A 140,720-nucleotide genomic window follows, 5' to 3' on the forward strand; every position below is an offset into this window, starting at 1 on the left:
GCCGTGCCCAGATCCCCAAATTCCCGTCCCCATCCCCTGCAGGGCAGCGCTGGAGCTGCCCCGGGTCTCCTCCGGCAGATCCCCCTCACCCTGGGCATTCCTCACCCTTCCCCTGCGGGACAGCCCTGCGTTAATCACCCTGTGTTAATCACCCAGGGTGACACAGCTCTTTAATTACTGCACTCCTTTATTTCCAAACCCCTTCACCTTCCCCCTTTTCGGGGGGTTTTTGCCCCCTTTTCGGTGGATTTCTGTGGTGGGTGGGGAGGGCAGCTGCCTGTGGGGGCACAGGCAGAAATTGGGGGGGTGGAAATGTTTTCAGGAGACAACAGCTCCTAAATGACAATAATTTTATAATCACAGGTATCACTTGTATCACTCGCCTGCCTGGGTGACCCTTATTACAGCAATGCTTTAATTACTGTAATTGGTTTATTGCCTCATCATTCTCTGAATTAGAGAATTATTTCATCCTTATTTAAAGGACGAGGCAGGTATTGATTCGGGGGCTTTGAAAAATTCCAGAGCAGCGATTGTGTGGGTGCCAGAGTTTTTCTTTTTTTTGAAAATCAAGTGCTTTGAGGACAATGAGCAACGTGTGGCTGTGATAGAGAACACGAGCTTCAAATCCATCCATTTCAAAGAGGAATTCATTATCGGGGCTAATTTGCATCCACAAAAACACAGCTCAGCTCAGCATTGGCATCAAAAGGCATTTTCAGTGCTCAGTGTTGTGTTAAATGGACTTTTCAAGGACTTGGGTTTGCACAGCCCAAGAAGAAGACGCTGCTTGTTTTGTTTTCTCCCTCAGACTGAACGAGGCCTGCACTGAGTCCTGCTCACCCTTGTTAGGATTAGACCTGAGCCAGGTTTTATTCCAGTTTTATTCCTCGCAAGGCCTGGGTTCAGTGAAATCCCTAAACCAGGGGGGTTTGGGGCAGCTGGACCAGCCCTGCCCCTCCCTGTCCCTGCCAGGCCCTGGGACTGCTCCTCCTGAGGAAAGGAAATCGCAGCCAGTCCAGATCAGTGTAAAATCAAACACAAAACAGGTGTTTGCTAATTAAAACTGAGATTTTAATGAATGACCTGTGTGGTTTTGGTGAATAAATACCACTCTCAGCATCTGCTCTGTAATTAGGTTCCAACTTCTTTTTTTTTTTCTTCGCCTCCTCAAGTCCCACTAAATAACTCCAGAATGCCAGGTTTAACAAAATCCTGCTAATCTTCGCTCTTTAATGGGGAAAAAGCAGATGTTTCCTGCCCAGGTAACTCCAAGCAGCAGCAATCAACAGAGGAGAGGGACAAAACCACCAAACCCTTCATATTTTTCTCTCTGGTTTGTCCAAGGGAGAGATTTCCTAAACCCCTCCCAGTGCTGCAGGCTGATGCCACCTTTGTAGGATGGCTCTTGTTGCACCCCTTGGGGGGTTATTTTTACTAATTGGGTCTTTAATTTCACAGATTTCCTCTTTGTTTGGAGGGTTTTTTTCCCTTCTGGAGCTGTTTTACATTAAATGTAAATCCAGATCCATGGGAGTGTGGGGTGGGAAGAGGCTCTGGAATCCCCACAGGAACATCCAGAGGCATTCCCTGCTCAGGAACACCTGGAGAGGGAGAAATAAAAGGGATGAGGGAGAAATAAAAGGGATGAGGGAGAAATGAAAGGGGATGAGGGAGAAATGAAAGGGGATGAGGGAGAAATGAAAGGGGATGAGGGAGAAATGAAAGGGGATGAGGGAGAAATGAAAGGGGATGAGGGAGTTGGCAGTGATTAAACCTCAGGGTGCAATGAGGCTGGGATTTGCCTGCTGGTAAATCCTGGCACTCCTTGGGTTCCTTCCCTTCCCTGTGCGCCCCTGGGGAAGGTTGGGTGAGGTTCTGCTCCTCGCTCCTCCCTGTGCTCCAGCCCAAAAAACCCAACAGTTCTGCTGGCAAATCCTCAGGGAAGGATGGAGAGCCTCGAGCACAAAGACCTCGCTCAGCTGGAGCTGAGCTCAAACCCAGAGCTGAGGAGTTCTGCCCGCTGAGTTTTCCACACAAAACCTGTGAAATGGCATTTTAAAAAAGGAATCCCACAGCCCTGGGCACGGCTCCTGCTGCTGGGCTGGGCTCAGCTGGGCTCAGCCCTGTGCCTCAGACCATTGCCCACCTTTGGGGTGGGCTGAGGCCATTTCACAACTTTTTGTGTGGAAAACTCAGCAGGCAGAGCTCCTGAGCTCTGGGTTTTGTTCTCCTTTTTTGGCTTTTTTTCTCCTTGTTTGTTTGGTTTTTTTCCTCTTGGTGGTATCTAAAAGCCATCCCAAAGTCTGAACCAATTTCTCAGTTTCAAAAGAGAGGATAATAAACCTGTCAGCTGTGGCCTGAGCAGGAGGGCTCCTGAGAGCAGCTGGGCGAGGTTTTTGTGGCACCAGCCTGCTGCAGTGCAGGGATGGGTGCTGAACATGAATTTGTGGGGTTCCTGTTCCTCTCCATTCTGTGAGGATGAACAATCTCCTGTGACTCTGCTTCCTTCATTCACAAAACTCAGCACTCGTGGTTTCCAAAGCTCAGCGCAGCATTTGCAGAACAAAGCAGGTTTTTCTCTCTTTTTGGTGGGTACAAGCGTGGGGACCACAGGAACAGCTGAATTCAAGGCAGGCTGGTCCACCACAGTCAGGGGAATTCTTCAAACGGAGCCTGTCAGAGCTGCTGCTCCAGGCAGGGCAGGGGTTGTGTGAGCCCAGCAGGGACTGTGTCATTCCCAGCACAAGCTGGAGCTGAACTGGGATTTTCCAGCCTTGCTCAATTGTAGTTTTTCTCCCCACCAGGGTTTCTAATCCCTGTCCCTGCTCTGTCTCCCTCACGTCCCCTCTCCCCTGGGATCTCACCTCCTCATTACCAGCCAGGATAAGCAGCTTTAATTCAGTGTCAGCCTCATCTGTGGAATTAAGCTGGGCCCAGAAAAATCCTATTACTCTTGTGAGGGAAGGTGAATAAATGTGTATCTTGACTGATCACGGATTAATCCCGGGATCCACTTAGGGCTGGCAGGAGCTGTTGCCTAGCAATGTAATTGAATGTAAGGCTGAGCGTGCTGGAAAAGGGTCAATTGCTAAACAAGCCCCAGAACCTCATCCCCAGGCTTCTTTTCCTCCCCTTCCCCTCCAGCTTTATGTTAAATATGAAAACAGCAGCTGCCAGCAGGGAGATCTGGGATGGAGCAATGAGAGCTGAGGTTTGGGCCAGGTCTGGCTCAGCTCTCGGCTCTGCACAGGTCTGAGGGAGGAGGAGCAGCACAGGGAGAGGGGAGGCTGCAGGGAAGGGCAGGGTTTGATTCCAGGCAGGGTCAGAACCCAGCCCTCACACCCATTTCCTCTGCCAGACCTGCAGCCAGCCAGGACACCCTAATTCCTCTTTTCCCCAAAAAATTCCACAGTGACCCTGCACCAATGACATCCCTAATTCCTGTTTTTTTACCCCAGATTTCCACAGTGACCCTGCACCAGTGGCTTCCCTAATTCCTGATTTTTTACCCCAAATTTCCACAGTGACACTGCACCAGTGGCTTCCCTAATTCCTGTTTTTTTACCCCAGATTTCCACAGTGACACTGCACCAATGGCTTCCCCAATTCCTGTTTTTTTACCCCAAATTTCCACAGTGACACTGCACCAATGGCTTCCCCAATTCCTGGTTTTTTACCCCAAATTTCCACAGTGACACTGCACCAGTGGCTTCCCCAATTCCTGTTTTTTTACCCCAAATTTCCACAGTGACACTGCACCAGTGGCTTCCCCAATTCCTGTTTTTTTACCCCAAATTTCCACAGTGACACTGCACCAGTGGCTTCCCCAATTCCTGATTTTTTACCCCAAATTTCCACAGTGACACTGCACCAATGACATCCCTAATTCCTGGTTTTTTACCCCAAATTTCCACAGTGACACTGCACCAGTGGCTTGCAGGCTCCTGAGTCATTGCCCTTGGTGAGAAATGCAGGGAGAGAGATCCCAGGGGCACAGGGGGTCTTTAATCTGCATTTCCAGTCCTCTCAAAGGGTTTCTCAGAGCATTTCCCAGGAAAGGAACCTGACTCTGGCCTGGGCAGAGCCCGAGGGGCAGGAGCCTCCTGGGAGGAGCAATAATTCCTTTTTCTGGGGAGAACAGCGCTGTGCTGCTAAATGTCAAGTGTTCTGCTCACCAGCTGGAGAGACAAGGCACAGAAATGCTGAGTTTAACCCTCTGTGCTGCTGGGCTGGGCTCAGCTGGGCTCAGCCCTGTGCCCCAGACCATGAACCACCTCTGGGGTGGGCTGAGGCCATTTCAGAGGTTTTTTTGTGTGGAAAACGTGGTGGACAGAGCTCCTGAGAGCAGCTGGGTGAGGTTTTTGTGCTTGGGAATGCCATTTTGGTGTGTTTTTTGTGTGGAAAATGTGATGGACAGAACTCCTGAGAGCAGCTGGGTGAGGTTTTTGTGCTTGAGGTGTTCCATCCCTCCCTGAGGATTTGGTTCCACGATTTCCAGAGCTGCTTTGGCTGCGGGCAGCTCTCCCTGGGCTGTGACCCCCACCCAGAGCAGGAGCTGTGGGACCCCTCCCGTGCCCCTCCCCTGATGTGGGCCCAGGTCCTTGCAGGTCACTGCAGGTCACCTCCCAAGGGACGCTCTCTGCACGCAGCCCTTGTTCCCAGCGCCTCCCTGGCACAAACTGGTGACATTTCTGAGTGGGGAAAGGTCTGTTAATTAATCTATTATTAATTAATATTCCATATGCTGCCTGGGAGGCTGGGGGGATCTTTGGGAGCCATCTGGTTCCTCGCTGCTCTGGAGCAAAGCCACTGCCTGTTGTCTGCTGGTGAGCGTGGGCTGGGAATGGAGATGTGAGCCTGGGCCAGCTGTCCCAGTGTCCCCAGTGTCCCCAGTGTCCCCGGTGTCCCCGGTGTCCCTGGTGTCCCCAGTGTCCCCAGTGTCCCCAGTGTCCCCGGTGTCCCCGGTGTCCCTGGTGTCCCCAGTGTCCCCAGTGTCCCCAGTGTCCCCAGTGTCCCCAGTGTCCCCGGTGTCCCCAGTGTCCCCAGTGTCCCCGGTGTCCCTGGTGTCCCCAGTGTCCCCAGTGTCCCCAGTGTCCCCAGTGTCCCCGGTGTCCCCAGTGTCCCCAGTGTCCCCAGTGTCCCCAGTGTCCCCGGTGTCCCCAGTGTCCCCAGTGTCCCTGGTGTCCCCAGTGTCCCCAGTGTCCCCAGTGTCCCCAGTGTCCCCAGTGTCCCCAGTGTCCCCAGTGTCCCCAGTGCCACGAACCAGGCACACCAGGGTGTGGCAGGGCACAGACAGACCCCATTTGCCCCAAATCCGGGGGTTTTAGGAGATTTGTGCCCGTCCTCTCCTCACACGTGCTGTGGCCGGGACCAGGGCGCTGCAGGGAATTTCTCTCTGAGCAGGGCAGGAAGGGCCCGCAGGAGGTGACACCTGGGCTGTGGCACTGGGGGGTTTTACCTGCCCAGGTGGGATGTGCATCAGCAGCAGGGATCAAAGTCAGGAGCACCGACAGCGGAACCACGGGAGACTGGGGGGGAGTTAGAGGAGAAAACTGAGATTTCACAGCACTTGCAGGTTCCAGTGACCATCCATTAGCAGGAAAAGTCTAATTCCCCATTATAATTACACATTTAACTAGTTAATCAAAATATTTCTGAGTATCTGAGAGACACAGACGCACAAACCCTTCACAAGGCGCCGTAGGGATGGCTGGAAAGTCTAAACAAGCCTTTGGTTGAAATATAATGATTTATGGATTTGGATTTGCTGAAGATGAAGAATTTTGCATGGGGTTAAAAAGATTAGGACAACTCAAAGGAGGGTTCCTGGGTGGCTGCCCCCAAAAAACCTCACCCAGCTCCCAGCTGGAGGCTCAGAGCCAAACCCTGCACCCCAAACTGCCCATGGGGGCTGGAGGAGCCTTCGGGATTTTGGGAACAGGAGCCGTGCCCAGGATTCCTTCCAGCCTGGCTCCCACCCTCCCTGCACAGCTCCAGCTCTGCTCTGAATTTCCAGCGTTTCCAGGGATCTCAGCCCTAAATCACTTCCTCGCCCTAAATCACCTTCAGCAGAATCCCAAAGGAGGCACCAGGCAAAGCTGCGCTGCTCCGAGTGGGATTTACATAAACCGAGCACTAAAAACCCCTAATATTTAAAGTGTTATAACAAAGCAGGAAAAAACCCTCCTCTTTCCAGCTCTATGACAACCCCATGAATATGTAAATTAGAATGCAAAGACAATTTTCTACTGGCTCCCAGTAAATATCGAGGCAGAGCTGCGGAGCATTAAGTGGCAGATTTAGGTCCGGGTTCATTCCTTTTTTATTTATTTTTTTTAAATACCACACTTAGAGACCAATTTGATTGTAATGCACCAAATCTATCGAGGGTTGCAGCCAGCTGATGGCATTGTTAAATCATACTTATTTTGGCATTTCTTATTGAAAGCAATAGAAGAGCAACCAGTGGTGATAAATTTGTTTGTGGAGAGCAGCGTTGCTTGTCAGAGTTGTACACTGTTGTAACTAGGGCAAAATTACACCATAAATTTGCAGGTTTATTGCCCTTTTTCTTCTATTTTGTTGTTGTTGTTGTTGTTAGTGACCTGCTTTTCATATTCTGTGTGCAAGGGTGCTCTGGCAAGAGAGAATTGTGAAATCTGGGGTTGCTGTGGAGGATCTCCCAGGTGCCTTCAATGAATTCACCTTGTTCTATCCCAAAAAATGGGATTTCCCGGGGAAAAGGTTCATTGAATTCACCTCATTCTGTCCCCCAAAAATGGGATCTCCCAGGGAAAAAGATTTATTGAATTCACCTCATTCTGTCCCCCAAATTGGGATTTCCCAGGGAAAAGATTCCTGATTCCTGCTGCCATTCCCGTGGCACGGATCCAGAGCTGAGCTCCCACACAGACAATTCCAGCAGGCAGGATCTGCCCTGGCGCTTCGGGATCTGAAGCTTCACCCTCCACTCGGAATTCCCATCACGTGTAATTAAAGAGGAGCAGCAGGGCTGGCTCTGGGAATGTCCAGAGCTGCATCCCTGGAATGTGCAGCCCTTGGATCAGCTGCTCCTCCTGAGCCAGAGCTGCAGAGCCAAAATTCAGAAGTGCTTTGAGCTGGGATCTCGGAGGATTTGTTGCATACGAGGCAATAAACGACTGCTCCAATTGACTAAATGCCACAGCACAGCAGTTTATTTTAATTATGCTACAAAGGGAGGGATATTATTGTTCTTATGGCACAACATAACAAGGAAAGGAGAAAAGAAAATTGTATCCTGCTCTCCTCCTGAGAAAGTTTAGCAGCAGCATCTTGTTTGTCATGGAGGGCTCAGGGCAGCAGGATCCAGAAATAAAACAGGAGGAGGAACCAGTTTAGAGAGGAGATGAAAAAAAACCAGAATACAAAACAACAAAACCGGAAAAAACCACCCTAAAACCCAGAAATTCAATCAAACTCCATTGCCTCTCTCATCCTGAGTGTGACTGGTTCTGCTTTCATTTGCTGCAAGAGGAAAATGTTGGAAAACCTGGAAGTGTCCAGGGCAGGAAGGGTTTGGGTGGGTGAAGGTGTTGGGAGGGGGCTCCTGCTGCTGCCTCCGAATCCATCCCAGATCTGGGCTGGAACATTCAGGGGATTTGAGAAGTTTTGTTTTATCCACAGAGCTCCCCAGCTTCCAGCTGATGCTGGGGAAGAAAATACAGGAAGGGGAAAGAGTGAAAGTTCTCAATTCCCAATTAAATTGGAGTTTGTCCCTGTGCAGGTTTTCTCTGGCAGTTCTCAGCTTCTCCTTGATCCCACCTGATTTCCCCTGGCTTTTCCCTGAGCCTGGCACAGCCCCGGCTGTTCCCAGAGCCTGGCACAGCCCCGGCTTTTCCCAGAGCCTGGCACAGCCCCGGCTTTTCCCAGAGCCTGGCTCAGCCCCGGCTTTTCCCTGAGCCTGGCACAGCCCCGGCCGTTCCCTGAGCCTGGCACAGCCCCGGCCGTTCCCTGAGCCTGGCTCAGCCCCGGCCGTTCCCTGAGCCTGGCACAGCCCCGGCTTTTCCCAGAGCCTGGCACAGCCCTGGCTTTTCCCTGAGCCTGGCACAGCCCCGGCTTTTCCCTGAGCCTGGCACAGCCCTGGCTGTTCCCTGAGCCTGGCACAGCCCCGGCTTTTCCCTGAGCCTGGCTCAGCCCCGCTTTTCCCAGAGCCTGGCACAGCCCCGGCTGTTCCCTGCCTGTCTTTGAACATTTCTGTGCACTCAGAAATGAGGGGCAGAGAGCAAACCCTGAACCCCGGGCCCAGGGAGGCTCCTGCAGTGCCCGTGGTGTCCCCGCGGGTTTTCCTGCCCTGCACACCCCGGTAAATCCAGGGATTTCCAGCTCAGGGAACAGCAAATCTGCAAATTGGCAGCTCCAGGGTGGGATTTGGTGTTTCTGGCTGTGCTCCTGTGGAAGGGACACGGCGCCCGTGGGCATCGCGGGCTCCGCGTCCCATCCCTGCAGCAAAGGGAGGGAAAACCAACACGGGACCCCCCTGAGGAAGGGGATTCCCTGGGAATGTTCCCATCAGGATGAGCACAGGGCCCGCAGGTTCCTGGGAGCAGCAGCTGCAGGCAGCAGGCTCAGGGAACGAAGCCTTTCTGCTTTGGAACAGCCCAGTTCCAGTTCTGCAGGGTGGGAATTGCTGGGATCTGGAGTTCCACCAGTCCATGGATGAGCTCCAGCCCTGTGGGCTCACACAGGCCCATTGTGGATCCTGCATCCCGGGATCCTTCCCTGCTCCCAGCCCTGCAGGTGGGAATTGCTGGAATCTGGAATTTAAGTCAGTCCATGGATGAGCTCCAGCCCTGTGGGCTCACACAGGCAGATTGTGGATCCTGCATCCCGGGACCCTTCCCTGCTCCTGGCCCTGCAGGTGGGAATTGGAATCTGGAATTTAAGTCAGTCCATGGATGAGCTCCAGCCCTGTGGGCTCACACAGGCCCATTGTGGGTCCTGCATCCCGGGACCCTTCCCTGCTCCCAGGATATCCCGGGATCCCTGTCCCGGGATCCTCCTCCGGCCCTGGAGCCACCACGAGCTCCTCTGAGTTCAGTTTTTCTCAGTCAGCGCCCTCATGCAGAGCTCAAACCACCCCCGTGGTTGAAATCATGTTTCTAATTGCTCTTTTAATTTTTTTTAATGCTCCGAAGTGATCTCCTGCCCAAGCCTTGCTGGCTTTGTGTCTCTGTCCCGCTCCCCAGGGTCTGAAGCGCTGCGGGGTTTGTGGCGAGCAGCAGGAGATGTTTGTGTGCTGTGGAGGATCTCAGTAATCCCAGGGCACGGATTCAATTCCAGATAAAGTGAAATTATCCTCCATCCTGAGGAGTGCAACGAGCCCCTGCTCGCGGTGATCCTGGCCCCGGGCGGGGCTCAGGGCCGCTGTGGTTCTGTGGATAAAGACGCGTCAGTGGCAAATGGGAAATGCACAGAGCTCGTCTGAAATCCGGGACACAATAAATGGAGAGAGAGAGGAGTCAGTGGTGTCTGAAACCTGGGACACAATAAATGGAGAGAGAGAGGAGTCAGCCGTGTCTGGAGCTGCGGGCTCCAAATCTCTTCAGTGGCTTTGTGGTGTGACAAAGGCCGGGAGCAGAGCCCATTACCGAGGCAGGGGCTCAGGATGATCCTCGTGCTCCACTCAGGATGTTCTGGGACTCTGAAAAGGAAAAAACTCTGCATTCAGTGTGTTCAGGGGACTAAAGAAAGAAAAACCTCTGAGTTCAGCCTCAGCTCTGAATTCCTGGCAAATATTGCTCTGAACAGACACAGAATTCAGACTCAAGGATTCTCCTGAGTTGGTTCCTGGGATGTTTCTGACCCACGGGGTGAAATTGGGATCCAGAGAACGGGGTCTGTCCTGGGTTTGGTGAATGAACTCTTCAGCTTGAGAGGGGTTTAGTCCCTCCCTGTTCCTGCAGTGCCTGACCCAGGGTCCCCCTGAGGCCACAGGGACAAGCTGGGTCCCAAAATCCCAGAGAAAAGCTGGATCCCAAAATCCCAGGGAAAACTAGGTCCCAAAATCCCAGGGAAAACTGGGTCCCAAAATCCCAGGGACAAGCTGGATCCCAAAATCCCAGGGAAAAGCTGGATCCCAAAATCCCAGGGAAAACTGGGTCCCAAAATCCCAGGGAAAAGCTGGATCCCAAAATTCCAGGGAAAAGCTGGATCCCAAAATCCCAGAGAAAACTGGGTCCAAAAATCTCAGAGAAAAGCTGGATCTCAAAATCCCAGGGAAGAGCTGGATCCCAAAATCCCAGAGAAAACTGGGTCCAAAAATCCCAGGGAAAAGCTGGATCTCAAAATCCCAGGGAAGAGCTGGATCCCAAAATCCCAGGGAAAAGCTGGATCCCAAAATCCCAGGGAAAAGCTGGATCCCAAAATCCCAGAGAAAACTGGGTCCAAAAATCTCAGAGAAAAGCTGGATCTCAAAATCCCAGGGAAGAGCTGGATCCCAAAATCCCAGAGAAAAGCTGGATCCCAAAATCCCAGGGAAAAGCTGGATCCCAAAATCCCAGGGAAAAGCTGGGTCCCAAAATCCCAGTGCACGCAGGAGAGACTTGGAGAAAAGAGCAGCACAAACATCAAGGACTTTTATTAACCTGAAGGTTAAGCAAGGAAAAAAACCCATAAATGGATATTTAGGATTCTCTGACATTCTTTCCCTGACATTTAACCAAAGTCAATTGTCTTTCCCAACTTTAAACTGAGTCAACATTTTAAAAAGATAAAACATTTCTATTTAAATCTTTACCTGAATTTACCATCCTGAAGTTTGGGGAGATACAAATATAGGTTTTGTCACCGAGTGAGCAATGTTAGAATCAAAGGTAATAAACCCATTGATCTCCAGTAAGACAATATTAATATTACCATGCAGCTTTTATAATTAATTTGCTGCCAGATGAAAGGGAAACACGAGGTCCTTTTAATGCTGGTGATTAAAGCAAAAAGTAAACCTTTGAAAGGCGGATTTGCATGTACAACGTGTTGCACTAATTCCAGCAGATCGGGGAATTGTTACTGGAGTCACCCTGCAAAGTTTGGGATCAAAGAGCTGCTGGAGTGGGGGAGAGGGGTCTGGGCAGAGCTGGGATTTTGGGGAGGGTCTGTGACCCCTGTTGAGGCTTGGTTTGAGTTTCTGTTCACTGCAGGGCAGGGTTTGGCCAAAGGGGTTTCAACGTTTGCAGAAATGTCCATAAAAAGCTGGGGAAGGGGGAGGGAGAGGTCGGTGGGGTCTGGAGGGGTTTCACAGCCCGGCCTGACTCAGTTTTCACAGCCTGGGTGTGAATTCCCTTTCTGGAAACCACCAGAGCCTGGAGAAAGGAGCCCTGCAGGTTCAGGAGCCGGAGGGATCGGCAGAGCTGTGCCCTGAGCCCTGCCCTGCCTCACCCCAGCCCTGTGGGGAGCAGAGGAGGAAACTGAGACGAGAAAAGCTCGGGGCTGTGAGCTCGGGTGGCTTTTCCTGCAGCTCAGAGCGGGGTCCGTGTGTGAATCCCCTCTGCCTGCCTGCTTTGCCTTTCCAGGTGGGTTTTTCCATGGATTTTTCCATGGGTTTGAGGGGCTGTGGGTCCAGCCCAGCCTTTCCCCGGCTGCTCCTGCCTGAGGCTCAGCAGAGGGAAGGGGGAGCAGAGGGAAGCTCCTGCTGCCAGAGGGGAAGGGGCTCCCCCGTGTCCCCCAAACCCCTCCAAGGGCACAAAGCTGCCCAAAACTCTGTCTTGGGAGCATCAATCCCAGGTGATCCCAAAAAAACCCCAATTCCTGAGAAAATGAGTGACCAGGGGAGGCCGGGGTGGGATTTGGGGCTGCACAGAACATTTCAGGGGGTCAGCACTGCCCTGCCCAGGGGCACTTTGGGGTTCATTCCTGGAGAGCCCCTGCAGGTCTCAGGTGGGAGGAACCAGGAGGAAATGTCCCCAGCAGGGTTTGGGGACAGGGTTTGGGGATTTGGAGTTTCTGTGCCTGGATCTCAGCCCAGGAGCTGCAGCCAGGCCCTGATTTGTTCTCTTGCCACTGTTTCCCCAGAATGGGACACGCAGTGGTGACAAAAAACGACACGGCAAAAGCTCCTCGTGTGAGGGATTAAAAGTGAAATCTGCCTTTGTTCTAATTTCCTCCTCTCCTGTTCAATGCAAGAGCAAACGAGGCTGATTTCCATGCCCAAAGCTGGGCTCTTTTCACATTAAACAGCAGAAATGTGATTTTCCCTCCTGGGACCCTTCAGAATTAGGAATTTCAGAGCTGAGCCAGGTAAACTTTGCTGCAGTTCCCCCTCTGAAATCACCTCCTGCATTGACTGGGGCCGCAGAAAAGTTCATTTACGGGGATCAATAGCGCTTTGCCTCCTGCCTGCGCCAGGAACACCTCCTGCAGTCAATAGCAATTAAAAGGACAGCAATTAAAAGGACAGCAATTAAAAGGACGGGAGCGTCGATGGGGTGAGGGCAGAGATCCCCCCTGAGTCTGCTCCAGGACAGCGCTGGGGGTGGAATATGGAATTTGGGGAGGAGACCCCAATTCCAGGGGGGCTGGGGGAGCAGCGGGGCTGGGGCTGCAGTGGGGGAGAATTCAGGGACCAAACTGGGGCCGAACTGGGGCCGAACTGGGGCCGAACTGGGGCCAAACTGGGACCAAACTGGGTGTGGAGCCACACTGTGGAGCAGGGGATTCCTCCAGTGCTGCAGGAATCATTTTTGGAATTTGGAGGGGGAGGGATGTGGATGAATAATGAGTAACGTGGAGAATTAATGAGTGATGCGGGTGATTCATGAGTGATGCGACCAATTAATGAGTGATGCGACCAATTAATGGGTGATGCGACCAATTAATGAGTGATGTGGATAATTAACGAGTGACGTGGATAATTCAGGAGTGACGTGGATAACTCAGGAGTGACGTGGATAATTAATGAGTGATGTGGATAATTAATGAGTGACGTGGATAATTAACGAGTGACGTGGCTAACTCATGCAGGGATGATAAATCTGGGCTTAAATCTGTGCCCAAACGGGCCCTGCACCCCTTGAAGAGGGAGGAGAGCTCAGACTGCCTTACATGCCAAGCTCCCGGACCAGCTCCTCCTGCAGGGCTCAGATCCCATCCTGGAATTCCCAAACACTTTTTAAAGTGAAATTCTGGAAGCTTCTGAGGAAGCTGCTGCTGGAATTTCTTCATTTGAGCGCGGATTCCCTTCCCCAGCACCTTCCCTCACCTCTGACACTCAAGCCGAGCCCAGCTTTGTTCTCCTGTTGCCCAAAGCTGCTCCGGAGCCGGCCCAGGCGGTTCTGCTGCCACCAGAGCTGTGCCCATGTTTTATTCATTGTCACTCTCCTGTTCCTCGCTAAGGGTTTACAAATGCTTCATCAATTATTAACAGCCTGATACCTGCTCGCGGCTTCTTGTTGTTGTTGTGTCTCTTTTCTTGTTGGTTTTTTTTTTTCTCTACATAAAGAGGTGTTGGGAGGGTGGAGGAGAGAGAGCTACAAATGTAAGGAAACAAATTAAAATAGGAATTCAATAATTTGCAGGCGCTCAGTGCGCGATGCCGAGGCCGTTCATGTTCCAGGGAAAGCGGCTGTGGCACAGAAAATTGAATTAAAGAGCTGCAGTCGCCTGGAGCTCGGCAAAGGGGAAGGGTTTGAGGAGGGCTGGAGTTCCTTTAGCCCTGCGCCAGCCTGGGCGAAATTCGGGGATGAGGATGATGAGGATGATGAGGATGGTGAGGATGATGAGGATGGTGAGGATGGTGAGGATGGTGAGGATGGTGAGGATGGTGAGGATGGTGAGGATGGTGAGGATGGTGAGGATGATGAGGATGGTGAGGATGGTGAGGATGATGAGGATGGTGAGGATGGTGAGGATGGTGAGGATGATGAGGATGGTGAGGATGGTGAGGATGATAAGGATGGTGAGGATGATAAGGATGGTGAGGATGATGAGGATGATGAGGATGATGAGGATGATGAGGATGGTGAGGATGATGAGGATGGTGAGGATGGTGAGGATGGTGAGGATGGTGAGGATGATGAGGATGGTGAGGATGGTGAGGATGATGAGGATGATGAGGATGATGAGGATGATGAGGATGATGAGGATGGTGAAGATGATGAGGATGGTGAGGATGGTGAGGATGGTGAGGATGGTGAGGATGATGAGGATGATGAGGATGGTGAAGATGATGAGGATGGTGAGGATGGTGAGGATGGTGAGGATGATGAGGATGATGATGAGGATGGTGAGGATGATGAGGATGGTGAGGATGGTGAGGATGATGAGGATGATGAGGATGATGATGAGGATGATGAGGATGATGCAGATCCCATCATTCCAGGAGTGAAAGGATGATGATGATGATGATGATGATGAGGATGATGGGGATCGTTCCAGGGATGGAAAGACACCAGGAATGTCCTGCTGGAAATCCCAGAGCTCCCCCAGCAGCTTTGGGCAGCCCTTCCCTGCTGGCTCTGCCTTTTCACCGGGTCTCACCCGGCCACAGGCAGGGAAACTCCTCAAACCTGGGGGTTCTCCAGCCTCTCAGGGTAAAAATAAAAATAAAAATAAAAATAAAAATAAAAATAAAAATAAAAATAAAAATAAAAATAAAAATAAAAATAAAAATAACCTGGGTCTCTATTTAAAAATAAATATATTAATTAAATATATTTATTTTATAAAAATAAGAAATTAATTCCCTTTTTTCCCCATTTCTGACATGAAACAATTCCTGCTGAATCACCACAGCGCTCCCATCCTCCCCTCGCTCTGCCAGGGTTTGTGCTCAGCAGGAAATCAGAATCCAGCACCAGGAGTTTCATGATGTCGAGTAGAAAATTGTTTTAGGGCCACGAATATTTTAAAAATCTCATTGCACTTTTCTTTCCTTCCTCTCTGAGGTTCCTGCTCTGTGCAGCTGCAGGAGGAGGCACAACAGAGAAATAAATCCTGGAGGATTTAGCAGAGCCTGCTCCTCCCAATTCCCCAGGGAAACACAGAACGAGTCCCTTTTTCCTGCTTTTCATTTTCCTAGAAGGCAGCAAGACAACAAACATTTGCCTTTTTAATTTCCACCGGGGTGTTGAGATGTTTGTAAACTCCCTGAGAGCTGCTCCTCCCAAAAAGAGCAGAGCAGAGCTTCGTCCCTCTCCAAAAGAACAAACTCAGAGGGAAATCTGGAAAAATTGACTGAAAATCTGGGCAGATGCCTTCAGAGCTGGTTGGGCAGCTGGGAGAATTTCTGGGCCAGAAATCCTGATTTTATTTAGATTTTTTTCTGAGATTTCTGGGGTAGAAATCCTGATTTTATTGGGATTTTTTCTGAGATTTCTGGGGCAGGAATCCTGATTTTATTTGGATTTTTTTCTGAGGCAGAAATCCTGATTTTATTTGGGATTTTTTCTGAGACTTCTGGGGCAGAAATCCTGATTTTATTGGGATTTTTTCTGAGATTTCTGAGGCAGAAATCCTGATTTTATTCGGAATTTTCTGAGATTTCTGGGGCAGAAATCCTGATTTTATTGGGATTTTTCCCCTGGGAGTTCAGTGGGTGCTGCTGGTGGGAACAGCACTCCTGGGGTGCTCAGAGCTGCCCATTTTGGCAAAAAAAAAACCTTAAAAAATACAAAAATGGGCCCTGCTGGGGGGTCCTGGCTGCTCCCAGAGCCCTGCTGGGGTCTGACCCCCCTGGAATATCCCTGTGGGGTCTGTGGGGTGCCCCAGAGCTCTCCTGGAGGTTTAATTGCATTAATTGCATTAATTGCCTCCCACCTTGGTAATTTCGGGGCTGGTCCCATCTCTGGTGCCATCCCATTGATTGCAGCAGCCAATTAACACAAGTTCATTAACACAGGTTCATTAGCACCCCATCCCAGCCCCATCCCAGCCAATCCCAGCCAATCCCAGCCAATCCCAGCTCCAGGCTAAGCCAAAATTCCTTTTGTTATTCTCTTTTATTGCTTTTCTTCCCGTGCCTGTCTCCCGCTTTTAAAATCTGAATTTTTTCATTTTAACTCCGGTTGTGGTTTATGATGTATTTATATAGTTTTAAACTAACTTTTATACTTACGGGCAAGCAATTACTGCACCAGAGGAGCCCCGAGTTAATATTTTTGGGTTTGAAGCCTCACTTTATTTGAGACTATATAAATAAGGTTCTCATGAAGTATTTATACAGCCTAAGCCAGCTCAGGGAAGAAAACAAAAGCAATGAGTAAATAATGAAGAATCAGATTTGCGCTTTTTCATTTTCCAAACTGTGTGAATTTTTAACTTTTTAAAGGGAGAGCAGAGCTTTGTTCCCCTGGTGCTGCTGTGGGGTTTTCACTCTGCCAGCCCTGCACCCCTGAGTTCTTTGTGCCAGATTTTGCCACAATTATTCTCTTTTTGCCCTTAATTTGCAGAGTGCCCAACACCTCCAATTCTTTTGTGCACGGGGAGAGCTGAGATTTTCCAGAATGAGAATAAAACTGAACCAAATTCAGTTTGTAAACAACGGCCCCTCTACTCCAGGTAATTACGTCCTCTCCAGATAATCTCATTTGCATACGCATTTATACCTCCACCAGTGTTCTCAGAGACTTTAATTAAAAATTAGCCTTTCATTTCCATGATTTCATCCCTTTCTGCTACTCCCACTGTTTTTTAATTTCATTTCAGGGCCCTTTCTCCACCGAGGGGTTTTTGATGACCCTTCAATGTCTCCTAAAGACATTTCTCCTGCAGGCACCGAGCGTGATTTGATTTAGCTCCCCCCAGCCCAGCCCCCGTTGCTGGGTGCAGCACTAAGCCATGATTCAGCACATTGCCATCACCTAAAAATCAAATTTCGGCGGCTCTGATTGCTGCAGCCTGAGCTGGGATCAATATCTGGGGGCAGCCCCACCCCTGCAGCGAGGGGTGACCCCGCGTCCTCCAGGAGCAGCTGGAAATTCAATGCAGCTCCCGGGTCACGGGCCCTTCATGCCTGGAATAGAAAAGGCTTTGGGGATTTTTTTAAAGTTTTTATCTCTTTTTTTGTTGTTTTTTTTTTTTTTTTTAAGTTTTTCTCTCTCACTTTACAGAAATTGTTTTTTTCCAAAGGCTCCCAGTCCCTCGGGGTTTGTGCTCTGTCCCCGGGGATGTGGGGAGGGCTGGGGGGGATCTGCAGCCCCCGGGGATCCCTGACCCCAAACTGATCCCAAATCCCCCCTGGAGGCTGCTCCCGTCTCTGGAATGTCCAGAGGGAATGAACCCCAAATTTCTCCTGGGAATGTCCAGAGGGAACAAATCCCAAATCTCCCCTGGGAATGTCCAGAGGGAACAAATCCCAAATCTCACCTGGGAATGTCCAGAGAGAATGAATCCCAAACGTCCCCTGGGAATATCAGAGGGAATAAATCCCAAATTTCTCCTGGGAATGTCCAGAGGGAACGAATCCCAAATCTCACCTGGGAATGTCCAGAGGGAACAAATCCCAAATCCCCCCTGGGAATGTCCAGAGGGAATGAACCCCAAAAATCCCAAACCTCCCTTGGGAATGTCAGAGGGAATGAATCCCAAATCTCACCTGGAAATGTCCAGAGGGAAAGAATCCCAAATCCCCCTGGGAATGTCCAGAGGGAATAAATCCCAAATTTCTCCTGAGAGGCTGCTCCCCATCCCTGGCCTCCCTTGGAATTAACCCCAAATCTCCCCTGGGAAGCTGCTCCCCCATCCTGTCCTGGGTTCTTCCCTTTGGGAATGTCCAGAGGGAATTCATCTCTATATTTCACTGGGAAACCGCTCCCCACTCCTGGCCTGGTTTAAAATTAATCCCAAATCCCCCCTGGGAAGCTGCTCCCATCCCTGGCCTGGGAATGTCCAGAGCATTTCCAAGGGATTCAATCCCAAATCCCAGGGATCTGCCCCAGTGGGACAAGCACCCGAATCCCTTGACCTGGAATATTCCCTGGTGCTGCTGCAGGTCCTGGCAGCTCCAGTGAGGCGTTTCTGTCCCCTCAGAGGGGCTGTGCTGTCCCTGCCCACAGCTCCAGACACCGCCCCACACACAAACTGCTGCCCCTGCATTCCCTTTGCTCTGGGAAAAGAAAAGGTGGCAAATTTTGGCATGAAACTGAAAACCACCACTTTTCCAAGGTGATGTTTCATGCAGGACAAGCTGCTGGCTTGGGGTGGAAACCTCTGAGCCAATCCCTGCTGTGGGTCCCTCCAGCTCTGTAGAAGTTTGTAAAATTCCCTTCCCACCCATTTTGGGGCTGTTCCTGCCCTCCCAGCGATGCTGATGAACCCTGGCAGCCCCCTGAGACTGCCCCTATTGCTGCCCCCACAGCAATTAAAAATAAGTGAATTACAAAGGAAAATCAGCTGCGAGGACACCGAGTCATCGGGCTGGAAGGGGAAAATAATGAAGTGGATTCCATATTGCTGCTGTGTGTGCAAAAAGCAAAGAAACAGGTCCTGAACGGCCCAGCCTGGGATCCCACCCGGGCCCAGCAGCTCTGGGGAGGCTGAACAGGCTCCACAAGGTCACAGCAGAAATTCCGTGTTCTCCTCCGAGGCTCCTCCAGGCCCATCCTTCTTCCTCGCCGTCGTTCCTTGTCAAGCAGGAGAGGCTGAGGAGCATTTTCGGTGCCCACCTTTAAATGAGATGAGTTTGTGAGCTGGGAGGGAGCAGGGGGAGCGAAGGGAGCAGGGCTGCTCGTGCTGTAAATGCGCCTGTGGCTGCTACAGCCACCCTGGGCTCTTTTATTGATATTATTCTGTCTTGTTTGCTCGCCCGCTGTTTCTCCCTGTCTTCATTGGCAAAATCAATCTCTCCTGTCTTCCTTTTCCTTTTCCTTTTTTTTTTGTTTTTGTTTTATTAAAGCATTGTTGCCTTTTGTTGTGAGGCCAGAATTGATCCCTGGCGAGCAGGAAGGGCCATAAATAGAGAGAATCACAGCAGAGGGGGCTGGTGCTCCACAGGTGACAGCAGCAGGGGACAAACCCTCGGGTGGCCCAGAGATTTTGGGATGCTCAGGTGTCCCAGGGGAGATTTTGGGGTGTTCAGGTGTCCCAGAGGAGATTTTGGAATGCTCAGGTATCCCAGGGGAGATTTTGGGGTGTTTAGGTGGCCCAGGGGAGATTTTGGAATGCTCAGGTGTCCCAGGGGAGATTTTGAGGCTGTTCAGGTGTCACAGGGGAGATTTTGGGATGCTCAGGTGTCCCAGGGGAGATTTTGGGGCTGTTCAGATGTCCCAGGGGAGATTTTGAGGCTGTTCAGGTGTCCCAGGGGAGATTTTGGAATGCTCAGGTGTCCCAGGGGAGATTTTGGGCTGCTCAGGTGTCCCAGGGGAGATTTTGGGGTGTTCAGGTGTCCCAGGGGAGATTTCCTCCCCCAGAGGGGCCGTTCAGAGCAGGACTCTTTGGGCTGAACCTCCGACAGCAAAATTTGGGATCAGCAGAACCGAGGAGGTGAAATCTGGGAAATTCCCGTGTTGGTGATGCCAGAGGGAAAAGCTGAAATACCCCACGGGGCCCTTCCAGTGGGGCTTGGCTGCAGAATCTGCACCAAAACAAACAAAACCTAAAATTCAGGACCTTTTGGGTGCTAAACAAACCCAAAAATTCTCTGGATATTTGAGGGTGCTCAGGGTAACCCCCCAGAGCTGGGAGCTCTGCAGCCAGGGCGTTGAACTGCCCTCCTCCCGAATTTCCAGGGTGTAAATGAGGATTTGTCCCAGCAGTTCTGGGGTGTTTCCCAGAAATTTCCATTTCCACCTCCCTCTGGCTCCCAGCCCTGGCTGGGGTTGGTTTTCTCCCCTCCTGAAGTGAAATTCCAGAAGCACAAAGAGTTCAGCTGCTCCTCAGGTATTTCATTTCTGCAGAGCTGCTGCGGCTCAGGACTCCACAGCAATTAAAAATAAGTGAATTACAAAGGAAAATCAGCTGCGAGGACACCGAGTAATCGGGCTGGAAGGGAAAATAATGAAGTGGATTCATATTTGGAGGCGTTCTCCCAATAAATAAAAAGGAGAGGAGCTCTGCAGCCTCCCCGTCCCTGCTTTATCCCAGCGCTGCTCAGGGCAGGGTGATTCATGTGCTCACAGCCAGGATTGAGCAGAGAAAGCTCTGCCAATTCCCTGAGCTGCTGGCAGGACACAGAAGGTGTCCAATTAATCCCTCTTGTTTGGATTAATCACCACAGGCTGCTCCGTGCAGGAGGCAGCGGCCAAAGAACAGAGGGAACGTCTGCTAGGGGGGATTTCAGTGAGGAGAGAACTCGGGGCTAAATCAGAGCCCTGAATCCGTTCAGTCTATTCCCAATTAAATCAAAATCCCTCTCCTGCCCACGCCCAGTCTCCAGCAGGTATTGATTACAATAAATCATGTGCAAAAAGCTGACCCACCTGGTGGGGCACAGGAATTATTTACCTTGTGGGGTACAGGAATTATTCACCTGGTGGGGCACAGGAATTATCCACCTGGTGGGGCACAGGAATTATTCACCTGGTGTGGGGTACAGGAATTTTCCAGCTGTTGGGGCACAGGAATTTTCCAGCTGTTGGGGTACAGGAATTTTCCAGCTGTTGGGACACAGGAATTTTCCAGCTGTTGGGACACAGGAATTTTCCAGCTGTTGGGGCACAGGAATTTTCCAGCTGTTGGGACACAGGAATTTTCCAGCTGTTGGGGTACAGGAATTGCCCTGTTTGGGGGAGGCTCTGTGCACAGCTTGTCCTGTTTGCTCCTCACTCTGTCCCTTCCCCAGAACTCCTTTTCCAGCTCCTTCCACGCCTCGGGCAGAACCGAGAAGGAAACCAAGGCTGGAAGGGCTCAGATGGGCCCAAAATAAACATGGAATAGACACAAAATAACAGCAGACGAGCAGGGTTTGTGCCTGGGTTTGTACAAATGCGCCTGGTTCTGTACAAAGTATCTGGTTTTGTACAAATGTACCTGGTTTTATACAAAGTACCTGGGTTTGTACAAATGTGCCTGGTTTTGTCCAGAGGTACCTGGTTTTGTACAAATGTACCTGGTTTTGTACAAAGTACCTGGTTTTGTACAGAGGTTCCTGGTTTTGTACAAGGGTGCCTGGTTTTGTACAAATGTACCTGGTTCTGTACAGAGGTTCCTGGTTCTGTACAGAGGTTCCTGGTTTTGTACAAATGTACCTGGTTTTGTCCAGAGGTTCCTGGTTCTGTCCAGAGGTTCCTGGTTTTGTACAGAGGTTCCTGGTTTTGTCCAGAGGTTCCTGGTTTTGTACCTGGTTTTATGACTGCTCTCACTGAGGTGGGCTCCTCTCCTTTCCCCCTGTGGGCAGAGCAGAGGAATCAAACTGGCACTCCTGGCACAGGGAAAAGCCAGATCCTGCAGGATTCCTGCCCGAGTGCGCTGGAAATTCGGATTATCTGAGCTGAGGTGCAGCTCCCCCAGGCAAACCCAGCCCCACCTGTGTGTGCACCCCAGATTCCATCTGCCCCCAGTCCAAACCAGTGACCCCAGCAGGGGAGAGCAGCTCCCATCCCTGCAGCCACCGCCAGCTCTGCGGGAGAGGCTGGGAGGTGACAAATCACCTGCCCAGGGTTTAACCCCAATTACCGCCGGCCGTGCTCATCCTTAATTGTCTGTGTGGGAACCTTTCTGCTGGGGGGGTGCGTGATGGACCGAGCGGAGCCTGCTGTGGACAGCCCCAGCTGAGGCAAAATCCTGAGCTGGGACTTTCCGATGCAAATTCCTGTTAAGAGACCGGAGAGGGGATGATTGTGGCACCCAGGAGTTGGTATTTATTTATTCCACTGGCTGAGCTGCATTAAATTACTCTGGAGTCGTAGCCTGAATTTTGAATTTCGAGCTGGCTGCAGTGTCACTCACCCAGGCTGGGATGGTTTGAACTCTCGGGTTATGAACTCTCAGGAAGTTTGTTTGAGGTGGTAAATTCTTATTTCCTTTTGGGTTTGGGGGCTCTGGTTGTGCTCAGGAGGGGTTTGCACAGGTTTCTGTGCTGGGATCAGGATGGAAATGATTCCTCAGTGAGAAATGGATGTTCTGTGCCATGGGACAGCACAAGGTGACACCTTTGGGGCTGGGGGACAGGGGCTGCTGTGAGCTGGGGTTAGGCTGAATTCCAGCCCTGAGGTGCTGAGTGTGAGAATTCTCAATCAATAAATGTGAATTACTCCTCTCCAATAAATAAAAAATAAATGCGAAATACTCCTCGAGGTGCCACGTGTGAAAATTCTCAATAAATAAATAAATGAGAAATACTTGAGGTGCCACGTGCAAGAATTCTCGATAAATAAATAATAAACGTGAAATACTCCTCGAGGTGCCACGTGTGAGAATTCTCAATCAATAAATGTAAAATACTCCTCGAGGTGCCACGTGTGAGCATTCTCGATAAATCAGATCAATTCATGAAATATCTCATGGAAATTCCTGCGTTGCAGCTGCAAAAGCTCTTTAATGTCCACCCTCTGATATTAAATATTGGAATGAAGAGGTGGGGAATGGATTCTCCTCTGCTGCTCTGTGTGAGGCAGGTCGGGTCCCTCTGGATATTCTGGATATTTCTGGATAAATTTGAGCTGGGCTCAGCCTCCGGAGCAGGATTTATCTGCTGCAGCCTTGCCTGTCCTGCAGGATTAATTCCCTCCATCGTAACTGTTTCCTGCAAGCATTTTAATCAGCTGCTAATCCTCATCTCTTCCTTCACATTGGCTAATTAAATCAAGTTATTATTTTTAAGTGTTCCCTCAAAGCAAATGATTCTTATGGAAATGGGTGAGGAGTCTGTGAAATGGCCTGGGCAGGATCCGGGGCTTTTGGGGGCTTTCGGGGGTTTTGGGGGGCTTTTGGGGGCTTTTTTTATTTCACATTCCTGTGGCAGTTTAGGAAGCTCCTCTTCCTTCATCTTGCACAAGGAGCCAGTTGTGAGTTCTTGTTTTTATTCATAAAGACAGATAATAAAATTAATGCCTTTGGTGGTAGCAGCAGCTCACCCCCCGCAGCTTTGAAGCAGATCTTGGTGATAAATGAAGTTACTCTCCAAAAACAGCAATAAACAAATTACCCAGGCAGAGTTCAATCTGCACTGAATCCCCACAGACGGAGCTGGGAGAGCTTGTTAGAAATAATTGTGGGTTTGTTCCGCCTCTCCCTCCCCTCAGGTTTTGTTTTAGGAGGAAAGCAAAGCAGGCTCCAAACTTACAGGGGTATTAAGACAGGTTTATTAACAAAAATACAAGAAGGAAAAAATTGATAAGGATCACTTCCCTGCAAACCGGCACAACAGGATGGAGCCAGGGATTTAACAATGGCTGGAATTCTGGAATGCAGATAATATTGGGAATTAATGCATTTGCATTCACTGTTCTTCCAGGTTTTAACAGCTTATTATTAAATATTATCTTGTTATCACCTGGAATAGTGAGGAAAGAGTGAAATAATGAAATTAATTGGCTTCAGCTTCCCATTGCCCTTCAGACACCACTGGGGCTCCCTTCCCGTTCTCCCCTCACCCTGGGAATTTTGGAAACCTTGGTCCTTGTGGTTTTTTCTGAAAGGAGATTTTTGTCCTGGTTCTGCCCCGCTCCTCCCTCGCTGTGTTTCCCCTTTTTCCATGTAGAGTGATATTTTGGCTGGCAATAACGAATAACAAATAACAATAACAGCAGGAAAATCTCCTTGGTGACGTTTGTGCAGAGGGGAGAGGAGGGAGGTGATGCTCAGGAAGAGCAGCTTGGTCCTGGCTGGTTCCCCCACGGCACAGCCCGGGGCAAATCCCAAAAATTTGGGAATGGGAGATTTCTCCAAGCCCCAGAGTGAATCTGCTGCTCCCTGGCTGGTGCAGAGCAGCACAAACCCTGCAGCTCCTGGGGCGGCCTCTCCTCAGCCAGGCCTGTCAGACCCGGGGCTGTTTAAGGATTTTGAGATAAATTTCACCTCTGGGAAATCTCCAGGTATTTCATTACATTTCTGGAATAATTGTCCTCCCCTTTTGCTCATTTCTAGGGGGAAAGATAACACCTCTCTTTCATTAATGAGCCTTCTTTTGTCTGAATTATTGAAACACGAGGCCGGGTCCCCGCTCACCCTGCTGCAGTATAGGCAGCCCTATAGTGAGCTAAGGACACTTCTAAATGAGATTTAATAATCTAGCAGGACATTTAGCATATATTAATTAAATATCAGCAGATGGTGAGGAGAGCCCTTGCTGGGAGTGAGTACAGAGGAACGGGAGCGCCACGTAATTACCCAAAGCTGCAGAAACAATGGAGGTGCAATTGCTTTTTTATTAACACATTACACTGGTGTGCAATGCCCAGGAATTTAATTACAGCCCAGTCCTGCTCCGTGGCAGAGCTGTGGTGGAGAGGAGCGCTGGAGAAGGGTTTGGAATCTCCTTTGGCAGCCCAAGAACTCGGGATGAAAGCTGGGCATGAGGCTGGGAAGAAGGATCTGGTGGTCCAGGGCTGCACTCGTGGAGTGAACCTGGAAATTGGTGTGAAATCTGGAAATTCCTGAGTGTCATCAGCACAGAGATGTGAAATCTGGAAATTCCTGAGTGTCATCAGCACAGAGATGAGAAATCTGGGAATTCCTGAGTGTCATCAGCACAGAAATGTGCAATCTGAACATTCCTGAGTGCATCAGCACAGAAATGTGAAATCTGAACATTTCTGAGTGTCGTCAGCACAGAAATCCCTCCTGGCACACATTTGGAGCTCTGCCAGGCCAAAGAGGGATTTTTGTCCTTCCCTCTAAGCCCAGGTGCCCTCGAGCCTCACCCTCTGTCCTCCGAGCCCTTCCTGGACATTCCACAAACACCTTTGTTGGATTAAAATTCAGCTCTTACAGGGATTGGCATAAACCCCCTGGGGGACTGGCAGAATTTGGGGTTCCCAGCCCATTTTCCAGGATTTGGGGTTCCCAGCCCATTTTCCAGGATTTGGGGTTTCCAGCCCATTTCCCAGGATTTGGGGTTCCCAGCCCATTTTCCAGCCCATTTTCCAGCCCATTTCCCAGGATTTGGGGTTCCCAGCCCATTTTTCCAGCCCGTTTTCCAGCCTGGAGCTGCAGGGAGTTTTGGCAGGCAGGTTTTGGGGCCGGGTTTGTGGAGCTGCTCCTGGTGGAGAGGTGGGAACACTCAAGGTTGAGTTGGCTGAGCTGCCTCCCCTGAGACAGCAGCGCTCACACAAAAATAAATTAAACCCTTAATCCTGCAGACCTTTTTCCCTGCAAAATCCTCATTTGTGCCTTTTTCCAGGGCACAGCAATATTTAGTGGCAGAAGCAGCTCTGTTAACTTATGTTGGTGGAGTCCCTGTTATATTCAACCTGACAGAAAATGCCAAGAAATGGCCAAGAATGACATTTAAATGCATGGAATCGACAGCCCTACCTCTAGGTGTGGGTCTGCTGGAGCTTTTTTTTCCTTAAATAATAATGTAAAGCTACATTTTGCCATCCAGTTGTGCTACCTTAAAGTACCTTGTTTGACATTTTACTGTGATGAGTGAACCTTTAACAAGGTCATTAGCTTTGAAGGATTTTTCTCCTGGGGCCGTGGCAAGCAGTTTATTCTAAATAGCCAGGAAGAGAGAATAAAATATAAATAAAAATAACACCGTGTAACTGTGAAAGATTTCATTTGTGAAGAACATAAAGTGGAAGTCTCCACGAAATAATCCGGCCCTTCAAGAAGGCAGCAGCCATTGAGGTGAATAAATCCAGGCACAGCAGAATAACTCCATAAAAATAACAACAAACTCCTGCAGGTTTATGGGAGAGGAGTCCCGGAGAGGAGAGGAGTGGGGCGGGTCTGAGTAGGGAATATTCCAGAATTCCCACTCAGAGGAGCTGGGAATATTCCAGATTTGCCACTCAGAGGAGCTGGGGTGGGTCTGAACAGGGAATATTCCAGAATTCCCACTCAGAGGAGCTGGGAATATTCCAGAATTCCCACTCAGAGGAGCTGGGGTGGTTCTGAGCTGGGAATATTCCAGAATTCCCACTCAGAGGAGCTGGGAATGTTCCAGAATTGCCACTCAGAGGAGCTGGGGTGGTTCTGAGCTGGGAATATTCCAGAATTGCCACTCAGAGGAGCATCTCATTAATTAATTAATTGCACTGTTTAGGCAGCGGCTGTCAATGAGCACAGAAGGAGTTCTCAGAGTTTATTTCTGCCCACAGCCCGGGAAACGTCTCCTGTTTAATACACAAATGTGCTGCTCTTATCTCCCGTCTCACCAGGGATTTGTTTAACCACGGCTCGGGCCGATAGGAGCAGGCTTTAAATTGAAAAATTGCAATTCACTCCCCCCCAGCTTTGATACAAGTCTTATCAGCAGGAGGAAGTGACAAAAACAGATCTCTCCTCCAGGACAGAGGGAGGATGAGCAAAGGAGGCTCCGCTCGGTGTCTCAGGAAGGAGAGGGATGGGAGGGAGCTCTGGGCTGAGCTCAGCGCTGCTGCTGGGCCTGGCTTTGCTAAGCTGGGCCTGGCTTTGCTAAGCTGGGCCTGGCTTTGCTAAGCTGGGCCTGGCTTTGCTAAGCCAGGCCTCCCTGTGCTCCTCCTCGGGCTGAAATTACTGCCAGGGGTCTCAGGGGGTGCCGGGTGGGAAATAACAGAGGGCAGAGCCACCCCTGGGGTGTCCTTGGGAACCCAAATTCCTGAGAGGTTCCAGGACAATTGACATTATTTTATATTTTATATTTTATATTTTATATTTTATATTTTATATTTTATATTTTATATTTTATATTTTATATTTTATATTTTATATTTTATATTTTATTTTTTAATTTTTTTATTTTTTATTTTTTATTTTTTATGTTTTGTATTCAATAATTTATATTTATTTCTATATTTTATATGTTATATGTTGTATGCTTTATGTTATATATGTTATATATGTTATATATGTTATATATGTTATATATGTTATATGTGTTATATATGTTATATATGTTATATGTTATATATGTTATGTGTTATATATGTTATATATGTTATATATGTTATATATGTTATGTGTTATATATGTTATATATGTTATATGTGTTATATGTGTTATATTACTTTATATTTTACATTTTACATTTTACATTTTACATTTTACATTTTACATTTTACATTTTACATTTTACATTTTATATTTTATGTTTTACATTAGATACCAGCCAGGGTGAAACCCAGAACAAACCCAGAGCTCCAGCAGGACCCAGCCCAGGGAGTCTCTGCTGCGGGCAGAGAGTGGCAGGGCTGGTAATTTTGTGAATTGTATCATTAATAAAATATATTTTATTCTATTTGATGCTGCCTTTGGAAGGTTCCTCTATGATTATTACATTTTTAAGCATCGGGATTTTTTTTTTTCTTTTTTCTGAAGGCTTTACTGGAGGCTAAATTGAGATCTAATACAAAATTCAAAGAGGTTCTGCTGAAATGCCATTAAAATTTTAACTTTATGTTCTTTCAGGGGTTTGAAAGTTATAGAGGCAAAGCAGCACGAGCCAAGAGGAATTTAACCACTACAGATTCCTGTTCTGTAATGGGCAGAGTGTCCAAAAAAGAGACGAATTTTCTGCTTTCTGAGGGGGATTTGGGAAAAGAAACTGCTGAGGAACAAATCCTTGGCCCACCCCTGACTCCAAATGACACAGAAACGCCTGCGAGTGTCCTGAGCCCCTCAGGACGGGTTTAATTTATAAAAATTAAAATCCCGGGGAGAGCATCCCTTGCAGAATTCCCATTTAACACCCGTGCCCTGCTCCCGGCTGGAATTCCACTGGAGCCTCTCCTGTGGCGCCTGTGCCTCATCCAGGAAAAAAGAGAATTATCCCAGCGATGACACAGCGCTTTTAATTCCAGTGATAGCCACTGAAAGATGCATGAAGGAGCTTTGGTGGTGGTGGCAGGGAAGCGTCCCCGGCCCTGGGAGGGGTTTGGGTGAAGTCTCTCTGCTTTTAGCTCTTTTTTAATCCAAAGAAAAGCGCTTTGCAGTGCCCTGGGTGCTGCTGTGCCGCTGGTTTGGGTTGGTTTGGGGGTGTTTATTCATTCCTGGTGTTTTGGATGGGGGGAATCAGCACATCCAGGAAATCCTGGGTGAGTGAGGGCAGTGGAAGGGCAGGAACCAGAGTGGGAATTCGGCTGGAGCTGCTCAGGTAAATCACAGGTAAATCACAGGTAAATCACAGTAAATAGGGATGTGCATCCAATCCACACATCCAGACTTTCCTGAATCCAGGGCTTTTGTGGCCCCAGTTCTGAACTCAAACAGAATTTCCCTCTCTCCTGCTCACTCTTTGTGGATTTTGTCCTGCTGGTTCACACAACTGCTTCTTCAAAGCCTCCGTGCCTCTGTTGCGACAGGGTTGAACATTCCCCAAGGGGGTTCAGGCATTCACGTGGAAAAGGGAAAAAACAATTCCCTGCTGCAGCAGTGACCCGGAATTCCTGCGTGCACTGCAGATCCTGGGGGTGCCAGCCTGGCAATAAACTGGTGCTTTAAACCAGTTTATTGCCAGGTAAACTGGTTTAAACTAACTGCTGCAATAAAGCAACTTTGAGTTACTGCCACGAGATGATGGCTGATTCCTGGAGTCATTTTTAATCCTTTTGTTTTCATAGCAATTAAATAGACAGAAATCAAATCTTTTTGGGGAAAAGGAGTGGGATGGGAGGGCACTGGGACGTGGGCAGGGGGAGCTGCTCTGGCCTCTCTGGGTTTATTCCTTTTGCAGCCTCACATCTGCATTCCCTGGAAAATTAAAACACAAACCACATTTTCCTGGCACAAAATGCTCTGGTGTCCGAGGCAGCGTTGGGTGAGCAGAGCCCTGAGTGCTGAGGCATCAAATAGAAGATTTTGATTGAGATATAAATATATATTTATATATATATATGCGACATCATACATCCAATATAGACACAGATCCTAAAACTGAAATTCCCGAAGCTCTGAACTCATCGTTTCCATCCCTCTCCTCAATGACATTCGATGTTTTACTTTGCCTTGCCCTTCAGCTGAATGAATTCCTGAATCCTGCGGGTTGGGTCAGTGGGGGATTGTCCTTGGGTTTCTTTGGCAAATCATCAGCAAAGTCCCTGCCTGTGGTGGGTGAGGAATTCCAGAAGGACCAAGGGGAAGAATAATTCAGGAGCTTTCCAGGGACAGCACCAGGGCTCTGCTGGGTGCCCACGGGGCCCAGGTGCTGGCAGGGCGAGGATGAAGGGGCTGTGCTGGGTTTTATACTTTATATTTTATATTTCACAGGGATTTCACCAGGAACGCTGTGAGCTGAGCTGTGACCTGATTCCACCTCGGATCTCATCCTGAGCTAACCCAGCTCCTGCTCACCCGGCCGGGAAGGAAACCGGGGCTGGTTCCAGGGGAGAAACCCTGGAGAGCTCTGGGGAGCTGCCCCTGCCTCGCCCTCACCCAGCGCTGGGGAAGGTCCCGGTGTCGGTGCTGAGTTTATCAACTCTGAGTTTATCAGCTCTGACTTTATCAGCTCTGAGTTTAGCAGGACCTGTTCCCTGCACCCCCGGGGCCGGGGCTGGGATATTTTGGGGTCTGGAGGAGGTGCCAGCCCCATCCCAGAGGGGAATCGCTCCTGCCCACACAGACCCGGCCCTGCCCTCCCTTCCCCTCTTTATTTCGGTATTTTGGGCTCCTCTCCCCTCAGGGATCCCTGAGGATCAGAGGGAGCTGCTCAGGCCCCCTGGGACTTTTGGGAAGAGCAGAAATGACTCTGAATATCCTGGCTAAAATGACTCTGGCTGATGATCCCGTGGGGATTGCGTTTATCTGCCAGGACCTGTGTGTTTTGTAGAACCCTCCGAGCTGAGGGTGCTTTGTTTTGCTTTGGGCACGAGCAGAATTTTCTCTTTCCATAGCAACTGCAGCTCACAGCAGAAGCGTCGGGGGCTCGGGGAGATGTTCAGCTTTGGTTGAGGATTTTTGACAAAAAACACGGTCGAAATGCAGAAGTTTCTTTATTCGTGTCCAACAAAATTAAATGTACCCCTAGGGACAGCCCGAGAGAAAATCGGAAAATATTCTTTTATTTTCCGCGCAGTACAAATTTAGGGGTGAGGGCGAAAGAAACGAAGCGTTGCTGTCAGAAATGGCTGGGAACAACAATGAAAGTGTGAAATCGGGGACATTCACACCTCTTTGTGCTGCAGCTGCCGAGGAAATCCTTCCCAGGCACGGATCCACCCGGACTCCGCCGCCCTGCCAATATCACGCGTATTTTGAGATGATTTGGGAACGAGGTGTCTGCAAATTACAGGGGTTGTGAGTTCATCCTGAGGGGATTTTTTTATTCTCTTTCCTACGTGATCACTTGGAAGAAAATTCTGATAATGACCGCGGGATGGCAAAATGAACGAACTGGAGTGGTGAATTTGGGATTTGGAGGCAAATATTGCAGGGAAGTACCCCTGGGAAGGAGAACGGACACACAGCATCTCAAGAAACTCACAGCACCTCAATTCCCTCAAAAAACTCACAGCATCTCAATTCCTGAGTGTAAAACAAACCCACAACACCTCAACAAACCCACAGCACCTCGATTCACTCAACAAACTCACAGCACCTCAATTCCTGAGTGTAAAACAAACCCACAGCATCTCAATTCCCTCAAAAACCCCACAGCACCTCAATTTGTGAGCTAAAACAAACCCACAGCACCCCAATTTTGAGTGTAAAACAAACCCACGGCACCTCAATTCCCTCAAAAAACCCACAGCATCTCAATTTTGAGTTAAAACAAACCCACAGCACCTCGATTCCCACAATTTTGAGTTAAAACACCCCCCAGGTCCCAGTTCCCTCAGGATCTCGGGTTTAGGGCAGAGGCCCCTCGCATCCTCTCAATCTCCCTGCTCTCCATCAATAGATGGAGCTGGTTCCACACAAATCCATGGAAGTCAATCCTGGGAGGCCTCGGGGCTCCCGCTGCCTCCGGGATGAGAGGAGAGCACATCAAACAGAGCAGCTCTAATTGTTCTCCCATCAAAATACAGATGGATGAGGAAGATAAGGGGTTTTTTAAGGACCAATTCATTAAATTCTGATGAATTTCCATCATATACCTGCTACAGTGCTTGAGTTTATTTGGAATAATGTTTTATCAGCTGCCAGCTCCCTTTGGTGACTTTTCTTTCATGATTTTTTTTGGTTTTGAGATAAAACAATGCATTCTAGAGAAGCTACTGATGACTCTGACGTTTGCCCAGAAACTCTTCTCTCTTACAGCTGCAGTTTGAAACTTATTTGGGGCCTGAATTAATTCCTTCTTGTAGGAATTCCACCTTTTATTACTAATTTAACCACGATTACTGCTCAGAAACATTACAAGTTCACTTGGAAGGGCTGAATTCCCAGAAATTTTGGGTTGTCCCTTTATCCCGGGGTGAGCAGGTGTGGAAAGGTTTTTTATTCTGTTTATCCTGGGAGGTGCCAGGAGCTGAGATGGTTTTTGGGGGAGGACGGGAGCAGCAGCTCCTCCTTTCCTGGCGTGACCCGGGCAGGGGAAGGCTCCAGCAGCTCCGTTTCCATCCTGTGCCCCCACAGCGACCTGAGGGGGGTTTTTAATAACTCCCCCTTTGTTCTGGCAGGTAATCATGGGCTGGCCCTGATAGCATCGCCAATTCCCTGCTCTGATAAGGGATCCTTATCGGGGTCCAGCAGCACCAGGACGTGGCTTTAATTAAAATGAGAACGTGGGTGAGAATCTCAGCCTGGAGAGGGCCGGGTGAGCGATGGCTTTATCTGCTCCAGGGGAAGGAGAGCAGAGGATTCCTGGCACATTAATCAGCTCCTGCTGGATGGAACTTGGGAGTTTGAGGGGAAGGAGGGTGGAACACACAGACTCTGCTGGTGGGAGCAGAAAACCTCAGCCCCAAAGCTGCAATGGAAGGGGAGGCTGGAGCTGGAAAGGGGCAGTTTCCAGCTCTCCTTTTGCTCACTGGTGATGGGGATTCAGGGTTTGGGGTGTGGAATGGGATTTTCAGAGCAGAACATCCTCCGTGGCCGGGCTGGGGCCTGGCTCTGCTCTCACTGCAGAAATTGGGGTTGTGGGCAGCACCCCCAGGGCTGGGGGCAAAACAACCCGGGGCACCCCTGGCTCACAGGAGGGCAGAACAAACCGGGGCATCCCTGGCTCACAGGAGGGTAAAACAACCCAGGGCACCCCTGGCTCACAGGAGGGCAGAACAACCCGGGGCATTCCTGGCTCACAGGAGGGCAGAACAAACCGGGGCATTCCTGGCTCACAGGAGGGCAGAACAAACCGGGGCATCCCTGGCCCACAGGAGGGCAGGGGGGATGCAGGGGTGGGCAGAAGCCGGGCCTGCCAGGGAGGGCTGTGCTGGGCACTGCCCGGCCCTGGGGCACCTCTGCGGCTCTCGGGGCAGGCAGGGGGGTGCAGACAGGGCTCAGAGCTCATTCCCAGATTTTGGAGGTTTCCTGCCTCTCCTTTGGGGTCGTTTCCAGCCTTTGAAGGGCGGGGGGAGCTCTCCAAAGCAGGAGCTGCCCCCCAGCACCAAGAATTTCCAAATGGGGATTTCACTCTCCCGACGCCGGGACGCGATCACAGCGAGTCCCCGAAGAGCAGGGATGGCAGGGGACGAAGGCACCACGAGCAGCTGACTCCAGGGAAGAGAATCCCTCAGCAAAGCTGCAGTTAAGGTTTTTGAAGCCCTGAGTTGCCCAATAGGAACCTCCTCAAGAAGCAGTCTTTTCCTTATTAATCTTGGTGCTTTTTCTCGCTTTGTTTTATTCCTTTGCAGGGGTTCTGTAGCTTTTAAAAGCTCCATGAAAATCTTTCTGTCCTGTCCTGACTGGCTTTGACGTGAGAGGTTAAAGGGGATCTCTGTGGCTGAGGATTCCTGGGGTTCATTCCCTTGCTGGGGGTCCTGATGTGATGGGATGGAACCCTCAGGGATGGGATTGGTTTTAATAATTTATTTTTTCATGTCAAGGTCCTGTCACTCGCGGTGCAGATTTCCCTGGCACCACGCTGGAAGAATTTGGTTTGTGTCTCACCCTGCAAAACTCCAGATTTATTAAAAGGTGGGTATTTACCAGCATGGGAAATACAAACTTACCACTAAAATAAAAATCTGTATTTTGATCTGAAAGCACCGGTGTCCTGAACTGGAGCCCTGCACATTTCCTGGGTCTGGGAGAATTTTATTGCAAATCTCAGCTTGGCTCCACATCCAAGAGCAATTTCCTGGCAGTCACATTCCCACCTTAAAATACAGTCCTGGCTCAGAAATGTGAGTTTCTGTCATAGTTCATTACAACCACTCTTTAAATAACCAGTAATTACCAGCCTTTAACCTTTAGTTCTAACCTGAGACAGCAGTTATTTAATATTATTTTACCTTAAGTGTTGAGGAAGGGGGAAAATTCTGTATCTGTATTTCAAAGCAATTTAGCCTCACAGTTTCACCATATGATCTGGGCTTTTAGTGCTTCATAATTATTCTTACCTGGGCTGTCTCCTTCTGCCTCCCGTCCCACAAATCTTCTTTATAGCGGGATAAAGGAATTTCCTTCAGCTTCCTGGGCATGGGGCAGGAAGGGGAACTGAGGCAGGAAGGGAATTGAGGCATTAAAGGGAATTGAGGCATTAAAGGGAATTGAGGCATAAAAGGGAATTGAGGCATAAAAGGGAATTGAGGCTTTAAGGGGTGGCCCTGGCTCAAAAGCAAAGGGAAAACTCCATGGAAAACACTGAAATTCCCAAATCTGTGCCCTTCAGTCCATGTCTTGTGTTAACCTGTGACAGGATCTTTGCAGTGACACCTGGCTGCCTCCAGCCCCGGCTTCCTCAGGGGAATCAAGGGAGGATTTCCATGGAAGGTGGAACTGTGGGATCAATCCAGGACTGTGGGATCAGTCTGGAACTGTGGGATCAGTCCAGGACTGTGGGATCAGTCTGGAACTGTGGGATCAATCCGGAACTGTGGGATCAGTCCAGAACTGTGGGATCAGTCCAGAACTGTGGGATCAATCCAGGACTGTGGGATCAGTCTGGAACTGTGGGATCAGTCTGGGACTGTGGGATCAGTCCAGGACTGTGGGATCAGTCTGGGACTGTGGGATCAGTCTGGAACTGTGGGATCAGTCTGGAACTGTGGGATCAGTCCGGAACTGTGGGATCAGTCTGGGACTGTGGGATCAGTCCGGGACTGTGGGATCAGTCCAGGACTGTGGGATCAGTCTGGGACTGTGGGATCAGTCTGGGACTGTGGGATCAGTCCAGAACTGTGGGATCAGTCCAGAACTGTGGGATCAATCCAGAACTGTGGGATCAGTCTGGAACTGTGGGATCAGTCCGGGACTGTGGGATCAGTCCGGGACCCTCCGGGCAGGGGGAGAGTCCCTGATCAAGCCAGACTCGTTTGCAGTTTAATTTCATTAAATGCCTGCTGTCTGCTTCCCAGGCCCCTGGGGCTGCACAGGGACACATCCAGAGGAAAATCAGATTTTGTCATTGCCCTCTCACACAACCCCAGGGTGGAAAAGCCCTCCGAGGTCACCCAGAGCTCCCAGTGCCCCCTCCAGGCCTTCCTCATCTTCTGAATTATCCACAGCCCCTGGACATGCCCGTGGAGGTGGGGCCACAGCGTGGATTTACGTGGATAAATCTGAAAATGGTCTGGAATTAGATAATAATTAAATAATGACGAATGCTGGAGTCAGAATCCTTCCCCGCCCAGGTGGAATTCTGAGTGTGGCTGATCCCCCCAAATTACAAATCAAAGAGCAATTTAGGCATGAATATCACGACATGTTCTGAGTGCCTGGGTCTCGTGGTTCCTAAAATCCATCAGTGGGGTTGAGCTGCTGTTGCCCCCTGGCCTGTCAGTGCTCAGTTCCCCCCCTGAGCCCAGCCAGCCACTCCAGCATTTCCCTTTTTATCACATCCACTTTTCTCTGCGCTCTCTGTCGCTCTCTGGAATGAGCAAACACAGGGAAATGCAAATAATTGCATTGTATTTCATCTCGGATTAATGAAATAAAAAATAATATAGATTTTCAGCTCATCAGAGCTGCTGGCTTGTGACAGATCAAATGGGGACTTCACTTGAAAGCAAGTGGCTGGGAATTGTTTAGAGAAACATCGTGAAGGGTTTGAAAGAGGTTTTTTTTTTCTCATCTCTGAGGAGGATGAAGTTTATCCTTTGAAATAAAAGGAGTTCTATTTTTTTTTTTTTACTTTTAATTGGTTTGGAAACAAAATAACACAAAACTGGAGTGCCCTCCGTGGGGTGATGGAGGCAGCAGGAATCTCCTCAGTGCCCTGCTGGGTGCCACAAGAACAAACCTGAGATGGGGAAAAGGTGCCCAGGAGCTCCTGCGGGGTGGAAATTTTGGATCCTGGATCCTCTCTGCCCCTCCCAGGGGCGTTTCCCAGCCCGGATGTGGCTGCTGGGCCAAAAAAGGCCAGACCAAAGCAACTTTGTCCCTTTTGATTTTGATTTTTTCCATGGGGTTTTGATGCAGCTGCCTCAAACTTCAGGCTCGGAGTTTCCAGGAAATGCAGGCTCCAGATGTGAAACGTGGGCCAGGCCCCCGTTCCTGGAATCACTGGAGTGTCCTGGTGTGCACAGAGCTTCAATTCTGTATTTATCTGCATTATTATTTATTCTGCACAGCCCTTAAAGGGCGGATAACTTCAGCTTGAGCCGCTCAGAAGGAGCTGCCTCTCCCTGAGATTTTATTTTGGTGGAATATTCTGCTTATTTCCATTTCCAAGCGCGCTGATTGAAGCCACAGCTGCTGCCCTTATTTCTACTTTTGCTCCCTCCTTCCCCATCAGAGCTGCGTTAGGAGCCGAGGACTCGGTATTTTTATCTGAAGCACCAAACACAGACTCCGTGGCGTAGGCAAAAATCCATAATTAGTGGGGCTCGAGGCACAAGTGGCTCCGTGTGCACCGGGAAGAGGCTGCGCTGACGTGGGCAGGCGGGGAGGAGGCTCTGCCACCTGAAAACTGCCCAGCTCTGCCCCTCCCGGGGGTTTGTTTGGGTTTTTTAAATTATTATTATTATTCTTTTTATTTTGAAGCACAGAGAAATGACCTAAAATCGAAGAAAACGCGTTTTTCCTACGTTTGCTCTCTGCCTTTGCAGCCCCGCTCCTCGCTGTGAGCTCCAGCCTGGCCAGCACACGTTGGCCAGGGAATCAGGAATCTTCTCATGGGATGTGCTCAGATATTGATTTTTATTTTTTCTCTGCCCTCTCTTAAAATTCCGTTTACAAATTCCTTTTGCTTTAATTATTTGTTTCCTCCTGAAGCCAGTGCACAGGCTGCAGGAGGACTGAGCACCGGTGGGGATGAGCCCTGAGCACTGAGCACTGCTCTGGGCTGGGCCCCATGGAAATGGACTTTATTTCCAAAGGGAGTTGGAAATGGAGTTAATTTCCAAAAAGGGGGATGGAAATGGAGTTTATTTCCAAAAGGAGGATGGAAATGGAGTTTATTTCCAAAAGGAGGATGGAAATGGAGTTAATTTCCAAAAGAAAATGCCGTTAGCCCTAAGCTCCGCTCAACACCTGATGGAAATGGAGTTGATTTCCAAAAGGGGGATGGAAATGGAGTTGGTTTCCAAAAGAAAAGGAGGATGGACACAACGATTGCAGTGCCTTGGCCAGGAGTCCCGCCGTGCTCCCCTCCCACAGCCAGGATTCCTTGCAGGCCCCGCTGCTCCTGCCCTGGCAATCTCCACTCCTAAACATCAGATCTGTCATTGTCCCTTCCCCTGCCCCGCTGCTGCGGGGTCTGTGCCCCACCCTGGGGTCTGTGTCCCACCCTGGGTCTGTGTCCCTCACTGGGGTCTGTGTCCCACCCTGGGGTCTGTGTCCCTCACTGGGTCTGTGTCCCTCACTGGGTCTGTGTCCCTCACTGGGGTCTGTGTCCCACCCTGGGGTCAGTGCCCCACCCTGGGGTCTGTGTCCCACCCTGGGGTCTGTGTCCCACCCTGGGTCTGTGTCCCACCCTGGGGTCTGTGTCCCACCCTGGGTCTGTGTCCCACCCTGGGGTCTGTGTCCCACCCTGGGGTCTGTGTCCCACTCTGGGGTCTGTGTCCCTCACTGGGTCTGTGTCCCTCACTGGGTCTGTGTCCCACCCTGGGGTCTGTGTCCCACCCTGGGGTCTGTGTCCCACCCTGGGTCTGTGTCCCTCACTGGGGTCTGTGTCCCACCCTGGGGTCTGTGTCCCTCACTGGGGTCTGTGTCCCACCCTGGGGTCTGTGTCCCTCACTGGGGTCTGTGTCCCACCCTGGGTCTGTGTCCCTCACTGGGGTCTGTGTCCCACCCTGGGGTCAGTGCCCCACCCTGGGGTCTGTGTCCCACCCTGGGGTCTGTGTCCCACCCTGGGTCTGTGTCCCACCCTGGGGTCTGTGTCCCACCCTGGGTCTGTGTCCCACCCTGGGTCTGTGTCCCTCACTGGGGTCTGTGTCCCACCCTGGGGTCTGTGTCCCTCACTGGGGTCTGTGTCCCACCCTGGGGTCTGTGTCCCACCCTGGGTCTGTGTCCCACTCCCCTCCCCGTGCCTCTGCCCCTCTCCTCTGCCCCTGTGCCCACTGCAAAGGAAACACCAGAAATGCCCCAGGTGCTGTGCCCTGGCTGGATGCAGGGACAGATCCTGGCAGAGCTGCTGCTCTTTGTGAACCCCAGCTGTTCCTCCCTTTCCTTCAGGTGCTGCCTTTGCTCCCCACCCTCCCCGGTCAGATTTATCAGAGCCGTGGTTTCTCTCGGGCAGAGCCAGCAGGTTTTGGACCCTTGTGGTGTGTCCTGATCAGGTGTCTGATAAAAATATTGATGTGCAATTAGCTGGGGAAGGGAAACTGCTGCTGCTGCTGCTGGCAAGAAACGGAATTTTAGATCACAGCCCCCTGCAATATTGATAACAACAGCCCAGAGCAGGCAGGGTGGGCCTGGGGGGCTTTTTCATCCTGTTCCTGGTCACAGGAACACCTTCTTTAGGGGTTTGGGCCCAAATGGGTGAGTTTAAAGGTAGAGCAAGCTGGGGCGAGGGGCGGGGGGCGCAGGGCCGCGCTCGGGAGTCACAGCCCGGCCTTGGGCTCCGGGGAGGGGCTGGGCCGAGGCTGGGGGGTTCCGCACGGCCGGGGGGGGACAGTGCTGGACGGGGTCCTGGGCGTGGCCCCTGGGCGTGTCCCACCTCACCTGGGCGTGTCCCACCTCACCTGGGCGTGTCCCTGCACACCTGGGCGTGTCCCTGCACACCTGGGCGTGTCCCACCTCACCTGGGCGTGTCCCACCTCACCTGGGCGTGTCCCCGCGCACCTGGGCGTGTCCCCGCGCACCTGGGCGCCCCTCCCCCTCCGCACTTTGGGGGAAGGGGGGGGGTCTCTCCTGTCCCCATCTCCCCCCCTCCACCTGCGCGCGCGCCGCCGGCAGGACCCGCCCCGCGCGCCCCTAATTGGCTGCGGGGGGAGGGGCGGCTCATTAGTGATGCGGGCGCGCGCCGCGGCCCCGGAGTCGGCGGCGGCCGGAGCGGGGAGCGGAGCCCGCACCGCGGCCCCGGGAGCCCGGCAGCGCGGGGGGCAGGAGCGGCGAGACCCCTAAAACCGTCCAAAAACCCACTGAATTCTCTGGCTGGAGCTCGGCTCCGCATCCCCGGGCTCCGCATCCCCGGGCTCCTCATCCCCGGGCTCCGCATCCCCGGGCTCCGCATCCCCGGGCTCCGCATCCCCGGGCTCCGCATCCCCGGCTCCATCCCCGGGCTCCGTTCCCGGCTCCATCCCCGGCGCTGCGGGCTCAGCATGGGCGGAGGAGCCCCGCGCCTGCACCGGCGGCTGCTGCTGCTGCTGCTGGGGCTGTGCAGCTGGACGGCCGCGCTGCGAGGTAAGCGGGGCCCGCTCCGCCCTCCCCAGGGCCGCTGTGGGGCGCGGGGGTCCCACCGGTTGCTCCGGGGCGGGGGGATGGAGGGGACCCGCCGGGAGGAACACCCGCATCCCAGCGCCGGGAAAAACATCCGCTACCGCACCCCCGGGAGAGCCATCCTCATCCTCCCGCGGGGAGAGGCTCCCACATCCCATCTCCGGGAGAACACCCGCACCCCGCGGGGACCGGCGGCCACGGCGCCGGGCACGCTGCGGGCTCCCGCCGGCGGTCCCGGGGCGGTCCAGGCCGTGGTCCGAGATGGTCCCGGGGTGGTTCGGGGCCATCCGGGCCGTGGTTCGGGGTGGTCCCGGCGCAGGTCCCGGGGTGGTTCGGGCCGTGGTCCGAGATGGTCCCGGGGTGGTTCGGGGTGGTCCCGGCGCAGGTCCCGGGGTGGTGGCTCTCGCTGAGGTCCCCGGGGCGCAGCGCGTCCCCGCGGTTGCGGGCGCGGGCGCTCCGCGCTGTGCCGTGCAGCACCCCGGGCATCCCGCGGGGCGCGGAGCCGCGGCTGACGCTGGCTCTGGGCCCGGACACCGCTCGGGCTGTTCCGGGACGGGCTCCGGGAGGCTCCGGGGCCCCGCGGGCAGCGCGGGCTCATCCCCGGGTGCCTCCGGCTGCTGCGCACACGCGGCCGGAGCCGCTGTCCCTGTGCACGGCGGGCACCGGAGACGCTCCGAGTCCTTTTTTTGGTGAATTTATTTAACTCCTCCCTGGTGAATCTCCGGAGGGCAGTCACCTCCTCAGGGCACCCAGGCAGAGGCTGTCACCAGCCGCTGTCCCGCACCCTCGGGGGCTGCCCGCGCTTCTCCCGGCGCTGCAGGTGCGGGATGCGCGGGCGGGCTCTGCGCTCCCTTTCGGCACCTGCCGCGGTGAGGCGGCTCCGTGCTGTTCATCGCTCGCTGCTGCACACGGGAGCGGTCAGACCTTGCGGCTCCTCGCGGATCCCTCTCGCTGCTCCACAGGAGCTCTGCCCTCACACACCCGCCGTGCCTGCGCTTCCATTTCCCTTCGGGTGCAATTTCTGGGCTCTGCTCTCTGTAGGGGGGACCATCCTCAGGTAGCCGCGGGCTTGTGCCAGCTCGCCACAGGTGCCGGAGCCTCCCCGGCCGCCTCAGCTGCCCGGAGCTGTCCCTGAGCTGCAGAGCCGGGAGGGTTTGGTGTGATGAGCCCTTCTGGGGGGTCTGGGGGAGGGAAAAACCCCAACCAGCCCCCAGAACCCCACCGGCTCACAGGGCATGAAACAAATGGCGAGAGTGGAATGGAAAAGGATATTTCCTGGTTTTTATGCCACTTTGATGGAGAAGCCTCGGTGCCCGCACAGGGAAACGCGTGCCTGGATCAGAGCTGGGGGTCGGTGCCTCCCCTGCCTCCCACCGGAGCCTTCGCAGCTCCTGCTCTGGGGGAAGGTGGTCAGGATTTCAGAATTTCAGCCCACGGAGCTGCAGGATGCTCCTGCTGCTGCCCACTGACAAATTCCAGCTCTTTAATCAGAGCTCGCCGGGTTGGACGCTGGCAGGTCTGGGTCTGGGCACGGCTGTGAGGCGCAGCAGCTGTTTGGGGACAGTTTGGTGGCGGTGCTGCCCGGAGCTCACCGGCAGCTCTGGCTGAGGCAGTCGAAGCTCAGCCCCAGCCCCGGAGCTGGGAGGTTTTGCTTTATGAAGTTGTCTCAAAGCTGCCTCAGAGACAGATTGAGCTCAGGTTTCTGTTCTGAGCGGGGATTAAAGACAAATGGAACTGTTGTAGAAACCCCTGGCACGGCATTTGAAATCTGTTGGAATGAATATACATGGATAGCTCTGGGCTGTTGTTTTACAGGAAAAAATTGCCCAGGCAGGCTGGTAATTGGAGGAGAGAGCCGCTAATATTTCTTATCTCGCTGATGCCTCCACGCTCATTCGGAGTCGCACAGATAAAGATGTCTGTGAGCACAGCGTTAATTCCCTGCCGCATCCCGAGCCCGGAGCTGTGTCTGACACGGGGGATCCGGGGGGATTTGGTGCTCCCTGGCAGTGTCTGGGGATTTTCCTGCTCTCCCCGGCTGCTCGGGGCTGCGGGGATCAAGTGAAGCCACCTGAAGGGCTCTGTGGGCAGGGAGCTGTCGGGGCAGAGGTCTCGGAGCGTTCCCGTCGCTTTGTGGAGTTTTTAATTGCGTTTTTAGCCACGAGAAGCTCTGATCTCAGAGAGCTGCGCGTTCACAGCGCCGCTGTCCAGCAGCACCAGCCAGGCTGGGGAAAGGACGCTGGTTTGGGGTGAGAACAGCAAATTCTGCTGCTGTGGAGAAGGGGCTGGGCCGTGCCCAGACCGGCTCTGCGGTCTCGCATTTAATGATGTCAATTAAATGAGCCCAAATTACCGCATCCAAGGGGGCCGGGATTTCACCGAGGCAGGAGCCTCTGCGGGGCTGCTGCTCCCGCTGTGCCCATTCCTGCCCCGGGGAGCTTTGGGGGTGTTTGGGGACATTTCTGCCCCCGGGGAGGTTTTGGGGTGTTTGGGGACATTTCTGCCCCCGGGGAGCTTTTGGGGTGTCTGGGGACATTTCTATCTCAGGGAGCTTTTGGGGTGTTTGGGGACATTTCTGCCTGGGAGCTTTTAGGGTGTTTAGGGACATTTCTGTCCCGGAGAGCTTTTGGGGTCTTGGGGGACATTTCTGCCTGGGAGGTTTTGGGGTGTCTGGGGACATTTCTCTCAGGGAGCTTTTGAGGTGTTTGGGGACATTTCTGCCGTGCCAGCCCCAGGGGAGGGCCCAGCTGTCCCTGCACTCACTGCTCTGCTCTCTCAGCGTTATCAATACCCCAGCTGGGCACTGATAAGCCGGCCCTGGGCCTGGTTTATCCCTGGGCTTTGGGATAATCACAGATCCAGGCGGGACTTGGGTGCTCCTGGTGCCTCTCCTGGCTCTGCCTGAGACAATTCCCCGTCTCGAGCTCGTTAGGACAAAGCATTCATTAAAATAACAACTCCCCTCCCCTGCAGTGCCTCCCGTGGGCTCCTCTGTCGATATTTGCTTTATTTACTTTGTGAATTCCCGGGAAATGAACGCCCCTGGTGGGTTTGGGAGGTGCCTCCTCTCCAGGACGGCCCAGGAGTGCTGGTGGTGGAGCTCTGCTGTCCTTTAGGGACACTCAGGGCTTGGGGCAGGGATTATTTTTTTCTCCAAACCCTGGGGGAATCTGGAGGGCAGGATGGCTGTGCAGGATGCAGGAGCGCATGGTTTGGAATCATTTTCTGTTCAGTCCTGGATTTTTTCTGTGTTTATTGCTGTGTTTGTGACGTGCTGTAACAGAATTCGGGAGGGAATTCAGAGGGGAAGCGGCAGAGCCGGACTTTGGGCAGGAACGTGCTCCAGCTGGGCCTGGTTTGGAGCACTGACCCTCGTGTTCCATTTGCTGGGGTGTGTTCCAAACACAAATAATGCGATTTATGCTAAGATGGAAAGTCACAGAGCCAAGGCGGCCTCGGGGTCAGGGGCTGTGTCTGCTCTGTATTTTTAGCCCCGCTTCTGGTTGAAGGTGGAGTCTGAGGGAAGCAGCAGAATGTTGACACCAGAGGCTGCTGTTTCAGAGGCTTTGGGATGCTGCTGGAGCAGATGGTCACATTCATCTGCCTCAGACACAGAAATGCTTCATTTTCTATTTATACCCTTTAATGGCCTGGCAGTGCCACGTGGCCCTGGGGAGGGTTCCTGTCCCCTCAGCCCCACCACAAAATCACCTTTGGGAGCAGGGCAGAGGTGCCAGGGGGAGCCTGAGCACCCAGAATTTACCTGCACCAAGGTGTGAAGGTTTCCAGCACCTCCCCCTCGCCTCCCACCCTTTTGTGGCCTTTTGAACTGCTCAGAAATGTTCTTAATGAAGAGACTTTCATTAAATCCACCGACTTGCCAATATTGTTTAGTGCCAAATACTTCTAGGAATTTCCACGCAGGGAATTACACTTAATTACACTTCGACATCATCTCCCTAATGAATTTTTTTTGTTGTTGGCTGTTGATGTGGGTATTTTTGTTTTGTTTTGGGTTGGTTTTTTTGCCTGTTTTCTTTCTTACATTTGAAAAAGCCAGAGCATTTCCCTGTCCTGTCCCTGGTGCTGCTGCTGGGGGTTTGGAGCCCTGGCAGGGACAGAGGGACTGGTCCTGTGCCAGCCCCGGGCACGGGGCACAGGTGGCAGCCCCAGGGCGCTCTGTGCCCACTGAGGCAGAGGGGGAAATGCTGGCTTCGACTCCAAATGTGCAGGAATGAGCTTGGGTTTAACAGGAAAAGGGAATTGTGTGCTCTGAGCTGGCTGGAGTGGGGCTGGTCCTCACCCAGCTGGGGGAGATCACACCTGGAGGGCCTGGGGAGCCCCTCCTGCGGGATGGGGACACCCGGAGAGCCCCTCCTGGGCCATGGGGACACCCGGGGAGCCCCTCCTGTGGGACAGGGACACCAGGGGAGCCCCTCCTGTGGGACAGGGACACCTGGATTTTGGTGTTTGAGAGACAAGGGAGAGCAAGAAAAGCTTTTATCCCCCTAAAATGGGATTATTAAACTCATTCCCCCTCCTGGACAGCAGCTCCAGGTCTGGCTTGGGGTGCTGGCAGTAAAACACCCCTGATCCTTTCGGGGACGTTCAGAGGGGCAGGACGGGAGGTGCTGGGCTCTGCAATCCCAGATTGTTGGAATGGGAGTTAATTTCAGCTTCTTATTGAACACCCTTAAATCAGCCAGCATCTGTAAGTGGCTATCAGCTGGTATAAAACCAAATAAACTCAGTTTAAACCCCCTGGCGAACGCTGGGATTGGGAGGAAAGGCAGAGGATGAGCAGAGGGATTTTCCTCTTTTTCCATAACCAATCCCTGCCATAGCCCTGGCCAGGTGTGGGGTTGGTGCCTGCAGCTCCCTCTGCCTCTCCCCAAAAAACAGAGGATATTTCTGGGTTTGCAGTGATTGCTCTGAGTGGGGTCTGCTCCACAGAGCCCCAAATCCAGGGAAATCCTGGCAGGGAAGATCACCCCAGCCCTGCCTCTGCTGCTCCCGGGGCTGAGAACGACACTTGCAGCCCCACAGGAATAAAAATCTGCTGTCCTGCAGACAATTTTCATTAATTTCCTAATAACTTAATCTGTGCCGAGGAAGGGAAAATGGATCAAGCCCTAAATGAGCAGGGTTTTTTCAGCAATCAGACCCTGGCACAGCCTCGCTGCGTTCCCCTGCAGGCCCAGGGGCTGGGGTGGTGCACAGCGGCTCAGAGGGAGCAGGTTTAGTTTAATATCTTAAATTGCATTAAAATTAAAGTGCAGAAATAGCCTCTCCTCAATTACAGCTGCAGCGTGTGACTCCTCAGGCCTATTTACTAATTTTTTAAATCCTGCTGAGGTCGAGGCTGGGGATGTCAGAGGCTTTGCTGGGGCAGATTTGGTGAGGACCAGTTCAGTCTGGGAGAGCTGGGTCCCACAGCTGCTGCTGTCACGGGGAACGAAAGGGACTTTTGGGGAGCATTTGAGCACAATTTTATCTAAAACTGCTGAATTATCACAACAAATGGAGCCCTGGACTCTTCCCACTTGGCTTGCAGTGAAAGTGCTGAGTGTGTAAAGATTTGTATTCTTATTTTTCTCCCTCCCCAGCCATTTCCATCCCTGTTTTTCCTCCCCAGCCATTTCCATCCCTGTTTTCCTCCCTCCCCAGCCATTTCCATCCCTGTTTTCCTCCCTCCCCAGCCATTTCCATCCCTGTTTCCTCCCCAGCCATTTCCATCCCTGTTTCCTCCCCAGCCATTTCCATCCCTGTTTCCTCCCCAGCCATTTCCATCCCTGTTTCCTCCCCAGCCATTTCCATCCCTGTTTTCCTCCCTCCCCAGCCATTTCCATCCCTGTTTCCTCCCCAGCCATTTCCATCCCTGTTTTCTCCCCTGACATTTCCATCCCTGTTTTCCTCCCTCCCCAGACATTTCCATCCCTGTTTTCCTGCCCCGAGCTGCAGGCACCGCTCACACCTTGGGAATGGAAGTTTGGGTATCCCCAGGAGGCTTTGCCAGATGAAAAGCAGATTTTTATTTACTGAGTGCTGCACAGACAGCAATCCTCTGTGGTTAATTAGGCTTTGGGTAATTGGCACAATCGTGCTGCTTCACCTGGAGGTGGTGGAGCTCGGGGTTTTCTTTTCTCACACACCTCAGAGTGATAAATAAATAAATGAACTCTGCTGCAGGTCCCTTCCACCAGCAGCAGGATGGGTTTGTGGGTCTCAGTGCAGGCAATTAACACACCCGAGGCTGGGAGGGACCAAAACCCAATTACCTCCTGTTTAATTAGCCCCAGAAATTTAATCTCAGGGTTTTTGTGAGAAAAAACAAAAAAAACCCAAACAAAACAAAACAAAAAAAAAAAAAACCAACCAAACAAAGAAAAAAACCAACAACAAACAAACAAACAAACAAAAACCCCAAAAAACCCCAAAATCTGGACCAGGTAAATCTGAGCTTGGGATAAATCTGGACCAGGTAAATCTAAGCCTGGGATAAATCTGAACCAGGTGAATCTGGACCTGGGATAAATCTGGACCAGGTAAACCTGGACCTGGGATGAATCTGGACCAGGTAAACCTGGACCTGGGATAAATCTGGACCAGGTAAACCTGGACCTGGGATAAATCTGGACCAGGTAAACCTGGACCTGGGATAAATCTGGACCAGGTAAACCTGGACCTGGGATAAATCTGGACCAGGTAAACCTGGACCTGGGATAAATCTGGACCAGGTAAACCTGGACCTGGGATAAATCTGGACCAGGTAAACCTGGACCTGGGATAAATCTGGACCAGGTAAACCTGGACCTGGGATAAATCTGGACCAGGTAAACCTGGACCTGGGATAAATCTGGACCAGGTAAACCTGGACCTGGGATAAATCTGGACCAGGTAAACCTGGACCTGGGATAAATCTGGACCAGGTAAATCTGGACCTGGGATAAATCTGGGCCTGGCTAAACCTGCCTTTCAGCAGTGTTTCGGTGAGCTGTGAGGGCCCAAGGTTGTGTTTAAATTAGTGCTCAGTTAAAATGTTTTATGGTGCTGGTGGCTGCGTTTCTGCAAGCGCAGGCAGCGCTGGGCTTTGCTCTTTATTTAACCTGGAAGTGTCCTGGGAATCCTGGGCAGCTCTGGCAGTGAAACCTTCAGAAAATGGGGAAATTGGTGATTTATGGTGATGTTTTCACGGGGAATTTGTCATGGCAGGCTGAGGGTTTGAGTTACCAGCAGAAGCTGTGCCAGGGTTGGTTTTTTGCTGATTTTTGGGCTGGAAAATCGCCCTTTGCTGGGGCACAGCCCTGGCTCCAGGTGAGGTTCAGGTTAAAGCTGCTGGGCCAGAGCAGGGGAGTTCTTGATGGTCAGAGGGAGCAAAACCTTTCAGAGCTCAAAAATCCCAACTCTGCAGCTGCTCTGGCTGTGAACTCTTGGTTTTGTTGTTATTTTTTCTCTCTGTTCCCATTCAAAGCAGGGATGGTGTGGGAGGAACGAGGGGGATGAACACAGCTCTGAATGCAGAACTAATTATTGTCCTTAAAGGAGATAAAAAGGGAAATGGAGTGTTTGTCCAGGCCCCTTTTATCTGTACCAGGAGCCAATTACTTAATTCAAGATGAAATTGGGTCTGGGCAGGATCAGAACAGTGAAAAGCTGCCCTGGTAACATCTGCTCTGAAAATTCACCTCTGGATCTGGATCCATTTCCTTCTCATTACTCTGAGATGATATTTGGCACATACAAATTAAAGGCAATTAAAACACTTGTTGACCTCCTAAATTGTTATTTATTCAGAACAATTTAAATTGCAGTTGCTTGTAATTTAACTAATAATTCTGTTTTGAATAATTGAAATCATCATTGAACTTAATTTAAAGTTGAATGATGTCTGTGGGAATAAATTGCATGAAACAGTGGTTTCATCAATAATGTGTCAAAAGTCAATCAATATTTATGTCTCAGAGCTCTATTAATGGATGGTGATATTAAAAAACACAACAACCTTCTTGAAGCACGGAAATTTCCTCCTGGTCTGAACCCCTGGGCAGGGGAGGCTGTGCCTGGAAACAAAGTCCTTGATTTGACACCTCTGGAGCACAAGAACATCTTTAATGTGAAAGGATCAAACGGGAGAAATTCCAGGGTCGGTGGGAAAGGACTGGGGCTGCATTTCAGCTCCAATGCTCCATCTGCACCCATGAGCCAAACCCACCCTGGAAAGTGGCTTTTTATTTGCACTGATTAATTTTAGGGATTATCTGAAAATGCCATTTGAAAAGAGGAGGGGAAAAGCTGTGAATGGAGGAAAAAAGGGAGATAGAAAAGGAAAGAGAAAGGGAACAGAGCACAGGAGCTGTGACATTCCCAGCCCCAGTGTCCCAGCCAGTTCTCCCCAGTGGGAAGGAATTTGTGATGGAATGATGGAAATTTTCCTCCTTTGTGTTCCTCATCCAGCCTGGGTGGGCTGGAGCCTTCCCAGGGTGGGCAGGGGGGAACCCCCACCTGCATTTTCCCTGCCTCACCCCCATTTTCAGAGGGGTGAGGAGAGGAGGGATGGGCCCAGGGGCACCGTGGGGTGCCAGAGGGTGAGAAAATCCCAAATTCTCCCAATCCCGTTTTGTCAGGCCTGGGCAGCCTCAGCAGCCCCTGCTTGGACAGTTTGGGAGCTCTGGAGCTCCCAGGACAGGGAATTGGGATCCAGAGCTCCTGGGAACCGCGGGATGCTGCTCTGCTGTGGAGATTTCATGTCTGAAACGGCCTGGGGGGTCCAGACCCTGAACTGACCCCCAAATCTCCATTCATCGTTCCTTTCTTGGGGTGCAGCCCCAGCTGCTCCTGTGGGGCTGCAGTGCAGGGGGGCTGCAGTTCTGTCCAGCCTGAGCGTGGTGGGAACAGCCCAGGCAGGAATTCCATGGAAGGGGAATTCTGGAATTCAGGAATTCTGTGGAAGGGGAATTCTGGAATTCAGGAATTCTGTGGAAGGGGAATTCAGGAATTCAGGAATTCTGGAATTCAGGAATTCTGAATTCAGCCCCAGACCGGGCAGGGCTCTGCGTTCCCCTCCCGTGGGGCCAGGCAAGGCTGGGATTGGGGATTTGGGGCTCCCCGGGGTGACAGAGGCTGTGCAGACAGCGGGGGCTGCTGAAATCCGGGGGTTCCTTTGGGATTTCTCCCTGCAAGGACACAAATGGAAGAAGGATCTCTGCTCTCCTGCTGGGGGTTTGCTCCTGCCACAGCCGCTCTGTGCTCCCTGACCGAGGCAAGCTCCCCTTTTTTGGGGTTGTTTATTTTCCCGCAGCCTTTCTGTGGAATATCCTGCATTTCTCTGTCCCTGCCCTGGTGTTTGCCCTCTCTGTGCCCTGCCGTGGAGCTTCTCCCTCCCCTCTGTGCCCACCGAGAGCGAATTACGGGGTCACACTGCAGCCGTGAGAAATGGGCTGGAAACAGCCCGAGGAGAAGGGCAGCGGGGTCTGTGCGATGCCTTTGGATCCCGGGTGCGTCCTGGAGGGATCTGTCCCTGCTGGGTCAGGAATTCTGAGCGGTTTCCAGCTGGCTGGAGCCCTTGGCTGCGTGTCCTGGGGCTGGCACTCAGAGCAGAGCCCCTGAGTGTCCCTGCCCTGTCCCTGTGCCCAGAGGAGCCGAGTGAGAGGGAAAATCCCCGTGCAGAGGGGTTTGGGCAGTGCCTGGAGACCCCCGGGCTGCAAACAAAGCTCTGGGGTTTATTTCTGTAACTGGAATAGGACTGGAACCTCTCTGCCTCTCTCCCCCGTCACCCAAGGGCTGCACGGGATTTTTCCTGCAGCAGCCCTGGAATATCAATGATTTTTTTTGGAGCTCTTCCCTGCACCTCGGGGACAGCACCGGCGTCTTTGTAAACTCTTTAATGGCAACAATTTCCTAAATCAAAGCAATCTGCGCTTCCCCGTTTACAATTTCATTTCCAAGCGCTAAAGCCTCATAAAAGGGTTTACAGCACTTCACTGTGGCTGCTGTGAAGCCGCCCAGCAGCCGTGCAGTGGCATTATCTTCAGTGGAGGATTTTATCTTTAAAATTATAAGGGTTTGTTCTGCTCTCTTTTATGCAGAAATAGAATGCTAACAGATGCAAAGTTTATTTTTAAACTTGGCTAGGGGCTGAAAAAGCACATTTAGTGGAGGTGTCATTTGGTGCTCTGAATGTATTTCAGGCTTTAATAGTAAAATGTCTCCAAAAAAAAATTACAGAGCTGATAATTCCTGGTGGAGGTGACACCGAGGGTGGACACAGAGTTCCCCTCACCTTCCCTTCCAGGGCTGCCCTTTCCTGCTGCTGGAGAAGCAGGTTATTATTCATTATTAATAATTATTATTTATTATTAATAATTATTTTATTGTTATTTATTATTATGAATGAATGAGAGCGGTGTGAGTGCAGCCATCCCTCCCTGGCTGCCCTCGAGGTGCTGCCTCAGGAGTGCAGCTCTGGCTGTTCCCAGAGGGGATTTTGGGCAGGAAAGCAGCAATTTGGGGATTATTATTTCCCTGCTCTGTGCTGCCAGGGCAGGGCTGCTCCCCTGCCCAGCCTGGGTAGGAACGTGGGATTTCCCATTTTCCCAGAGAAACTTCCACAGGCTCGTTGCCAAAAAAATCTTTTCCTTATTTTGGGCTGAAATCTCGCTTTTAGGAGAACTCTCTGCTTTCCTGGGGAGAGGCTGCCCTGCTCCTGCCCAGCCCTGAGGGGGGCACAGGGAACCCTCTCCAACCCCCCTGGAGCCCCCAGAGCCCCGAGGGCTCCTCTGGGGTTTTGGGTTTTTGTGAATGGCAGGGCTTGGTTTGGGGGTTTGAGAGGGGGTGCACTTTAATTGACTCTCTTTTTTTTATTCCTGTAACGTTGTTGGTGCCATTAAGGGAAATGTCACATTTTGGGTATAAATAATGACTGGGAACAGGTCATTTTTTGGTGCTATTAAGGCTGGGAAATGTCCCGTTTTCTGGTTAAATAATGACAGGGAACAGGACATTTTTTGGTGCTATTAAGGCTGGGAAATGTCCCGTTTTCTGCTTAAATGCTGACTGGAAGCGGGACAGGAGTGCTGGCTGGCCGTGGGGTGAGGGGACAGCAAGGGGTGAAGTCATTTCCCAGTTCCAGCAGATTCCAGGAGCCTGTGCTGGGCTGGGGCTGAGCCGGTGCTGCCCTGGCTGGGATCATGCAGGGCTGTGACAAGATAAAGAGAGATTCAGGGGGAGGGAGATGCGCTCTGCTGTCCTTATCAATCCCTCATTTCCAGGCTTTAACACTCCGAGGATTGAAGTTCATCCTCAAGGAGAAAAATGCTGGGATCAGTTTGGGCTAAGCCCATCTTTGTCTCCTCTGAGAGCTCCTGAGGGGGGTTTAAACAGAAAATGAGCAAAAGGCAGCGGGTGAGGGAGTTTGTCAAGCCCCTGGGGCTGATTTTTAAAGTTCTTTTTTCTGTGTGAGATTGATTAAAGCTGGGTGTTAATTGTGGGTCCCAAACAGGGGATGGGCAGAGGAGAACACTCAGCTGCCAGCCCCTGGCGTCTGCTTCCACCACGATAAAGGAACAAAAGGTAATTTACAGGAACAGACGGGCTTGAACTCTTTCTGGAGCTACTGAATACTTTTTAATTTTTAATTTACGACGACTCCTTCGTACAGCACTGGAGCAGCTCCTCGGTGGTGTTCTTTTAGAATCCAGGGGGATTTTAGAATCCAGGGACAGGCAGGAGCTCTGTGTGTGCTGAGGGAGGCAGCAGGGCAGAGCTGCACTGGTGCAGCTGCAGGGCTGGGAGTGCAAATCCTGCTGGAAAAGCTCCAAAGCCCCCCTGACAGCAGGGAGGGCGCAGGAATTAGCTCAGGTCTGGCCATGGGTTTGTCACCAAATCCCAGAGCTTTTGGGACAGGGTTTAATCCCCGTCTGGCGGCTGGAGCTGCCCAGGGACAGGGACTGAGCCAGGAAAACCAAACTGGGCTGGCTCTGCTTCCCTGAGGGGCTCCAGGACCCCCAGAGCAGCGCTGCTTTCCCCTTCTTGTAATTAAAAATAAACCTGCCAAGGGCTGGGAAAAGAAGTGCAGGGTTATGGAAAATGGAAAAGCTGAAACGCCAGGGCATCAGTGGGGGCTGGAACACCCCCAGAGCCCGGGAATGGGATTTTTCCTGGGACAGCACCTGCAGGAGGGACAGGAAATTTTTCCTGGGATAGGATCTGCAGGAGGCAGGCAGGAATGGATATTTTTTTCCTGGGACAGGAGCTGCAGGAGGGACAGGGAATTTTTCCTGGGATAGGACCCGCAGGAGGCAGGTGGGACAGGGAATTTTTCCTGGGATAGGAGCTGCAGGAGGCAGGCAGGAATGGATATTTTTTTCCTGGGACAGGAGCTGCAGGAGGCAGCTGGGACAGGGAATTTTTCCTGGGATAGGACCCGCAGGAGGCAGGCAGGAATGGATATTTTTTCCTGGGATAGCAGCTGCAGGAGGCAGGGGGGGCAGGGAATTTTTCCTGGGATAGGAGCTGCAGGAGGCAGCTGGGACAGGGAATTTTTCCTGGGATAGGACCTGCAGTTGCCTTTGGAAGACAACAACACCAACTACAAGGAAAAGGGCAGGAATTGTGTGGATAGTTCGGGAAATAATGGAAAGTTTCCCAGCTGCTGTTGAGTTCATTGTGTGTTAGTTGGGCCCAGGAGAGCAGCCACCACCTCCTGCAGTTGATTATGCAAATGTGGATAAATATGTGAATACCTATTCCAACTTTTTATCCTCTGCAATCTAATGTCTCCCCTGACACAATACTCTCGAATTATCTTCAGTGAGTAATGACTTGCATTTAGCATTTTACACCGAACTGTCATATAGATCATTTTCTGTAATACTTTACATAAATTAGGAGTCCTCCCCCATGGAATGTGTGTGGCTGCCGGAGAGGTTTTTACAAGATTAAAAGTGCAAACAACACAATTCCGGGGCAATTTGGAAATCCGTGAACGGAGTGAAGTGGGAAACGTGGAGGTGACAGCGAATTACGGTGCCATCAGTCAAACCCCTGCGGGGAGCTCCCAAAATGGGATTTATCGCCTTTGCTGGGGCGGGCCGGGGGCCCGGGGTCATTATCCTGCTAATTGTTATCCTGTTAATTGTTGTCCCGTGGCCTCGCTGGCTCGGGGTCATTATCCCGTTGATTGTTACCCTGTTTATTGTTATCCCGAGGCCTCCTGGCTCTCTCTGGGAGCTCACCTGAGGCAGGTTTGGGGCTCTGTGGGGTGCAGGGATGATGCTGAAGGAGGGAGGCAGTTTTGGGGTTCAGGGGATGATGCTGAAGGAGGAAGGTTTGGGGTTCGGTGGTGGATGATGCTGAAGGGAGGCAGGTTTGGGGTTCTATGAGGTGCAGGGGTGATGCTGAAGGAGGAAGGTTTCGGGTTCCATTTGGTGCAGTAGATGATGCTGAAGGAGGGAGGAAGGTTTGGGGTTCAGGGGTGATGCTGAAGGAAGGGGGCAGGTTTTGGGTTCCATTTGGTGCAGGGATGATGCTGAAGGGGGCAGGTTTGGGGTTCTGTGGGGTTCAGGGGTGATGCTGAAGGAGGGGGGCAGGTTTGGGGTTCCATGGGGTTCAGGGGATGATGCTGAAGGGGGCAGGTTTGGGGTTCCATGGGGTTCAGGGGATGATGCTGAAGGGGGTAGGAAGGTTTGGGGTTCAGGGGTGATGCTGAAGGAAGGGGGCAGGTTTTGGGTTCCATTTGGTGCAGGGGTGATGCTGAAGGGGGCAGGTTTGGGGTTCCATGGGGTTCAGGGGATGATGCTGAAGGGGGGAGGCTGCAGGGCTGCGGTCACTGGGAGCTGCACTGGGCGCACTGGGGGTGCCCCCCGCCCTCTGAGCCCGTGCTGGGAGCGGGACCCCCCAGCCGGTGTTTCCCCAAACCAGCGAAACGCGGCTGAATCATCTGCTCCTCTGGGAGGCAGTGGGATTTTTGTTTCCTGTAATTAGCGTTTTAGCAACTTTGGGCGCCAGGCTAAACTTCGCTGCTCGTTTTCCCTGCCGGGATTCGCCTGGGGGGGTTTGGGGCCGTCCCAGCCCCACGGCCGGGTTGTGCCAGGATTATTTTCATTCCAGGTGCGTCAGGGGGCAGCCAAAATCCCCTTTACTGCCTCAGTTGGGCGCTGATGAATTTTAAAGGCGCGGTTCTTGCGCGCAGTCCCGTCCCTGTCCCCTCACTGCTGTCCTGCAGCAGCAGCGCTTTACTGCCACCAGCACAGGGGACATTCCACGGGGACAATGCAGGGGCCATAAAAGGGCAATTTTAGGAAACGAACAGGGCCAGGCCATCCCGGCTCTCCCAGGGCAGCCGTGTTCTGCTTTCCCTGTTTATGGCGCTACAAAGGAAGAGATAAAATGTTTATATCGCTTTTTTAGAGATAAAAAGTGCTGGGAGTGTGACTGCTGTCCAGGGGACAGGAGAAGGGACAATGACAGGAGTCTCACGCAGCTGCAGGGGTTGGGATCCTGTGCTGCAGCAGGGACAAGGTGAATTTATCCCGGAATTGATCCTCTTTTTGTGTTGTTTTTCTTCAAAAAGCACTTTTCTCACTCCCCAGAGGGTGCCCTGCCTGTCAGAGAGCTGTGCTCGGGTGAGGAGTCCTGTTCTTGAGCCAAAGAAAGAACAGAGCAGAGTGAGGCCGTATCTATTCCAAACAAAACAGATCTGAAATGCAGAGTTTCAGACAGAAATGGGATAAAAATGAGAAAGAGATTTGTTACTCAGTCACTCTTTGACATCAGTCAGTCACAGAAGGAGCAGTCCATTGTTGCCTTAAAACCCAGACTTGATCCGGTTTGTATTTGAGGATTTTTATTGTAACTATGTGGAATTTCTCTGCCTTGCTCTCAGAAGCTCCAGCCAGAGAGCAGCAGGACCTCATTAAAGATCGCTGAACAGGTTTTTCCCCTCATTTTGCCACTTCCCTGCTGCTCCTTTCATCCCTTTCCCCTCCGGTGCTGTGCACTGCCAGCACGTGGGGAGGGAAGGGCTCTCCTTGAAGCTCCACAACCTTTAATTCATGGCCGGGCTCTGCCAGCCAGCCCAGGGCCAGGCAGGGGAGGCTTTTCAAAGGCTTTGCTGCGTCCTGGTTCTGCAATTCCAGACAGGGAATCTTTGATCTCTGCTTGGAGGGGGCCGGGAGCCCTTCCTGGGCTGGGGATGCCCAGGGTGGAAATCCCTGGGATTGGGGATGGTGCTGCTGCTCCTCCCTCCATGGTGTGTGCTGGTGGATAAATGGATAAATCCCCCCACAGCCCCACCAGGAGCTGCCCTGGAATTCCAGGTGGGATTTTCCAGCGTGGCTGTGGTGTTCAGCTCCAGGGGAAGCAGGGATTGAAATCCAGGGATTTAACCTGCTCTGACACCCAGTCCTTGCAAACCCCAAAACCTCCTCCTCCCCTCTGCAAAACCTTGCAAACCCCAGGCTCTGGGATTCACATTCCAGCACTGGGAATATTTGGTGTACCTGGCAATGAACTGTTGCTTGGTTGGGCTCTTTGGGGTTTTGTTTAGGATTTTTTCAAAGCTGGTTCCGAGTTCTCCTGAAGTGAACCTCTGACCAGAGAGTGCTTGGAAAATCCAACTCTGAGCATCCTTTTCTCCTCTTTTGCTTCATTTTATGGCCACGTTTTACACCACCACAGGGAAAGCTTATTAAATACTCACCATTAGTTAAGAACCAGCTCAAGGAGGAGGTGGCCAGAAAGGAAAATCCTCTCAGCCCTGAGGAGCCCCTGCAGCAGAGCCCCCTCTCCTGCCCCAGCTGCTTCATTCAGACACCAGGATTTCGTGGGGATTTTTTTTTCCCTTGATATTATTCTTAATTAGCCCTCAACAAACGAGTCAGGATGTGCCTTTTGGGGCTCAGCTCAGCCTAATTAACAGCACATTCCGCAGATTTGGGGCCATTATTGCTCTGCTGCCTCTCCCGCAGGACGCACAGCCCCTGTTTGTGTAGTTAAGACTCGCTAAAACCATTAAAAGGGCCGAGTTTGGAACTCCTGAGCTTTCACAGCCCCTTCAGTGCTGCCGGGGAGCAGCAGGGAGGTCTGGGCTGAGTGCGGGGCCGTGGCAGGAGCTGTGCCTGCAGATCCATCCCCAGCACCACGGGCCTTCCATCCCAACGGAATCTTTATTTATTTACCGGATTAAAAGCCCAGCGAGCAGAGCCTGGGAGGTGTCTGAGCTCTTTCCATCCACTCCTGCTGCTGTTCACTAAAGCCCTGCCCGGCAGAGGCTGAGGCTGGGCTCTGGCAGGGTCAAATCCATCCCTGCTGGGCTGGGGGGACCTGGGCAGGCTCTGGCTCTGCTGGGCTGGCTCAGGGACTGGGCTCAGGTTTAGAACCAGTGCTAGAGCTGGTTCTGGATGGCTGTAAATCCCAAGATCCGGGTACTGGACTCCTGGCTTGGGTAAGACACAAAACTTCCCACCAGAGGGGGGATGGCTGTGATTCCCATGGTGGTTCCCGTGATGGTTCCCGTGATGGTTCCCGTGATGGTTCCCGTGATGGTTCCCGTGATGGTTCCCGTGATGGTTCCCGTGATGGTTCCCGTGATGGTTTCCGTGATTCCCGTGGTGATTCCTGAGATTCCCGTGATTTCTGTGATTCCTGGTTTGTTCTCAAACACCCAACCCGGCGTCCCTAAACGCTGAGAGCCCCCAGGGCGTGGCACTGCGGGGCTGCTCGGGCTCTGCTCGGGCTCTGGCCGGGCTCTGCTCGGGCTCTGGCCGGGCTCTGCTCGGGCTCTGGCCGGGCTCTGCTCGGGCTCTGGCCGGGCTCTGCTCGGGCTCTGGCCGGGCTCTGCCCGGGCTCTGCTCAGGCTCTGCCTGGGCTCTGCTCAGTTGTGTTGTTTGTGTTTGGTGAGGTCCTGATGGCGAACGCCGCCCTTGGGTTGTTGCTCACAGGAGGTGATGGAGGTTTGTGATGAGGAAAATGACTCTGAAATGTCAGACACTGCCCTGATGAGGCCTGATGATGTTAATCACACCATTCTCCTCTAACCTCGTGTATTTAGGTTCAGCCCGAGGTAACACCGCTCATTTCAGCTCATGGGAAACAGCAAAGACGATTTTACACTGAAAGTCTCTTTTGTACCTGTTGATTTCTCAAGATCAGGAATGAAAGATGTCTGGATGGCGTTTAAATGTTTTTATATCTTCTATAAACCACATGTTAAGCACACGTGAGATCTGTCACTTCACTGTTCCTTGATGCTTTCTGATCTTTTTAGTGGCTCCTTTTTTATGGAAATGCAGATTTTTATCTCCGTGCTGTTTATCTCCTCCTCGTTTCCAAATCAACCCTTGCCGTGATTTTGGCTATTTCCTGCGGCTCATGATTTCATAAATTCCTGTTCAGGCGCTGCTGTTCCCTGCAAGACGAGATCAGAGCTGTCAGACTTGACAAATAAATCTCCAAGTCTTGGAACAAAAGGGCTGCGAGTCCCCGAGCGGGCTGGAGCAGGGGTTAATAACGCTGCCAGAGGATGACTCAGGCGGCGGGGAGGTAACAAGCGATTTTATCATGCCGCAGATATGAAAAGGATATTGTTCACAGGGCACTGGAGCAGGGCTCCTGAATAATTCCAGGCTCTTCCCAGAGCTTTTCCTGGCGGATGAGCAGAGCAGAGCCCGGCTGGGGCTGGGGGCTGCACCCGAGGGGTTCTGCAGGCTCAGGGAGGGGCTGGCACGTCCCAGAGGTGCTGCTCGTCCCCTCCTGCAGCTGGAGTCTGCCCACAGGAGCACCGTGAGGTGGAGGGGAGCAGGATTCCAGCCAGGGGCAGCTCTGGGATAAATGAGGGATGGATGGATGGGAGCAGCTCTTTGGGATGAGCTCTCAGTGGCAGCTCCTGGGACTGAGCTCAGGGAGTGTCTGTGTGGGTGATTCCTGTCCAAGGCACGGCCCCAGTGACATTCCCGAGGCTCTTTGGGATCAGTTCCCATCCAGGGGCAGTTCTGGGATGGATGGATGGGAGCAGCTCTTTGGGATGAGGTCTCGGTGGCAGCTCCTGGGACTGAGCTCAGGGAGTGTCTGTGGGGAGGATTCTTGTCCCTGTCCAAGGCACGGCCCCAGTGACATTCCCGAGGCTCTTTGGGATCAGTTTCCATCCAGCGGCAGTTCTGGGATGGGTAAATGCGGGATGGATGGATGTCCCTGTCCAAGGCACAGCCCTGTGACATTCCCGAGGCTCTTTGGGATCAGTTGGTGTTTAGGAGTGAGATCAAACCCTCCCCACTTTGTTCTGCCCAGAACAAAGCCCGGGGATGCCTCTGTGCCTGACAGGCTGTCTGAGCTGACGGGGAAGGGCTTTGTGCATTATTAATAACAAATTGTCACCGCTGCTGTTCCTCTCTGTTCTCCGCTCCCAGCACGAAGGGCAGGGCCGTGTGCTGCTCCCACGGGTGACACAGGTGACAGCCTGCCCAGGACAGGTCTGCCCCCTTTCCTGGAGGTGTTTGTGTCACAGGACTGCGCTGTCTGTGCCCTGCTGTGCTGGCTCTGCTCCCTGCCCTGCTGCTCGGGCTCCAGCCGGGGAGCAGCAGGAGCTGGAGCTTTTCCAGCACGGACACCTTGCAGGGAGCCTGTTCCATGGAGCAGCTCGCCCGGGGAGGGCAGGTTCCAGCTGCCACGAGTCTCTGTGACTTGGCAGTTTCACCCTTTTTATTTCAGTAAAAATAGCACGGAACAGATTTCCAGAGCTGCCCCGAGCACCTTGCCCAGGGAAGGTTGTCCAGGCCCTCCCTGGAGAGAAGCCTGTCAGCTTTGCAGACCCTGGGGTGGTGGTGCAGTGTTTTAGTGATTGATAAACGTCCAACCTCATGCCTGTTATTGTTAACAGTCATTAATTATGCTTGTCATCTGAAATACTCGTAATTGTGACCCCCCCCATTCCCAGTTCAGTGTTCTGTTGGGGGGCCGGGGGCTCCCCCAGGTCCCCCGAGTGCCGTTCCCAGGTTAATTTACCGGAGTGGGGAAGGAGCTCAGCACAGGCTGGAGTCGAGCACCTGCTTCAGTCCCGTTGAGTTTTTAACAGCGCTCTGAGAGCTGCTGGCAGCTAAATCGGAGATAAACAGGAGCCAAATGCGAGGCTGGCGCTGCTGGCACTGCCAGGGTGATCCTGGCTGCCCACACAGCCCGGGGAGGGCTCCAGGCAGGCTCTGGCTGGGCTGGGGGAGCTGGACCAGCCTCACCTGCAGGAGTTGCACTGGTGCTTCCCCGGGGAGCAGCAGCAAAGGGAGAACGGGGAGAGCACCCAGGGGTGGGCTGGGGTGAGCAGGGTGCAAATACTGGTGTGGGAATGGTAGAACTGGGACAGGCTGCTGGATCCAGGGAGCAGAACTGGGCTGGGAGTGAGCAGGGTGTAAATACCAGTGTGGGGAATGGTGGAACTGAGGGAGACTGCTGGATCCAGGGAGCAGAACTGGGCTGGGAGTGAGCAGGGTGTAAATACCAGTGTGGGGAATGGTGGAACTGGGACAGGCTGCTGGATCCAGGGAGCAGAACTGGGCTGGGAGTGAGCAGGGTGTAAATACCAGTGTGGGGAATGGTGGAACTGGGACAGGCTGCTGGATCCAGGGAGCAGGGCTGGGCTGGGAGTAAGCAGGGTGCAAATACTGGTGTGGGAATGGTGGAACTGGGACAGGCTGCTGGATCCAGGGAGCAGAACTGGGCTGGGAATGAGCACGGTGTAAATACCAGTGTGGGAATGGTGGAACTGGGACAGGCTGCTGGATCCAGGGAGCAGGGCTGGGCTGGGAGTGAGCACGGTGTAAATACTGCCCAGGGAATGGTGGAATTGGGGGAGACTGCTGGACCCACACCCTGCTCCCCACCCTGAGGTCCCCGAGGAGCCTCAGCCACCGCTCGGGCTGACATTTCTTACACCTGATGAACCCCACGTGGGCCAGCACTGAGGAACTCAAATATCACGTTCAGGGAGCTGGGAGGAGATGGATTTTAATGTCATACTCCGTAATTTTTGACATGCTGTGAGGAAAAAAATGGGAGTGTTGTGGGATGTTATTGCTGCTTTTTGTTCTGAGAGCGCAGAGTTGGCCACTCACCCTCTTCCCCTGCCCTGTCAGGGACAAAAAAAAACAGATTTTCACCAGCTCTGGGTGTTATAACCCCCCCAGCACTCAGACCCGAGGTCTGGATTCTGTATTTCTGCGTTCAGCCCGTGGGCTGCATTACTGGGAGCGGCGCTGCCTCTCCAGCCATCAGCCTCCACTTCCAAATTGGAATATTCCCGCTCCTAATGGCACGAGAACGCCTGCAAATGGGTGCTTGTTCAACATAAAAATTACCAGCAATTTGAGGATAAGTCATGGAGGATGTAATGACTTGTATTACAAGGTTGAGGGAAATTGAAGTGTGAATTGGGATCTGAAGGGGCGGCTTTGTTCTCTGCCAGGAGTTCAGTCCTGAGCAGGACCTGAGGAAAATCACTGCCCTCCCTTCCCCGGAGCCTTTCATCTGCTGGAAACGCTCTCTGGGCCGTGGTGTTCCCTTTCCCACGCAGAAAAGAAATTGGGGTTGTTAACTGAGCAATAGCAGGGGAAATTCTGATTTCATGGAGGCAAAAAATATAAAAAAAAAAGGAAAAGCAAAAATATGGCTTTAGAAATCAACCCGAGATCTCACCCTCAAAGTTTCCTCTGGTCTTAGGGGATAAAGGAGGAGTTCTCGGGATGCTGGGCTGGCCCCTCCTGAAATGCTGAAGGCAGGAATTTTTCCCATCAGCAAATGCTGGAGATGCCAGAGCTGGTGTCACCTGCAGGCCCCTTCATGAGATCTGGAAAATTCTGTAGGATTTTGTAAAATTTGTTTAAAACGTTCATAGTAAGAGCTATGTAGAGATTGCAGAGATTTTGTGAATGATCAGAAAGTGGAATATTGGGTAAAATCGCAGGAAACCAGGCTGGAAATGGGGAAGGGACAGGGGAGGGGCTGTGCCTGGAGGGGAGCGGGGAAGGCTGGAGCTCTCCAGGGTGTGCCGGGGCAGCCTGGGGATGTCAGGCTGGGAATGAGGATCCAGCCCCGGGCCCTCTGCGGAGCCACCAGCTGGGAACCCGCCGGGTCCTTACCATGACAAAAACCAGCCTGAAATGCCCCTCAGCGTGAGAAGCAGCACGGAGCAGGATGTGGAAAAGATCTCTCACAGAGTCGCTTGTGATTCAGATGGAAAATGTCAGGTTTTGAAAATTATTAATCTTTGTGCGGCACAAAGCCGTCAGCTGTAGGGGCGTTGGGTGTGGGAGGTTCCCGCGGGAGAGCGTTTCCAACAGGGGCTTTTTTTGGGGCTGTTTTTCTCTTTCCCTTTGTTTTTTTGGGGGGTTCTTTTGTTCCTTCCCCCACGGGGGGCTGAGTAAACAGGCAGCTGAAGCTCCTGGTGGGGACGGCAGCAGCAGTGACAGGGGAGGGAGGTGACAGCAGAGTCAGGGGACTGTGATTCACAGGGACTGTGATTCCGAGGGAAATGCAGGGGGGATAACGGGGATCGAGCTGGAAATGGGTAAAGAACTGCCCGAGGGGTGGATTTGGGGCAGATCTGTCACAGAAACGGGGCTGTGGTGAGGGGTGGGCTGGCAAGGGCTCGGGGGCTCCGTCCCGCTCACCCTGCAGGGTCTGGAGGGGCTCAGCACACTCTGGTCTGGCTTTGGCCGGGAAAAAAAGGGAGAAAGTTCCAGAAAAGGCCCCTGGGGGAAGCCCTGAGTGTGAGGGGATGAGGAGCAGGCAGAGAGGATTTCCCTCCCTCCCCAGCCAGGGCCAGCTCTGGGGGTGCTGGGGTTGGCTTTGCTCTCCCATTCCATGTGAGGTGTTTCTGTTTCCCTTGCTTGATCCAAATTTTCCTGATTGGAAGGGGAAGAGTGAAGGAAGAATTGCAGAATATTCCCTCATCCAAACAGTGAACTGCAGGGCACCTCCGAAATCTGAGGGTGTCCAGAGCACAAAAGCTGATGGGAGCCACGAGAATCACAGAGCCTCACAGGTCTGTAACAGCATTATTTAACAATTTGCTTCACTGTTCAATCTGAATTTCATGGAGGTTGTGTTGCAGGAAATATTTGTAGCTGAGCACCCTGAAAAAGCAGAAAATGAGCAGCCAGAACAGGCTGGGTGAGGAACCCGAAACTGCTCCAGTGCCCAGCTCCCCCTCCTTGGATCGCTGTGTTCAGTGCTGCAAACACAACGCTAAAATATCCCTTAAATGTCACTTGTTGCTTTGATGGAATTTACAGAGAGATCTAAACAAGCTGTGGCTCAGTCTCTCTGCACGTGTAGAAAACATCAATTAATTGGATCTTTCCTGTTGTAAGAGACACTTCAAAAACTGGGCAGAAATCCCAAATTTGTTCTGTAAGAAAGAACATAAATTATAAAATTTTACACCCCAAACTTTATTGTTTAAATGCAGGTAAAGTTTGTTTCCCCAATCACAACAAAACAAAATTTCAGAATATGCAAATCCATCATTAAATTCAATTTGTGCAAAGCGCAACAAGGACTGGAAATCCCTGCAAATACAGCCAGGATTTCACAGGAACTGGGAAATCTGGGAGCTCCAAATCTTCTCCTCTAACCTCCTATTTAAATTGGGCCCTGCATGTTGGAATTATGTCTATTAATACTTAATGGGCCCAATTTTCTCAGCAGTTCAGAGTCACCTGAAGGTTCCTCAGTCCGGTTTTAATGAGCTCAGCAGGGATTTAAGGCTCCGTTGTTGAGGGCTGAGCTGTGATGTCTTACTCGGCCACTGAGTGTCCCTAAATTGTAATTTCATCATTTATTAGTGCTGTGTCTGGAGCTCTCAGCACTGGATGCAGCCCCGTTTCTGGAGCCTGGTTCCTCACTCAGCCTGGCTGAAATGGAGCTGGATTTCTCTCCGAGCTCGTGTTGTGGGGTTTTTCCTTTCCCAAACGAGCATTTCCATATCGTTGTCTCAGTAATTAAGATTAACTGAACCCAGGTCTCATCAGAGACACAGCTCTGGGAGCTCGGCAGGGATCCACATCAGCAGGTGAAATGTGGGATTTTGAGTTTTTGAGTTCATTTGGGCAGTCCCCCCCTTGCTCACCCATTTCTGCGGGGTTTGGCAGCAGGGAGGGGTTTGTGCTTTAACCCAGCCCGGGAGGGGGCTCAGGGTGAGCTCTGCAGCCTCTCTGCTGGGCAATAAACGGGATTGTTGGTGGTCCTGGACAGAAATGCTCTGCCCAGGGCATTGCTGGGGGCAGCAGGGATTGGGTTGGGTCATGCAGAGGCAGAGCAGCGTCCCCAGGAGGGGCAGGGCAGGGCAGGGCAGGGCTGGCACCGGGGGCACTTTGGGCACCGAGGGGCTGTGCTGGGGCCCGGGAGCTGCTGGGGGACCCTGAGGGATGGAACCTGGAACTCCCCTGGCAGGGATCAGGGATCTGATCCATCCCAGGGCACTGCTGAGTGATCCCTGAGGGATGGACCCTGGATCTCCCCTGGCAGGGATCAGGGACCTGATCCATCCCAGGCTGTGCTGGGTGATCCCTGAGGGATGGACCCTGGATCTCCCCTGGCAGGATCCCAGCCCCTGATCCATCCCAGGCTGGGCTGAGTGATCCTGAGGGATGGACCCTCCCTTTCCTCTGCCCCTGGAACTCCCCTGGCAGGATCTCAGCCCCTGATCCATCCCAGGGCAGTGCTGAGTGATCCCTGAGGGATGGACCCTGGATCTCCCCTGCAGGGATCAGGGATCTGATCCATCCCAGGCTGTGCTGGGTGATCCTGAGGGATGGAACCTTCTGTTCCCTCTGCCCCTGGATCTCCCCTGGCAGGATCCCAGCCCCTGATCCATTCCAGGGCTCTGCTGGGTGATCCCTGAGGGATGGACCCTCCCTTCCCTCTGCCCCTGGATCTCCCCTGGCAGGATCCCAGCCCCTGAGCCGCCCCTGGCTCTCATTTCCTCGGTACCTTTATATAAAAATGTGAAATAACCCCAGGCGGGCAGCGCTTCTCAGCTCGTTCTGTGTGGAGCCGGCTCTGCCCGAAGCCGGGGATGTGTGGGAGGGGAAGCTCCTTTTGTGTGGGGAAAGCTCCTTTTGTGTTGTGAATTGTCCCGGTGCCCGCAGCTCCCCGTTCCCGGCTGGAATTTCCCCTGGCAGGGGCTGGGGTCGGAGTTTGATGCGCAGCAGGGTTTGATGCTCCTCACACGCCCCGTGCTGGGACACTTTTAGTTACAGATCCTGTTTGGATGCTGGAGAATCCTTTTTCCCTTTAAAGATTTATATCGCTTGCATATTGCTCAAAGAAAACAAAAATCTAGATGTTAAATAAATGTATGAAAGAGTCTTCAAGTTTGTAACCCACTTAATATTTAATAAATGTAATAGATCATTTTTATAAATAAGCGTAGCTGGGATATAAATAAATGCAGGATGCAGAAGGGATTACAGGAGGATGCACATTCATCTCTGTGGCACAGGAAGGGCAATGTTTTATCAACAAATTAATCCTCGCTGGGGAAAACAAATGCCCTCCCCTCCTGCAGCCAGGGACGGGCTGGGGGTGGAAATTAAATAAATTCCAGGGAATTGGAAGCGTTCATGGAATGGCTCTGACAGAGCCAGAGGAGAGTGGAGGCTGGAAGCTGCAGGTGAAGGTGGCATTAAGGGTTAAATTTCCTTCTCTTTTGTAGCAGTAAAGGTGTGAGTGAGGTGCCAGGGGCACAGGGATGAGCAAGGGATGGGAGCTCTGGGGAGGAGATGGACCCAGGATGGGGCCAGCAAAGCCAGGATGGTCCCAGCAAAGCCAGGATGGACCCAGGATGGTCCCAGCAAAGCCAGGATGGTCCCAGGATGGTCCCAGCAAAGCCAGGATGGTCCCAGGATGGTCCCAGCAAAGCCAGGATGGTCCCAGCAAAGCCAGGATGGTCCCAGGATGGTCCCAGCAAAGCCAGGATGGTCCCAGGATGGTCCCAGCAAAGCCAGGATGGTGCCAGGATGGTGCCAGGATGGTCCCAGCAGCTCCAGGATGGTCCCAGCAGAGAGTGATGGGAACAGGAATGAGCTGGGCTGATTAACTGATTAATTGAGGATTCATTGGTTTATTGAGGATTCATTGGTTTATTGAGGGTTCACTGATTTACTGAGAGTTCATTGATTTATTGAAGGGTTCATTGATTGTTTGAGTGTTCATAGATTTATCGAGGGGTTCACTGATTTACTGGGGGATCCGCTGATGTTTTGAAGAGATCATTGATTACTGAGTGTTCACTGATTAATTGAGGGGTTCGTTCATTTATTGAGGGGTTTGTTCATTTATTGAGGGTTCTTCCTCACAGGGAAAATGTCAATATCCAGCAAAAAATCCACTGTACTGTTGGGCAAGAGCATTTGAAGCTCATTTATGAAACTAAATCTGGCTTTGGGCTGTAGAGCAGCCAGGAAAAATCAGGAATTGTGCTAAAAGCTTTGAGAAAACAGGAATAAATGGAGATGAGCGAGCTGGTGTGGTGGGAGGTTCCCTGAGGAATGAGCTGGGAGGTGCCTTGGGAGTGGGGTTTGTTCCTGGGTCTCCCATCCAGGCTCTGCTGAATGCCCCGTCCTGGGCCCTCAGCAAACCCCCGAGCCTGGGACACAGGAGAGGATGAAAGGATTTCACCAAAATCTGCCATTCCCACCCCGCTCTGGGCTCCTTCCAAAAACCCCACTCTGCGTGGGGGCCGGGGTCAGCTGAGCAAATGCAGGCAGATCTCACCGAGCTGCTTTTCTGACTGAATAATGACTCAAATCTCAGCATGGAAACCGTTCCAGGAATGAGGAAATTCTCTATTCTGGAACAGGCTTTTTTATTTTTCCGTGCCCTGACTTCCCTGGCAAGCTGAGCACGCGTGGGAAAGGCACTGGAGGAAATCCTGACTGCAGGGGGTTAAATCCAGCAGTGTTGGATATGGAAAGGGAGGGATGGGAATATTTGGAATATTCGGAATATTTGGAATATTGGCCACCTCCAGTTGTGTTTCTGCCCCTGAATGAAGCCCAAAGGAGGGGTTGGGATGTTCCCAGCTGGGAAAAGGCTTTTTCCTTCTGGGTTGGGGCAGGAAACATCCAAAGTGAATAACCCAGAGCTGCTGCCAGGATTCATAAATTCAGGAAAAGGGGATTTTCCTTTTGGGAAAAGGAGGCAAAGGGGGAGGAATTCCTGAGCGGGACGAGGAGGTTGGAGGGACTGGGGGAGGTTTTATGTGGGAATGGCTCCTGTGTCCCTGCGGCAGGAATTGCCTCAGGACAGGCCCATAAATCAGGGAAAATCCCAGACCGGGGCAGAGAGGGAAAGGAGCTCCCCTGATCCCTGCTGGAGCAGAGAGGGGAGTTCAGCCCAATTGGGACTTGCAGAACTTTGGTTTGTCTGGTACCACAAAGTGTAACAGTTGTGTTCAGACACCTGGGAAAAGTCTCTGCACAATTTATTGCCAGATGTATTTGCATTTATCATGAGTTCCTTGGCTTGTTGGGGACACTTTAACTTTTTGGGTTGTTTTTTTTAATGCAGAAAGAATAATGCTGCTCACTTTAATTTGAAAAAAAAAAGGTTCAGAACTTGGTTTTTCACTGGTTTAAGATCTCATTTTAACATCTAAATTATCCTAATCATTTTTGAAATACTGACTCATCCCTGTCTGCTGCTGTCCAGATCTCCTAATGTGTTCTGACAGCAGCAGTGTGTTTATTTCAGAGAAGAATTTAATATTTGTTCCTAACTTTTTTTTTCCCCTCCTTTCTTTTTCATTTCTATTATTGTCATAAAAAGAATTAAAGTCCCTTTTGGCCTCGCATGCAGAGCATAAAACACAAACCCCTTCCTGAAAGGTAATTTTCCAGGAATGAAAAGCACAAGAATTGTGTGTCAGGCTTTGCTCTTCTGTCATTTGCTGCTGCTACAAAACAGCTTTTTTTGTGTAGCTCTGAAGGGCCTGAATCCCAAAAACTGACAGGGAAAACCTCAGGGATTTGCAGTCAGCCCCTGGGAAAGTTCCAGCAGCTTCTGGGGGAAGGTGGATTCGAGTTTGGGTGCAATAAAGCTGCTGACAAGAGGAAGGGGCACTGGGGTAAAATCCTGAGTATTCAGGCACTTTAGGAGAGGTAAAAGGGGGAAATGTTGTTTATGTGGGATGCTGTGCTGATTCCGGCTGGAGCAGGAGCATCCTGCAGGGAGGAGTTCAGGCAGTTCCATTGGTAAAATGCAGAAATATCTGAGTGTGAGTGGGACTCATTCCTGGCTCTGTGTGCTGGGCCTTGCCTGGGTTTCACAGGAAAACGCTGAAGGGAGAAGAAGCACCTGGATCTGGCCAGGTGAGAGGTTTTCATTGGGAGGGAGCCACTCCCAGCCCCAAAACCTCCCTGACACCCCAAAAAAGCCAAACCACACACTCCAGACAGCCTGCCCGGAGAAACCCGCCCTGGCTTTCAGTGGGGCTGGGGTTCCCTGCCCTGTGCTTGCCCCAAACAGCAAATCCAGTGGGATAACTGGGGGCACTGGAAATTCTCCAGCTGGGGGATCCTCACAGGCTCTGCTGCTGCTCTCCCTCCTCTCCAGGCCTGGTGCAGCCTCGATGGGAGCCTGGGATTTCCCTCCTCTCCAAAATCTTATGACACTTTCTGCTATTTCCCATAAAACTTGGATTTGATGAAGCCTGCAGGGACGCGGCGTCGCTGGAGATTGACAAGATGGAAATTGGCATCAGCGTTTGGGAGTAAAACGCTGAAAGTTGTGATAATATTTTATAAAGCACCCTGAGAGGGGGATGAAAGCTCTGAGCTCGTTTGAAGGTGGCTGCGATTTCCCAGCACAGCTCAGGGAGTGTTTGCACACACAGAGCTCCGTGCTGAGGGACAGCTCCCTGGATTTAATAGAAATAAAACAATGTTCTCCTTCTTCTGTCATCTCCTAGGCCCGGGCAGGGTTTCGTTTTCCTTCACAGCACCACGGCTCCCCTCTCATCTGCCTTAATTTCCCTGCTCCCTGTGCCCTGGGCTGTTCCCTCTCTGATCCCGGCTCTCTTCATCCTCACGCTGTCCCGGCTGGGTGTGCTCTGATCCTGCTGCACAAATCAATCCCCTCTCGCTCACATTTGTTGCTTTTCTCTGAATTTTTACCAAAAATCGACGCAGAGCTGAGATGAACCCCAGCACTGCTGGAGCTCGGCGGGAATTGCCTGGTTTGGATCACCAGGAGGATTTCACTGGGGCTGCTCTGAGGGCAGAGCCTCTGTCCCGGAGCCTCGGGAGCTCAGGGAGCTGCGCTCACCCTGCTGAAGGAACACCCCTGAGGGCAGCTGAGCATCTCAGTCCTGAGGGGATTGAATGGGGAAAACTCCCCGTTCACACCCTGCAGCCTCTGAAACCCCAATGGTTTCAGAACTTCCCGGTGGCCTCGCCGCTGTTTGGTGACACTTTGACAGCTCCTACACCTCAATAATTCCATTTCTTTTCTCTGTGTGTGTCTGTGCGTCCTTGCACAGCCCAACCCAGGCGCTCCCACAGCAAAACCCACCCTAAATAAACCCCAAAGCTGAATTTCCCCCTGCGGCAACAAAAGGAGGTGATGGGAGGAAGGCGAGGAAGGCGAGGAAGATGAGGAAGGTGATGAAGGCGAGGAAGGTGAGGAAGGTGATGAAGGTGAGGAAGGTGAATTTCCCTCTGGTTTCCTTGCAGGCCATGAGAGCAGCGAGGCGCTGCCGGAGTCGCTGCCGTCGGCGCCGGGGACGCTGCCGCATTTCCTGCAGGAGCCCGACGACTCCTACATCATCAAGAGCGCCCCGATCGCGCTGCGCTGCAGGGCCGCGCCCGCCATGCAGATCTTCTTCAAATGCAACGGGGAGTGGGTGCACCAGAACGAGCACACGGCGCGCGAGGGGCTGGACCCCGCCACCGGTGAGACTGCGGCGCCTGGGCTCCCCTTTGGGAGCTGGGAATGGGAATAGGGAAACGGGGTTTTGTGGGGTTCCTGCTGGGTTGGACTCTCACTTTGCCCCCAGCCCAGTTTTTGTGGGGTTCCTGCTGGGTTGGACACTGCAGCCCCACTTTTTATGGGATTTTTGTTGAGTTGGACTCTGGGTTTGCCCCCAGCCCCAGTTTTTACAGGATTTTTTTGGAAATTGGACCCTGAAGTTTTACCCCAGCCCCAGTTTTCATGGAATTTTTGTTGGGTTGGACCCTGGGTTTGCCCCCAGCCCCAGTTTTTACAGGATTTTCTGGGGGGTTGGACCCTGGGGTTTGCCCCCAGCCCCAGTTTTTATGGAATTTTTGTTGGGTTGGACTCTGGGTTTGCCCCCAGCCCCAGCCAGGACTGGAATTCAGGTGGGAATAACAAGAGCAGGACAAGTCCAGAGCGTCCAGTGCATGTGGAAGAGAAGAAGGGAGAGATTTGGGAGTGATCAGGAGATTTTATCAGCTGCAGGCAGAGCCTGGAGCTTTTCTCATTTAGCTGATAAGTATTGCAGACCAATTTAATGCTCTGGCTCCACAATTCTGGTTGTTATTGCTTTCTCCCCTCTCCCCTCCCAGCATTGCTAGGCAACCCCCAGCCTTGGCAGCAGCGCTCTGTGTACAACACCTTCTCCAGCAACACAAGAAATTCCTTTTTTAGAGGCAAAAATGCCATTTAAAAAGAAGTTGCACCTCCTAAAGTAGTGCTTGGCATTCTTTTGAAGTGACACATTCTGAAGAAGTTTCGTATTAGAGGGGTTTTTTTTGTAAATGCTAATCTGAATGAATTTTAATTTTTGCAGTTACCTTTTCAGAAATAATTTAATAGGCATAACCTTTACTTCTGAAGGCACTGCTGAATCAATATGGGAGAAATGTCGTCCCTAAAAGCTTTCCTTCCATATGGTTACAGAAAATCTCTCCGTGAGTGCTGCGATTATGTTTTCTAAGCCTTGGGTTAATAACAGAACAAACCCAGGCTGGTGACACGAGGTGGGGTTTGAGTGGCATCGGTAACGTTGGGGTTTGAGGCACGGGTTGGGATCATGGAATGGTTTGGGTTGGAGAAAATTCCTCCGGGAGCGTGGGCAGGGCCAGGGCACAGAAACTGCAGGGTCAGGGGTGTCCCCAAGGTCTGGAGCCCAAACCCAGCGTGGGGCAGGCGGGGCAGTGCCCGGGTGTCCCCAGGGTCCAGAATGGTCCTCAGGGCACAGAAACGCAGAGGGAGGCAGCACGGGAGGGAATTGTCTCTCCATGATCCCAATCCACATCCAGGGATTGTTCTGGAGCCTTCCTCAGCCCCAGGAGCAGCAGTTCTGTGCTGAGCCCTCCTCGCTGCAGTCCGGGCTGGGGCACAGCCCGGGGCTGCTGCCCTGGGGGCTCCAGCTGGCCAAACCTGGGGTTTGTGCCAGAAACGGGGATTTTGGCTAAAGGGGGTTGTGGGGCCGCCCTGCACTGCAGGGCTCTGACCCTCTCCATCCCCATGCTGCTGGGGTGGGGTCAGGGTCCTGGCAGGACGTAGAGAGTGAGGAGCAGCAGCAGAGCCCGGGCTGGGGGAGATCTGGAGGGCAGGAGGGAGCTCAGGCAGAGGGGCTGCAGTGGCACCCAGGGGGGAGCCCCGGCACCCAGGGGTGAGCCCCGGCACCCAGGGGAGAGCCCCGGCACCCAGGGGCGAGCCTGGCACCCAGGGGGGAGCCCTGGCACCCTGACGGGCACAGAGCCCAGCCTGCCCTGGCTGCAGCTTGGCAGGAGAGGAGCAAAAAGCTCAGGGGTGTCTGTGAGGAGGGGCAGCAGCAGCACAGGGGAGGTTTTGCTGCTGCCAGGGATGTCTGGAGGGCTGTGCTGGAGTGTCCCTGCCGTGTCTGTGCTGCTCTGCCTCTGCTTTTCCCCTTCCTTCCCAATCACTGCAGAGCAGGGACTTTGTTCTCTCCGTGCTCTCCTCTTCAGGGGAGGGCCCAGCTCGTGGAAGCCGCTGTGATGAAGGTGTGGTAATTAGGGGCTGATTAATTCCCTCTGCTGCATTTCCTGCACACTCCAGAACCCGCCCGGATGTTTCAGGTTGGGGCTCAGCCCAGGCTCGCAGAGTTTCCTCGCCTGATAACTGGAAGGATTACAGCAATAACTGCTGTCAGTGTTTTTCCTCATTTAAACAAATAAAGCTGACAAATGCCGAAGTTCTCTGCGGCTCCGTTGTGTTTAGTACACGGAGAGCAATTATTCATCTGCTGCCAGCCCCGGTCTGTGCAGCTCCAGCATCCAGCAGAGCCCATTAGCATTTCAGTGCCACAGCCAGCACTTGATATTCTGCACGGCTCTACTGTAAAACAAAAGATGATGGTTCTAATTTGCACAATAATTTAAAGGGCTGGGCTGGCGGTGCTTATTGGAGTTATTGGAGTCGCAGGTAAAATGTGGCCGAGGTTTATGAGGTGCCAGGTTTGATTTGCTCGGGTTTCTCACCCGGTGTCGCTCCCCATGAAGGATTTTCCTGGCGTTTCCCGAGGTGCAGGGGGGAGCTGGATGTGTTTGCTGGTGAAATACGGGGCTGCGAAATGGAGAATGTTCCTCTCCTCCCCACAGGTTTGCTTTCTGTCGTTGTTCCTAAAACAAATGGAAATAGCTGCACTTTCCCCATAAACAAACACAACTTCCCCCACAGACCCCGCGTTCTCCAGAGGGCCGGGCCAGCCCCAGCAATTCCGAGATTCTGCAGGTTTTGGATGCGTTTGTTTTGTCTATGGGTGAACTGGGAGAGATCTTCAGGAGGACCTGAATTCCTGCCTGGCCCATTCTCAAAACGCTGAACCACCAGCTTCCCCCAGCCGTGTGCTCTTTGTTTGCCACATTAAATAGGGGCTGATTTATAGATTAATTAAACACCGTGTCAATGAAGGGAAGAGCTGGGCTGGAGAATATTCCACCTTAATAAATCTGGAGCTTTAAATGCCTGAATTCACTGACGCCTGCTCAGAAATTTGCAGCACTCAGGAGCCAAGAAATGGCTTCAGCTTCTCCAAAATTCATCATCAAGCAATGACTTTTTTGTTTTTTTGTTTGGTATCAAAATCCTGTCGTTGTGAGCAGGGGCAGCTCCCCCACCTCTGCCTCTCTCTGGTGCTTCCCAAAATGCCCAGAGCAGCTCAGGAGTGAAGGCAGCAGGACCTGGGGGTGTCAGCTCTGGATAATCCAGGGAGGGTTTTCCCCCGGACGCTGCTCCTGGTGGGATTGGGATCCCAGACCCTCAGCCAGGGCAGCCCCAGCCCCTCTGAGGGAACTCACTGCAGCTGCTCTGACCCCAAACCCGCACAGATCTCTCTGCAGAACGTTTTCCTGCCAGAACCCGAGGATTTCTGGCTGCCAGAGCAGGGATGGCTTCGCTCAGGGGGTGCATTTTCCTGGCAGGGTCTCTGGCAGAGCCTTTGTTCCTCAGGGTTTGTTGTCACCGTGTCAGGAAATAAAGGGAGGCTTTGTAAACAGTTTTGTTAAAAACGGCATCAACACGGGAGAAAACAAAATGCAAATAAAAGCAGCCAGGAAACCTGTGTTTGTTTGTTGCAGGGGGAATAAATATTTGAGGGGCTGAAGGGAATCTGGAGACAACTTGGGGAGCTGTCAAGGGTCTGTCCCTGTCTCTGGGTTTCATTGTAAGCCAGGCTTAATGAAAAGAAGTAAAAGTCCCCTTTTCCTGTTGCTGGAAAAGTATCAAATATTCTGTATTTTTGTACAGGATTTAAAGCTTGTCTGAGCCTCCCCTCTTGGAGCATCCCCAGTGAACCCTGTCCCTCCTCCTGCCAGAGGAGCTCAGTGACTTCCCCGTGCCTTTGAGGAGTGGCTGCCCAGCTGTTAATGATGCCTGAGATTAAGTGGAAGCCAATTTTTATGGAGTTCAGGTTTAGAATTCTTGCTGCTTTATAAACTCCACAGGCATGAAATACGGTGAGATTGGGTTTGCCTGCATTTCCAGTGGAGGGGAAATAACTGCCTGGGGACTGCGCCGGAGGAGGGGACGAGGAACAAGGCCTGAATGTTTTCCATTTTCATTTAATGTTTTTCTGACTCTTTCAAATGGTTCCCAGCTCCAGGTTTGGATTGGATTTCCTCTCCCAAGGCTGTCATGCCGAGGTGGCTGCAGGTCTGGGGAGGATCCCGGGGGTGCCGCACAGAAGGTGTGGGAGGATTCTGCAGGTCTGGAATTGGCCCTGGGGCTCAGGCTGGGGAAACGCTGCTGGTGTGAGGGGCCACAGCTCAGCCCAGCTCCCCCGTGCTGTCACTTAAAGCCATTTTTGTTGTATTGATTGAATTCCAGACAAACATCCGGGGTGAAGGAGGCACCAGAGATGGGCGGGGATAACTCCTGGAACTCAGTGAGTTACCCCTGCTCATCTCACAGAATTTAATTAGTGACACGACATTATCCTGCAGGCAATCACGGCTTTGCCCTGACTGCGAGGGGCACTGTTGGTGCCAGGACAGGTGTCAGGATAGGTGCCAGGACAGGCGTGCCAGGACAGGCGTGCCAGGACAGGCGTGCCAGGACAGGCGTGCCAGGACAGGTGCCAGGACAGGTGCCAGGACAGGTGCCAGGACAGGTGTGCCAGGACAGGTGTGCCAGGACAGGTGTGCCAGGACAGGTGTGCCAGGATAGGTGTGCCAGGACAGGTGTGCCAGGACAGGCGTGCCAGGACAGGTGTGCCAGGATAGGCGTGCCAGGACAGGTGCCAGGACAGGTGTGCCAGGACAGGTGTGCCAGGACAGGCATGCCAGGACAGGTGTGCCAGGATAGGTGTGCCAGGACAGGTGCCAGGACAGGTGTGCCAGGACCGGTGTGCCAGGACAGGTGCCAGGACAGGTGCCAGGACAGGTGTGCCAGGACAGGTGTGCCAGGACAGGTGTGCCAGGACAGGTGTGCTAGGACAGGTGCCAGGACAGGTGCCAGGACCGGTGTGCTAGGACAGGTGCCAGGACAGGTGCCAGGACAGGTGCCAGGACAGGTGCCAGGACAGGTGTGCCAGGACAGGTGTGCCAGGACAGGTGCCAGGACAGGTGTGCCAGGACAGGTGTGCCAGGACAGGTGCCAGGACAGGTGTGCCAGGACAGGTGTGCCAGGACAGGTGTGCCAGGACAGGTGCCAGGACAGGTGTGCCAGGACAGGTGTGCCAGGACAGGTGCCAGGACCGGTGTGCCAGGACAGGTGCCAGGACAGGTGTGCCAGGACAGGTGCCAGGACAGGTGCCAGGACAGGTGTCCCCCCAGGCTGGCCCTGCTGACGCTGTTCCTCTCCCCACAGGGCTGAAGGTGCGCGAGGTCTCCATCAACGTCACCAGGCAGCAGGTGGAGGATTTCCATGGCCCCGAGGATTACTGGTGCCAGTGCGTGGCCTGGAGCCACCTGGGCACCTCCAAGAGCAGGAAGGCGTCGGTGCGCATCGCCTGTGAGTCCCCCCTGCTCCTCCGGGATGGGGTTTGGGGTGAAACAACGAGGGATGGGGTCAGGCACGAGGGATGGGGTCAGGCACGAGGGATGGGGTCAGGCACGTCCAGGAACCGCGGGAGCAGTGGAGGAGAAATCCCTTCCCTCCTTCACTGGGGCAAAGGCATCCCAAAGGAGCCGGGGCTGCCCCGGGAATGCTGCGGGACAGGGGTGGCACGGGACAAACCACGGAGCTGCTGACCCTGGGGACCTCAGGGGACGTGGGGGGTGAGAGGCCACTGCTCGTGTCCTTGGTGTGCTGGGGGGTCCTCACCAGCACCCACAGACCCTGCTGGAGCTGCAAGGGGGAAATGTCCCCAAATCCCCCACAGACAGAGGGGACAGAAACACAGCCCCAGACACAGAACTGTCACTGGAGCTGCAAAGGGAAAATGTCCCAAATCCCCCACAGCAGAGACACAGCCCCAGACACAGAACTGTCACTGGGAACTGCAAAAAGGGGAAATGCCCCAAATCCCCACAGACAGAGAGAGGAAACACAGACACAGAACTGTCACTGGAGCTGCAAAGGGGAAATGTCCCAAATCTCCCACAGACAGAGGGGACAGAAACACAGACACAGAACTGTCACTGGGAACTGCAAAGGGGAAATGCCCCAAATCCCCACAGACAGAGAGAGGAAACACAGACACAGAACTGTCACTGGGAGCTGCAAAGGGGGAAATGTCCCAAATCCCCCACAGACAAAGACACAGCCCCAAACACAGAACTGTCACTGGGAGCTGCTCCAAGCCCCATCCCATTCTTGGAATCAGTCCTGGGATGTTTTCCCGGCAGAACAGAGCCTGGCACTGCCCCTGCCAGCGGAGGATTCCCCCAGACTGTGGTGAACCCCTGTCCTTTGAACCCCCAGCTCAGACCTTCCCCTCCCTCTCCTGGGAAAGGAGGTGCAGCCTGCAAAAAGCTGGGGGAAATTCCCTGGGAGAGGAGGGCAGGAGCAAAGGGAGACTTTCCAGGGAGTGTTCCAGCAGTTCCTGACAATATAAAAAGGAGTCTTTTACCAGAGTAAACATTTAACAGGATAAAACAAACATTTGTCAGAAGTAAAAGGACAATGTAAGAAAACCTTCATTTCATTAATGGCGGATTTTTTTTTGTTGGCTGATTCAGTCTGAATGTCTAAATACGTGTAAATTCAATTTTTTATTTCACTGCATTAACTGTCATAACACTGAGCCAATAATTCCCCTGCACTGCCGAGCTGAAAGGACCTTTATCTGAATTGAATTTTTATTGACTTTTCTCTGCGCTGTGATTTCCCAGCCCCACAAAATGGCAATTTGAGCCGGGCTCGGCGTGAGCAGGAGCAGGAGGAGCTCCTGTGTGCTGGGGCTCCTCAACCCCTCACTGTGGGGCCAGTGCCCCCAGAGCCCATTAACCCAGAGCGCTCTGGAGAGGCTCTGCAGCCCCGCCTGGAGTGTCCTGGGGCTGCCTGGAGGCTCTGTGAGCTCCTCTCTGCCCCTCCCTGGGCTGTGCCTGCTCAAAGCCATGGGAAAAGCAGCAATTCCGAGGGCAGGAGGGGAAGGGGCTCCTCAGGAACATCCTGGGGTGGGGTCTGTGGCCTGGGGGACACCCTGGGAGGATCAGGGATGAGACCCTGCAGGTCCAACCTGTGACAGGCCCCAGAACATTCTCCCAGCACCTCTGGGGTGAGCACTGAGGAACTGGCAGCTTTATCCCCTCCCTTTTTTTTTTTTTTTTTTTTTTTGATTTTGCACTGAAACCCTGAAGTTTCTGAATTGTGAGTCAAGTCCACAGTGTTGCAGCACTTCATATTTCTCCCAAGAAGCAGGTGAGTATTTCTTTGTGATAGTGGGGAAGGCAGAGCAAAGGGATCCTGCTCCATTTTTCACCTTAATAAAGGCATTTGTAGGCACGAGCGCAGGCTGGCTGTTAATGAATGCCTCCTTAAAGAGAGCACTGGAAAAGAAATTGCTTGTCTGGAGGGGGTGAAATCAGCATTACCAGAGAATCATGGACAGGAGCGTGCAGGCACCGTGAGCATCTCTCTGCAGCCAGACGAGTCTCAGTGCATCCTGGAAAACGCAGTGCCAGGGCTCCGTTTCATCAGCTGGGAGCAAGGCAGGGAATGAAGGCAGTAAATCCCCGCCGTGGAGCCGGGGACAGGGGAGCACAGCGAGGGCTGCTGGGGGAACATCATCCTGCAGGAGGCACAGCCCGAGGGTTTGCTCTGCCCCCACAGCAGGAAAATCTGGAATATCCTCCTGCAGGAGGCACAGCCTGAGGGTTTGCTCTGCCCCCTCTGGAACATCCTCCTGCAGGAGGCACAGCCAGGAGGGTTTGCTCTGTTCCCTCTGGAATATCCTCCTGCAGGAGGCACAGCCAGGAGGGTTTGCTCTGTTCCCTCTGGAATATCCTCCTGCAGGAGGGCACAGGAGGACGCTCCAGGTGTGCCTGGGCGTGGCTGGGTCCGGTGATCCCTGCTGGCTCCGGTGATCCCGGCTGGGTCCGGTGATCCCAGCTGGCTCCGGTGATCCCGGCTGGATCCAGGCTCTCTTGGGGTCTGTTCTGCTCTGCCCACACACCCGGAGGTGCTGCAGACATTCCTCAGTCTCAGTTACCAGCAGTGTCTGCAGTTTGTCCAGGTCACAGGTCAGACCCGATGGTCTCCAAGGTATTTTCCAAGCTGGTTCATTCTGGGATTCTGGAATTCTCCTCTCCCCTCTCCCTGCAGCTCTCGGGGTGGGCCCTGCAGGCTGGGCTGTCACAGCCTGCCCTGAGCAGGGCACGGCCCAGCCGGGCTGCACTCGCGGGGTCCCAGCTCAGCTCCAGCCTCTGGGATCCCCCCAGCCCTGGGATCCAGCTGTTCCCCACGGAGCATCCAGCTGTGGGGAGCCCTGGGGATGGGGGCACGGCTGGCACCGGGGCTGGGGGTGCTGGCACTGCCCCTGTCACACACGGGAGGGGTTGGAGGGCGAAGGAGAGGGGACACGGCTGGAGGTGACGGATCTGGGGTGTCCTGGAGCTCTGGGCTGTGCCAGGGTCATGGGACAGCGCCAGGGTCACTCACCCTGCACCCCTGGAGCTCTGGAATCAGGGAATGCCAGTGGTGATGGATCCTGGAATCAGGGAATGCCGGTGGTGATGGGTCCTGGAATCAGGGAATGCCGGTGGTGATGGGTCCTGGCATCCCGGGAATGCCAGTGGTGATGGATCCTGGAATCAGGGAATGCCAGTGGTGATGGGTCCTGGAATCCAGGGAATGCCAGTGGTGATGGATCCTGGAATCAGGGAATGCCAGTGGTGATGGATCCTGGCATCCCGGGAATGCCAGTGGTGATGGATCCTGGAATCAGGGAATGCCAGTGGTGATGGATCCTGGAATCAGGGAATGCCGGTGGTGATGGATTCTTGTCCAACCCTGCAGATCTCCGGAAGAACTTCGAGCAGGACCCCCAGGGCAAGGAGGTTCCCATCGAGGGGATGATTGTGCTGCACTGCCGGCCCCCCGAGGGCGTCCCTGCGGCCGAGGTGAGCTTTGGGGTGGGCAGAGGGGCACAGGAGAACCTTTGGGATTGGGGGAAGGATGGGGAAGCAAAGGGCTCAGCTCCTGCCTGGTGCTGGACCTCCTGTCCCAGTGCTCTTCTCCCCTAGAATGCTTCAAGTGTCATTTTTTGATTCGCTGGGTTTACAAAAGTGTGGTTTTTAATCCAAATTCTGGTCTGTTTGCTGAGAAATCCTGGTTTTCAGACAATTTTCAGGTCCTGTGCTTCCAAACTGAAAGCAGATTGTTGCACATTTTCCCATGAATTACTTTTCTCCTCGAAAAACAAGACAAAGTAAAAGGCAAACCTAAAAATATTATGATAAATGGTTGCTGGGGAGAGAAAATCTGCTGCAAGTAATAATTTGGTGGGGCTTGGCTTAGCTTTAAACAGGCTTTTTGTGATGAGAGCTGGATCTTAACGGGAAAACAACGGGGATGCTTTAAAATGGCAATAACCAGGCTGCTCTTGGAGGGAGAGGTTCAAAGTGGGTCGTGTTTAAAAATCCGCTGCAGGGGCTTTAAAACCCAAGGAAAGGTTGATTTTTTAATTGCACCCTGCAGTTCTCTCCAGCACCTTCTGGGAAACGAGAGCAGTTGGATCCCTCAGAGTTGGTTTTGCCCCTTATCCCCAGCGTGGCTGGGGTTGGCAATAACTGAAGGAAGAAAAGGAAAATAAACTCCAGAGAAATGTGTGCTTTTAGTTAATGAGAAGGGATTGGAGCAGATGTCCCTGGAAATAAAGAGGAGAAATGCAGAGGCACCATCAGCCAGGCAGAAGTGCTAAAGGAGAGGAAAATGAGGCAGAGATGGGCTCAGTGAGTGGATTTGTGTCCAGGTTTCTGGTGTGCTTCCCTCTGTCAGTGCCATTTCTGCTCAGCTCTGGGGTATTCTCACCATCACCAGGAAAATGGATGTTGCATTGCAGAGAATGGCCAGGATTGCTGAGTGTGTGCTCTGGAGAACGGCTCTGGTTTGGAGACAAAACAAAGGGGTGGCTCCCCAAACATCCCATGTCTGAATTTTACCGAGAATTTGGGATTTCTTTGAACTGGCAGCTTTAAATTCCCCACTTAAGCAGGGAGTCTGTCTTCTGTGGAAGGCAGGAATTATGTCCAATGAAAACCTGACATTTTAATTGCTCGCTCCAGATAAAAGTGGTGGAGTTCCCAACGAACCCTGATTTACTGCTGTTGACAGTAAAATTGTTATTGCCGCTAATAAAGCTGGTAAATCTCACCAGGTCAGATTTGCTTTGGCCAATAAAACGTCCCATAAAGGCTCGAGCTAATTCTGGGCTCATCGAGGTAAAGAGTCTGCTGGAAATAATTCAGTGTCTTGGGAAAGTGGGTTAAATCTGTTCCAGCAGCCTGGCTCTGGGCTGGGGGGATAAACTCAGCTTTATTTCCAAGGTAAGGACAGGCTGCCCCGATTAACGCACGCCTGGGGAATCACTGAGCCACAGAGGCTCCCTCAGCCATTGTTCGTGGGTGCTGAGCAGCGCTGAGGGTTTCAAACCCCGGTGCTGGCAGCGAATCCCCGGTTCTGATCCAAGAATTGATTTCATTAGAGTTTGGATGCAGCCCTGGGTGGAAACATAAGGCTGGAAATAACTTGGGACAAAGGAGCTCGCCTGGTGTTTTCTGAGATGCAGAGTGGGCGCTGATCGCGGCATTGGCGGTGTCTGTTCAACCCAAAGAGAAGGGAAACGCGGGGGAAGAGGCTCCAGCCCGAGCCAGAGCCCCTCCCCTGGGGAGGGTTTGGGTATTCCCAGCGCAGAGCCTCGGGAACGCTGTTAATGTGGATATTCCATTTGCAGAGCCTCGGGAATGCTGTTAATGTGGATATTCCAAGTGCAGAGCCTCGGGAACGCTGTTAATGTGGATATTCCAATTGCAGAGCCTCGGGAACAGTCAGGGTTTGGATATTCCAATTGCAGAACTTCAGGAATGCTGTTGGGGTTTGGATATTCCAAGTGCAGAGCCTCAGGAATGCTGTTAATTTGGATATTCCAATTGCAGAGCCTCGGGAACAGTCAGGGCTTGGATATTCCAATTGCAGAACTTCAGGAACAGTCAGGGTTTGGATATTCCCAGTGCAGAGCTCCAGGGATGCTGTTGGAGTTTTGTTATTCCCAGTGCAGAGCTTCAGGAACAGTTAGGGTTTGGTTATTCCCAGTGCAGAGCTTCAGGAACGCTGTTGGAGTTTGGTTATTCCAATTTCAGAGCCTCGGGAACAGTCAGGGTTTGCTTATTCCAATTTCAGAGCCTCGGGAACGCTGTTTCCTGGATCCTGCCCCATTCCCTGCGCTTGGCCAGCCCTGGGGAGGGGGCCCGGGGCAGGCTCTGAGCATCCCCTGCAGTTCAGACTCTCCACACCTGCAGTGAAACCCGGGTTCAGCCCGGTTCGTTATGGGAACCAGCCCCACATCAGGGATGGGAATCGTCCCTGGAATTGTTTTTTTTCTGGACCCTGGAGGTGCTGAAACTCTCTTAATCCTGAAGCCAGAAGTATGAAATGTTCTTGACCTCCCCCACAGCCCGAAGTGGAAATTCCTGTCAGCAGCCCTGTAGGTGGGCGAGGCAGGGAGATTTTCCAGTGGTGGCTGGCACAGTTTCCTTGGAATCACCTCGGATTATCCCCAGCAGGGAGAACCTTTCCTTCCCACTGCTCCTCTCCACATTTCTGGCCTCTGCTCAGATCCTCTCACCTGGAGCCTTGGCCAGAGCCCCGGAGTGGCTCCTGGTGCCTTTTAGGAACTGTCCCATCCTCTCCCAGGGGTGCTGATGTCGCCCTCGGGGTCACCCAGGCCGTGCCTTTGTGCAGGAACAGGAATTTACCTGGATTAGGAACTTGTCTCTGTGCTAATGCCATTATTTCGTTATTTACCTGTGGGGATGGCGCAGGGATCCCAGGCAGGATGGGCCCCGCCCTGGGAGGGGCTCTGGGCAGAATTCCTGCCAGTGGAGTTTTGTTGGGAGCAGGGTCTGTTCCCGCCATCTGCTCCAGAAGGAGAGAGCAGCAGTGGGAACACCCAGATTAAGTTTGCTTTTACACATGTTCATCTCTGCACACGAGCACAGAACCAGTCAGGGGAAAATGGATTAAAGGGCTGGATCCACAGTTTGAGCATGGCTGAAGTGAAAATGTTCAAAGCCAGTTTGTGTAAATGAATTTCCCAGCAGTGGAAGCTCGGGTGGCTCTGGGGCTGCCCTGCTCACACATTTTGGTGGTAAATGGTCTTTAAGCTGAGTGACACTCAGTGAGAGCAAAATCCCGGGATTACAAACAGAGAAATTCCAGTTCTGGTGCCGGGAGCTCCGGGTGAGCCTGGGTTTGGGGGCACCAAACCCTCCTGCAGTGGGGAGGAGGCAGTGGCTGAGGTCTCACCTCTTGTTCCACCCCTTCAGACAGTCTGGGTAACCTCAGGGAATGCTGAAAGTGCTCTGGAGCCAGGGACAGGCGCCTCCCTCTGAGTGATCACCCCGGGCAGCACAGCCTGAGCACCCGGCTCTGCCCCTGACACCGCTGCTGCCCCTGGGCAGGTCCAGCTCAGCTGCCCCGAGTCCCCCTGCAGCCCACCCTGGGTGTATTCCTGTCCCTATAACCCACCCTGGGTGTATTCCTGTCCCTATAACCCACCCTGGGTGTATTCCTGTCCCTATAACCCACCCTGGGTGTATTCCTGCCCCTATAATCCACCCTGGGTGTATTTCTGTCCCTATAACCCACCCTGGGTGTATTTCTGTCCCTATAACCCACCCTGGGTGTATTCCTGCCCCTATAACCCACCCTGGGTGTATTTCTGTCCCTATAATCCACCCTGGGTGTATTTCTGTCCCTATAACCCACCCTGGGTGTATTTCTGTCCCTATAATCCACCCTGGGTGTATTTCTGTCCCTATAATCCACCCTGGGTGTACTTCTGCCCCTATAACCCACCCTGGGTGTATTCCTGTCCCTATAACCCACCCTGGGTGTATTCCTGCCCCTATAACCCACCCTGGGTGTATTTCTGTCCCTATAACCCACCCTGGGTGTATTCCTGCCCCTATAACCCACCCTGGGTTTATTTCTGCCCCTATAACCCACCCTGGGTGTATTTCTGCCCCTATAACCCACCCTGGGTGTATTCCTGTCCCTATAACCCACCCTGGGTGTATTTCTGCCCCTATAACCCACCCTGGGTGTATTCCTGTCCCTATAACCCACCCTGGGTTTATTCCTGTCCCTATAACCCACCCTGGGTTTATTTCTGTCCCTATAACCCACCCTGGGTGTATTTCTGCCCCTATAACCCACCCTGGGTGTATTTCTGTCCCTACAACCCACCCTGGATGTATTCCAGCCCCTATAACCCACCCTGGATTTATTATTCTCCCTGCAGCAGGTTTCCCATCTCCAGAGTTCTCTACAAAGCAGGGAATGGGTTTGGTTTTTTTTTGCACAGCTCTGCTTTGCGGGGTGCTGGGCTCTGGGACACCTGGATGCATCAGCAGAGCAGCAAGAGAGGGAGAAACCCCAAATCCCAGTGCTGGGCAGGCTGGAAAAGGCTTTTAAATCCTCTTCTCATGCATTTTCATAGCAAGCAGAGAGAGCTGGTGAGCAGCTGTGCTTGCAGGCATCGGCACCCAACCCAAATAAATTCCGTTTTTATGAGTTAAGCATCGAAATGAAAAAGAAAATTCAGCATTTAAACAGAGCAGCTGAAAATCCCCCGCTGAGGCAAACGTTGATTCAGCCCTGGAGAGTCTCTGCTGGCAGGGCTGGGTGGCACCAGAGCCCTTCTTGGCCTGGGCAGCTCCAGGCTCCCTCCCCAGGGAGATTTTTGGGAATTGTGTGCAGGAATTCTGTCCTTTGGCTGCTCCTGAGGGCCAGGCCGGGCCCTCAGGTGTGGGAAATGGATTTGGGGAGAATTCCCAAAGCCTGACAGATGCTCACAGGGTCTTGTGCATCTGTGAGCAAACTGTGAGATAAAATACACGGACTGAGAGAGGCCAAGGGATGGGACAGTGAGGGAGAAATGGGACTGGAAACCAGCCCTGCCAGAGGGGATTGAGAGAGCAGGGACAGCTCTGGGGACAGGGACAGCTCTGAGGGAGGGACAGCTCTGAGGGAGGGACAGCTCTGAGAGCAGGGACAGCTCTGGGGACAGGGACAGCTCTGGGGACAGGGACAGCTCTGGGGACAGGGACAGCTCTGAGGGAGGGACAGCTCTGAGGGCAGTGCCAGCTCTGTTGTGTCACCCTGAGCAGCCCAGGAGGGCTGGGGGTGACAGCATCTCTGCAGCAGTGAATTCACACAGTGAATTCCAGAATTCCACCCTGCTCGCTGCTGATTCCTCCCCCAGCCCTGGGGCTGCTGTCAGAGCTGCAACCTGGAAAATCCTCGGTCAACACCCATTTAATGAAGTCGGGGATAATCTCTGGGCTGTGTGCTTGGCCTTGTTAGTGCCTCAGAGTGTAAAATATTCATTCTGTCGGGTACAGCAGCAGAAAGGAAAGGTGTTTTGGTGGCTGGTGATCCCTCAGGCAGGTGTGCTGGGGGAGGCACTGCTGCTCCTCCCCGGGGACAAAGGGGCCTCAGGGCTTGTTCTGTTTCCTTCAGTGGGCTTGAAAATCGGGTTTTAAATGGACAGGGAGATGCCACTCCCCGGACTGGAGCTGTTTGTCACCTCCTGGGGCCCTGGTGTGGAGCTGGGACATCACAAACCTGCAGCTGTGGGGCCGAGGGTGCCCCGGGGCTCCTCTGCCCTGTCCCTGCCACACAGCCCTGATATTGGAGATTAATCTTTACAAACATCAGGCTTCCAAATGAATCGAGCCAACCCCAAGTTTTAGCCTGCTTCTCCTCACCTGGGGGATGCCGAGGGGCTCTGGAGGGGCTGGGGGAGGAATTCCCACCTGGAAACCTCGGGCTGGAGGGGGGAGCAGCAGCCAAGCCCATGGAGGTGCAGACCTGAGCCTTAAAATTCACCCCAAATCCCTTCCTTATGAAAGAATTTCAATTCCAGTGAAACAGCAGAGCAAAGCTGATATTTGAGCATCAGCAGGAACCCGCAGCTCTCCCTGCACCCCCGTCTGCTCTGCTGGTGGTGGAGTTCTCACGAGTTTCGTGTTCTTTTTGTTTGCTTTGGTTTGTTTTGGGTTTGGGTTTCTTTTGCAATAAAAGGGCAGCTGTTGTGCTAAACGATTACTGATAGTTTACTGTTACTGAACTATTACTGTTGAGTGCTCTGCAGAGGTTTGTGAAATACTCTAAAATATCTTTATCACATAATATATGCATATATTTAAGATTTAAATGTGTTGTATCCAGCGCTGCTTTTTCAAATGTTTAACACAGATTCTGACATTTTAATGGAGTGCTGTAGATATTCCCAGGAATATCTGCCTGGGTTCCAAGGGTTTATTTACCGCCAGGGCTTTTAATGGAAATGTAAAATCATTTCTCTTCTGGGCAGCACACATTCCACCACGAGCACATCAACACGAGGCGAAACCCACATAAAACTGAAAAGCTGCAGCAGCAGGGAGAGGCTGTTCTGCATAGGGTTGTGTATTTATGGGCTGGCAGATAACGGGGCTGCAGTAAAACATGCAGCAGAGCAGGCTGAGAGCTGCAGCCTGCCCTGGATCCCGCTGTACTCGCAGGGCAGGGGGATTGCTCAGTGCTCTGCTCTGCATCCTCCTCTGCAGCAGCAACGTTTGCTTTGCTTTTAGGGGATCTTAAACAATTAACGTGCAATTAACGGGTCTCATTTCTCACCGGGGATGTTTCACTCTCAGGACCCGGCCCGGGTGTGTGCAGTGACTCATTTGGGATTGATCTGGTATTTAGATTGCGATTTTTAGCTGCTTTTAAGAGCAAATTCCTTATGATCCTTATGGTTTCCCATTCAGCAAGGAGTGAGAGCTGTCATGGCTCGTACAGGACACGCTGCTCTGGACTCATTTTATAGCAAGGTGGGGTCCGATGCTGTGTCAGCCTCTTTATTCTATAAAAGTTGGCCTCAGTTAAAGCTGTTTTGTTTGAGGTGTTTGCTGTGGGCAGCACAAACCCAGTTCCATTTCCAAATTCCGTTTCTTTTCTGTGCTGTCCCACCTGCAGCCACACCTGCCCTCCCTCTCTGCTGTTCCGTGGTTTTTTCTGGCCCCGGGGGGATTTGGGCTGCCGGGAGCTCCGGGGGCTGAGGGCAGAGCTGCTCCTCCAGCCCGGGGCTGCTCCAGCCCTTCCCCTGCCTTTGCCCTGCTGGGCACTCGGGGCTCTTCCCTGCCCTCCCCTGCCTGGAATGGGTTAAATCTGTCACCCCCCTTGTCCCCTCTGTCCCTGTCACCCCAACCGGGGACACTTCCAGCCCTGCTCCCACCCCTCAGCAGCATCTCCTGCTGCCTCTCCTACTGATTTTGTCCATTTTGCAGCCCCCGGGGGCTCCCCAGCCCGGGCAATCTCCCCTTCCTTGCACACCGGGGCTGTGCTGGGCTTTTCTTCCAGCAGGAAAAATGTTTGTTTTCCTTCTGAGCTTTGGCTGGTTGTGAATAAATCAATACAGCCAGGAGGTAGCGAGGTCATGAAATAGAAATGCTGGAGCAAAGCACTTCTGAATTAGATTGCTAAACTGAAAAGAAAAAAGAAGAGAGATAACTTTGTAGTTCCCCTGAATAGATAATTCCTTTTTATACAGACATGTGCTCTGGGGCCTCGCTGGTTTGATGTGCTGCTTTGCGGAGCTGTCTGTTTTCCCTGGCCCTGTTGTCAGGAATGTTTTTAATTTTGAATGCTTGAACATGAAAGGAGAAGTTGTGAGAGTTTATCATTGTGTTTGTAATCACGGGGATGATTCTCTGAGTCCTGCAGGGGCTCGGGAAGCTCCCAGGGAGGGAGGTGGGGACTGAAGCAGCTGGAGCCCCTCCGGTGGTGACACTGAAATGCTTCAGTGGCTCGGGAGTTCTGCCCCTGGGCACGGAGATCAACACCTCCTTTAATTGTAAACAGCGTTCAGAGAGAGCGCAGGGCGCCGTGAATCTGCTGCCTGTTGCGTTCAGCTCTCAGTGACACCAGTGTCACACATCCCTTAGCCAACAATTGCATTTCTGCTGGGGTTAAATTCTGTTTCCAGTGTGCACAGAGAGATGATTCTGAAATGAATCTAGAGGGTGTTAGTGATGTCTCGGGTCCCTCCCAACCCAGGTCAAAGATCTCAGTTACATTCTTGAATTTCCCCCATCTGGAGGAACTTCACCAGGCACTGATGATCCCCCAGAACGGCAGAGAACGGTGAAACCACAGCCTGGGGAGGCCTTGGGTTCAGTCACTGAAAGCTTCCAGTGATGATCTCCTTATCTCCAAGCATTTCCTAAATAAAAGTGATCCTGCTATCGGGACACGGCGTCAGCAGAGCCCTGCAAACACCACCAGCCTTATCTGCAGAGGCCTTTCCCGGGCCAGCACTCTCTGATCACTGCCCAAGCACTGAGAACCAGCTTCAGAGGAGACCCTGGATTCCTCTGGATCCTCCAATTCGAGGTAAATTTTAGCAAAACAGAAGCTAAAAGTCTCCTGCACAACTGCCCTGCAGAGCTCTGCAGGGACAGGCTGGAGCTGCAGGAGGGTTTGTCCCTGCTCACCACGGCGTGCTCTGGGACACCCCCACCCCTGCTGACCTCGGGGTCATTAATGGGTAATTAATGGGTTATTAATGCTGATTTGTTCATCATTAGTGCATGGAGATAAAAACCAGTGCTGCAGTTAATGGCAGATGCTCCAAAAATAGGAATAAAGATAAACTTCTTTGGGATGTGATGGTGCCTTCAGCAGGCAGACAAGGTACCATTAGCAGTGGCATTTTTAGGAGTGGCTCCTCATCCCAGGGATCCGAAATAGCCCGGCTGAGTCAGCTCCTTGCCCACCTCTACCACTATAAATTGATGCACACGTCCAGGCTGTCACCTCTCCCTTCCTACCAACTCCAAATCCCATTTTAATTGTGATTTAATTTAGACTCACCCCTCCCATGCTGGATCTCCCAGCAGTGGGAATGTCTGGCTGGGATTTGGCGGGAGCAGAGCTCAGAGGGGCCGCTGTGCCCTGCGGTGGCCACAAATGAGGATTTCTCCCCTTTGTGCAGCAAACCCTCCCTGCCTGCCCTGCAGGGGAAACAACAGCACAGGAAAGGGCCGGGCAGTGCTGGAGGGCTCTGCTGATCCCTCTGGCCACCACCAGAGCATCCCCGGGGCAGAGCCTGCTGCAGCCTCCAGCACGGCCCGGGCTGATTTATGGGTTAGTCAGCGTGTCACATTGCTGTAATGAGATTATATATTCAATCTAATGAAGGGAAAATATGCTTACCAGCCCGGTGTGACAGTGCTGTGATTAAATGATTCAAGAACAGAGTTCTCTCAGTGGATTAATTTAAAAAAAAAATGCAGCAGGTACAGCTGACCTGGGTGCTGTGAGGAGCTCCTGCTCAGGATTAATGGCTTGTGATGGTGTTGATAAAATAACGATAATAAAGGCAGGGAGGAGTGTGTGCAGCCCTTGGGTTTGTGTTAAACCCCCCCAGAGGTCCGTGCTGGTGGAGGTTTCTCCTCCTGGTTCGAGTCTCAGGGTGGGAAGGAAGATAAAATGTGAGAAAGGAAAGGGGGCACCTGCCCTGCCCATCCTCATCCTCATTCCAGCTGGAACAGTGAGGAGGATTCCCCCAGCTTGAATTTTTAGGAGCAGGAGTTCCATGTTAGAAGAAGGGGAGGAGGTTTTTGCTGCTTTTCCACCTGAGAGAGAGAGAAAAACATCGACATTATTGTCCCCACGAGGACTGGGAGCTGCCTCAGGTGTTGAATCTGGCTGGAATCTCAAACAAGGTCACCAAAAAGGGCCAAAAAATCTGTCCTAGGTCTTGAGATGTTTGAGTGTCCATCAGAGAAACTGGTGAGGAACTCTCAGTGGATGGGATAAGCTTTGTTTTTCAGGGAGAAGAGTTCTCTAACTCCCATAATCTGCCCAGGCTCTGGGGCGTTGAGCTGATTTTACTCTGATAATGCCGTAAGCTGGTCTGTGATAATTGCTTTCTGTAATTGGGACGAGTTTATGATGATGCTAATTGGGCTGAGGTAATCCCTGCCTGCCCGAGCTGCAGGCCCTGGTGTGATCAGCCCTCCTTGGAGCCAGGGGGTCAGTTCTGAATTCCAGAGGAAAACACAAACCCACAGCATTTTATAGCAGGTTTCAAGTCTGGTTGCAGATTATGAGATTAATTCTTAAAAGGAAAAGGATTTAATTCTGTTACAAGCAATTGTGTGACCTCCACGGTGCGGGAAGTGAAACTCTGAGGAGTTTGGAGTTTGCTCTTCAGACATGGCAGTGCAGACCCCTGGCTCATCCCAGTGAGATGTTTCAGGTTCTTGGCTGCTTTTATTTTCCCTGGTTGCTTTTGGAGTGTTTGTGTGGGGGCTGCAGTTTCCCAAAGGTCACATCCCTGCCAGTGACAAACATCTTTTGTCATCACAACTCCTTTAAATGTATTTTTATCCCATAAATCCATCCCCTGGTTCTCCATCTCTGAAAGCCTCCATCTGCTGAGGCAGAGCAGGGGATGGCCTTGGATAAACCTGATTTTCTTCAGGGAAGGGGGCTGGAATGAGGGGAGCTCCGGCTGGATCCTCCCTGACAAATCAGGGTTTGATCTCACGTCCCAACACTTTGGTGTTTATGTTCCGTCTGTTTAATGTTCTCCCTTCGCTGGGATCATCATTCTTTTAAATGCTCTGCTTTAATGTAAATGTTTCCATGTTTTCTGCTCACCAGACCCCACATTTCCAGACTCAGCAAACACAGGATCGTTGTGTGCTCCCTCCAAGGGTGACAGGAACTCCCCTCTCACCACCCCAAAAATCCCCTGGCTCGAGGAGAGTCAAAATTTATAAACACACTTGTGAAATAATGGACTCTGGGACTGCTGGCCGTGTTTGTCATTTCTCTGCCCATTTCTCTGCACATAAAGTGTGTTCACCATCGAACTCCTGTCACTTGATTTATGCCCATGCGGCTGCTCCATAATTTAAATTCAATTCCTAATTTCTTTGCTGAAACCCCCTCGGATAATTACTGTTAAGGTTAACTGCAGAAGGGAACTGAATAGTGAGTGGATTATTTGTGTCTCAGACCACAGGAAAAGGGAACAGAATCCAGGGGATATTGTCCAGGGAAAGGTTTGGCATGGCTGGAACACACCCCCAGGGATACTGTCCAGGGAATGTTCTGGCATGGCTGGGAAAGGTTTGGCATGGCTGGAACACACCCCCAGGGATATTGTCCAAGGATATTGTCCAGGGAATGTTCTGGCATGGCTGGAATGCACTCCCAGGGATATTGTCCAGGGTTATTGTCCAGGGAATGTTCTGGCATGGCTGGGTTTAGCACAGCTGCTTGGTCCCTGCTCCCGAGCTGTGCCCGGCTCCTGCAGGCACAGGGGAGGTGTTCCCTGCCTGGGAGGGAGGGGTGGACACAGAAGGAGCACAGGGATGGCAAAGGGAGCACAGGGATGGCAAAGGGAGCACAGGGATGGCAAAGGGAGCACAGGGATGGCAAAGGGAGCACAGGGCTCAAACCTTTCCCCATTTTCATGAATTTTCATTTCCCCGATGTTGAACCTCGCCCTCAGGTAACTCCCATTTGCACAGACGTGTCAAATCACGATTTAATTCCATGGCCACCGTGTAGGGTGAGGTGCCCCAGGCCTGGAGGCTTTTCCAGGTGAGGCTGCAGCCCTTGGCCGGGCTGTGCAGGGCTGGATCCATCCCAGCAAACCGCGAGTGCTGCTGCGGAGGGGGATCTGCTGCCTGGCACCAGACGTAATTGGCTTTGATGGTCAGCGTTTGCAGATTTGTTTAGGAACTGGAAAATGTACAAATTGCAGCCCATCTGCGCAGAGCTGAGTGCTAATGAATGCCTGCAGCTACCACAGCCATAAGCTCATTACCACAAAGTTCCAAGTCCTTCCACAAGTTGCTAAACAAGGTTATTCATCTGAACGGAGTGGAGAAGGGAGTTTGACTGCAGGGCACAGCCAGAGCTCCTCCAGATCTAGGAAAGCTGTTAAAACAACCCCCTGTTCTCTGGTCTTTTAATAGAATCCGTTGATTTTATTTCTATTTTTAATTTTGCTCTCCTGTGACAGCAGCTTGCCATGCCTTAACTATTTTCTGTTAATGCTTGGAGTGGAAAGGCGCCTTGCAGACGAGTGCTGGGTGTGCTCAGAGACGTTGGGTGGTGAACTGGAGAAGATGGATTGGAACAGGTTGTACACAGCATTTCAGGGGGTTTATGGAGCGTGGCAGCAAACACTAATGGCCTCTGTTCTCTGGGTGTTTGTGTCAGCTGGGAATCTGCTGTGATGACTCGGCTCTTCCTCTGTGTGCCATGTCAGGCAATTTCATCTTCCTGCTTCTTCACAAAAAAAGGGGAATTAATAATATTTATTATCCATTTTATAGAACTGGTAGTTGTCCAAGTGTTTGAACATCCAATGCGTGGTGCAGGAGCAATATGTAAAAATATTTCCTATTCTCTCTCAGCTGAGATTTTATTCCAAGTTCCTTGAGGAAAAATCAGCTTTTCTAAGTTACCATCCAAAGGAAGCATTTCCCCATCCAGTTAAGGTGACCACGGGGTGCCTTTGGCCTGCTCCACCTTCTCCTGTGCTCCTCCCTGCCAGGTGGAGTGGCTGAAGAACGAGGAGCCCATCGACTCCAACCTGGATGAGAACATCGACACCAGGGCCGACCACAACCTCATCATCCGCCAGGCACGCCTGTCCGACTCGGGCAACTACACCTGCATGGCTGCCAACATCGTGGCCAAGCGGAGGAGCCTGTCAGCCACCGTGGTGGTCTATGGTCAGTGCCGGGGCTGGGGGCAGCGGGCTGTGCCTGCACCGCTGCCCTGCAGGGCGCTGCGCTGCTGCTGCCGCGCCGCCTCAAACCTGGCGCACGCAGGCTCCCCCGGCCGAGCCCCTCCCGCAGGGGTGGGTTTGGGTTTGGGGGGCTCTGGCACGGCCCCCCAGCCCCCCGTGCTGGTGTTTTGCAGTGAACGGGGGCTGGTCCTCGTGGACGGAGTGGTCGAGCTGCAACGCGCGCTGCGGGCGCGGCTGGCAGAAACGCTCGCGCACCTGCACCAACCCCGCGCCCCTCAACGGGGGAGCCTTCTGCGAGGGCATGTCCGTGCAGAAGATCACCTGCACCTCCCTCTGCCCCGGTGAGCGCCGCCGCACGGGGGCTCTGGGGATTCCCAGGTTTTGGTGGGGAGTTGGGAAGGGAACGGGAAGCACAGCCGTGTTTAGGCCAGGCCTGGTGCGGGTGTAGTGCTGGGCACCACCAGAACACTGCCAGGACAGCCACAGGGTCAGGGGAGAAATCAGGGACCTGGGTGGGGTCTGGGGTTAGTTTAGAGAGGGGAGCTGATGTCAACAACACCAGAAAGAGAAACAGAAACCTGAGCCGAGAACTTTGTTAGAAGTGTGATTTATCCTGAGAAAGTTTGCTCTGAAGTTCACTATGAGGAGTGAGGGAGGAGGGAGATGAAGGCAGCGCTGCCACAGGGCTCGCTGGGGCCGGGCAGAGCTGAGCGTGTGACAGAGCTGAGTGTGTGACAGAGCTGAGCGTGTGACAGAGCTGAGCGTGTGACAGAGCTGAGCGTGTGACAGATCTGAGTGTGTGACAGAACTGAGTGTGACAGAGCTGAGTGTGAGACAGAACTGAGTGTGACAGAGCTGAGTGTGACAGAGCTGAGCGTGTGACAGAGCTGAGCGTGAGACAGAGCTGAGTGTGACAGAGCTGAGCGTGTGGCAGAGCTGAGTGTGACAGAGCTGAGTGTGACAGAGCTGAGTGTGACAGAGCTGAGCGTGTGGCAGAGCTGACCCTGTCCCTGTCCCCGCAGTGGACGGCAGCTGGGAGGTGTGGAGCGAGTGGTCAGTGTGCAGCCCCGAGTGTGAGCACCTGCGCGTGCGGGAGTGCACCGCGCCCGCGCCCCGCAACGGCGGCCGCCACTGCGAGGGGCTGAGCCAGGAGTCCGAGAACTGCACCGAGGGGCTCTGCATCCAAGGTGAGCTGTGCAGCCAAGGTGAGCTGTGCAGCCAAGGTGAGCTGTGCATCCAAGGTGAGCTGTGCAGCCAAGGTGAGCTGCACGGGGCTGTGCAGCCCAGGTGAGCTGCATGGGGATGCATTGGCCTGGGGTGGGCTGAGGGCCAGCTCTTGTGTCTGAGCCACTCCTGTGAGGATGGACGTGGTTTTCCTCGTGGAGTTTGAAATTTTCCAGGTCTCTGCATTTGTGTTGCACGTTCTTGGCCTGTGGATGATCAGTGGTGCTGAAATCCCAGATCCTGGGGCTTTGCAGGGTGTAGCTCTGACCTCCACAACCACATGTGCTCCTCAGCCTCTGCCTTTCCTTGCAAAGCCCCCCAGGAGAGCTGCAGGTGCAGGAGCGGCCAAGGTCGGAGTTTGCTCCTTTTGCTGCCTTTAAGAGGAGTTAAACCCATCAAACCTGCAGCTCCCTGGGAAGGGCTGTGCCCTTCACCGTGTCTGGGAAGCAGCTGGCACTGGGAAGCTGCTGCTGTCCCCAGCACGGGGAGCTGGGCAGAGCAGCCCTGCAGCTGCACAGGCTCGAGCACGGGAGGAGTTTGTGAGTTCATCCCTGCCCCGAGCCCGCTCCTGTCCTTGTGGAGGGGCTGTCACCCCGTCAGGTGGAACAGCAGCCCTGGGGGGCAGCAGGAGTGCCAGGGCTGGGAGATGTAAACAAGGATGTGTCTGTTTTCTGTAATGTTGTGTTTAACCAGCCCTCTGTCGTTGTTTCTATGGTTCTGCATTTTTCTCTTCTAAACAAAATGAACTCTCTTTGGGGTTTTTTTTTTTTTTTCCCTGAGATTTTAATACTTTCCCAGTGGCAGAGAACATTCTGTGTATTTATTCAGGCTTCAGAGATACCCGAGCTGAGACCCCTGCCCTGCCAGTCCTTGGGGGTTCACACAAACTCACTCCCTGCTTTTCCCGGGCTGGGGAGGCCCTGGACTCACAGAACCCTGGAGTGGTTTGGGTGGGAAGGGACGTCCAAGCCCTGCAGTCCCACTCTCCCCATGGAGAACCTTCCATGGACACCTTCCCCTGCCCCAGGGAGCTCCAAGCCCTGTCAGCACCCCCAGGCTCTGCCCCAGGAGCTGCCCTGGAGTGTTCTGTTCCCCCTGCTCCTTCCAGGTGTGATCCTGTCTCTCTTCACGGCCCCGGCTGTCCCTGTGTCCTTGTGCCACGTTGTTTTTAGGGCTGTAATTGCTTTCTCAGCTAACAGGAATTGCTGCAATTACCCTATTTTTTAAAAATCTCTTCTCCCCTGTTCATCTTCCAGTACGTGCCCTTCCTGCTCCGCTTCTCATCCCGTGGGGAATTGTGCAGGAAATGCAGCCCTGAGCCACAGCAAACCAATCTCTTGGAGGTTTTTTATCAGGCACAACTCATTAACTTTGCTCCTTCTGTGAGGCAAAAATAGAAACATTCCTTTGGCTGACAAACAAGGACTGAGCTGGAAGGGGGGACAGGGATGGAGGGTGCCAGGGCAGAACCAGGACCTGGCAGGGAAAATCCTGATCCCTGGGATGAGCGTTCAGATCTGGAGGCAGTGAATGGAATGGGGATCAAATGGATCAACTCTGAGCTTCTTTATTTGATCCCTGGAGAGTTTGGGAACAACCCCAAGACACCACACGGGAACGTCCAGGGCTCCCTTTGGCCTGGGATTCCCTGGGTGGAGCCCGAGGGTCCAGTCCTTCCTGAGGAGCACCTGCAAGAGCTTTTCCTGCAGGGAATTTCTCCTGGAACTTGTAGCACTTCTGTAGATGGAAACTTAGACGCAGGAGGAGGATTCCTGTGGGGTTTGATGGAGATGAAAGGTTTCCAGGGCTGCCAGATCGATTCCCTGGCATGCAAAGGTCACTTAGAGCCCAGACACTCCCAGCACCTCACTGGTTTCCTGCAGGTTTGTTCTCTCTGTCTTTATTCCCTCCCAGTATTCCCAGTTGGATGCTTTGCCTGGGTGGATTTCTCTCTCTCTCCTGCAGAGGTGAAAGCTTTCTCTTTGCTTAATAAAAGGCAGGGGTTCTTTTTTTGAGAGCTTTTTGTTTTACTTTTATCTGTTTGCTTTAAAGTTATTTTTCCTGACTTCAAAACCTATTGATTTCCTCTCCCAGTGCCCAAAACCAAAACAAACAAGCAGGGCCACAAGGACTGACCTGCAAACATGTTTTTACTAATGCACCCCGAATAATCCCAAAGCTATCACAAATCATTTCATTTTCCATTCTCCAAGCAGCTCTGCTGCTGTTGCCAGGAGGCTCCTGGATCCAGGAATCTCCATTTTCATGGGAAATGCTTTTCCCTTCGCAGTTTGGTGCCAGCAGCAGGGAAGGGTTTGCTCCACTGCAGGCTCGGCTCTGAGCCTCTTCTCTGGGTGCTTTTGTGCCTCATTTTCCTGCAAAAGCAACACCAAACTTGGGCAGGGGTGAAAAAATCTCATCCCAGCAGGTTTTTGGCAAAGCCAAAATCCAACAATCTTCTGGGTTCTAAACTGAGCATCCTCACAAGCATTGAAATGAAGAGAAGGAGCCTCATAATCCACTTGAGTCTCCCAATTTTAGTGATTACTTTAGCAGGTTTTAGGTTATAAATTTGGCAGGTTTTAGGTTATAAATTTGGCAGGTTTTAGGTTATAAATGGTGACTCAAGTGCTTAGCATGAGGGAGGCAGAGAAGGTTCATTTTTGAGAGCTGTAGTCCCATAGAAAACCCCTTTTATCCCGTATTTCCATCTCTTGGGGGCACGTGGATGTGTGTGTTCATACACACACACAGAGGTGCCATTATGGGGGTATTTAGGTACAAAAATGTGAATAAACTGGGCATTTTTGTATCTTGTAACTAATTTAAGTGCCCATCACCAGCCTTTCCCTACATCAAACACACAAAGGAATCATTAATTCTGACCCGAGCCTCTTTGCCAATGATCCACTGCAAGGTATTGAACTTCCTTCTTGCTGAGGTGTAAATAAACAACAGCATCCAATAGAGCCAACAAATAACCTGAATTAACCAAGTGAGAAATTGCTGCGGAGGAACTTCCTGAAAGGGATTTAGAGGGAAAAAAAAAAGAAAAAAAAAAAAAAGGAGATGAAGAGAAAAACATGGACAACATAAAATATTCATATTGTCAGCAAACGAGGAGAAAATGTTTCATTTATAGAGTGAGACAGAAGCAATATAGGAAATAGATATGCTCCATGTAAATTTATTAAGTGCAACTTTCTCTCTTCCTCTCTCTCTCTCTCTCTCCCAGATAAAAAACCTCTTTATGAAATAAAATCCCAAAGTAAGTTCTTTTTTTTTCCTCTTGTAAATATGATTTTCCTCGTCTTCTCTGCCGTTTGGGTTATTTGTTTAGGAGCTAAGTAGGAGCCAAGGTTTTATGAGAGGCTTTAGCATCTGCTGAAAGCATCTTTGGCACCTCTCTGTGATTCCAGGTTCAGTGGGAGCCAGGGGAGCGCTCATCCTCAGCAGTTTGTGTCTGACAGGGAGCCCTGGCCCCGGGCTCGCCTTGGGATCCATCTCTGGAGCCCTGAGGTAGGAGAGAAGAGAATATCAGAATTCCCTGGTAGGAATCAGGGCAGGAGTTTGGGGTTCTTGGTGCAGGCCTGGCTCTGCTGCTGGCTCTGAGCTTGCTCAGCTCCCTCCTGTCCCAGCTGCTGGGGGTTCCTGTGCCTGTGCCTGTCCCTGTGCCTGTCCCTGTCCCTGTCCCTGTGCCTGTCCCTGTCCCTGTCCCTGTCCCTGTCCCTGTCCCTGTCCCTGTGCCTGGGGATCGCCCCAGGGCTGCTCTGGGTTCTGGGGCTTCTGTCCTGCTCCTGCACCTGCACCTGCACCTGCACCTGCACCTGTACCTGCACCTGCACCTACAGTTACACCTGCACCTGCACCTGCTCCTGCTCCTGCACCTGTACTTACACCTGCACCTGCACCTGCACCTGTACTTACACCTGCACCTGCACCTGCACCTGCACCTGCACCTGCACCTGCTCCTGCACCTGTACTTACACCTGCACCTGCTCCTGCACCTGCACCTGCACCTGCACCTACACCTGCACCTGCTCCTGCACCTGCACCTGCACCTGCACCTGCACCTGCAGCTCCCCCCGGCAGGGCACGGGGACCAGGGGCACCAGGGACAGGAGAGAGGGAGTGCCAGGGCTGGACACTGGCAGGAGCCTCCCCACGGGCAGGGGCTGCCCACGAGAGGGGCAGTGCCCACCCTGGGGGTGGCACTGGGGCCGTGGGTGCTGCTGACCTCGGCGGGGTTTGGCCGTCCCCAGGGGCTTCCCCACCCTTGGTGACTCTGTGATTTCACACTCCTGGTTCTGAGGTGTTTCTCAGGGTTCCCAAAATCAGTTTAGGGAGCTGGGAAAGGTGCAGAGGATGCCTGGGTTTGTTCCTGGCTTCTGCTCTGGGTTTGTCCGGGTGCCCCCAGCACCACCCCTGGCGGGTGCCAGGCTGGGCTCAGGCACTGGGCTCACTCTTCTGTCCGTGCAGCTCCATTCCATGGAGGAAATGGAGAGAATCTCAGTGGAATCTCTGGATTTTCTGATTTACCCCAAACCCAGCTGCAGGGGGATTGGTTTGGAGATGGAAAGGGCTCAGTTCCACCCCGGGGCAGGGACACAGCTCAGCTCCTGCTGCTCACAAGCAGAAACTGCTCCAGGACTTCCTGACCCATCAGGGATGCAAAATCAAAGCCAATTACGAAGATAATTGAGGGACAACCTGTTTCACTGAATGATCTCTTACCCGAGCCCCTGACTTGTGATCCTCGTGCTCCAGGGGTGAGGGGAAGGACTTTGGGCCCTTTGAGGGGGAACTCGGGCAGGGGAGCTGGAGGAGCCTCTGGGATCTCCTGCCCTGATCCCAGGATCTGCTGTCCCTGCTGGAGCTGGGCCCTGCACAGCCCTCCTTGTAAATGAGATAATTTAATCAATTACGTCTCCTAATGCACTAAACCAAATGTTTCATTTTCTGCTCCTGCACATCTTAAATTATCTTCAGGTGCTTTATGAAACTTAATCATAGTTAATAGAAACTTCATTACCATCAAATGTGCTTTCAATAAATGTTGTGTAACAGTGGCAGGAGGTGGAGTGACAAATGGGCTGCAATTAGCACAAACAGGGATCCTGGAGCAGAGAGGGATAAAACTCGTGGTGCCTGCCAGGCTCCCTCCCGCCCCTGGGCCAGGAGGATGCAGCTCATTAAGGAATAATTGGTGGACTATGAACGTTTGCTTTGCTAGTTTGTTTGGTTGGTTTCCACTTTGTTCCCTTCTGGGAAAAAAACAAAAGCAGAATCTCACCCCTCTCCCCCAAATTTCCCACACCTTCCTGCTTCCCTTAATTTCTAATCTCCCACGGAAGGAATTCTCCAAAAGAAAAGATCAGAAGGTGAAGAGGTAAAAATTACTTTAAAAAACCGCCAGTTTCTAAAGAAACACCAAAATCCTAAACCAAAAAGAAATGCTCCTTTCTCATGGAGTTGTGTTCCATTCAAGGAACACCGAGTCACACTGGTTTGCCCTTTTAGCATAAGGCTGTTTAAAAAACCACCAAATGCAGAGAAGGATCCTTTGCCCCGGGTCTCTGCTGCCCTGGGGTTTGTGGTGGATTTTCCTGGCACTGGGGCAGTTCTGGGATCACCTGGGTGACTCTGACAGGTGCTCAGAGCAACAACCAATTTATTCCAGGAAAGGAACCTCAGGAAGAACTCCTGTGAGAGCTTTTCATCATAAAATTTATAGACCAGTGTCCAATTCAAGCTCTGGAGATACTTCAGAGTCAATGAAAAGAAAATTCTCCTCAGAAAGATTTTACTTCAGTCAAACCACTCCTTTTTTTTTTGGATTCCGTGCCCTCCTTCTTATTTTTAACCGATGTACAAGAGTTTAAAAGTGGGGAAGTGGAATTGCCTGACAAGGGAATCGATGGAAAAGGAGACGCTGAAGCACTTGAGGGGATTTAGAGAAATTGCAGTTGCAGTGAGCGCCTGAGGAGCGGCTCTGGAGGGCAGGAGATCAGCTCTGGGATTCTCCTCATTCCAGTCCTGGGGGCTGGAAGTTTTTCCTGCCAGGACATTTCTGCATCTCTCAGACTCGATAATTTATTATCCCAGCAAGGCAGGAGGGGTAATTCACTTTTTCAGCACTTTCCTTTTTCAAAGGAGTGATCCAAAGGGAGGAGTTGAAGATGCTTTGTGGTGCAATAACCACGAGCTCTGGATGGTTCCCTGGAAGGGAAAGACCCCAATTGTTCCTGGGTTTCTGCAGATCCATCCCCTCCCTCCTCCTGCCTCATTCACTGCTCTAATTACCCACAGAAATTAAGTCAACAATAGCGTTTCGTAATTAATTCCCTGTAACAACAAAGCAACTTGGGAATAGGAAATTGGAAGAAATAGAAATGTAATTGTTGTCTGTACTCCCCTTTCTGCACCTGGTGCTGGGGAACAAAACAGAGCTCTGGGAGTGGGGCCGTGGATTGGGTTGGTGTTGTTTGGGTCTGATCTCAGACGTTTCCAGTTTGTGGATCTGGTTTGAATTTGCTTTTTCTGTCTGGCCTCTCCCATTGCTGCCTTGTCAGCCAGTGTCTCACTCTGCAATCCCTAACTGCAATCCCTGTAATGCTTCAAATTCTCTTTACAGCATTTTTCGAGGGGGGATCTCTGGGAAAAAAATGGGGAAAAAAAGGCTTTAGATAAAAAACCCCCTCTTTTAGTGATTGCTTTGGCAGAACCATGTGGCAATGGAATTGCTCTAGGAAAGTGAATTTTGTAACCTTACAAGTTTGTTCAGTGTGGTTTCCTGGCCTGCCACAGAAGGTGGATTCCTCCTCAGAGATGATGTTTCCATGCAAACTTTGTGGTTTTTCTTTTTCCTTCCCAGCAAGCTGTGAATGTGTTGAAAGCAGAACCATTTTTCATTTGGAGATTACTTGAAAATACAGCAGAAATTTTGCAGGAGTATTTTCTTGGTTAAATAGTTGCGGTGCTGGCAAAACTGATATGAAAACATTTCTTGTGGGTTGGGTGGGATGCTGGAATCTTGTGGTTGGGGCTGACTGGGACCAGTTGGAGAGTGGGGATCAGAGGGATGTTTTCTGTTAAGGATGTTTGAACCAAACCTTGGATTTTACTTTTGACTGGAGTGCTGAGCTGAAATTCAGTCCCAGCACCTGGAGCGGGGTTTGGGGACTGGGGCATTTCCCTGCTGGGAGGGAGCTGTGGGTGCCCAGCCCCTTCCCTCTTTTCAGACACTTCTTTTTTTGTAAGGAGGTGTTGAGCTAAGGAAATGCTGCCCAGAGGTGCTCCCTCCTTTCATCTCACCAGCCTGAAGTTCCATGTTCGTTTTCAAAACTCAGCTAAAATGAAATTATCTGACTTTCAGCAGAAAAGCACAACAGAAGCCTCCTCCCAAACAGTAATTAAGTAATTTCCATAATTGGCTATTTATTAAACGCTGATTTTAACTTTTCACCCTATTTCCGTGCAGTGCAGTTCAGTTACTGACATTGAGCACTCTGCATTTCCCAGTTATTTTTTGTTGCTCTCGTTGGCCATGAATAAATCCAGTTTCTGTTCCTGGGGCTCTGCTGGGCGGGAGAAGCCCCCAGCAGGACCCAGACCGTGCCCAGGGTGGGCTCTGAGCTCCTTCCCCCACCCTGGAGCTGGGAATTCAGGGAAGCACCCAAGGACCCTCTAAGGGGACGTGCCCAGTGATTTCATTTCATGGTGCACGGTCCCAAATCCCAGCAGATCGAGGACAGCAGAATGGGATATTTCAATTATGGAATATTCCAGGCTTCCTTTGGGTTCATTCTGTCACAGCAGCAGGTTCCTTCTCCTCACTGTGAAAGTTTGGAGTCGTGGGAAGTTGGTTTTGAGTTCCTGGCTGGCTGCAGCCCGGGCGGGTTCGGTCTCCAGCAGTTCCCAGAGACTGAAGGGGCTCCCGGGGATCTCCTCAGCTGAGCTGGGAGGGGACGGGGCTGCTGCACATCCCAAAGCTCACCCAGGGAAGGAGGGGATCCCCACATCCCCCCACGTCCCTGTGTCCCCCCATATCGCCCCGTGTCTCCATGTCCTCCCACGTCCCCCCACGTCCCTGTGTCCCCCCATATCGCCCCGTGTCCCTGTGTCTGCGTGTGCCCATGTCCTCTCTTGTCCCCATGTCTTCCCATGTTCCCCAGCCTCCTCTGTCCCCCTGTTCCCCCATGTCCCTCCATGTCCCCGTGTCCCCATGTCCCCCTTTGTCCCCCCTCATGCCCCCATGTCCCCCCATGCCCCTGTGTCCCTTCATGTCCCCCATGCCCCCTGTCCCCCCGTCCCTCCATGCCCCCCATTCCCCCTGTGCTCCCCTGTCCCCCCCGTCCCCCTGTCCCCCCCTGTCCCCCCCTGTCCCCATGCCCCCCTGTCCCCCCCTGTCCCCCCCTGTCCCCATGCCCCCCTGTCCCCCTGTCCCCCCTTGTCCCCCCCGTCCCGGTGCCCGCGCTGAGGCTGTTGTGTCCCCGCAGATGTGGAGCGCGGCGGGGACATCGCGCTGTACTCGGGGCTGGCGGCGGCGGTGCTGGCGGTGGCCGTGCTGGCGCTGGGGGTGACCCTGTACCGGCGCAGTCAGAGTGAGTACGGCGTGGATGTCATTGATTCCTCTGCACTCACGGGAGGCTTCCAGAGTTTAAATTTTAAAACTGTCAGACAAGGTTAGTGCGGCGATTTCCTTTCCTTCTCTGCAGAGCCCCCGCGGCTTTGGGGAGGGGGTTTGGGGCAGCCGGGCAGGGACAGCGACAGGGACAGGGACAGGAACAGGGACAGGGACAGGGACCCTGGAACTGGCTCTGCTCCATCCCACAAACACAGAATCCTCCTTGGCCACACTCCACGTGCTTTAGAAAAGCTGTGCCCAGCTCCTACACTGATTTAGGAAAAGCTCAAACTAAAGCAAAGCGACCAAATCAGAGCAAGGCCGGGCTACGGAGCCGTAGTTCCTCCTGTTCTCAGTCACAGAGCTTTCCATCACTCCAAGAAAAGGGATTTTTCCCCCACTGATAATCCGAGCCCCCCAGCTGGAAGTGTTTTGTAGCCTGCTGCAGCACACAGACACCGAGGTCTGTGGGAAATAAATGTGTGGACCCCTAAGGCTCTAGGAAAATCCACCAGGGCCATAAAATATGGACAAAGCACTTGCTAAAAGCAGCACTCAGGTTTTCAGGAACGTTTTTCCCTTTGAACAGGAAGGTGGGGAGGGAGGGGAGCGGGGATGAAAGCAGAATGTTTATTGATTCTGTGCTGCCATTCTACCTCAGACCTGCCGGATTGTGGGTGGGTGGCAGCGTGGGAGGGCTGTGAAAGTGTCCCCATGTCTCTGTTCTCTCCTCAGAAAAGGGAAATATGTTGCAGAGTTTGTTTGGGGGGGTTTTGTGGTGTTGTTTTTACAGTTTCTTTATTTCCTGGAGACGTTCCTCACCAAGCATGACTTGCAAGAAATTGGGAAAAGGGCTTGGCAGACAAGGACGTTTGAAGGAGGTTCATTCATCCATTTCTAAATCCAAACCTTTAATTAGGGCTGTGTAAATCTCAATGACTGTCTCAAACAGGAACGTTTTCCTTTGTGCTTCACTTTGAATCTTGTTTTGAGTCTGGGGAATTGTTTGCTTGGCTTAACGCTTAAAACCTTTCCTTTTGGATGCTCTGAAAATACCCAACTAAACAACCAAAGAAAAAGACCCCACCACAAAACCCAACAGCCAGAGGATTCAGGCCCTAAATCCATCTACTCCTCATGTTTTTTCAGAGTGTTTTCTGAGGGAAAATGCCTCGAAATGAATAACTGTGGTGCCTTCCATGTATCACTCTTGTCCCACCTCCCTTTCAGCCCAGTTCCCCTCAGGCACGAAGTTGTGGGTTTGTGTAAAAGGTCTGCAGGAAAATGTTGTCACCCAGTGGGGTTTAATGTAAGGAAAGAAAACAACAAGAGAGGGGGAAAGGGCAAACACAGACGTGAATCCAAACAAAGGAGGCCTCCTCCTCGGATTCCTCACTCCGGAGCTGCCTGAGGTGCGGCACACACGAGTGTCAGATCTCGGCACCAGCTCCAAGTGTCAGATCTCGGCACCAGCCCCTCCGGTCCCTCACGCAGCCCGGGGGGACCTGGGGCTCAGAGCTCGGGGAGGGCAGGGCGAGAGCCAGAGGGGACGGGAGAGCTTGGGAAGGGATTGCTGGGCTGTCCCCTGCATCCACACCCTGCTCCTGTCCCACAGGTAACCCCTGTCCCCCACAGGTAACCCCTGTGCCACAGGTAACTCCTGTCCCACAGGTAACTCCTGTCCCACAGGTAACTCCTGCTCCTGTCCCCATAAGTAACTCCTGTCCCACAGGTAACCCCTGTCCCCACAGGTAACCCCTGTCCCACAGGTATCTCCTGTCCCACAGGTAACCCCTGCCCTGTCCCCACAGGTAACCCCTGCCCTGTCCCCACAGGTAACCCCTGCCCTGTCCCCACAGGTAACTCGCTGCTGCTGAACTCGTCCCTGCAGCCCGAGCTGACCGTCAGCCGCACCTACAGCGGCCCCATCTGCCTGCAGGACCCTCTGGACAAGGAGCTGATGACGGAGTCGTCGCTCTTCAACCCCCTGGCCGACATCAAGGTGAAGGTGCAGAGCTCCTTCATGGTGTCCCTGGGCGTGGGCGACAGGCCCGAGCTCCGCGCCAAGGCCGCGCCCGGCGCCTTCCCGCAGGGCAGCCCGCGGCCGCCGGGCCCGGGCACGGCGCGGGCGCTGCTGATCCACGGCCTGGCCTCCATCTCCGGCGGGGCCCCGCTGCGCAGCGCCGCCCGCTTCGGCCACCCCGGGGGCCGCCTGCTGCTCCCCAACACAGGTGGGTGCCCCTCGCTCCCCGGAGCAGGGAGAGAACGCCAGGTCGGGCTGCCCGGAGCGGTGTTTTGTAACTGGGCTTCAAAAAGAGGGCTGGGGAAAAGGAGTAGGGGCCCCGTTAATGCAGATTTTGGGAAGTAGGGCGCGTTGCCCACACAGGACACGAGTGATCAGAGGGAAGCCTGGGCCGAGGACTGGAGAGGCATTATGCCTGTTTGAACTGTTTTAAATTACTGCCTCTCTTGATGTCTTCAGCATGAAAGTCACATTAATCAAAGCTTGCCTTGCTTGGATCCTGCTCTGAAGGAGAGGCTCCCTGGGAAGGGCCAACAGTGGATCAGCAGCTTGTGTAAGGGGCTCCCGCCCCAGCAGCAGCCCCACAGCCCTGCCTGGGGCTGGGGACAGCCCCACAGCCCTGGGGACAACAGCCAGCCCTGGGGACAGCCCCACAGCCCTGGGGACAGCTCCACTGCCCTGCCTGGGGCTGGGGACAGCCCCACAGCCCTGGGGACAGCCCCACAGCCCTGGGGACAGCCCCACAGCGCTGGGGACAGCCCCACAGCCCCACAGCGCTGGGGACAGCCCCACAGCCCTGACTGGGCTGGGGACAGCCCCACTGCCCTGGGGACAGCCCCACAGCCCTGGGGACAGCTCCACTGCCCTGGGGACAGCCCCACAGCCCACCAGGCTCCTGCCCCCTCCTGCCCTCCTCTTTTCCCCTTTTTTGGAGCACAAAGCTACCCAGATTCCCACAGCAGGCCCTTCCCGGGTGCTGGGATGCTCCCTCTGCCTTGTGTCAGGAGTTTTGTCACCTCGGGGCTCTGTGGGATGTGTCAGACCTGCAGGATGGTTTGTGAAGTGAGCTGAACACAGATCAGAGCCCAGCAAAGGCTGTCAGGGTCACAGCCCTGCATTGTCCCCCAGGGCTGTGTTAGCATCACCCCAAATCCCTGCCCTTAACTTGGGCGTTTTCTCTCCTCAAAAGGCAGCACAAAAATCCAGATACCCCATTGGCAGCTGGGGGTTATCACCCTTCAAACTCCAGTGACATTTATTCACTTTAAATTCAGCTCTGCTTTCGTTCGACCAGTGGCTCCAGGATTATCTGCTGCTCTCTGGTTGAACTGGATGATTTAGAGCTTTATCCTTCATGTCCCACAAAACGGGTGCTTTAAAGGTTACCATAAAAAACGTGGTTTGTGTTTAGAGAGGATTGATAACAGTGGCAATCCAGGCATGCACAACGTGGGGAATGTTTTCATCTCTCCGGTTTTGTGCTGAGGAAGGAACATTGCAGAGGCACCGAGTTAAGGCATGAATTAAGAATTCCCTCATACTGTATATTTAGCTACTTTATGTAACGATAGTCCCATCAATTAGATTATTAAAATATGTATTTGGTCCACTTGAAATTTATGTAATTCTTGCAGCCTTTATGTAAGATCAGCTGTGCCAAGCAGTTGTAAATTCCAGTGTGATGGAGTCGGTGCCGAGGCTCAGCTTCGTGTGACAGATGCAAAGCCAAACACGTTGTCCCTCTCCTGAGAGCCAGAGGAAGCAGTTTAATTCCAGTGGCACCCAGTGGAAAACTCCCGTTAACTTCTGAGCCACTCTGGTGGTGTGAGGAGGGTGGGATCTCTTGGATGCAGGAGCTGGGATGTGAGGGCACAAAGGGGGGATGGCCCTGGAGATGCTCTCTCCATGGGGAGATCCCCGGGATGCCACCGTGATCAGGTTTGATTTCAAAGCTGGAAAGAGGCAAAGAGCCTTCAAGAGGCTTTTTGGGAAATGAGATGTCTTTTCCTTGAATGGCCAAGTAACAGCTTCATTTCCTTTGATAATTTCTGCTCCTTTCATCTGGGGACATTGCCGTGAGAAGCAGGAATTCAGAGGAACATTCCTAGCAGGAATTCAGAGGAACATTCCTAACAGGAATTCAGAGGAACATTCCCTAGCAGGAATTCAGAGGAATATTCCTAGCAGGAATTCAGAGGAACATTCCTAGCAGGAATTCAGAGGAGCATTCCTAGCAGGAATTCAGAGGAGCATTCCCTAGCAGGAATTCAGAGGAACATTCCCTAGCAGGAATTCAGAGGAATATTCCTAGCAGGAATTCAGAGGAACATTCCTAGCAGGAATTCAGAGGAACATTCCTAGCAGGAATTCAGAGGAGCATTCCTAGCAGGAATTCAGAGGAGCATTCCCTAGCAGGAATTCAGAGGAGCATTCCTAGCAGGAATTCAGAGGAACATTCCCTAGCAGGAATTCAGAGGAGCATTCCCTAGCAGGAATTCAGAGGAGCATTCCTAGCAGGAATTCAGAGGAACATTCCCTAGCAGGAATTCAGAGGAGCATTCCCTAGCAGGAATTCAGAGGAGCATTCCCAGCAGGAATTCAGAGGAGCATTCCCCTCGGGCTGCTCCCTCGGGCTGTGTTCCCTGTCCCTGACACCCTGCCCGTGCTCTTTTCCAGGGGTCAGCCTGTTGATCCCACACGGAGCTATTCCAGAGGAGAGTTCCTGGGAGATCTACCTGGCCATCACCCAGAGGGAGTCCAGGTGAGAGACCCGGGATCGTGGCTCTGCCTCCTGTCACGGGTTTGGGCTGGAACGTGCAGGAGTCACTCGTGGTCCCCATTGCTGGGGTGCCCACCCTGCTGTGACCCTGACAGGGACACAAAAGAGTTCTTGGAGTGCTGCTCCTGTGAAATCCATGGAATTCTTGTGCCTGCTGCTCTCTTCTCCTCTCCCTGCTCAGGAGGAACTCAGCACCTGCACCTTGGGCTCTGGGGGATTTTTTTTTAGCCTGAGAATCCTACAGACACTTGGAAGCGCCGAGGCTTCAGCAGAATTTATTATTGTGACACTTGAGAAAGGAAAAAAAGGAATTGGCCTTTTTTTGTTACCATATTGTGCCTTTTTTTTCTCCCCTGCAGTCTCCCTCTCACCAACACTTGTTCACACAGACTGAGGGGAGGGCTGGAACGTTCCAGCCTCTCTTTGGCAGGAATGGATTTTTGGAAGTGCATTTTCTGAGCACCCACAGTGCAGCTCCACGTCAGGGTGTCACCACGGGCACTGGAATGGGGTATCCAAGTCAGCCTGGGCTGTTCTCCTCTTTACATCCTGGTTTTATTGTTGTATCTTCTTATTTTTATCTTGGTTGAGGTTCCTCCTGTCACTTTTCATCTTGGAAACGCCGTTTGCTTTCATTTGAAGAGGGAACTGCATGCCCAGTGATTTAGAAGCCAATCATGGGGCTCACAGGACCCAAATGAATTAAAATACAACCAAACAGCAACAAAGCCAGCAGGGCAAGAGGTTTCAATTGCTGGTTTAGTGTCCAGGGGAGTCTCCTCCAGCCTGGCGCTGCTCCTGCCCTGGGATTTATTCCAAGAGATCCAGAAAACAGCTGGATGTGGGGCTGGGTTGGATTTGTTGGAGTGGGAGAGGAGAAGAGCAGGGTGCACATCTCTGGGAGTCAGGATCCCGCTGGCTCAGCCCGGGTGGATCCCTGGAGCTGGGCTGTGCTGGTGGGATCTCCCCAGCCCAGCTCCTCCAGCCCAGCCCTGTCCCTGAGCCCGTAAAATCCCTGAGCTCCTTCCTCCTGCAGAATACAAATGGGTTCTCAAAGCAGGGAGATCACACTCAATCCAGAAAAATTTATGAGCCTGTGTTTTTTAAACCGTAATTTGTTTTATCTTCGCTCCTGTGAAAATATTGTTGATGGCAGCGTTTGAAGGCAGAGCACGGTGGGGACGGGAGCAGCTGGTGCTCAGAGCAGGGCTGGCTGGCACAGAGCAATTTCAGAGCTGGGTTTGGGTTAAACAACTCGAAATGTATTTTAAATACCAGAGTCCTAAACTGACCGGCCGCTGATTGGAGTTAGATGGGGTCTAATGGGTTTGTTTCATCTCCAGCTGCTGCTTCCACATGAAACGAGCAGAAATGAGCAGAGGAGGGAGGTGCTTGGATTTGAACTGAAATATTTTCAGGGAATTCTCACTCCTGACAGCCACTCTTGTCTTTGCTGCCCCAAGCCTGGAGCCGGAGGGCCCCGAGGTGCTGCTGGGGCCCGAGGTGAGCTGCGGGCCCCCCGAGCTGGCTGTGAGCACCCCGTGTGCCCTGACCATCCCTCACTGCGCCCACGCCGACCCCCAGCACTGGAGCATCCGCCTCAAAAGGAGGACGCAGCAGGGGACGTGGGAGGTAAGCCCAGACACAGCCTGGGAAATGGAGTCAACCCCTGGTCGTGCAGGGATCCTGGCAGGGATAGACACAGAGACACCTGAGAGGAACAACCGCAGCAAAAAGATTTTGCATTTTGTGAAGAGGCGGCAGAATTGGTTTGGGGTGTTTTACCAAGATGGGCAAAAATTTATGGCCACAAAGTCCAGCCGTGGATCCCATGGCTGCAGCCTGTCCTTCTGTCCCTCTGTCCTTCTGTCCTTCTGTCCCTCTGTCCTTCTGTCCTTCTGTCCTTCTGTCCTGTCCCTCTCTGGGCCCCTGCCTGGTTTTTGCTCTGCTTTCAACCATTCCCAGCTGCATTGCCCTAATTCAGATTTACTCGGTCCTTGGGCAGCCCTGGCAGTGCTGGGCTCAAACAGCAGGGTCACTGAGGAGAGGGACAGATGGACAGATGGACAGATGGACAGATGGACAGATGGACAGAGGGCCAGGGGACACAGGGACAGAGGGACAGAGGGACACAGGGACACAGGGACACAGGGCAGGACTGAGCAGCAGAGAGAGTTTTCGAGGAAGGGAAATGTGGCTGTAATGGGTGTTCTGGAAGGAAGTCAAGCCCCAGCCATTGTTCAAGGTTTGCTTATTGACTTTAACCTTCAAGGTAATTTTTTAACTTGACATTGGGGGGAAAAATTAGCCAGAAAGTCAAGAGCACTTGAAAAAAAAGCTGCTAAAATTGCTTAGGCATCATCATTATTATTGTATGTACACAGCGAGCTCTGCACAGGGCATGGCCATAAATCCTCCTGCTGACTCAGGGCTAAATTGGGAATATTTACTCAGGGAAGCAGTCCCCCTTCTCCCCTTCCCTGGGAGTGCAGCCTGCCTCTCAGCAGTGCTCTGCATTCCACTGAATAAAAATAAAGAATTAATGCCATGACTCCTATTGTCGAGGCCTATTGATTCGACTTCGCTTTATTCTTTTTAAACCTGAATTTCATTTTGCAGGAAGTGATGTCTGTGGAAGAGGAAACTACTTCTTGCTACTGCCTGTTGGATCCTTATGCCTGTCACATTCTCTTAAACAGCTTTGGAACTTATGCCCTAATTGGGGAACCCATCTCTGACTGCGCCGTTCGACAGCTGAAAGTCGCCGTTTTTGGCTGCCTGTCTTGCAATTCTCTGGATTACAATCTGAGGGTTTATTGTGTGGATAACACCCCTTGTGCATTCCAGGTAAATGGCTTTGCTTTGCTCCCCTGGGCTTTCTTTATTTTCCCATAAAATTCCCCATAAAATGCTGCCATCCTTTTGCTCCCTGGGCAGCCCCAAGCTTAACCCAATGGGAATATTGGGTTTTTTAAGCACTGCTGCACCATTGGAATAAATCCCTTTATTTCCCTGCAGTTGTGGATTTACACTGAGAGCTTTGGGGCCGCCAAACTCTCTTGTTTGCTTTCTGATTTTTTGCCACATTCTCAGCTACCCAGACTCATCCAGCCCTGGTTTACAAAACTTCAATTTTCCTGCATTTCCTTTGAAAAGAAAAAGCCCAATCCCCACATGGCAATTGAGAGAAGAATGATTTTCCTGCACCGTGTTCCAGGACAAAACAATGACATTCTCTGGCTTTTGGTAAACTCAGGAGCTTTAACAAAATGCTGCTCTTTGGGGAACTGAAACACAAACAGTTGTGAGATGAATTTTTCCTTCCTTTTGCTGTCGCACAGGAATGGAACCACGGCTCTGACTGAAGCACACGCTGCTGTCTCTGTGCTTCTAATAAAAGCCAAGGCACCAAAAGGATTGTTAGAGGCTCACAATGGCTTTGTAATTATCCTCTTTATAACACTTAGACAATTAGTGGGTACCGGTGTCTTCCTGATGAGTCTGGAGGAAATGATCAGAAGAATAATTACCAGTTCTCTGCGTTCCCAGGAGGAGAGCAGGGTGTTTGCAGATAGTGAGACAACCGTGCATTCCTGGGATGATGCAGCCCCTAAAAGCAACTCACAGTTCCTGCGGAACATGGGGAATTACAGAGGTTTTTGGATAAAATATCAGAGTTGGGGTTGCCAAGTCGTGTTTGACAGTTAATCCTGCACGGTGCAGGTTCATGTAAGAGACAAAATTCCCTTCCTTTTGACTTTTCCCTGTGTCAAACCGTCTTTGCTCCTCCAGCAGCTGACCTGGGCCTTTGTGAAGTTCTGAGTGTGCTGGGAAACTCCTGGCTCCCAAAACTGGAGAGCCCCAAGTCCTTTGTGTTTTGCCCAGAATTTGCTGCTGTGGGAGGAGCCCCACGTCTGTCACCGAAGGCAGAGCAGCACTCACAGAGCGTCCAAAACATCCAACACGCTCAAGGGATTTTGAGAATAATAATTATTCTTGAAAAAAAAAATCTGCTCTCCTCGTGGCTGGAAACAAAAAACTGAAGTCTCCCAATTTCTTCCTTCACATGAGCCCAACCACCAGGGGTTAAACCAACGTAAATGCCTCTAAAAATTGGTTTATAATAGGAATCCATTAGTGCGGTTTCAGAGAGCTCGAGCACTGAGTTTTCAGAAGGTCACAGTGATTCCAGGAGCTCCTCTGGCAACGACTTTGGTCCTGATGGGCACTAAACCCCTCGGATGGACACAGATTTGGTATAATTTATGTGGATTAAGAAGGGTAATTTGGAAGCACTGCTTGCCTGCTGATTCTTAAAGACTTCTGCAACCTTTCCTTCCTCACTGGTGTTTTTACTGCAGCAGCACAGGAATAAACATTGCTTAAGTACAGGCAGGGGTGATTTTTTTTTTTTTTTGCCATTATTTTTTAAATTCACAGAATTACATTAAAATTTCTCTTGGAACAGAGCTCTGGAGGGCTGTAGTGCAAACCCCTGCCCAGAGCCTGCCCTTCACACTGCGCAGGGTCTTGTGCAGTGATTCTGAAAGTGCCCCAGAGGTGGGAAATGGAAGTGAATTATTTCACCTGAAGTGTTTGAGGGCTCTGAAAAGCCCTGAGAGAAGTTCCCCAGCACAGCTGCTCTCGAGTCCAGCTGTGCTGGGCTGCACTGGGGGCGTTGCAGAGGGGAGACAGCTGAAATTCAGTGTCCAGCCACCACCAGTGTCCAGAAATGGGGCTGGCAGTGCCCAGACCCAGCCTTTGGGGAAATAGAAATAGAAATATCAAACCCATCTGTGCACGAGAAACTCCACTGTGCATTCAACACCATGGGGGAGACTGGGCCCTCCACTGAGGGATTTTCACTGGATTTGGGGTTTGCTCCTAATATTGAAAATATTCTCTCCTCCTCCCTTGCAGGAAGTGGTTTCAGATGAAAGACTCCAAGGGGGGCAGTTGCTGGAGGAACCCAAACTTCTGCATTTTAAAGGCAACACCTGCAGCCTCCAGATCTCGGTGCTGGACGTCCCTCCCTTCCTGTGGAGAATCAAACCCTTCACTGCCTGTCAGGTACCTGGCACCTCACCTGCTTCCCTGGGGACAGAACACAGAGGAAACCAAAGTTCTTTTTATTTCAAAAGCTTTAAACCTCCCGAGCATTTAACAAAAACATGTTGCCTTTTGGTTCTGGAAAACACAGATTTCGTTTATACCAGAATGCTGTAAATTTGTCATTTTACAGAAATGCTTGTGCTTTCCCTCATTTCAGTTGCCTCCAACAGAATGCAAATATTCCTCCTGTTCAAACTTAACCACTCCTCAAGATGTTTCTAATATCTGTCATTCCAGTTTTGATATATCTATGGAAATATGGCTAAAAATGACATTTAAATGTAACCACGAGTTCAAATCACAGCACACACAGACCAAGCATTAGAACTGAAGAGCAGCAAATTGGTTTTTCTCTTCTCCATTAATTAAAGAGGCTGTTGAAAACCGAAGAGGAAAAATCAAAACAAAAGAAGAATTTCCAAGGATTTTGATGACTGGAAATCCTAAGGAATGTGCTGGCACATGGAGTGGGTTGGTTTTAAAATACAGCACTCAATTAGAATGTACAATCTCCCTTCTCCCAGAAGCAGAGACACAATTATCCATCCTCCAGGGTTTTGGCAAAAACCCCATTTTAAATGTGTTGCCACGTTCCCCAAAACATGAGGGTAATGGGCTCTGAAAGTTATAAACACAGAGCCAGAGCCAGAGCAAGCCTCTCCTCGTTAGCAACGTGGGGGTAATTCGAGCTGCAATTTAAGAAATGAGATAAATTAATCCTTTTTGGTTGATTAGGGAGAAGAGCTTTTCAGTGTTTTGGTTGTTCTCACCTGTATTTTAAGAGCCAAACCAAACAGGGTTAGGATGTCCCAGTTCTCCAGCAGACCCTGCCAGTGTGTGCCCAAAAGAAAATCAAATCACAGGAGTTTCCTCTTAATGCTACAAATTCACTTCTGCCCTCAGCAGATTATAGAGCTCCATACTTTGATTAATTTATTGTCTCCTAATCCCTTGTCCAAACACAAAGAATAAATGTCTGTGGTGGACTGGAATTCAACCTCCAAATGCCACTTAGAGCCTGATCAGAGCAGGGACCCAGGGCTAAAAAAAAACCTGTGCAAAAGCTCTGTGCCAGAACGGGCTGAGCCAGGGCTGCCCTGACCCAGAGGAATATTTACATTTTATAACTGAGAGTGACTGGGCTGGCTTGGACAGCTCAGAAACTCAATCACTGTTCCTAAGAGGAGCTGCAGAACCTCCCCTGGCTCTGTGCTTCCCTCGCAGTGAAGAGTCTGGTGACAGCTCTGGTTTGGTTCCAGCCTCTTTATAGAGGAGAGAATCTATTTTTGCTCGTGGAGTTTCTTCCAGTGTTCCCTGGGTTCCTCTCCTACGTCCCACCCTGTGAGAGCAGCTGCTTGTGCTGCCTGGCAGGAACAACTGAACACAGCCTGTTCCAGGAATGTCTCTGGTCCAGCACCAAAACCTCCCTGGGCAGCGTGGGGAGGGAGGATTTATGGAAATGATGTCTCAGACGAGCATCCATCCTGCTCCAAGGCCGGAGCAGATGAAGAGATCACACTGAGGAGCTGCTGGAAGGCAGCTGATGGCAGGTGGCACCAGGATTGCTGCAGACTCTGCTCAGAGCCCGTGTTTGTCCTGCCCAGGGCTTGGCTCCCGTCCCACCGGGGATCCCTGGGGGTGCAGGCAGGGCAGGGATGGGCATGGCAGGGGCTGGGCAGGCACCTCTGGCTGCTCAGAGCAGCTCTTTGCCTCCCATCCTGCGTCTCCTGGAGGATCCAGCTCTGCCTGGGGCGTGAGATGATTTACAGCCCCTCTGTCTGCAAGGAGCTTAATTATAGAGGCAGAATGGAGCTGAGAGTGTCCTGGAATGCTCCAACCACTCATTGTTCCAGCACTCCTTGCTGCTCCGCATTGTTTCACACGACTCCTTTCAGCTGAGCGATTCTTCTACTCCAAGTGAGAGCAGAGATGATCACCCTGAAAAAAATCTAATTACAGTTCCTCCACTTCTAACACTTTGCTAATGTTTCCTTCATCACTGTGAGCATCTTGCTGCTGCTGCTGCTCCCAGCTGGGATCCAGCCTGGGGCTGGGGACAGGCAGGGAGCCAGGGGACAGGCAGGGAGCCAGGGGACAGGCAGGGAGCCAGGGGACAGCAGGGCAGGGCCAGGGCAGCTCCCAGTGGGATTTCCTTTCCTTGGTTACAAGGTGATTCCAAGGAGACACAGAGGGGAATCCTGATCCTGCCAAGGGGGAGGAAGTGAAGTGTATTTTTTAAGTGTCTTTAAGCATCTTTTTGAAGGGTCTGCCATTGCTTGTTTCCCTGGACAAGCCCTGAGCTGTCACTCACTGCCACACCTCAGCGTGCACAAACAGAATCCTCATTTTTTGCCTTTGTGCTGCCCAGAGCTGCAGGGATCCTCCCTGAGCTCACCCCAGCAGAGCAGGGCGTGGGTGCTCCCCTGTGGCCGTGTCCCCTGCCCCTGACGTGTCCCTGTCCCCCAGGAGGTGCCGTTCTCCCGCGTGTGGCGCGGCGGCCCCCGGCCCCTGCTCGGCGCCTTCTCCCTGGAGCGCTTCAGCGCCGCCACCAGCCAGCTGTGCTGCACCGTCAGCGTGCGGCAGCTGCAGGGCCACGAGCTGCTGCTGCACGTCCAGACCGCCGTGCTCGAGGTAACCCCTGCCCTGGGGAGAGGGGCTCGTGGAGCCGGGCTGGGCTGGGCCGGGCTGGGCTGGGTTGGTTTGGGTTGCGTTGGGTTCATTTGAGTTGTGTTGCGTTGGGTTGGGTTGGATTGCGTTGGGTTGGGTTGGTTTGGTTTGAGTTGTGTTGGGTTGGATTGCGTTGGTTTGAGTTGTGTTGGGTTGGATTGCGTTGGTTTAAGTTGTGTTGGGTTGGATTGCGTTGGTTTGAGTTGTGTTGGGTTGGATTGCGTTGGTTTAAGTTGTGTTGGGTTGGATTGCGTTGGTTTAAGTTGTGTTGGGTTGGATTGCGTTGGTTTGAGTTGCGTTGGGTTGGATTGCGTTGGTTTGAGTTGCGTTGGGTTGCGTTGGTTTGAGTTGTGTTGGGTTGGATTGCGTTGGTTTGAGTTGCGTTGGGTTGGGTTTGGATGGGTTGGAAGGAGCTCAAAGCCCATCCAGTCCCACCTCTGCCATGGGCAGAGCCACCTTCCACCATCCCAGGTTGCTCCAAGCCCCTTGGACCCTTGCAGGGATGGGGCACCGCCTCTCTCCCTCCTCGTTTTTGTCCTTTCCTCGTGTAGTTTTTGCTCAAAGCTGTAGCCAGGGTTTAAAGCCTTGCAGATCCCATTTCCTGCAGAAATCAAGGCACAGAGACTCTGCAGCACTAACAATAATTTATCAATAATTTAATAATTGATTGGTTGGGTTGGTGGTTGCAGTTTTCTCGCAGGAAGCTCTTGCAGAGCGCTGAGGGTTGGGGACAGGGGTACAGACTGTGTCTCATGGGGACTGGTGGCTCATGGCTAAAAGAAATCAGACCTACAGCTGAGCAAGCTGCTGCTCTGTCCCACAGCCACGGGAACTTCAGCAGCTGCGTTTTTTTGAGCATCTTTGTTGATTAATCCAGATTAATACTTCTGGATTAGAGCTCTACACCCACAAATGCTCTGAGCAGGGAGTGCAGCAGCTGGACAAGAGCAGCACGAACATAATCCTGTGTAAAAACTCCTCAGAACTGGCCAAGTGTCTTCTGCTCCTTTTCTGTTATTTCATCAAACCCCTCTGTCACTCTCTGTGTCTCCAGCCCGTGTTGCTGCTGCCTTGTCCCCGTTCTCTGCTGTGTTTTTAAGGGCCCTGTCTGTACACAAGTCCCCAGAGCATGTTCCAGTTCTGCTTCAAGCAGATTTGCTGCTCCGGAAGGCTTTCTCATGCCTGTCTCCAGCAGTGATTGAAGAGGGAGGATAATTTGACTGCAAAATAAATCTACAAGTGACAACTCCCCCCCGGAGCTGCTCCGTGTGTGACAATCCCCTGAGAGCCGGGGTCGCTGTGCTTATCTCACACGTGCAGGGAGCAGCATCTCCTGCAGCACCCAGGCTGAGCCTGCCCGGCCCTGGGGACGTGTCACAAACGTTGGGTGGGGGCTGCACCATCCTGCTGGTTAATATTGACGCTGTGTCACTCTCGGATGAGTAATGCACTGAAATTTGACTCGGTTATGCAAGACTGGTGGGTTCCATGGGAAAAGAGGGGCCAGATCCGCAAAGGACCTGGATTCCAGAGAGGCTGGGAGAGCTGAGGTGCTTAAAGAGTTCAGGTGTTTAAAAAACCCCAAAGAAAGAGAGGAGCAAACGCAAATTTGTGTGTCCATGTTTCGGGTTTAAGCAATTAAAGATTTAGAAACCCAGCACTGCTCTGTAACACAAAAATAACCAAAAAAAGCGCAAGCTCGTGGAAGGGAAATAACACCATTTTAAAGGTTTTTATGCACAGGTCCTGGTGATGTTGTTCTTTCACAAACACAGCAGCACCTCTCGCTCAGTCATTTCCTGCTGTCAGTTCAGGCGGCAGCAGGAGCCCGAGGCCCAGGTCTGACTCTCCCTTTCCCTGCAGGCTGAGAGGGAGAGCATCGCCTTCTTTGGCCACGAGGACAGCGCCTTCCCTGCCCAGCTGGGCCCCAAGGCGTTCAAGATCCCGCGCTCCATCCGGCAGCGCATCTGCGCCACCTTCGACACGCCCGGCGCCAAGGGCAAGGACTGGCAGATGCTGGCCCAGAAGAACAACATCAGCAGGTGAGCAGGGCCCTGGGCAGGGCTGGGGCTCCTGAGGGAATCACTGCCTGCTCAGGGCTGGAATCACTGCCTGCTCAGGGCTGGAATCACTGCCTGCTCAGGGCCGGGGCTCCTGAGGGAATCACTGCCTGCTCAGGGCTGGAATCACTGCCTGCTCAGGGCCGGGGCTCCTGAGGGAATCACTGCCTGCTCAGGGCTGGAATCACTGCCTGCTCAGGGCTGGAATCACTGCCTGCTCAGGGCTGGAATCACTGCCTGCTCAGGGCTGGAATCACTGCCTGCTCAGGGCTGGGGCTCCTGAGGGAATCACTGCCTGCTCAGGGCTGGAATTGCTGCCTGCTCAGGGCTGGGGCTCCTGAGGGAATCACTGCCTGCTCAGGGCTGGGGCTCCTGAGGGAATCACTGCCTGCTCAGGGCTGGGGCTCCTGAGGGAATCACTGCCTGCTCAGGGCTGGGGCTCCTGAGGGAATCACTGCCTGCTCAGGGCTGGAATCGCTGCCTGCTCAGGGCTGGGGCTCCTGAGAGGAATTGCTGCCTGCTCAGGGCTGGGTTGGAGGGAATTGCTGCCTGCTCAGGGCTGGGTTGGAGGGAATTGCTGCCTGCTCAGGGCTGGGGCACCTGGAGGGAATCACTGCCTGCTCAGGGCTGGAATCGCTGCCTGCTCAGGGCTGGGTTGGAGGGAATCGCTGCCTGCTCAGGGCTGGGTTGGAGGGAATCACTGCCTGCTCAGGGCTGGGGCTCCTGAGGGAATCACTGCCTGCTCAGGGCTGGAATTGCTGCCTGCTCAGGGCTGGGTTGTTTGTTTGCTGCTCTCGGGACTGAGTGGGGCTCACTCCTCATTTCAGCTGCCCAGAGCTGGCAGCTCCTCGCCCTGGGCTGGACACTCCTCTGGCCACCCTCAGGCTGCAGAAGGATTTTATCCACTTGGAAAGAGTTGTTCAAAGCAGTTAGGAGGCTGCACCTTCCCCCAGGCAACTCCCCTTGGCTCTCATGGGTGCATTTCCTATTCCAAAATGAATCCTGCAGATTTTTTTTTTTTTTAAGGGAAAGACATCTTTAAAAGAGACAGTCATGGTCTACTGTTAGGAGTAATAATATTATGATTATTAAAACTGAAAGATGCTGTAAAAACCAATTTACTTCTTGCTTTGCTTTTTCCGCTTGGCTAAATTAAATTGGCGGAGGCAGCTCCCTCACAAAAATATTTTCTGATTGTCACAGACTCTATGAATGTGTTCCCAGGAGAGCAGAGGAATACTTAAATCAAGCAAAGTAACTTTCCATTGGCCTCTTGCTGTGCGTGGGAACCTCAATAAACCACGTCTGAGCCAAAGGAAAAGCAGTTTTGGGTAAACACTTTGTTTTACCAAACTCTGTGCAAATCACCCCTGCAGGGTCCTAAAAACAGCGCATGAACCAAACAGAAAATCCCAGATAAAAGGGTTGTGTAACGTGAGGACCCAGCACCCCGGGGGCTGCTCAGCTCACCCCCAGCCCTGCTGGAGGGTTTTTATGGTTTTTATTTCCCCAGGGCTCAGCTCCTCATGCCTTTCTCTCCCTCCTGCAGGAACCTGTCGTTCTTCGCGGCGCAGGGCAGCCCCTCCGCCGTCATCCTGGACCTGTGGGAGGCGCGGCACCAGCACGACGGCGACCTGGACTCGCTGGCCTGCGCCCTGGAGGAGATTGGAAGGACACACTCCAACCCCTCGGACGGGCCAGAGCCCGAGGAGCCCGAGTTCCCCTGCAGCAGGAAGGGGCTGTAGCCCCTCTGCCCTGCCAGGACCTGCCCGGCCCTGCCCCGGCGCCACGGCAGGGTCCGGTGCCCCTGGGGATGGAACTCACCCCAGAGCAGTGGCACTGCCAGGAGCAGAACGGCCCTGCTAAAAAAACCTCTGGTGATGGGGAAAAGAAGCTTCTCCTTGTCCTCCTCCACTTAAATCCACTTTTGGTGCCCCAGACTGCCCTGTGTCAGTCCCGGGGCAGGAGGGAGAGACACAGAGCCATAAGAGGTAAATGTTCTTGTGTGTTTAGGAACAGTCATGTTCATGTAATGCCTAGTGAAAATCAACAAATAATGTTGGATATTTCGAGCCACTGGAGGTTAGTCCTGGTGAAAAGGTTTCTCACTTCGAGAATGGTTTAAAATCCCATCACGTTGTCACTTTATGTCTGCTACAGGAAAACTGAGAATTTGGCCTTATCCTGTTCAGATGTTGGAGGAGTTAGAAGATCTCATAATTATTTCATGTCATGTGTACTCCAAATAATTTGTTTTAAAAATTCAGCCCCTTAATGAATGTACATTTGCTGCAGAGCTTTGCTGCCTGCTCTGTTACCAAAATTCCAGAACAAACCCCTTTTCTCTGAGACTGGGGGCTGTGCACACGCAAGAGGAATTTTCTAATTTTCTACGTCTGCAAACTTTCTTCGTCAAAAACTGTCTTTGGGGGTGGATTTAAATAACCAAATAACACACGGGAAATTTCCAGCCCTATTTTAGCAAGTTGAGACATTTATTTTTATTACTTCACGCTCCTTGGTTGAGCTAAAGGTGAAGGCAACCAGCACAGCTTCATTTTGGTTTGGTTTCAGGTTGAAACCACAAACCCCCCTCGGCACTGGCCTTGATTCCGTTGCACAATTTGGGAATTTCACAGGATCCAGAGCTGGCTGTGTTACCTTGGTTTAGTTACAAATAGCATTTACCCCCAAAATCTGAATCTAACCAGAGAATTCGCCTCGTTTTTTATCCATTTCATACAAATATGATTTATGACTTCAACCAAACCAAAAAGAGGTCACTGTGAGCGAGTGAGTGACTGGTGGAGCTGGTCCTGAGCCAAACCTCACCATTGTTCTGTCCCTGCTTTTCACTCCCATCCTTCACCATAGCCGGGCTGCTCCTCAGTCCGTGTGGCTGCCAGGGGCACAGCCAGGAGAAACAGGCACAGAAATGAGGCACTGGGAGCTTTGTGGAAATGCAGGAAACCCACAACAAGGATTTGGGGCTGTTTTAGCCCCGTGTTTGGCTGAGAGCAGCACGACAGCCCCCAGGAATTGTTCCCTCACCCAGGACTGCAGTGGGAAAATCTGAACAGCGACAACAACGACAGCAACAACAACTCTGCCCTTGCTCCTGCTGCTCTGGAATCGCCAGTGTCACTGCTGCCCGGCTCAGGGACAGGCTGAGAGCTGGAAATCCTGAGAGCTGGAATCCTGAGAGCTGAAATCCTGGGAGCTGAAATCCTGGGAGCTGGAAATCCCGAGAGCTGAAATCCTGGGAGCTGAAATCCTGGGAGCTGAAATCCTGGGAGCTGAAATCCTGGGAGCTGAAATCCCGAGAGCTGAAATCCTGGGAGCTGTGCACACCCCTCCTGCGGCTCAGCGTGCCCTGCAGCCTGGCAGGAGGCTCCCGGTGCAGGGGCAGATTTCGGGGCAGACAGAAATACCGGCTGCAAGCTGTGGCTGCTCCAGCAGCACATGCTCCTCGCAGGGCTGGGACTGCAGCTCCAGTGACTGCCAGTCCTCCCCCTCAGAAACCTGTTCTTGGTTGGACAAAATGTCAGGCATCAGAAAAAACAAAACAAGGGATGGCATCCAGGGAGCGTCTGCGAGCTGCCGTTGTCGGGGAAACCAGCCCGGGTCTGTCTCCGGCAGGGAATTTGTTCTCAGCGCCTCGGAGCAGCTCCGGCTCTGCTGCAGGCTGGGCTGGGGTCCCCAGCACAGCCCGGGGGCTGCAGGGCCATTCCCCAAGCTGAGTCCTCTGCTCTGCCTCCCAGAGCTCCCCCACATCCCGAAAGGAGCTCGGGGAGCTCAGCCCTGCAACCTTTCCCCAGGGAACAGCCGGGGTTCCGCCCTGGGAGCACCCCGGGAGCTCTGCAGAGCCCCGGGCAGCACACCCGGCTCACAGAGACCCGGCTCACAGAGACCCGGCTCACAGAGACCTGGGACCCCAAAGCCCGGCTCACAGGGGCTGGGCTGACCCCAAAGCCCGGCTCACAGAGACCTGGGACCCCAAAGCCCGGCTCACAGGGGCTGGGCTGACCCCAAAGCCCGGCTCACAGGGGCTGGGCTGACCCCAAAGCCCGGCTCACAGGGGCTGGGCTGACCCCAAAGCCCGGCTCACAGGGGCTGGGCTGACCCCAAAGCCCGGCTCACAGGGGCTGGGCTGGCCCCAAAGCCCGGCTCACAGGGGCTGGGCTGTCCCCAAAGCCCGGCTCACAGGGACCTGGGCTGTCCCCAAAGCCCGGCTCACAGGGACCCGGCTCACAGGGGCTGGGCTGACCCCAAAGCCCGGCTCACAGGGACCTCGGCCCCACAGCAGAGCCCCAGTTCCACCACAATCCCACCGAGTTCATGCCTGGAAGGAGTAAATGTCCAACCTGGACCATTCCCAAAGGGAACTGTTCCCCTGTGGCCGGGGCAGGGCACAGTTGGATGTCAACCCTCACGTTGTGTTCCCTGGTTTTTTTTCCCTTTGGCTGAAGCAGTTCCTTGTTGCTGATCTCACTCTTTGAGAACCTGAATCAACAACTCTTGAGTTTTCCTTCCTATTCCTGCCTCTTCTGATGCTCTTGTATTCTTCAAATGAACCAGAAATGCCCCCAATATTTATTTCCTTTCTCCCTTTCTCTTAAAAGACCTTTTGGAAATCTGTGCACATATTTATATGATTTGACCCAAAACACAGATGTGGAGGAGCACCTGGGAAAGGATTAGAGGCCAGAAATTAAAAATTAATTCCTTTCTTCTGTTGTATAAATTATGATATCTGAAAAACAATTTTCCCGAACTAGAAAGTAAAAGAAAGAGAAATGTGATTTTCCCCCTGTAGATTCCACGTGGCTGCCCTGGCTCTGCTCAGGGGAAAGAGCCATTCTGATTTTACATCACCAAAGAATCTGCTTCAATAGATTTTCATCTTCCTGAGCACTTTGCCCAGGTATTTCTGTGCCATGACTCATTGCAGACTAATGGCTGCATTTTAAAAATGACTCCCAGCTCCGCCAGCACCATAAAGCTCATTTCCATTTCGTACCGCCCTGCACTCCCACAGAAATTTTATTGGGATTTTTGTAATAGATGAAAAGATACCAACACAATTCTCTTAAAATCCGGGGAACTGCTTTTGTCCTTGCTTGTATCTCTGGCTGCAGCTGCTCTCCCCTCTCTGGCTGGGCACTGCTGGCTTTAGAGAATCTATTTCACTATAAATCACCAAGAAGGGGCTTCTGCAGGGCCCAGGATATTCACATCACACTGCAGGTCCATTCTTCTCTCCCACTGGCAAGGCAGTGCTGGGTGAGTGTTAAAGCATTCAAGAACTGATCCATTCCAGAGAATATTTCCCACAAAAGGAAGAGACAGCTCAGGTCCACGGTGAGTTAAACAAGGGAGGGACCGGGCTGGGCTTCTGCTCCCCACCTGAACCTTCTTTTTCCAGGCTGTTTCTGCCTGCAAAACACAGATTGCAGCAAAGAGCTTCGTTAGTTCTTGGCTGGCAATTAACCGAGTGGAAAACAGGAAATGAGATTTTTAAGTCCTTGGCAACCGTGGATGATCTCCAGGGCTGCCTCTCTGGCCTTTCCTTGGCTGATTCCCCCAGGGAGTCTCACCTGGGCAGGAGAGGGTGAACCTCCCTCACCCGGAGCCTGGCCAGGTCCCCCTGCTCGGGATTTTCCTGCGCTCTCCATTCCTGGGATTTGCTGAAATTCCTCCCTGGCACTGCTCCAGCAGAGGCCGGGGCGTTTCTGTGACAGCAAACACAGATGGGCAATGGATGGGGTCAGGTTAAAATGATTTACAGGGCTCCTGAGCAAGGGCAGGAGCTGAACCCCGGCAGTTCTGAGGTGAAAGTGGGACGAGAAACTTCAACCCAATCCAACACAAAATACAAATAATTCCTAAAAAGAGGAAAAAAAGTCAAGTATTCCTCTAGAGAGACCTCTTTTCTCTTCTGCTCCTTTATTTTTGCAAAGAATAGGTTGTGAAGTGGTCGGTTCTTGGCTGCTCTGCCTGAGCATCCCTCCCTGGCCCGGGCTCGGCGTGTTTGGGGTGAAGGAGGGCAGAGCTCTGGGCCCTTTCTTGAGGATGAAGCTGAAGGAGTGGGGAGGGAGACAGAAATGGAATCAAAAGCATGGCCTTGGCTTCATACCACACTTTCTGTGCCTTGTTCTATCAATGTAAATTCTGAATGTTGTACAGTGAAAATACTTGGGAGAGACTCCTTGGAAAAGGCTGCACTGGCTTCTTTTTTCAGCACATGTAGATATATAAATATATATACATATATATATATTTGGTAATGCCAACCAGCTGTGTTCTATTGTCCTGGAGAAGTCACAGTGGACACTTTGGATGTTTTCTGTAGAGTTTCAGACCTGTAGGGCCCCGGCCTTCGGAGAGAGATGTACAGATGGGAATTATGGATATCAGCTATTTATGAATAAAGAGTCTTTTACTGACACCTGGCCCTGCTGTCCTTTCACTGCTGGGGCCAACAACAGCCCCCAAACCCTTCCTGAGGAGACTGAGGGAGGACAAAGCCCCCAGCACGTTCCCACCATGAACCCTCCATGGGGGACACTGCCCATGGCACTCACCCTACGGAATAAAAGGGGTTAATTATTTAATCCATCCATTAATCCAGGCAGAGCAGAGGGGTGGGACATAAATCAGGATAACCCCACAGCATTTTCCTGCCCACTCTAGAGCTGAGATCAGCCCACCCAGCCAGCCCAGCTCCTGTCAGGGCCCCCCTCAGCCCTGTAAAACAAGGTTAATTGATTAATTGTGTTTGCAGGGAAATGTCCTGAGGAGTTCCTGGCCCTGCACTCTCAGGAGCAGCCACCCAAAACTCCTGCTGCAAGGGGAAGGTCCTGGCTTGGGCATTTCTGCCCTTCTGGAAGCACAAAAATCCCAAGGTGACACTTCCAACACAGGGGCAGCCCCAAATCGGTTTTACATTTTGGGTCTATTTTGTGCCCATTTTGTGTCTATTTTGTGCCCATTTTGGGTCCACCTTAGTTCAGCCCTGGCCAGGTTCTTGTCCTGCCCAAGGTTCAACCTTCAAGGCCTTTCAATAAATCTCTATTTTATTCTCTTAGCTCTGTCCAGTCTCTGCTCCAGGTCAGCCTTCCCAAGGCATCAAGAGCAGCCACTGAAACCAGGGAGAGAGCCGAGAAATTCTCAGGATGGGGAAAAAAAATAAAAATACCCCCGGCTTTGCGGGAGTGTGAAAACACCAAATGTTGGCATTTAGTGCCCTGCAGGGAGGGCAGGGCTGGCTGTGCCCACCCGGGGACACCGCGGGGACACGGCCACCCCGGGCAGGACTGGCTGTGCCCACCTGGGGACACCGCGGGGACACGGCCACCCCGGGCAGGACTGGCTGTGCCCACCTGGGGACACCGCAGGGACCCGGCCACCCCGGGCAGGGCTGGCTGTGCCCAGGGGGTGCGGGGTGCCAGCATCACCCCCTCTCCGCGGGGTCATTAAATCTTGCAGCAAGGTGATTTTATTACCTCCTGCCAGAGCCGGGGATTTACTGCCCATTCCTCACCTGCCCTCTCCCCGGCGCTTATTCCTTTGTATTTGTTAATGGCCTTTTCTCTTGTTATATAATCCTGTCAGGAGTGTAAAAATGTCTCTCCGGACTGTCGGGGGGTGTAAATCTCGGGCCCGTGGCGCTGACAGCGCTGAGTGCTGGTGGCAGCAGCCCCGGCCTGTCCTGCAGTAATTGTCACCACACGATGGGAAAGTGCGAGATTTAATAAGGTCATAAAGCAGAATGGCATCAGCCGGGCTGATGGGGGATTTTTTTCATTAACATTCAGAAGATCTGGGTTCGGTGGGACAATAAATTACAGAGCTGAGCAGAAATGACCCGTTTGATTATTCAAGACTTTCCAGGAACGCAGGGAGGGCAGCAGGGCCCGGACAAAATTCCCACAGAAAAAAAAAATAAAAATCCCTCTGTGCCCTCAAAGCTTTGCTCACCGAGCTGAGCTCAGCTCCAGAACCTGGAGGGGGGGAGAGGAGAAGCTTTAATTTACCTTTGAGTGGAGTAAAATCAAACCTTCCCATCAGACCTGGTGGCCAAGAGCTCCGTGCTGATTGCGAGTATCCAAGGCAGAGCCCAAAATCAACACCAGCAAAGTCAAATCTAAACAACAACAAAAAAAATAAAATAGCAGAAGTGGCGCCTTCCCCAGCCAAGCATTTCCCCCAGAGCAGCCAGAGCTGCCCTTTGTTGGAGCCCACCGTGTCCCCAGCTCTGGGCAGTGCCTGAGGCCTCACCCGGACACAAACTGACCCCAAAGCCCTTCCCAAAACCCACCCCAAGGCTCTGGGGCACTGAGGAACACCTGAGCCACTCCTGGAACTCCTGGGGCTAAAAAAATCTGATTTTTACAGGTGCTAATTAGCAGCTGAGCTCTTCTGAGAAATGTCAGCCCGTCTGTGGGTGACAAACACCTCTGGGAGCAGGACCCTGCATTTCCTCAGCCCCACTTCGTGCATGTACAGATGAATTTTCCCCCTCATTACCTGGAATTCTGCCTCCTGCTCAGACACTTGCCCACGGCTAGCAATTATTTACTGCTCATTATCACGGTCTCCTGTCAGATTCCGGGAGCTGGGACTGAGCAGGAAACAAGGAACAGAGATCCCGGGCTTGTGGAAACACCAGCAACATTCAAATGCAAGGGAAGAAAAAGTACCTTGAGCTCCTGCCCGATTTAGAGCCTTGCCGAGGAGTGACAGCCGCTCCTGAAAGGATTTGTCACCGATTTCGGGGGCTGTGACAGGGCTGAAACCTCTGCACTCCACATTCCTGGGGAGAGAACTTCACCGTTTATCTTCGCAGAAAGTCAATTAAAATTCTGACTTTGGGAAAGGCGCTGTGGTTTTCCTTCCCTGCGTCCCGGCCCTCAGTAATCATTTCTGTTTAATTCTCCCTGCCGTGGAAGGCGCTCGGAGCTCTCTGCAAACACCAGGCTCATTAAAGCCCTGCTCCGGAGTTTACAGAGATTACAGCAAAAGGTTTCCACCAAAAAAAAAAAGGGATTCTGCTCTTTAAAAGTGCATTTCCCCCTGGTTCTCCTTGAGGAATGAGTTACACCCGGGCTCCTTTAGGAAATACCCGGGACAGGCAGAGCCCATTTTCTCCACTCATTTTAATGCCAGGGCCTGGCGCTGCTGCAGATAAAAAATGGAAATGAGGCAGCAGAGGTTGCTGTTGGGGACCTGCCGGAGCAGGGAGAGCAGGAGCCTCACCTCGGGCTGGCTGGAATTGAAATTTTGGGGCTGAATTAATAACGAGGCCAGCTGGGAAATGCTGCCTGTGCCCTGCAGGGCTGGAAACATCTTCTGACATTAATAAAAAAGGGAGCGGGTGGTCCCTGGGCAGAGCAGGGAGCACACGGAATAAAAACCTTCCCCGAGCTCCTGACAGGCCCAGGGATGCTCCTGTGGCTCTGATGCTTCGCAAGGGGAATTTCACAGCTCCCTCCATCCTTCCTGACACTTCCAGGACGTTTTTGCTGTCTCTGAGCAGGGAAATCACCTCAATATCTCCATAATTAATCCCAACAGCACCGGGAATGTTCTGAGGGGTGTCACCAGACCCTGTCCTGCTCTGGGGGGTGTCACCAGACCCTGTCCTGCTCTGGGGGTTGTCACCAGACCTTGTCCTGCTCCGAGGGGTGTCACCAGAGCTTCTCCTGCTGTCACACGCACTGAGTGACCCCCGGGCTCTGCTTGGCCGGGACATTTTCCCTTCCCCAGGAAAGCTGCGCTCGCTCCCCGGGGTGTGACACTGCCCAAGGACAAAGCGGCATCACCTGAGCGCCCCGGGCCAGCTCAGCGCTTTGCAGAGCTCTTAACTCAGCTGAGCGCAGAAATGGAGAGGGCTCGGGTCACTGGCTGCCCAAAGTCAGGGTGCTCACACCGTAATTAATGTCATTAGTGTGCCCGTTATTGACCATCCGGCTGGGAGGGACCCCGAGATCAGCCAGGAAATAACATCAATTTAATTCCCTGCAAAGGAAGCGTTTCAAGCTGCAAACAACGGCACCATCCTGAAAAAAGCCACACAGAAAATGATCCTGAGGCGCTCAGAGGCCCGGGGAGGTGGGACAGCAGCAGAGCTTGGGCAAGAAGGGAATTCAGCAGCTGAGGAGGGGAGCTCTGCTGTCAGGGCTCTGTCTGGATGGAACCACGGGGGTCTGGGGCTGGCAGAGCTCGGCTGGGCTGGGGGATGCCCAGGAGAGGATTTTCCGTGCCTTGGAGCAGTGTCGGGGAGCACCTGGCTGGGGCTGGGCAGGGATCAGGGCAGGGCTGGGGGCAGGGAACGAGCCCGAGGCAGCTCCGAGGTGACAGAGGTGACACCGGGGCTCTGCCGGGCTGGCAGTGCCTGTGCAGGGCACAGGAAAACACCGGCTCTGCTCCTGCGGTGACAAAAAACCTTTGTCACCACCAGAGCCCCCGAGGGGCTGCCACGGCCGCTCCAGGCTGGCATCTGGCACCGGGGAGAGGCTGCCACGGAGACGTAATAAATTCATTTTTCCAACACAGGACCGAGCTGGGCATTAAATGTCAACTGCTGGATTAGCAGCTGGGGGGAACAAATCTCCGTGTCAGGAATTCAGAGCTGGCTGGGCCAGCTCCGAGGCTGAGGGAGGCAGCACCGGGGAGTGAGCACAGCCAGGATCTGGGGGCAGCATCTCCTCCCTTCGAGGGCTCAGGTGCAAACGCTGCCCTGCAGAGGCTCCGCTGGGTCCCTTCCACCCTTGTCCCTTCCCTGTCCTTGAATTTGTCCTTCCAGGTGGAGGTGGGAGCCCGGGGGAGGCTGAGCTGTGCACAGAGCTGCTGTTCTCAAGCCCGGCCCCAGGCAATGCTGCTCCACACAGCAAATGCCAAGAAAATTAAAACTTTCTTCCTATTTTTTTTCCTTCCCCTCCCCATTGAAATTCAAGCTGCACTCCAGCGGAGCTCTGGGTGACCTTTGGGTGACATTTGCTTTGCTGGGAGCACCAGGAGGGACCAGCCCGGCCCAGGCAGGGAGAGAAGGACTGGGATGAGCTGGTCTGGGGTGCAGGGAGGGAACCAAAACTCCAGCCCTGGGCACAGCAGTGAGGGGGAACCGAAATCCCAGCCCTGGGCACAGCAGTGAGGCTGTAACTCCGAGTTTCACTGATCACTTTTTACCACACGAGCACAATTTCCCCCTAGGGGAGCTCCACAGCCCTAGGGTCAGGGTACCTCCCTGGTGGCACCAAATAAAAGTGACAATGGGCCAAAAAAGAGTTACCTTAGAGCCCATCAGCTTGATATATTTAATATATTTAACCTCTGTTTATCCTGCTTCCAGACTCTGAATGCCAATAAGGGATTCCTCCTGCTTAAAAGAGGAGAGAGGTGAAAAGCACACGGGGGGTAGAGCAAACCCCAGCAGAGCCCCAGGAAACAACAGAGAGAAGAATAATCCGCTCCCCAAACTTTTATAAGTCATAAATGGGTTGGTGTTTGGGTAAGTTCTGCAGGATTCTTGATGAAACAAAAAAAATATAATTAGAAATTGAAATCTTTCAAGCAGTTAGCTCTCACAGTCTGGGGGTCTAAAGCACTTTTGTAAATAGAATTATCTGCTTCAGAGACATTAAACCCACCAGTGGAATCTCTTGCGTTACCACGTCGTGAACATCTGACCTCCAACACGGGGAAATAATGAAAAATTAATGGATCCAGATGTGCCAACCCTGCCCGTGGCAGATGTTCATTTTACACACCATTTAGAAATCCCCAGCGCATTGGAGTACAAGGGATGAAAGGATGGGATAATGGGAGGGAAGGGAAGGATGTGGGGAGTGAAACCTGCCCCTGCCCAGGGCTGGGAAGGGCAGGGGAGCACCCCTGGAACAGCCCTGGGCAGCTTCACCTCGAGGGCTCCTCCCAGGACCCTGCTGGGGCTGTCCCCAACAGCGTCCCCCAACCCCTCCTGGCTGTGCCAGCACCCAGCGCGAGGGGCAGAGGGTCTGGGGACACAGAACTCATCAAAGCTCACCCCCGGCAGGGATTTGCCAGCCTGAATCCATCCCTCTCTCGTGAGCCACCATCCATCTTTTTCATCCTTTTGTACCTGGGGTTTTTGTCCTCCTGGGGATGATTTTTGCCTCTTTCCTGCCGGTCCCACCTGGCCCTGAGCCCTCGGATGGGGCTGAGCTGTCCCTGCTCAGCCCTGCCTGTCCTGCCCGGGGGTTTCTCTGCCCCACAACCCCACAAACGCCCCCGGATTTAACGGGGGTCCCTGTTCCACCCTGAGGTTCTGCAGGGACCCCTGCAGCCCAGCCAGGCAGCCCTGAGCAGAGGAGCCTTGGGGAGGCTGCCGGGGCAGAGCCCAGGGGCAGTCCCAGCCTCTCCCCAGCCCTGCCTGGGGCTCTGTGAGGGGATCCTGAGCAATTCGGATTTGTCCCAGCAGCAGGGGCTTTGTTTGTGCCCCGAGCTCTGGTGAGGGCTCTGAGGGGATGGGAGCTGGTGGCCTTTGAAGATCAGCTCAGTGCTGACGCTCAAAACTTGGCCTTTCACCATTTATCCTGATTTTGTGCCTTTGATTTGCAGGCAGGTGACAGAGGCACGGCTCCGTTGTTCCATGGGCAGGTTCCATGGAAGTCCCACATGGAAATGGAAATGTTCCCTGGAGCTCTCTGGACGTGCTGCAGACCCATCCTGGGGGAGGACACGTCCAGTTCCTGCAGCTCCTGGGCCACCGCCCCCCTGCAGGAGGCACAGCAGGATCCCAAATCCCCCCAGCTGCGATGCCAGCCCGCACAGGGACCCCAGGGACCCCCGGGAGCACAGGGGGCTCCATGCCCAGCCCAGAGGGAATTCCAGGGGAGCAAAACTGGCATTGAAAGGGACAGGAAAAAAAACCCAAACAAAAAAAGCCCAAATTCTCAGCCGAGATTAGAGGAGGAACAGGGAAGGGGCAAATCCTCAGAGCACAAACAGATTGCACTATTTATATATGAAAATGTTTTCTGCATCCATAAACTTACCGTGCCCAGGCACTTTAATTAATTGCAGGGGTTGCCATGGTAACCTCCCTAACTCAATCACAGCTCTGCCGAGAGGTGAGGGCTGTGCCAGGGCAGGTACCCGGCGCTGAGCCTGCCCCGGGAGCACGGCGGGCTCTGTGCCAGGGGCCGGCCCCCGACAGCTCCGATTATCCCGATTATTGTGCCCGGGGATGGCACTGTCGCTGCCCGGGGGTGGCACAGTCGATCTCCCTGCTCAGCCCGGCCTGACGGCAGGGAGGGGGTTTGGGGAGGGGGCTGCAGCTCCTGCCAGGCTGGGGGAGCCCCGGGTGAGGGGACACAGCTCCCAGAGGGACCCCCGCAGCCCCTCCTGTGGCACCGCCAGGCGCGGGGTTGTGCCTCAGGTGCCGCTGCAGGGTCGGGGCAGCCCCTCCCGGCCCCCGAACAGCCCGGGAGGGCTGCCCGAGCTTCCATCGCACCCGTGGTCGCCCCACAGGAGCTGCCGCTCGCCCCAAGCCCCGCAAGGACCGAATCCCTTCCCCCGCCTCAGACCGAGCAGCAGCATCGCCCCAGCGCGATGTGCGGGGCACCGGGGACACTGGGGGCACCGGGGCAGGGGAGGCAGCGGGAAGAGAAAGAGAAATGACATTTCCTCTCGGCATTATCGCCCGAAATCTGCGCGGTAACCTTTCCATCCATTGTGCGGCTCCCCCGCCGTGTGAGCGGCTCCTTTCTCCCCTCTGCTCTCCCTCCCTCCTCTGCCGCCTTTCCCTGCGCTCTGTGACAAAGGGGACGCTGCCACCGCAGCTCCCGTGTGTCATCCCCGCTCTGGGATCTTCCCCTGCCCTCTCCGGCTCCTGTCACTCCAGCTGAGTGTCCTTTTCTCCCACTTTCAATGGAACGCCTGGTTAGGTACTTCTAAAGGTGAGACAATGTGACATTTCTCCCCTTCTCTGCCCCCGTCCTCCAAGGTCACGGACAGAGACTTCAGCTTGTTTCTTAAAGGTTAAATGCAACTTCCAGAAGAGGAGCTTGAACTTTGGAGAGCGAAGGCAGAGAAGAAGCAGCCCCTGGGAGAATACAAATTGTTCTGTGGGCAGCAGCTGGGCAGAAAGCAGCAGCTCCATCCTGAGGAGCAGCTCCATCCGTCTGTGCAGAGCCCCGCTCCCCTCCCCGCGGAGCAGGAACTGCCAGAGGCTTTTCCTTTCGCCGTGGTCCCCACCAGCTGTGCCCGCACTCCCCGAAGGATGAGCAGAGTTAACTCCTCACAGCTGGCACCTCCAGCCTGGCAGGAGAAGAGAGGCTCCCTCCCAGTCACAGCGCCCAGAGGCTGAACGAATCCTGCTCTGCTCCTCACCAGGAACCTCCAATCACAAATTCCTGCCCGGCTTTCTGCACCCCTCTCATCCTCCCGGGGCTGGGATTAGCCCACTTCAAAGGATCTCACTCTTTAGGAGAGGTTTTTACTGCGTTTTTCATTCTCTGTTTTTTTCCCGTGCCCATCCAATTTGCTGGGTTTTCAGCTCAGAACGAATTCCCGGGGTTCCCTGCAGCTCAGGCTCGGGGATGTGTTTTCCCCAGGCTGATGTTCTCCCACCCTGAGGGAATCCTGTCCACAGCCCCAGTTTGTGCAAATGCTCCCTGAAATGAGAGCCTGGAGCGACAGAAATCCCAAACTTCTGCAGCTGAATCGTGAACAACAGGTTTTGTAGGGAGAGACTGTCCCGAGGGGGCTGAGGCTGGGTTTACAACACATCCAGAATTCTCTTCAGTCTATCGAGGCTCCGTCTTTCAGAGTATTTTTTGTTCTGCTCCTCAGCCCTGCCCTGACACAGCGGTGGTGCCTGGATGTGATTTTTGCCTTGGCAGGGTTTGTGGAGGCCGGGGCTGGCAGGAATTCAGCCCTGGCAGAGCAGCAGCCTCGAGGCTGGGATTATCAAGGCTGGGTGAGCTCTGCTGGAGCTCCTCAGGCGTGAGTGGACATCTCCAAGGGCCGGCGCTGCCGGGGAACCCCAAAAACTCCTCCTGCAGGGAAGGACACGCTGCCTTTTCATCCCAGTTTAACCAGTTAAAGGCACAGCAAAGCTGTGGTGGTGCCCACCGTGCAGCTCTTTCTGCCAAGCCAGGGTTCACAGCTTCCTCATCAGATGAGATCTCTCCTTATCTCCACTCGATGGCTGCTCCGGAATCACCAGTGAAGAGGTGCAGGACGTTTCCATGTCTGTTTTATATCTATTTCTACCTGTAAATGTGAGTGTAGAGGAGACACCGCATTAAAACGGGTGCAAAAGTGGCAAATCAGACATTCCCTCTCCAGTGCTCATCAGTCGAGCTGGGGAGAGCACTGGACCAGAAACAAAACTCACAAAACCCAGGACTTGTTCTGTGCCATTTGCTGAGCAGCAGCAATCAGACATCAAAATTCTAAACAGATAAAAAGTCAAATCAAGCTCACACACTGAGAAGGTTCCACTTTTGCATGGATTTAAGGAAGGAAAAGAAAAATTGACCTTGCTTCAAGGCATAAATCGACCTCTAATGGATCAGGATTTTTCCTGCAAGCAGATCTTAATTAAGAAATGCACAAAATCACTTTGCAGCATCGCTGTGAGTGGGAGCCGCTGCTGGGGAGTTCTTAAATTGAAGCCCTGCTGACTGCACCGGGCCGTCCCGACAGGACCAGCTGCACACGGCCACAGCTCCGGGGCGACACCCCCGGGGGCTTTGGAAAAACCAGGGGACAAACCCGCCCTGACTGCCCTGCCCGCCCCTCCCGGGCGCTCCCGGAGCCGGGCAGAGCCGGGGGAGGGGTGGGGGGTGAGGGGTGGGGGGTGAGGGGCCCTCCCGGGGCCGGGGATGGGGGGTGGGTTTGGCTGCAGAGCCCCCAATAGCTGGAATCCAGCAGGACACGCCCAGGACAGGACACACCCAGCAGGGGACACACCTGGCACAGGACACACCCAGCCGGGGACACGCCCAGCCGGGAACATACCTGACACAGGACACGCCCATCAGGGGACACGCCCATCAGGGGACATACCTGACACAGGACACGCCCATCAGGGGACACGCCCATCAGGGGACATACCTGACACAGGACACGCCCATCAGGGGACACGCCCATCGGGGACACGCCCATCGGGGACACGCCCATCGGGGACACGCCCAGCAGGGGACACTCCTGGCACAGGACACACCCAGCAGGGGACACACCTGGCATGGGACACGCCCACCCGGGGACATACCTGACACAGGACACGCCCATCGGGGACACGCCCATCGGGGACACGCCCAGCCCGTCCCTGCCGTTCCCTCTCCTCCCTCTGTCCCGCTTCGCCTCCCAGGGGCGATCACAGGAGGAAGCAGCGCTGACCTCTCGCCCTGCGCCTTCCCCAGGCGCCAATTAACGCCTCGTTAATTGTCCTCCCGGCACAGCAGAGCCTCTCTGCTCCTCATCGCGCCCTGAGCAGCCCCGGGAAGGGCTCAGGGCCACACCGGGCACGGCCACGCTGCTCAGAGGCGTTCCCTGGACACAACTTTTGGGACAATTAGTCCCTGGAGCAGGAGCAGCTTTCATCTTCCACCAGGAAATCCGGAGAAGGAAGTACAAAGGTACTGAGAATGCAGCTAGAGCCACAGGAAAAGGTCACAGAGGCAGCTGAGATCACAAGCAGTGTCAGGATTATCTCTCTGCCATCTCTATTTCAGCTCTGGTTTTTTATAAAAGGCCAAGTCTGTGGAAACTCGAAGCTCAATACTGAAAGGTGGATGCTCATCTACATCAGCAACACCGCCCTTGGAGCACCAATCCTCGGCTCCAAACCTCTCTGTGAACCTCACACTTGATCCCACACTTCGATTTCGGAAGGAATGAGATGCACAGCATCATCTGCGGGCTTAAAGAGGTTCTGGAGGGGATTTTCAGCCAAGGCAGGGAACAGCTCTGCAGAAATTGGGTTTTGTTTGTAACCCAAATCGCCTCCCCTCGGTAGAACAAAGGCAGCTCTGGGCAGGGTCCTGTGACCCGGCCAAACCCCCAGAGCCGGCCCTGGGGGCTGTCCCTGCTGCACAGCCACTGCTGGAGGCATTTAACCCAAATTCTCTGGTGAATTAACTGCTCTCCACCTGAGAGCCCTGAGAACCTGTCTGGGAAAAAAAAAAAAAAACGATAAAAATGCCACCAACAGTAACCACTCCAAACCATTTAACAGCTGGGAAAAGATTAAACAATGATTTTTGTTTTCCCTCCTCTTCTCCTGTCAGCAGCTCTTCAGAGGAAATAAACATTCCACCAGCCCTTTTTATAAATTGACTACAAGCCAGGCTTGCCTTTTTTTTCTTTTTTTTTTTCTTAATAACAATCCCCCAACAAATAATTTCAAAAAGACAGGCCCACAGTGGGATGCGATTTATTCCTGACGCTTACACTTAACCCCACTTAATTACTCCACAGGAGTAAATTCCCTGTTAAGGGCAGCTGGCGGCTGATGACCTTTACAGCACCGTTTTTTCCAAACTCCCAGATTTCCTGGAGGTGATGCTGGGATTCAGTGATGCCTCCTAGAACAAGGTGCTGCAGGATGAGATCCCCGTGCATTATTTACACTCCTGGATGGACAAACCATTGTGGAAGTGCAGTAATAAAATAATAACAAAATAAGTGGAGAAGTGCAGCAATAAAATAACGTAACCACCACGTTCCTTGTCCTGGGCAGGGGGAGGAAAGCACTTCCAGCACATTCCTGATGTTAAAAGCATATTTTCAATTTTCCCTGGAGTCAGCCCTTTGTAAAGCACGTTAATCACAGGAGTCAGTGTCCAGGGGAACCCCGAGCTGCCCAAGGAATCATCATCAGCCCCTAGAAAAATGAACAAATGCAGAAAGCAGAGAGGTGAGGAGGGAAGAGCAACTGGTGAATGAAGCAGCCCCGGATTGTTCCTCTCCTCCCACCCAAAGCCAGGTGATTACAGGAACAGATGTAGGGCTCTGCAAAGCCAATGAATCAATGCACACTTAAATTACACAGCCCGTGAAAATCAATGGGAGCACAAGATGTAACACCGGGACATAAAAATCCTGCAAACAATAAATAAAGCTGAGCCACATTTAGGGACTGCCTTGTTATTTATCTGAGCAGGGCTCGGGCATGGAGTTCACTCACAGTGCCCAAAAATGAGAGCCCACGGTGCAGCTGCCACATCTTCCATTAAATGCCAAATATCCTCACATTCGCAGCCATTTCCTTTACACACATCAGAGTTTCTGAACGCAGCACTGTCCCCCTGTTCCCTGGATAAAAACAAAATCACAATTCAGAGGGAAGGGGGTTACGTTCTCCATTCCAAGGGAGGCTCCTGCCTCCCTCAGCAGATACCTGTCTTTGCAAACCGAGACACAAAGGCAGAGAAAGAGAACTGCAGGCAAATTCCAGTGTATTTTTAGCAGGCATTGATTGCACTGTTTACTCCTGCTCTTTCTGGCAACTCGAATCAGCCCGGAGTCCTTGAGGGGCTCCATTTCCTCCTCACTGATCACTGGAGCCTTTTCCTGAACTCTCTGAGCAGCTCTCTGGTGGCCCTGATTGGGGTGGGACAACTTCTCTGCGCTCACCTCGTCCCTGGCAGGCTCCTGGAGAGGCCACAAGCTGCCCACGGGAGATCTGAGGGGATTTGGGGTGCTCTGCCCAGAGCAGGCAGCGCTCAGAGCTCTCCCCACCCTGCAGAGAACGGCTGGAGGGAGGTTCAGGGTTCCTGGAGAGTTCCCAGCTCAGATCCGAGCCCCCTCAGCCCCTTTTCCCCGTCCCTGTCCCACCTTTCCCAGGTCCAGCAGCTCCTGGGGTGAGGGCAGGGAGGGCTGATGCTCCCGGGGGTTCTGCTCAGCCCTGCAGGGACACAAAGGAGGAGAATCCCGGTTCTCTTCAGCCCCCAAGGCCTGGACTGCAAATCTTTGTCCCGCTCAGAGCCGAGGGGCGGAGGTTCAGTGCCAGGGCAGCTCCTTCGCCCCTCTCAGCCCCAGCCCTGGATCCCCTGGTGCCCCCCGCACGCAGCTCCTGCAGCCCGTGCTCATTATCCTTTCATGAACTGCAGGCTTCGAGGCGTGTTTGTGTTCCTGCGCTGCTCTGCAGCCCCCAAGCCTTCATAAACCTTTCAGAGCCGCTATTATTTTTAACCTGCTGCCAGAGGCGAATCTTCCAGGAGGAGGCGGCGGGGGGAGGCGGCTGGGGGAGCCTCGGGGCAGCCTCGGTGTCCCCGGCAGGGCCGGGAAGGGCAGGGCAGCTCCCCGTGCCCAGCACGGCCCTGCCCCGGCAGCTTTGGGGAGGGCAGTGCCAGCAGGGCGAGCCAGCCCCGCCCGTGGCTCTGGGGGGTTTTAATCCATCCTGAATCCCCCTGCTCATCCTGTGAGCCGCACTCAGACCCTCCACAATCGTCATTTAATTCCAACTGCCCTGCAGAAACAGCGGGCTCTGCTGAAAACTCAGTTTGAAAGATCATTAAAAGGTACAAAAGACTTTATCTGTTGGGGGAAAAAAAACCTTGTGTGTATCCAGAGGAGGGGGAGAGGAGATCTCAGCCGCGGGAATGACAGCGCTCTCCACCTGAACCTTCCGCCGAGTTGCTAAGAAACAGCGACAAGCGCTGAGCATCGCCTGCAGCCCCGGCCGAGCCCGCCTGATTCATCCTGCGAGCGCCCAACCCGCCCGGGAGCGCTTTAAATCCTCCAGGATTTACCTGGACAGCAGGGGAGGGGAGCAGGAGCACCAAAACAAAGCCAAGAGAACCCACAACGAAACCCCAAAGCCATCGATAATTTATGAATTGAGTTTTATGACCAGGCTGCCGTGTTCAGACAGAAAGCGAACTGCACTTCCACAGAAGAAGATGATGGATGAAGTGGTTTCTCCCTCTAATGTCTGTGCCTCCCACACCAGTAAATCCATCTCTCGGGCCTCCAAAGGATGCACATTTAATTACGGGTCCTGTGTGGCAGCGTTTGGAAAGAGACAGTGACAGAAAAGCCTCCCTGGCGGCTGCCCTGCCCTCAGAGTCCCCATTCCCACGGCAGGAGTTGTGTCTCAGCAGATCCATCCCCGTGTCAGCGCTCACCTGAAATAAACTCAACTCAACTCGGGTTCCCCAGGCCCCGGGACAGCTGAGCGGGCGTTAATTAACAGAGAGCGATAATCACCGGGGGATTATTCACCCTCACAGCGGGGCAGAGCCAGGCAGGGCTCCCAGGGCCACCCCACCTCTCACAGGAGCCCTGCATGGAAGCAAAGGCGGCTCACAGACCCAAACTTCTGCTCAGTAACAGCCAGGGCCAGGAGCTGGTCTGAGAGCTCCCACCTCACGTTTCCCAGAGAATTCCTCGTGTTTCCCAGAGAATTCCTCGTGTTTCCCAAAGAAACCCTTGTGATTCCCAAAGAAACCCTTGTGATTCCCAGAGAAACCCTTGTGATTCCCAGAGAATTCCCAAAGAAACCCTCCCACCAGGGTAACAACAGCAGAATCCCCTTTGTGTTCCCATTGCAATGCACTTGTGTTTGCCAAGTGCAATTTGCCTCGATTGACTAATTGGGCACTGCAGATTGACCGTCCTGGAGCAATCAATCCCTGTGGTCACGTTAAACATTTCCTCTTCTAACTCCGAGGAACTCTGGGGGGACCAGAGGCCGCCACCGGAGGCATCTCCACATCTCCAGGGGACAGTGCCACCTCGGTGGTGGCCTCTGGGGTTCCGTGTCTGTGCTCTGCTTCCTCATCTCCGTGGAATTTCCACCAGACATCCACAAGAACCCGAGGAGAACCTCGAACCTCCTCCCTCCTCACCCCAAGGGGTTCCCCAGCAATTCCTCTCGTGCCCCTCGTGTTTTCCCCCCATGTTTTGTCCTTGCACACCCGGGGCACACCCGGCATTAAATCCTCAAACCACCCGAGCCGGGCGGGGTTTGTGCGTCTCCTCAGGGAAATGAGGGAGCTCAGCAGAGAAATAATTCAAAAAAAGAAATAAATTCATTTCCAGCAGCTGCAGGTGGGAGCCACGAGGTGCCTTTAACTCAGCAGAGCTGGGGGTGCACGCTGCAGCCCTTGCCCGCCTTCATGTTAAATTAATTAATCAGAAGATAATTAAACATCCCGGACATGCTGGTGTTTGATAAGTGGGACATGGCTGCTTTTCCTCCACGTGAATTCCTCCTGATGAAGCACTTTCTGCTGCACCACAGAAATCAAACCGGGTCTCTTGGTGCTTCAGTGCAGATCCAGCAATTAATTCCTCTTCTCTGAGGTTTTGTTTTAGAAGTTCAGTTTCATGAAGGAAAACAACAACAACAACAAAACCCCTTAATTTAAATCTCTGTGTGATAACTGAGAATGATTTTATTTCACTCCCACTGGGGCAGGATGGGAAGTGTATTTTAGGCCAAACCCAGAGTGGTTTATCCAAATACCTTCAGAGCTTAAGTGAAGGTTGCAGATGAAGGAGAGGTGGCTGCTCCCTCTTTATCCCCTTCCCCCCAGATAAATCAGATTTTTGAGGGCTCCTGGTCACTGCAGAGCTCTCCCACCTTCTCTCCTGGCTGGGACACACCTCTTGCTGCTTTCACCGGTCTGACACTTCCTAGGGACACATTTCCCTTTTTTCTGGATTAAAAAAGGGAATTGTTGCAAACCAGCAAAGTGTAACTGGAGAGAGGATCAGCCCAGGAAAGTTTCTGATGAGAACAGGAAGGAAATGGATCAAAACCAGTTTAGTGAGGCAAAGGGAGGTAAAATGAGCCATGAACGGGGAGTTTGAGCTGCTGCTGGTTCTGCTCTGGTTTCAGGAGCAGAGATCCCATCCTGGGCTGCTCTGCCAGGTCAGATCCCTTCATTTGGACCAACAGCTCCTCTCTGGCCGCCTCTCCTGACTGCCCAGGTCCCCACCTAGCTGGAAAAAAGGCAGAGGAAAATAAAAGGTATCGCTGTAATACAAAGGAATGTGTGCAGCTGGATCAACATTTCTATCAAAAAACCCCTAAAAAGCTACAGCGCCAGAAAAAAGCCTCGCCTTGCTGAATTCATGTAAACAACAAAGGCAGGAAAATGAATATTCATGTGCCACGTGCTGCTTAATGGGCTCCTGTCAGGGAATCTTGGTTAATTCCCAGAATCTTTTTAGTATTTGGCATAACCAGAACGGTCTGTGCAGGTCACAGTTCCATTCTGCACAAAGGCTGCAGAGCAAACGACAGAACCACCTCAGGCTGATGCAGATCTCTCCCCCAGCACAGCTCCCTTCATGAGCTCCAGGCAGAGTAAAACTTGTACAAAAGACATTTGAAAATCATCCTGGAGCTCCAGGATAAATCTGTGTGTTCTTAAGTTCAAATCCTCCTGGTACTGGTATTAAAGGAGAATTAGGTTTGCATTAATTGGAGCTTGAAAGATGCTCTGATAATGTTATTACAGTGAAAATGCAATTACGTGTAAGAATGTTTGAACAGCGGAGTATTTCTGGTTGGAGTTTGATTTGTAACACTTACAAACACGCAATACATTGTTGGGAATACATTAAACTAAATCCAGGCTCATTTACTGCTCTGAGCCCTCCAGTTCGGGCCCTGCAGGCAGAGCTCAGGCAGGAATTTCCAGGGACACCCTCTGGGCTCCTCTCCTGACTCCTCTTTGTGTGCTGCGGATTTCCAAGGACAGAAATGTGTCCCCCACCTTTCCCAAGCCCTGCTGAAGGGCTGGGAGTGGCACTGCAGGGGCAAACCCAGCCCAGACCCACGGGCTGCCTTTGGAACGCACAAATCTCATTAATTCTGGGGTTTAATTGGGGCAGGGCAGCGCCAGGGCTCCCCAGCAGCAGCTCCAGCAGCAGGAACCCAGCAGGGATCACCTCCAGCTGCTCCAGGCTGCTTCTGCCCCTCCACGAACAAAGGGAGAGCTTAACCTGCTCCCCACAGGCGGGGATTTACCTGGGAAGTGAAAAGGAGTTGCAATCGTTTCTTTAAGAGAGAACCAAAACTTTGATTTCTGCCCTGGGGCTACATTGGGGACTGCTGGGATTTCCCTGGGAAAGTCACAGCCCAGAAAGAGGGGGAAAAGAACAGAAAATCTCCTTGTCATGAGGAAAACACCTCACAGGTCAGTCTGGAGGAAAAAAAAACCCACTTGGCAGCAATTCCAGCCTTGAGCAAGCTCAGCTGCTGGGCTGGGGCTGAGCTGCAGAGCCTCAGCTGCAGCTCCGTGCTGCCTTCTCTGCTTCCATGTCCCACGAGTGGAGAGCAGCGCTCCAAAATGCTCCAGCAGCCCTGCAGCAGCCCAGCGAGCCCCTCCAGGGGAGCCGTAATTAATGAACGTGTGAGGTGGTGTCAGCTCTAATGATCTCTGCCTTCCTCCATCTCTATTCATTTTCTGAGGCCTCCCCGTCGGTGGCTGCTGTCACACCAGGGCAGCCCCGTCTGTAAATGGGATGTGACAGGGGGAAATGGAGCCTGCAGTGGCTCTGTCTCAGTGCAGCTCCTCAGCTCCAGGCCAGGGAGTCCTGGGAGAACCCAAAAATGTGTCCTGAGCCCAAACCTGGGCCAGCCTGCTTGGCTGAATGTCCTAAACCCCGGAAAATAAAGCTCCATTTACAAGCACAGAGTGGTCTCCTCCTAATACAGCCCCTTCTGAGAGTTTTTCCTAAATAGATCTTCATTTCTTTTCCTTTCTTTTGGGATTTACAGGGATTAGAATGCTCTGTGTGTGAAATTAGGATGTGCAGCTCAGCTGGCCAGTGTGGGGCTTTCTTTTGCCTGCCATCAGATTTTTTCTCCTCAGAGGTAATCAAAACACTCCCCTCGCACAAATCAAGAAACCAGAGAACTTCAGGGCAACTCTGGCAACAACAGGAGGCTTTCCCACACTCCAGAATCAGAAAAACAACAAAGTCCTCAGCAGGGACAGAGTCGCCCTGCTGGTGTGAGCAGTAAACAGTCGATACCTGAGCACACTCAGCTTTCAGAGAGACAATTCCACCCCGGGAGCCCCGAGCCCAGCAGAGGAACCAGAGCCCCCCTGCAGCTCCCTGTGCTGCCCTGGAGCAGCAGCACAGCCCTCTGAGCCTGCCAGGACCCTCCCAGGCCCTGGCAGGGGGATGCTCATTAAAGCGTCCAGCAGGACACGGTGCCTCCAACCAGATTTGCTTCCTGCAGGACGAATCCAGCAGCACTGGATTGATTCTGGCAGGGTTTGAAGTGAAAATTGAGCAGCTCCTGGCCTGGGCAGAGCAGCAGCCTCCACTTGGGTTAAAGGAGAAAATCCCCCTGCCCAGGCTCCTCAGGAACGCTCAGAATTGCAGCAGGGCCCTGCTGAGCCTGACCTGGCTGCAGAAAACAGGGGGGAACTGGGGAGGAACCTCCCTGCCTGTGGAGAAAGGTACTGAAGGACATGGGGAAATTAATGAATTAATATAATTATTGTCCTAAACAACGAGGGCAGCATGGGAGCTTTATGGGCCTGAGGGGCTGCTGCCCACGAGCAGGCTCCTGGGGCACTGCGGGATCCACATTTGTCTCAATTCCCAATAATCTCAACTCAGACAATGAATTAGAGAGGGTTTCCCTCTGCTTCCTGCTTTACCTGGTCACAGACACCCAGCTCTGCCTTCCCTGCCCTGAAATCCTCCTGGCCAGTCTGGGGGTTGGACCTAAACAGAGGCAACAGGACAGGTGAGAGCCTTCCTCCCGCCCAGGTGTTTGTGCCACCGTGTCCAGGTGTTTGTGCCACCGTGTCCAGGTGTTTGTGCCACCGTGTCCAGGTGCAGGAAAAAGCCCCGTGGGCACCCCTGGAGGACGGAATCCTTCTGCCCCACCTCTGGAATCCTTCTGCCCCACCTCTGGAATCCTTCTGCCCCGCATTTGGAATCCTTCTGCCCCACCTCTGGAATCCTTCTGCCCCACCTCTGGAATCCTTCTGCCCCACCTCTGGAATCCTTCTGCCCCACCTCTGGAATCCTTCTGCCCCACCTCTGTTCCAGCCCAGCCATCCCCTCCAGCCGGGTGTGACCGCACAGATCTGGAGATCCAAACCTGCCTGGAGGCCCCAGGAGATGTGGGGTGAGCTGGGTTTGCCCACCCAGGGGCTCTGGTGGTGTCCCAGCCCCCGGGGTGCAGTGAGGGCTGCAATTCCATCAGCTCCAGGGCTCCAAACTGAGGATTTGCATTTGTGACCGAGGTGTGCAAGGCTGCCCTGGGACACTCCGGCTCTGCAGAGGATCTCTGGCACTGCCAGACTCCCACCTTGGGACTCCTCACAGAGCCCATCACATCTCACTAAACAACCTCGTTCTACCTCCTCATCAGCTCATTAAAACTCGTGATTATTAATTATTTATGCCATTATTACCCATTATTATTTCAGGGGGTACTCAAGCTTTAACAACAGATCAAGGAGAATTTTACTCTCACAGCACTGGGATTTTTTTTAGTTTGTCTTCAGCAAAATAACTGGGAAAAAACCAAAATCCTCTGACACCAAATCAACAAAGAGGGGGGAGTTTCAGAACTATGGGGAAATTCTTCTTGAAGCTGAAAACCACAGGAACTCCCTTCTTTTGCTCTTCATGTCATTAATTCTGAATAGGAACTCAGACTGAGAAAATGAGAAATCAGAGGTTTGGTCCTGCCTGTGCCCGTGCCAGTGCTCAGGGAGCAGCACTTCTGCCAGCCCCGGGGCAAACACAGATAAATTCTTGCTGTGCAGCCCTCCAGGAGCCCCCGGTGCCTTTTCAGCACGAGCAGACTGAGATCTGCACACCCAGGAGCCCCAGAGCTCCATCCCAGCGCTGCGGGAGAAACCACACAGGGCAGGACTGCCACGTGCAAACGCACGGAATTCCAGGGCTTGGCTCTGCCAGGGCTACCCCAGGACCTTTCCTGGGGTCCAGGAGCTCGGGGGGCTCTGGCTGGGGGTACCTCGGGCTGCTCCTCACTGTCCCCCTGGAGCCCCAAGGAATGGATTTCCCATCCAAGGAATCCATGACTGCTGCTCTGCACCTCCTCACAGGCACTTTGCTCCTTCCCTTCCCTTCCCTTCCCTTCCCTTCCCTTCCCTTCCCTTCCCTTCCCTTCCCTTCCCTTCCCTTCCCTTCCCTTCCCTTCCCTTCCCTTCCCTTCCCTTCCCTTCCCTTCCCTTCCCTTCCCTTCCCTTCCCTTCCCTTCCCGCACCTTCCCGCACCTTCCCGCACCTTCCCGCACCTTCCCGCACCTTCCCGCACCTTCCCGCACCTTCCCGCACCTTCCCTTCCCGCACCTTCCCGCACCTTCCCGCACCTTCCCTTCCCGCACCTTCCCGCACCTTCCCGCACCTTCCCTTCCCGCACCTTCCCGCACCTTCCCTTCCCGCACCTTCCCTTCCCTTCCCTTCCCTTCCCTTCCC

At 52.7% G+C, this 140,720-nt stretch overlaps 1 protein-coding gene across 2 annotated transcripts; it reads left to right on the forward strand.

Moving 5' to 3' along the window:
* Positions 1-38,401: 38,401 nt before the first annotated feature.
* UNC5D (unc-5 netrin receptor D) lies at positions 38,402-120,746 on the forward strand. 2 transcript variants are annotated; one of them, XM_063420030.1, is made up of 16 exons: positions 38,402-38,880; positions 67,632-67,850; positions 73,192-73,335; positions 76,783-76,886; positions 89,612-89,792; positions 89,983-90,150; positions 90,832-90,996; positions 99,532-99,717; positions 101,519-101,890; positions 104,359-104,443; positions 105,925-106,093; positions 107,081-107,308; positions 109,382-109,531; positions 112,040-112,204; positions 114,104-114,282; positions 115,850-120,746. In XM_063420030.1, exons 1-16 carry the CDS (start codon positions 38,799-38,801, stop codon positions 116,043-116,045), a joined length of 2,793 nt encoding a protein of 930 aa, XP_063276100.1. In that variant the 5' UTR covers positions 38,402-38,798; the 3' UTR covers positions 116,046-120,746. The 2 variants fall into 2 exon arrangements, with proteins under 2 accessions (XP_063276100.1, XP_063276101.1); XM_063420031.1 differs by having other exon boundaries at positions 99,532-99,636.
* The last annotated feature ends 19,974 nt before the right edge of the window (positions 120,747-140,720 follow it).

The sequence above is a fragment of the Prinia subflava genome, chromosome 29, assembly GCF_021018805.1.
Source record: "Prinia subflava isolate CZ2003 ecotype Zambia chromosome 29, Cam_Psub_1.2, whole genome shotgun sequence".
In the NCBI taxonomy this organism is placed as follows: Eukaryota; Metazoa; Chordata; class Aves; order Passeriformes; family Cisticolidae; genus Prinia; species Prinia subflava.

Bases quoted from the DNA above. Each gene is read 5' to 3' on its own strand.
- UNC5D (XM_063420030.1), top strand. From the start codon at position 38,799: ATGGGCGGAGGAGCCCCGCGCCTGCACCGGCGGCTGCTGCTGCTGCTG. The intron at 38,881-67,631 runs GTAAGCGGGGCC...GTTTCCTTGCAG, and splicing joins CTGGACGGCCGCGCTGCGAG to GCCATGAGAGCAGCGAGGCG. The intron at 90,997-99,531 runs GTGAGCTGTGCA...GTGTCCCCGCAG, and splicing joins CGAGGGGCTCTGCATCCAAG to ATGTGGAGCGCGGCGGGGAC.